This window comes from Abrus precatorius, unplaced genomic scaffold (genome assembly GCF_003935025.1).
Source record: "Abrus precatorius isolate BTA unplaced genomic scaffold, Abrus_2018 Scaffold2, whole genome shotgun sequence".
Classification (NCBI taxonomy): domain Eukaryota; kingdom Viridiplantae; phylum Streptophyta; class Magnoliopsida; order Fabales; family Fabaceae; genus Abrus; species Abrus precatorius.
Window position 1 is genome coordinate 32,115,323 of NW_020874362.1, and position 144,179 is coordinate 32,259,501.

At 31.0% G+C, this 144,179-nt stretch overlaps 13 protein-coding genes, 3 non-coding genes and 1 pseudogene across 25 annotated transcripts; 9 read left to right on the forward strand and 8 right to left on the reverse strand.

Moving 5' to 3' along the window:
- The first annotated feature begins 7,678 nt into the window (after positions 1-7,678).
- On the forward strand, positions 7,679-11,534 carry LOC113857590 (abscisic acid 8'-hydroxylase 4). Its single transcript, XM_027489643.1, has 9 exons — positions 7,679-8,121; positions 8,295-8,619; positions 8,905-9,054; positions 9,190-9,438; positions 9,543-9,632; positions 9,747-9,825; positions 9,945-10,051; positions 10,182-10,300; positions 10,598-11,534. The coding sequence occupies exons 1-9, from the start codon at positions 7,919-7,921 to the stop codon at positions 10,689-10,691; spliced, it is 1,416 nt and encodes a 471-aa protein (XP_027345444.1). The 5' UTR covers positions 7,679-7,918; the 3' UTR covers positions 10,692-11,534.
- A 13,191-nt stretch (positions 11,535-24,725) lies between these two features.
- LOC113858556 (LAG1 longevity assurance homolog 2) lies at positions 24,726-30,022 on the forward strand. The gene is made up of 6 exons (XM_027491247.1): positions 24,726-25,164; positions 26,525-26,733; positions 27,393-27,548; positions 28,521-28,706; positions 28,800-28,978; positions 29,565-30,022. Exons 1-6 carry the CDS (start codon positions 25,048-25,050, stop codon positions 29,579-29,581), a joined length of 864 nt encoding a protein of 287 aa, XP_027347048.1. The 5' UTR covers positions 24,726-25,047; the 3' UTR covers positions 29,582-30,022.
- Positions 30,023-42,153: 12,131 nt separating this feature from the next.
- LOC113859240 (ethylene-responsive transcription factor ERF109-like) lies at positions 42,154-43,946 on the forward strand. Its single transcript, XM_027492052.1, has one exon. It carries the CDS (start codon positions 42,210-42,212, stop codon positions 42,900-42,902), a length of 693 nt encoding a protein of 230 aa, XP_027347853.1. The 5' UTR covers positions 42,154-42,209; the 3' UTR covers positions 42,903-43,946.
- A 1,612-nt stretch (positions 43,947-45,558) lies between these two features.
- On the reverse strand, positions 45,559-45,945 carry LOC113859291 (proline-rich receptor-like protein kinase PERK9). Its single transcript, XM_027492099.1, has one exon. It carries the CDS (start codon positions 45,928-45,930, stop codon positions 45,559-45,561), a length of 372 nt encoding a protein of 123 aa, XP_027347900.1. The 5' UTR covers positions 45,931-45,945.
- Positions 45,946-46,554: 609 nt separating this feature from the next.
- Positions 46,555-47,501, forward strand: LOC113858957 (protein PELPK1-like). 3 transcript variants are annotated; one of them, XM_027491771.1, is made up of 2 exons: positions 46,570-47,196; positions 47,266-47,501. In XM_027491771.1, exons 1-2 carry the CDS (start codon positions 46,645-46,647, stop codon positions 47,323-47,325), a joined length of 612 nt encoding a protein of 203 aa, XP_027347572.1. In that variant the 5' UTR covers positions 46,570-46,644; the 3' UTR covers positions 47,326-47,501. The 3 variants fall into 3 exon arrangements, with proteins under 3 accessions (XP_027347570.1, XP_027347572.1, XP_027347571.1); XM_027491770.1 differs by having other exon boundaries at positions 46,570-46,929; positions 46,966-47,501; XM_027491769.1 differs by having other exon boundaries at positions 46,555-47,501.
- Positions 47,502-49,172: 1,671 nt separating this feature from the next.
- On the reverse strand, positions 49,173-52,819 carry LOC113858504 (protein CYPRO4). The gene is made up of 2 exons (XM_027491186.1): positions 51,165-52,819; positions 49,173-49,831 (listed from the first exon to the last, which is right to left on the reverse strand). The coding sequence occupies exons 1-2, from the start codon at positions 52,737-52,739 to the stop codon at positions 49,544-49,546; spliced, it is 1,863 nt and encodes a 620-aa protein (XP_027346987.1). The 5' UTR covers positions 52,740-52,819; the 3' UTR covers positions 49,173-49,543.
- Positions 52,820-64,562: 11,743 nt separating this feature from the next.
- On the forward strand, positions 64,563-67,167 carry LOC113859845 (probable LRR receptor-like serine/threonine-protein kinase At1g51810). Its single transcript, XM_027492518.1, has 7 exons — positions 64,563-64,674; positions 65,053-65,593; positions 65,898-66,361; positions 66,458-66,593; positions 66,745-66,816; positions 66,922-66,990; positions 67,092-67,167. The coding sequence occupies exons 1-7, from the start codon at positions 64,563-64,565 to the stop codon at positions 67,165-67,167; spliced, it is 1,470 nt and encodes a 489-aa protein (XP_027348319.1).
- A 1,682-nt stretch (positions 67,168-68,849) lies between these two features.
- On the forward strand, positions 68,850-74,532 carry LOC113858505 (annotated as a pseudogene).
- A 3,139-nt stretch (positions 74,533-77,671) lies between these two features.
- Positions 77,672-80,089, reverse strand: LOC113858029 (pentatricopeptide repeat-containing protein At2g15690, mitochondrial). The gene has a single exon (XM_027490434.1). It carries the CDS (start codon positions 80,020-80,022, stop codon positions 78,334-78,336), a length of 1,689 nt encoding a protein of 562 aa, XP_027346235.1. The 5' UTR covers positions 80,023-80,089; the 3' UTR covers positions 77,672-78,333.
- A 1,789-nt stretch (positions 80,090-81,878) lies between these two features.
- LOC113859232 (protein PLANT CADMIUM RESISTANCE 7-like) lies at positions 81,879-83,412 on the reverse strand. Its single transcript, XM_027492045.1, has 4 exons — positions 83,205-83,412; positions 83,051-83,122; positions 82,745-82,957; positions 81,879-81,955 (listed from the first exon to the last, which is right to left on the reverse strand). Exons 1-4 carry the CDS (start codon positions 83,410-83,412, stop codon positions 81,879-81,881), a joined length of 570 nt encoding a protein of 189 aa, XP_027347846.1.
- An 862-nt stretch (positions 83,413-84,274) lies between these two features.
- TRNAR-ACG lies at positions 84,275-84,347 on the reverse strand. The gene has a single exon. It is a non-coding gene; the product is annotated as a tRNA-Arg (tRNA).
- A 5-nt stretch (positions 84,348-84,352) lies between these two features.
- Positions 84,353-84,433, reverse strand: TRNAL-AAG. The gene has a single exon. It is a non-coding gene; the product is annotated as a tRNA-Leu (tRNA).
- A 5,576-nt stretch (positions 84,434-90,009) lies between these two features.
- LOC113859847 lies at positions 90,010-90,747 on the forward strand. The gene is made up of 2 exons (XM_027492519.1): positions 90,010-90,420; positions 90,706-90,747. The coding sequence occupies exons 1-2, from the start codon at positions 90,010-90,012 to the stop codon at positions 90,745-90,747; spliced, it is 453 nt and encodes a 150-aa protein (XP_027348320.1).
- A 3,067-nt stretch (positions 90,748-93,814) lies between these two features.
- Positions 93,815-106,598, reverse strand: LOC113857718 (autophagy-related protein 2). 2 transcript variants are annotated; one of them, XM_027489872.1, is made up of 16 exons: positions 106,229-106,598; positions 104,613-105,652; positions 103,913-104,061; positions 103,509-103,681; positions 100,176-103,358; positions 99,962-100,074; positions 99,306-99,519; positions 98,835-98,948; positions 98,208-98,315; positions 97,998-98,130; positions 96,107-96,300; positions 95,596-95,792; positions 95,394-95,472; positions 95,207-95,331; positions 94,725-94,843; positions 93,815-93,962 (listed from the first exon to the last, which is right to left on the reverse strand). In XM_027489872.1, the coding sequence occupies exons 1-13, from the start codon at positions 106,433-106,435 to the stop codon at positions 95,403-95,405; spliced, it is 5,895 nt and encodes a 1,964-aa protein (XP_027345673.1). In that variant the 5' UTR covers positions 106,436-106,598; the 3' UTR covers positions 93,815-93,962; positions 94,725-94,843; positions 95,207-95,331; positions 95,394-95,402. The 2 variants fall into 2 exon arrangements, with proteins under 2 accessions (XP_027345673.1, XP_027345674.1); XM_027489873.1 differs by lacking the exons at positions 93,815-93,962; positions 94,725-94,843; positions 95,207-95,331; ... (1 more) ...; positions 95,596-95,792; positions 96,107-96,300 and adding an exon at positions 97,613-97,657 and having other exon boundaries at positions 97,998-98,081.
- A 13,581-nt stretch (positions 106,599-120,179) lies between these two features.
- On the forward strand, positions 120,180-134,467 carry LOC113860195 (prostaglandin reductase-3). Of its 3 annotated transcripts, XM_027492870.1 has the most exons (18): positions 120,180-120,329; positions 120,907-121,080; positions 121,448-121,629; positions 122,959-123,064; positions 123,700-123,776; positions 124,187-124,274; positions 127,392-127,580; positions 127,761-127,885; positions 129,200-129,280; positions 129,385-129,486; positions 129,679-129,774; positions 129,971-130,045; positions 130,743-130,862; positions 131,958-132,086; positions 133,016-133,093; positions 133,602-133,688; positions 133,831-133,917; positions 133,990-134,392. In XM_027492870.1, exons 1-18 carry the CDS (start codon positions 120,275-120,277, stop codon positions 134,038-134,040), a joined length of 1,902 nt encoding a protein of 633 aa, XP_027348671.1. In that variant the 5' UTR covers positions 120,180-120,274; the 3' UTR covers positions 134,041-134,392. The 3 variants fall into 3 exon arrangements, 2 of the variants coding, with proteins under 2 accessions (XP_027348671.1, XP_027348672.1); XR_003503692.1 differs by having other exon boundaries at positions 127,392-127,578; positions 127,759-127,885; positions 131,958-133,093; positions 133,990-134,467; XM_027492871.1 differs by lacking the exons at positions 133,602-133,688; positions 133,831-133,917; positions 133,990-134,392 and having other exon boundaries at positions 127,392-127,578; positions 127,759-127,885; positions 133,016-133,462.
- Positions 134,468-135,547: 1,080 nt separating this feature from the next.
- Positions 135,548-135,619, forward strand: TRNAT-UGU. Its single transcript has one exon. It is a non-coding gene; the product is annotated as a tRNA-Thr (tRNA).
- Positions 135,620-137,472: 1,853 nt separating this feature from the next.
- LOC113860196 lies at positions 137,473-141,654 on the reverse strand. Of its 5 annotated transcripts, none has more exons than XM_027492873.1 (7): positions 141,186-141,603; positions 139,730-139,787; positions 139,514-139,594; positions 139,365-139,400; positions 138,995-139,234; positions 138,770-138,911; positions 137,473-138,694 (listed from the first exon to the last, which is right to left on the reverse strand). In XM_027492873.1, exons 1-7 carry the CDS (start codon positions 141,395-141,397, stop codon positions 138,204-138,206), a joined length of 1,260 nt encoding a protein of 419 aa, XP_027348674.1. In that variant the 5' UTR covers positions 141,398-141,603; the 3' UTR covers positions 137,473-138,203. The 5 variants fall into 5 exon arrangements, with proteins under 5 accessions (XP_027348674.1, XP_027348673.1, XP_027348676.1 ...); XM_027492875.1 differs by having other exon boundaries at positions 137,621-138,694; positions 139,912-141,654; XM_027492876.1 differs by having other exon boundaries at positions 137,670-138,694; positions 140,054-141,545.
- Positions 141,655-144,179: the final 2,525 nt, after the last annotated feature.

Consider the following 144,179-nt stretch of genomic DNA (forward strand, 5'->3'; position numbering starts at 1 on the left):
GGGGCCTTATAGAACTTCCTCATCTTGTGGAGCCTCGTATTTTCTAACAATCGTGGATGATTATTCTCGAGCGGTGTGAATATATTTGTTGCGTGAAAAGAAGGAAGTATCAAACACTCTTATAAATTTTTTTGCCCTCATTAAAAGACAATACAACAAACATGTTAAGAAAGTCAGAAGTGACAATGGCACCGAATTTATGTGTTTACGCTCATATTTTTCTCAACATGGAATCATTCACCAAACCTCATGCGTCGGCACGCCTCAACAAAATGGAAGGGTAGAAAGAAAACATAGACACATCCTTAATGTGGCTCGAGCATTACGATTTCAAGGAAATTTGCCCATTCGGTTTTGGGGAGAATGTGTTCTCACTGCGGGGCATTTGATCAATCTTACACCTTCTTCTGTTCTTCAAGGTAAAACTCCTTATGAAATGATTCATGGAAAATCACCTAGCTATGAGCATCTAAGGGTGTTTGGATCACTTTGCTTTGCACAAAATCAATTCACTAAGGGGGACAAGTTTGAAAGTAGAAGCAGAAAATGTATATTTGTGGGGTACCCGTTTGGTAAAAAGGGATGGAAACTATATGATTTGGACAAAGATGTCTTCTTTGACTCTCGTGATGTACAATTTGTGGAAAATGAATTCCCTTTTGCATCCTCGACTAAGCCAGCTGCGGTCATTACCCCAAGTACTGATGAATCTTTCTTTGATGAAAACTCAAGGGATCATCTCACCTCTGATGATCAGGGGGAGGTCAGTCAACTTCCCTCCATACACCCACACCACAAGATGACATCACGACCACTGAAGAGGCAACCCCTATTAGCTCTCTTCCCCAGCAAGAAGATAGCAGTTCCCCGTCTCCAGTGGCTGAAGAACCATCTGCGGTCCCACTTGGCAGAGGACATCGCATAAAGAAGTCTTCCATACGCCTTCAAGACTATGTTACTAATACTATCAGCTTCACAAGCCCATCATTCCGCTCTCTCCCTCCATCGTCTTCCTCAGGTGCGTCCTATGCCTTAACTAATTATGTTAGTTATAATAAATTTTCTGCAAAACATCGCAATTTTCTGGCTGCGATAGGAACAGAATAGGAACCAAGGCACTATAATGAAGCTGCTCATGATGCTCGCTGGCAAACAGCTATGGCCGACGAAATCCAAGCCCTTCAAGATAACGGCACCTGGGAAATCACTACTTTACCCCCTGGAAAGAAAGCTCTTGGGTGCAAATGGGTTTACCGAATAAAATATAATTCTGATGGAAGCATTGAACGCTTCAAAGCTCGCCTAGTCATCCTGGGAAATCATCAAGTTGAGGGGATGGATTTCACTGAGACATTCACACCAGTGGCAAAAATGGTGACAGTTCGCACCATTCTAGCCGTGGCCGCTGCAAAGGATTGGGAACTTCACCAAATGGATGTTCATAACGCTTTCTTACATGGTGATCTTTCAGAAGATGTTTTTATGAAACTACCGCCTGGGTTTCATGTACAAACTCAAGGAATGGTATGTAAACTTAAGAAATCTCTATATGGACTACGACAAGCACCAAGATGCTGGTTTGCCAAGCTATCCTCTGCTCTTCTCCGTTATGGCTTCCAACAATCTTCCTCAGATCACTCATTGTTTGTCTTTCGTCATAATCAGATTCAACTTGTCGTCCTTGTATACGTTGATGACCTCATCATTGCTGGAAACACTCCCTCGACTACACAACAGTTCAAAGACTATCTCCATACTTGTTTTCATATGAAGGATTTGGGTAAGCTTAAGTACTTTTTGGGGGTGGAAATTGCTCGTTCTTCTACTGGTCTTTTTCTCAATCAAAGAAAGTATGCACTAGACATTATTCTGGAGACTGGGTTACTTGGCTCGAAACCGTCTCCCACACCTTTGGAAGAAAACCATCGGCTGGCACTGGCCGAAGGTCCACTTCTCTCTGATCCTGGAAAATATCGTCGTCTTGTTGGCCGTCTTATCTACCTATGCTTCACTCGCCCAGAATTGTCATATAGTGTGCATACTCTGTCACAATTTTTGCATCAACCAAAAGAGGAACATTGGCAAGCTGCTCTTCGAGTAGTTCGCTATCTCAAAGGGCAGCCTGGCCAAGGAATCTTGCTACGACGGGACAATGACCTTAGATTATACGGTTGGTGTGACTCTGATTGGGCAAGTTGCCCCCTTACTCGAAGATCCATCACTGGCTGGTTTATTCTTCTCGGCAACTCCCCAATTTCCTGGAAAACAAAGAAGCAACACACAGTGTCTCGCTCATCTGCCGAAGCCGAATATCGCTCCATGGCCAACACTACATGTGAACTACAATGGTTGAAGGCTCTTCTTTCAGACCTCGACATTCATCATAATCAACCCATACCTCTTTCTTGTGACAGTCAATCCGCTCTCCATATTGCCAAGAACCCTGTGTTCCACGAGCGAACCAAGCACATTGAGGTCGATTGCCACCTCGTTCGTGATGCTGTCAGCCAGAATCTGATCCTTCCCTCTTATGTCCCTACTCATACACAGTTGGCGGACATATTTACTAAAGCCCTGGGTTCAAAACAGTTTAATGCTTTGCTGGTCAAGTTGGGTGTTCACGATTTGCACACTCCAACTTGAGGGGGGGGGTAATGAGAAATATTCGGCTCAATCATGTCCACATATGAAGCATATCCAGCCGTATTTGCAAGAGATCAATGATGTATAATTTAGATTGATTGTAATTGATCCTTTATTAGCTATTAGCATATTGTTAGCATAATCTTAGGAACTGATATCTGTATTGAAATATGTTTTTTTCCTTTTTTAGCTAGTTGCTGTTTTTGGCAGGCATAGAAGTTGTTTTTGCGTATGATATGTATAAATACATGTATTATCTCTCTCAACAAAACGGAACAGAAATACACATTCCTTTTAGCAGATTTATTCGTAAAATTAAAAATAGTATGATATAGTAATATCAATGATTGAAGACAATCATAAAATAGAGAAATAATAAAGTCAATTTTGTTTACTTTCAAATTTGTGTCAAGATACAATATATTCCTATATAAGAAAAAAAAATAGAAATTTGGAAAAACAATTAAGTTGGTCAAGAGAAAAGAAAAATTGAAAATTATGTAAATAAATTAATTAGGATTTGGAATGATTCTCAAGTTTCTGTGCCAGGGTTTCACTACTCCTTGGTTTAACTGCATAATCAAATTAAGTTACGCTACTTCATGGTTTAACTGAGCTAATCAAGAGATTATAAATTTCATGCTCCAAATTTCAATTTGGGCTCGTTGTATAATCTGAAATGTGTTAATAACATTTTCAACAAAAGTATAATTGTGTTGTGTTTAAATATAATTTTGTCTCAAATATATAAATTGAGTAGAAATGTAAAAAAAAAAAAAAAAAACTTTTACATAAATAAGATTAAGATAATTTTAATTTAACTTATTTTGACATAATCAATGTGTATAATTTACCAGAAATAATCCTTTCTGAAAAAAATAAGATTACTGTGAGTAGTAAAACTGTGTTTAGATGTTTAATATAATTATTTATTCATTGGAAAGTTGAATTCCAGATCAAATGTTAATTTAACTTATTTTGAGATAATATTTTTTTAAAATTTGTGAAAAAAATTAATAAGAAACGATCATTTTGTTGAGAAAAAAAAAATTTAGTTTAAACATACACTATCGTATGTTAATTCAGATGAAAAGGACTCATTCTTTAAGCATGTGGTAGTAGATTTAGAATTGGCATTCTCACGAAATTTGTGTGGTTGGAAAAATATAGTTTGTAGGGGTCTTTACTTTCACACTTGAGGTAGTATCCCGAGATTCTGAAAAAACAAAATGAAAAGCTATTACACAAAAAATGATGTGATCGTAGTTAATATAGTGGAAAGAGTGATCTGAAAAATTAGATAGGAAATGTTTTTTTAATTATTGGTGATGATATTTTTAGATGTCCTTTTATAATAATACCAATAATAATGAGTAAAAGATTAAAATAATGATAATAATATAAATATTAATTTTTGATAGTTGAAATAATAATATTAATATTCTAGTAAATTTATGCCTTCTTTTAAATATATTATGATTTTCTAATTTTTTTTAATCACAAATAATCTCTTTCACCTTTGACAAGAGTTGAGGAAGCAAGTGAGAAAAAAGTTAAAGATATCATTAGTTATTTTTAATTTTTTTTATATAAGAAATAAAATTAAGTATTTTTTATTATAAATAATATATAATATGTTTAAAATATATTAATTATTAATTTTTATATATTTTTATTATTAAATATATGTTTACAAGGTAATGATTAAATCAATTATATCATTTAATATCATAAGTATTTTTAAAATAAAATTTATATTTAAAAAATATAATTAAATTAATTATTTTTAGACTTAGATATTTATATTATTTAACAGCTTTTTAAAAATATAAAAATAATTAATTTAAAAATTATTATCAAATAAATTAATTTTATAAAATTTTATATTAAAACAAAATTAATTAATATTATTTTATTTTATTTTAACATGTAATATATTTTTAAATTTTAAATAACATTTATAAATGATCAACCTAACAACAACAACATTGTGCCCATGAAGAATATATGTTTTTGGTCCTTGTAAAATTAGTACACTTGCAACAAGTCTCTATAAAATCTTTTGTTAAGATTTAGTCTTTGAAAAGTTAAGTTAAGATTTAGTCTCTACTGTCAACTTGTCTCCATTAAGTGCTGAACTAGCAAAAAGAAAGTTAGTTTAACATTACCTCATGGCATGTCATATCGTTTATTTTATATTTTATCAATTAAAATAAATATTTGCAAAATAGTTCCTAAACATATTTAATATATTTACAGAAAGGTCTATCTTCTTCTCTACTCCACCTTCTTCGCTGCCCACCTCACACCCAGCTCTAACTCCATCCCTTTTTCCTCCCCCATGCTTATCTCATTTGGCAACAATTCTATATTTTGTTTTTATTTAACATTTCAATGGGTTGTTTCAAAACATTTACCATGACCTCCTTTTGTATATAAAGTTGGCACCATGAGAAAGCTTGGATAACTTAGACAATGAGACTTACTTTATGCTACATTCTTTCTTGTGTGCAATATAATGTATAATTCAATTGTCTTTTTATATGGAATTGTTGGTGATTTTTCATGAATTGTACACATGAACCCAACACCTTTAACCCTTTCACCCTACCCTTAACCTCCACCTGCAAATATTTAAAATATGCTTAAGATTTTTTTTTTATAAATATTTATTTTAAATAATAAAATATTATAAAATAAATGACGTGGTATGCTACGTGATAGTGCTGAGTTAGTTTTCCATCTGTTAACTCAACACTTAATAGATGGAAGTTAATGACAAGAATTAAATCTTAACTTCTTAACTTTTTAAAGATTAAATCCTAACAAAAAATTTTATAGGGACTTATCACAAAATATATTAACTTTACAAGGACCAAAAATATAATTAAGTTAAAAATATATATATCTTTTACTTAGTAATTGAACGATGAATTACTTCAGAAAGACATAAAGCTCTTTTTAATTATTTTTTCTTTTGTGAGTAAATATTGCAAATCACCACTAAAATAAAGGGTATTAGAGATGTTTGGTACATAGATATATTGTAAATAATTTTTTTTAAAAAATCATTCTCTTTTTATGATCCTTAATATGATTGAAAATTAGTATTGAACATTTACTATTAAATTTATCAATTTAATAAATAAATAAAACTAAATTAAAATTTAAAATTAATAACAAAAAAGTGAATTCTCATTATACTTCCCAAAATATTAAAAATAATAATTATTCAAATTTTGATGTTTGTAGGATTAAAAGTTATAAAAAAGAGTGGTAAATATCAGTAAAAGATACATTCATATTTATTATTAAAAGATAATGGAAAAGACTATTACAACGTAATTCATACTCATTTTTCAGGTAAGAGGATTGTATATTTTACAATAAGAAATATTATATTGATAATCATGCCTATATATATATATATATATATATATATAAAACCTTTTCAACTTAAATAATTGGACCCCACATAGGTCCCGCGGGCCAATAAAATAGAACGATCCCTATTTTTCTAAATTAAAACGAAACTGTGTCAAATGCAAATGTCAAAATCCAGTTTAGAAGTTCCGAATCGCCAAACTCTCACACAAAGCCAATTAACTTTATACACGCGTTTTAATTAGATTAGATAAATATTAGTAATATATTTTTATCATTAAATAAAATGTATAGGTATCCTATCAGAAATGGAGTGGATCTAAATCTTTTAAATGAAATTTATGCCATGACAAAAGAAAATCTTCATTTTATTCTTCAGCTTAAAACTGTTTCAAAATACTGAAATTTACCAATCGCACGCATATGGAATACCTATATTTTTAAGCTGATCATATAACGTTACAGATAAAAAATATCCGTATGGGTATTTAAATTTAAAATGAGTTATGCTTTATAGTAAGAAAAGTTTTACACTAATTTATCACGAATCTACGTCGTTAATTTTTATCAGTTATAAAGAACACACTACTTTGTTAATAAATACATCTCAGGTTTTTTACGGAAATCACAGTACAGTTTTCGTACACAGTTTTCGTCAAAATTTTTCGTACCATTCAGAATATTACTCCTTTAAAATATTGTTACTTCAGATTTTCTCTTATTTTATAAATTTAATTAAAGAAAACGAATATTTCTCCTATCTTTTATTTTATGACCTTAAGAGTTAAAGAGGTTTACAATGCTTGAATTTAGTCTATTTCTCAAATTTAATAACTGAATTTGACAGCATTTATTTGATATAGGATTTTTTTTTAAAAGTTTAACTTCACTTTTAAAAAATTAATATAACTAGAAAACTTATTTAAGAATATATTCTTCAATAAATTTTTATGCAAGTTAATGAACTAAAACCTTTAAATAGACTGAAAAACATAAACAACAATAATAGTAATAATCTCATCTATTTAATGTAAACTTGAAGTCTTAATTTTATATATAAATAAACTTTCAAAAAGTATTAATTAAACTTTTTTAAAAAATAATATCTTGTTTGATAATACTGGTTTGTAACTTACTATTTTTTTTTTGTCAATAAGCTAGTAACATTATTCAGTGAAAAAGAAGTGAATGTAGAGTTTTAAAAAGTTAGTTTACAAAAAATTTTAAAAAAAATTCAACTTATTGAAATTTAATTTATAACATTTTTTATTTATTTTTAGTCTCTTAAATAATTTATACTTCGACAAAAAAAATAATACTATACTTACTTTTATTCATTTAATACTTTCAACAAGTTATATGGCTAATTTTATCAAACAACTTAATTCAACCAATTTATAAAGTTTCAACTTTTTTTAAACTAAATACTTTGAAGCTTCTTGTGATTTATAGGTTATAAATTCTAAATTTTGAATTGGTTTTTCACTATGGAGCTGAGGTGTAGCTTTAAGTAAGCTACCACCGGATGGGTGTCACATATTTTGATCAATATATGTGATGTTTTTTTCTAACGCGATAAATGATATCTTTATCATAATCTTTTTTTCCTCCGCAGTATTGTATACAGTAGAACTGAATGTTTTGTGTAAAATATGAAATACTGGAATAATGATGGTAGAGATTTGTACTTAAAATTTGTTGAGTTAGATGAAGGCCGGTGCCCCCCAACCGTGTTGCTGCCTCTATATAAGCTAACATCATTCATTGACTTCAATACCCAACATAGCAAGCGAAGCGAATTCTAGTCATCATCATATCATATACCCTTATAATCCCCACCTCCAGGATATCTCATAGAGCGAGTTAGAGAGAAGCCACTACGACTGTGTGTATGGATACTATTTCTATTTTGCTTTGCATTTTCCTCTTTTTCTCAACTCTTGTTTCGTACCCATTAATAAAGAAACACAATAAACCCCAACGCATAGCTAAGCCTAAACTTCCCCCAGGCTCAATGGGTTGGCTTTATATAGGAGAGACTCTTCAACTCTATTCTCAAGACCCTAACATCTTCTTTGCTTCAAAGCAAAAAAGGTTCTTAATTACTTTGATCCTCATGAATTTATGATCATATTTTTAATTTTTTTTTACATTAAATATTTTTGGGGGTAATAAAGCTTTATTTTCTTTTGCATGGAGCTTAATTAAACATGGTGGTGGTGGTGGTGCTAACTTGTAATTGTACAAATTATAATGTTCTTAATCAGATATGGAGAAATTTTTAAAACACACATACTAGGATGTCCATGCGTGATGTTGGCAAGTCCTGAGGCTGCACGGTTTGTGCTAGTGACTCATGCTCACTTGTTCAAGCCTACATACCCCAAAAGCAAAGAGAAGCTAATAGGCCCTTCTGCATTATTCTTTCACCAAGGAGATTACCACACCCGCATTAGGAAGCTGGTGCAAACCTCGCTTTCTCCTGAAACCATCCGAAAACTGATTCCCGACATCGAAACCGAGGTCATTTCCTCCTTGGAATCGTGGGTTTCTGCTGGACAAGTCATCAACGCTTTCCAAGAAATGAAAAAGGTTGGTTCATGGGTCTTATAGCTGCTTGTGTATTTCATAATTGATATGATATGATTTGTTTCTATTGTGTGAACCCCATTTTGCTTGGAGGGGTCTTCTTTCTCTGTTACACAATAATCAATGAGCTACGAGATGCAATCTGTTGTCTTATTCGATACTTTTATTGCATGGCGTTGAATTTTGTTTTCATTTGTTGGTTCCTCATTAATTTTCTTGTCACTGGGTCCTCTATTATTGTTTTGGTCATGATTTTACGACTCATGGGCTTCCCTTGACTCTTCACAGTTCTCTTTCAATATTGGCATCCTCTCTGTCTTTGGACACTTGCAAGGCAATTATACAGATCAGCTTAAGGAAAACTATTGCATAGTAGAGAAAGGGTACAATTCTTTCCCAAACAGGATACCTGGGACTGCATACTCCAAAGCACTCTTGGTAAGTTTCAGTGCAGCACTTCTTTTATATTATATGGTTTCCAACTAATAGTCTAAGAAAATTATTTGATACTTGGGATCAGATTAGTTGTGTCATTTTTCTTGACTAATGAATATTTTTTGAAATGACTTAAAGGCAAGGAAAAGAATCAGGGAGATTATAAGTGAGATAATTTGTAAGAGAAAGGAGCAGAGATTGATGGAGAAGGATCTATTAGGCCACTTGCTGAACTACAAGGATGAAAAAGGACAAATGCTAACGGATGACCAAATTGCAGATAATGTTATTGGGGTACTATTTGCAGCTCAGGATACTACAGCAAGTGTTCTAACATGGATTCTCAAGTATCTTCATGATGACCAGAAACTTCTTGAAGCAATAAAAGTAAGAATTGTTTTTTTTTCTCCAAAAAAGATTTTCCAAATCCATGTAGGCCACAAGTGTTGAAAAGTTATGCTAATTAATGGGTCAATGAAACTGTTTTGCAGGCAGAGCAAATGGCAGTATATGAAGCCAATGAGGGAGGGAAGATGTCATTGACATGGGGTCAAACAAAAAATATGCCAATTACTTATAGGGTATGAATATATATACTGCGGTAAATATGATGCAGAGCAATTTCTAAGTCTTTATTTAATTTGGAAGCAACTTTGTGAATATAAATATTTCTTATGCGGGATCTTGAATTGCAGGTGATATTGGAAAGCCTGAGGATGGCAAGTATCATATCATTTACTTTTAGGGAAGCTGTGGTTGATGTAGTGTACAAAGGTAAGAATTTTGAGATGGAATATTCTTTTCTACTTGTACAGTTATGGGAAGTTTAATTTGCAGAAGCTTTTACTATTTCTTACATGATTTCTAAAATGTTCTTTCGTGCAACTGTTAAGGATATCTTATACCAAAGGGTTGGAAAGTAATGCCACTGTTCAGGAACATCCATCATAATCCAGAATTCCACTCTGCTCCTCACAATTTTGACCCATCAAGGTTTGAGGTACGCTATGCTGAACATCAATTTGTTCACAACTTAGTCAAACAAATATATTTTTTTTAAAAAAAATTAGATAAAGCGATATACTATATATTCTTCTTAATATATATATTTCAACTCTGGATGGCTGCAGGTTGCTCCAAAACCCAACACTTTTATGCCATTTGGCCACGGAGTGCACTCTTGTCCAGGAAATGAACTTGCCAAGTTGAACATGCTGATTTTAATTCACCATCTAGTAACCAAATATAGGTAAATCTCAACTTCATATTGTCAAATTATATGATATGGCATTTTATTTTCGAGTTTGTTTAGGTTATTCCGTAGGAGAAATGACCTCATTTAAAGTGAAGTAATGATTTATTTACAAAAAAAATTAATATAATATTAAAAACAATGTTTTAACTTTATTAGTTCACTTAAGTGGGAACTATTTACTTTATGAAATAGTTTAGACTTTTTCTATTCATGTTTAATTTTATTTACGTATGCACTATCATATCATCATCAAGAGTGTGGATTAACTGTGTTAAATTATTTGGTTGGCAGGTGGGAAGTAGTGGGATATCAGAGAGGAATTCAATACAGCCCATTCCCAGTCCCTATGCATGGTCTACCTACAAGATTTTGGAGAAACGAATAGAATCAAAGACGATATTATTATATGATAAAATCTTCCTTTATTCATATATAATATTTTTAGATATTCCTTGCCACCACAACCTTGATTTTGATCCCTCCTCCTTAACACAACCCAACCTCCTGTTTTATAGCGAGGATCCGTTCTATTGGTCCCTTCTTCCAAGTAACATCATGTTTATGCTATTGTAAATGGTGGCACAGCTTAGTACCATTAATTAATCTGATCGTGTAAGCGTTAGTAATAAAATAAATGTTATCATAACTGATTATTTTGTTTTGGAACTCTATTGAATGGTCCTATTACTGTAACATTTCGAAACTTGAAGATTTGTCTCGGATTCCAGTGTTTTGATTTCAAGGAAACTTGACCCCTATGGTCCCCCATGATAGTTTCAAGATAAAACTTACTGAACTATAGAGACTATAGTACGAAGTTTAGTTTCATCACTGTCCCTCCATATCCGTTGACAATTTAAACTTGTAAGGAATATAAAATTTGATTACAATTATAATACGCAAACTGATTTAGAATTTGCACGAGTGAATGAAACAAATTAAAATCCAACATTGATCTGGAGTAAAAATTGAAATTACCATAATAATCTCAAAATGCAATGCAACGTGGCTCCGTTTGCATGGTTGAACATTCATATTGTTTCACGTAGTAGTGACAGGATGTGATTATGAAAAAGCCACGTGTTGGTAATTAATTGGGCGGCTGAAAAGAGAGATGCCCTTAGCCAGAGGGATCGGAAACCTTTCTGGGGCACGAAGGGTGTTCAGGTTTGGTGGAGAGGCGGGGACCAAAATAGTACATCACATTATTGAACCTTATGGATTGGTTGGAGATTTTGAAGCTATTGCCACTGCGTCTTTGCATTTAGATAGTGGACCAAAAGTGATTTTCTCAAGGGCACCCTCTATTTTGTGGTGCCAACACTACTACCTCATATGCTATCAATTGTTGTCTTTATCAAGGTTCATATTTCATGTTATCAGTTTGATTCCTACCTGATCTTCTTTCCCTTTGCCTTTTCAATTGTGGGAAACTATCTAACCAAAAGACATGTAACTTCTATAATAAATGAGTTTGTCTAAGTTATCTCATGCTATAAATAATCTCATATTAACTAGACTAACAATATTTTTTCTATAAAAAATTAAATAAATAGTTAATGCAATTTTTAATAGGGGTAAGCGTCATGTTAGGAAACTTATCTGTTATCATAACCTTTCTTTCTTCATTGCTTTAGAGACGCACACCAAGTTCGCGAGAGTTGAAAGGTTTTGGAACAAATTGGGTTTCATTTCGGTCGGCATCATAGAGGCTTAAGGACACTCAAGTGGTATTTGGGTCTTGACAAGTAATTATAGGTTTACATCAAAAGTTCTAGCGAGTCATAGATAGTGTCTCTCGTTTGAAATCTCTTGCGGTAATAAGAGTTGGGTGTGCTCTGCAGGATATGCCAACCCTGTTCCTTCTGTTACTAGAGAATTTTGGTGTTATTTAAAGAGTCGTCGCAGTATGGTTCATAGGCCACGACTCATTCTTGGTGACTTCAATGAAGTTCTTTTGCTGTCAAAAACTAAGGGTGAAGTGTTCATCCAATCCCGAGCTACTGAGTTTGCAGAAGTTATTGATGATTGCCAATTGATAAACCTAGATGCTTATGGGGGAGGTATACCTGGTCTAGAGCTAACCAGGGGGCTTTTAGAATTTCTAAACGACTTGACTATACTATTGAAGATGTTTCATAGAGGAACCAGTTCCCTGAAGCATTTGTTACCAACTTACCAAGACTTCATTTTGACCATTCTCCAATCCTTCTCAATTGCGGGTCTACTTAGCTAAGGGGTAGTTGCCCGTTCTAATTCCAAGTAGCTTGGATGACTCATGACCAGTAATCAAGTATTGTTAAGGAAGCCTGGATGAGAGGAGAATAGGATGTTGTTAATTGCTTAAATGAGATACGACAAGATTCAATGAAGTTCAATAGTGAAGTTTTTGGAAATGTTTTTAGGAAGAAAAAGGATTTAGAAGCTTGTATTAATAATATCCAGAGGAAACTTGAATCCTGGGACTCTGTTTCTCTTGAGCTTCTAGAGAAGTCCCTTTGCCAGAATTATGAGAAGGTTCTCACTCAAGAAGAACTTATATGGTATCAGAAGTCTATAGAGAATTAGGTGGAATTTGGTGATAGAAACATGAAATTCTTTCACACCCAGACTATTGTTAGAAGACGTTGAAATAAGATTCATAGGCTTCATCTCGAGGGAGGAATCCGGTGTACGGATGAACAAATGCTTCAAGTAGAAGCTCAAAGATTTTATAAGAATTTGTTCTGCAACACAGAAGCTATTGATCTTTTCCTTTACAGGAACATTATTGTGCCAACATTAAAGTATGAGACCTCTATTTCTCTGTTGAGGCCAGTCACAATGGAAGAGGTCAAACAGACAATGTTCTCAATGAGATCTTTCAAGACTCCAGGTCCTGATGAATTCTAACTTGTTTTCTTCAAAAATTATTGGAAAATTGTTGACAAAGATGTTCATTAAGTGGTTCAAAATGCCTTTTCATTTGGTATTATTGACTCTCGTCTAGCAAAAACTCGTATTGTTCTTATTCCTAAAGTAGACCATTTGGCCTATATGAAGGAATTCAGACCAATAAGCCTCTCTAATGTGGTATACAAAATTATCACAAAGGTTTTGCTTAATAAAATTTGACCCTTCCTTCAAGATGTCATTAGACCCCTTCAAGCCAATTTTATTCCCAATAGAGTCACATTTGAGAATATTATTATTGTAGAGGAAATCTTCCATACCATCAATAAAATGAGGAGTAGAAAGGGTGTGATGGCTTTTAAAAGTGATCTCGAGAAAGCTTATGATTGAGTGGATTAGGACTTTCTTAAGACTACTCTTCAAGACTTTGAGTTTCCTCAAGTAATAGTCAATCTCATTATGACCTGTGTTGTGACTCCTAATTTGTCTATTCTCTAGAATGGTTTAAGGTTAGATAGTTTTCATCCTTCTAGAGATCTGCGTTAGGGAGATACGCTATCCCCTTATTTGTTTGTCCTTTGTATAGAGAAGCTTGCCAGGATGGTTTAAATGAAGATTGAAGATGATAGATGGCAAGGAATTATACTGACAAATCAAGGATCAACTATCTTTCATCTTCTTTTCGCAGATGATGTCTTATTATTCTGCAAAGTTAGGAAGTCTCAAGTTTGAGTTGTGATAGAGACTCTTGAGAGTTTTGTAAAATGTCAGGTTTGAAAGTTAGTCTAGATAAGTCTCATGCTATGTGCTCCTCCAATATTAGCAAGAGAAAAAAAAGGAAGCTATCTACAGTCTCTCTACCATCCACTTTGTTTCAAACTTAGGTAAATATTTGAGAGTACCCATCTTAAAGGGAAAGGTCAAGAGAGCTACCTTTAATCCAATTGTCGAGAAGATCTCTACCAGGCTACCCTCTTGGAAGAGCAAATTATTGAATAGAGCAGGCAAGCTTTGTCTTGCACAATCAGTGGTATCTTCTATGGCCACTTACACTATGCAGTTTCTTTGGTTGCATGAATTTGTCTATATTGATATTGACAAGCTAACTAGAGGAATTCTTTAAGGCAAAAATGACAAATCTAGAGGTATTCATTTTGTTAAGTAGTCTATTGTGACGATGCCTAAAAAATTGGGTGATTTAGAAATTAGAGACAACAGGAAAGTTAATGTGGCTCTTCTTGAAAAGTTGGTTTGGAATATTCTTAATCATCCTTCTACGTTGAGTTTAGAAGTGTTGATTGCGAAATATTTAGGTAGAAACTCTATATTTCTATCTTGTCCTCAGAGGAACTGTTCTTATGTTTTGCAGGAAATTTTAAAAATGGTAGATTATCTCAATGATGGTTTTATGTTTTGAATGGGCATGGGTAATGTATCTTTTTGGTATGACCATTGGATTGGTATTAGTAAGCTTTGTCATAAGGTTGATTATGTACACATTAGTGACCTTGACTTGAGAGTATGTGATCTTTGGGAGGATGACAAGTGAAATTTTCAACGGATTGCCACTACCTTACCATAACATTTTCAAAATAAGATTTCTCAAATTTCTATCCTCTATTTTAGTACTTGTAGCGACTATTGAGTTTGGAAAGATAATTGCTCGGGATTTACATTGCCGCAAATGGGTATAAGTGGTTGAATCACCACCCAGCTATGGTTGCAATGGATTCATGGAGTTGGATTTAGAGGATCAAAGCTCCAATCAAAATGGTTTTCTTCGTTTGGCTTTGTTTGCATGGGACTCTTCCAACTAAGGCCTTCCTTCATGCTAGATATTTGGCTTCCTCCCCTGGGTGCTCAAGGTGTACAAGTGAAATAGAAGATATATTGCACTGTCTCAGAGACTATCCTTCTATTAAGCATCTTTGGAGCGGTGTTGGTTTATCCAATTTGATAAATTTTAATTGTAGTTATCTGAAAACTTGGTGTGAGCACTTTCTAAGGAAGGACTTTAATCCCCTTTCTTAGCTACCTTGTGGTGGTCTTGGCGTTGGCGGAATGATATCTCGGAGATAATTCTTGGAATATTCATAGCATTTTATCCTTCATTGGTACCATTGTGCAAGACATGATTTTGGTTTTTGGATTGCATACTCAACACCAAGTGAGGCAGCCCAGGAAATTGGTTGGATTAAACTCGTTTCTAACAAACTTAAGGTTAATGTTGATGGAAGCTGCAGACGAAATCCCAAGCGTGTGGGTTACGGTGGAGTATTACGAAATCAACATGGAGATTGGGTACATGGATTCTCAGAGCATCTTGGTGATACTGACATTCTCTTTGCTGAGCTATCGGGGATCAAAATAGGCCTAATGGTTGTTTGGCAGCTAAACTTTAGGGATGTCATTGTTGAAACAGATTCTATGGAAGCTTATAGATTAGTTAATTTAATGCAACATAATTTTTATGTGTACATGGTTATCTTGATGGACATTTTTGCTTTAAAAGCAAGATAGTGACACATGAAAATTTTACATATCTTTTGTAAAGGAAATCATTATCCTGACGTAATGACTAAACTTGGAGTGAACCAAGAAGAATCCCTTCAGAACTTGCAGCTTCCTTCGTAGGATCTTTATGAATTGTTAGCAACTGACAAGACTAATGCTATCTTTGTTCGTTGCTAGTTTTTGTTTAGCTTTTTATTTTTTTTTATTTCTTTTCATTGTTTAAAAAAGTATATATAATTTTTAATACAATGCCTTAACTTTATTAGTCACTTTAAGATGAGATTATTTATCTAACGGGATAAGTTAGGCAAATTCACAATAAATTTTTAATTTTTTTTATAAACTAGAGAAAGATAAAAAGGTAAAAGAGGGAGAGGGTGTAACGCCTTCATTTTCTTTATTTAAATAAATAAACTTTTATGCGAATAGAAAATAATTTACTTAGTTTCACTCTCAAACTCCATAGTAATATAATAACAAAATTTACAAATTTCTTCTTATGAAAGTTTCATATTATTCCAAGGTAAAATTTTGAAACTTGAGATAATTAGATAAAATTTAACTTTATTCTTAACAAAACACGTAGTTCACTACGAATACATATAAAATTGGAATTTTTACTAAAGACGATAATGAAATAAATTGACCTAAGTACCATACATTCTAAATCCGACCTTTAAAATCCTTTACACAATTTATTTATCATAAATTACAATTTGAATAAAATAGTACAATTTCTCAAACATTTCTAATCTTTACAGAGCAGCCTTCCCTTCGATACCCTTGGACTATGATTCTAGCACGGGTAGACACCTCTCTTTCTTGACATCCATCACCTGAAAATATTAGTAAGGGTGAATATCTCGTGCTCCACTAAATTTCTGGTTTAACATAAATAAATACTCACATGCATAGACAGTACTTAATAACACCAATCAACAGGGATTAATTCACATAACACTCAAATCATACGTTTTACTATCACAGAATAATACAAGCAAAATAAACAACTAATCACATTCGCTAACTTTCATAACATGCATTTGCTTACTATCACGTACGTCACAATACATATTTTACACCACGTCAATCGATATGTCACCATACATGTGTTTCAATCACACCCGTCAATGTATTACAACACATGTATCGCGACAACATCAACCAATATGACGCAATGCATATATTCCAACTGCACCATTTCTATACTATCTCATGCACATCACCCTTTCACATTTTTTCTACATTTACATTCAATGCCCTTGGGATCCCTTGAGGACTTCACAGCTTAGATAGCTATCGGTTAGCCGCGGTAACACGGATACACGTGTGTCGACTCAGCCCCTTTTAGCAAAGATATAGTCATGAGTCTCATCAGGAAATGAGTGTATGGCCTGTGAATGCTTTTATTTTTAGCAAATCATTCTGTACTATCCACACAAGCATTCACCACCCTAATTTTCCTAAGATTTTTTAAATTTTCTTCAGACTCTATACCCCCAGTTATATCACTGTAGCTATCTAAACTTACCACCACATTTCTCATTCTTTCCACACTTTTTTATAGAGCAACAAGTCATAATACGTGAGCCTTAACCAAATAATTTGGTGTATTACAATAAATATATTATGAGTACGTCCTTTGAATCGTACCACAATACCTATATTACAATTACATCTATTCATCTATTCTGACTCCCTATTACAATTACTCTTTTCAACATTTCACTCACATTCATATTCACATACGATACACAATACCCACATTTAGTCACAACACATGGCACAATGCCTATATTTATTTTCAACAACATTCAATATGTCATCTACACCTATTTCTAACTATTTGCTTTATTCAATCATCGACATGCTGACACACAATTGTATTTATGTTATCGGTTCACTCATTCGGCGTACTTCAACTATTAAACAACACATATACAATAATCATATCATTCATCATGCAAGCATCATCATTAAATATTTATCTAACATAAAAAATTTATCACACAAGTTCACACGTCACACAATTAATACAAGGTGTCGGAGGTCGGACACCTCCAGACTCGGCCAGTCGTACAATCCATCACTTACATTTCTCAATAATAGCCACAAAGTCATCTATCCTAAGGTTGGACATTATTCTAACTACTCCCAAATGATGTTTTCACATTAAAAGTGTAATATTCCTTATTACAAATTACATTTAGATAGTAAACAAAATAGTTACGAATCCCTTATTTTAGCTACCCAAGAGAGGTTAGAGTTTAGGATTTACTCTCCTTTACCTTAGAATAGAAACCCACCATGAAAACAACGGTAGAATAGCTCCCCATACGGATCCTTTGTCCATAAACTATGGAAATCCCAATGAGAATAGAAGAAGATGGGGCGAGAAACCGAAACTCTAACTTATAAACTTACCTCAAAGCCTTCCAAACTTGATTTCAACCTTTAATCTAGCTCCCAAACGGCTTTGGAGGCAATTTAATCGGTAGGAACGGGTTGGGACTAGAGAGAATCGAAAGGATTTCAAAGAGAGAGAAGAGAAATGGGTTTCTCAAACCCTAAACCCTTCAAATACCCTTCTGATCACGACACACTTGCTACAGCAACACATTCTCACTGCAGCAAAAATTTCAAAAGAAACTGCACTCTGATTTCTGCAGAATCTCACTACAGCGAGACTGCACCCAGAAATGCATCAATCACTGTCGCTCTCTCACTACAGCGGGAAGGCAACAACCTCACGTCTTCTTCCCAGAGCCTCCTCGCTACAGCGAGATTGCCCTGCATTTTATCCTCATTCTATGCTTCTGGCCATCCTCAGCCAAAGCAAGGCAACATTTACACATAATTATGTGTATACATACATCCAATATTCGAACACATAAATATATATATATATATAGTAATTAAATATTATTACAAATTCGGGGCGTTACAGAGGGGGGAGTAATAAAATCAATTATGAGACGAAAAATATTAAAAAAAAATTATGATAAATTTGTTACAATAATATTATAACAAATAAATAATAAGAAAATACTAACCATTACTTAATGTGCTATTTTACAAAATACACATTAAGGAATTAAACACATTAAGGAATTAAATACTAATGTATGATTTTTAATATATTTTAACAAATTTTTATAAAAATATAATGATTAATTTCTTAAAATATAGGTAAAAAGTAAATTTTTTTATAACAAATATTGAAGTGTATTTTTAAGACATGATTAAATTATAATACAAGTATTTCTTAACCAAATTTAGTTTCTTATATTTTTAAAAAAATTATAATTAATTTGAATATATGTTTAATTCTTATAATTAATATTTATTTATAATTTAATTTTTATAGGTAAATTCTTTTTAATTTTTATATAATTTTTTTTTACGTTTTGATCCTTTTATTTAATTTTGTCAAATTGTATTAAACAACAAAGATTATTTATGCGTGAATTAAATTATAACTTTTTTTTTATAAAAATTAAATTAAAAAATTATATTAAGTATTGAGTATAACTTAACTTAAAAAGTAATTATTTATACAAATGAGTTTGATTTTGGCATAATATGATGAAATAGTAAAGGGGGGATTCTTCCCTGTTGATCCCTCCAACTTCCTTGATTAATTATAGTCTAGAACCACCTTTTTCTCTCATCCTGATTCTTTATAATGTGTTCACAAATGAGATCCCTCTATGCTTTACGTTACAATAATCTCTAAATCGTGGTCCCAAAGATGGAATGGTCGGGTAGAAGGAGCCAAAAGCGTCACCACTGGAGCTGTTCATGAACTTGAAACATCTTACAATTTGTACAGGAGAAAGATAAACATGATTTACACGAAGACAAGGTTTCCATAGATTGGTTGATAAAGAAAACTCATAATCGTCTCAGTACAATTAATGTATAAAAGAAAAATAGATAACTTGACACAAAAGCCAAAACATTAGTTTACAATGCCTAGGGAGAGAGGAAGTGATTATCAAATCATGAGTAACTGCTATTACTTTCCACCAACATCAGACACAACCATGAGACCTCTTCATCAATGTTTCACTTTTTTCATTTTTTTTTTCTGCTGTCAAATGTTGCATTTTAGGGTGTCATTAGTTTGGCCAATAGCGTTGAGCTTGCTTTTTTATCAAGCTTAAAGAACATCTTATATTTTGACCAAACAAAAAAGAAATATAAATAAAGCTAGCATAGTTAATCTAGGTCCATTTTGGTAAAGTAAAATGGATGCAACCCATAAAATTAAAAAGATGTTTGGTTAAAAATTTGAAATTACAGTGTAAAAAATAACAAGAAATATTGAAAACGTCAAAACAATGTCTATTTAAGCTAAAAAAAATGTTAAATAAGCTCAGGAATGGTAAAATAGAAAAAAAAAATCACAATCCTTCTTTTCAATAATGAATTATTATTTTTATTTTGTTATAATCATTTGAATTTATTGTTACCTATTCATTATCACTTTTGTATGAATTTGTAGTTTTTAATTTGTTATATTTTATATCTTTTGAGATTTTATTTTTGTTTGCTTGTACTACGTTATATTCTGGAGAAAGTTATTTTACTCAAATCAAATAAAATCATTGTAAGAGGTAAATTATTTTTCTAAATACATAGTATAACTGCATACATAAAATTGAATTAGAAGCTCTTGGTTAAGTTGCTAGTCAAAATAACAACGATAAAAATTTTATACTATGAGTTATTTTATTATTATTATTATTTACCAAATGTTTCTTCTATAAAATATAGTATAGCTACCTAATTAAGCTAGCTAGTTTCTTCTTCATTAATTAAAATATATTTGGTTATTGAGTTAGTAGTGATTCAAGAAATATAATGACATAATGAACCAATATTATTTATGCATATTGCCTTTACTTGTACAAGAGTATCCATTTTCATGATATAATTGTTAATACTTACATAACAAATTTTGACATTGTGTGGTTTAGGCATCATGGTGTAGATTTTTTAGAAAAAAGTGTATGTGATTTTTTAGAAAAAGTAGGCTTACCAAACCTAAAGTGCAAGACATATGATAATTTTATAATAAACTAAATTAAGTCTTATATTTCAAAATTATGATCTATGACATGTAATAGTCTTTATTGATTTGTAATAAGAAAATATGGACATAGTTGTATTTGTAGATGTATTAAAAATGCTTTATTAAGGAAGAAATTTTTTTTTAAGGGTAGATCATACATGTCAAATTATATTGTTTTAATTTCATATAAAAAATAGATAAGTTTAACAAAGTGAAGCCAACTTTCACCATAAGAATATATGTTGCTAAAATTATTTTCAAGCTTTCTTACAAAAAAAGAATAGTTGTATTTATAAAAATGATATTTATTTGACTTATTTTATTTAGGTTGATACATGTAGTTGTTGGTCATTACTAGTTCTCCTAAATTAGAGAAAGATCTCAAGAAAATAAACCATGTCCATGATGCTTAAAAAAATAGCCAAGCCATACTCCTTTTTATATATAAAAACCTTAGTCATCTTAATTTATTGCAAGAAAATAACTTACCTTATTCTTTCTAGGTAGAGAGTCTTAAGTTGAAATAATACAAAGCTGGAAGGGCACTTAGAGCTAAAACCTAAGATTGTTATTCTTTGGTTCTGGTTTGTTTTTCATTTAAAGAGTAATATTTCCATTTTAGATGTCCAAATTTATGCTAGTAAAGAATACAACTCCTTATTAATAACTGATATTTAAGATATCATTTGAAGGTGTTGACCCAACATGAGGCATGCAATTTATCTTTATAGTGGCACTTAAATCATGATCTAAAGTGTGTGATATGAATGATGCTAGTCATGGAAGGCTTCCTTCAAAAGCCAATCAATCATATTTAGAATACATAACCTAATATCTATATTTTTTTATTGGTAAAAATGTTGAAAATTATCCCTCTAACAAGAACCAATGAAAATATTGTATTGCCAATGTAAGTTTATTTTAAAGTTGAAAGTTAATGTTAAGACATAAATAATTATCTATAATTAACATAACCTAAAGGATACAATTATCAACAACTTAGAAATGCAAGAAAATTACAATTGACCTTTCCAAATGAAGAAAGGAGGAATAACTTCATACCACAACCCATTCACTCCTATTACCATTTTTTAGCTATTAAAAATTTCTAATTAATTCAAGCAAATAAAGAACATTGAATTCTTTTAAGAAACCATAGATTCTTAAGAACACCTTGATTGTTTCATGTTTAACACATTCTTGAAAATGACAAATCACATATAACATGCCTTTCGCCAATTTAAAAAAGGCATTATTGCAATAATTTTTATCTTTTTCTCATGCTTTATTAGTTCATAAGACCACCTTGTTCCTCATTTTCTTCTACATTTTATTCATAGTAAAGAGAAATTGAGATTCTCTCATTTATTATATTAAGATGAAACAATAGAAGAACAAGTCCTTGAGTGATTTCCTCACTTAAGAGGTCTTTTTAGTACATGATCTGGACTAAAAATTCATTTTCCATATATTGTTTAAAAAACTTTAACCTCTAACTTGCTTGTGAAGAAATAAGCCCAAACAAAAAACTACTTCCAAATCATAGTGAAAGATATCAATTAAAATACTTTGTGAGTGGAAGAAAACTAGTAGAGAAAACAAAGGAGTTAGAAAAAAAAACTTTTAAGGCAACGTTAAGGCAACGTTGGATTCCATGGAAAGGGTTACAAGGTTCTTTAATGAGTAGCATTCATAAATACTTCTATATCATAAATATTTTAAGAATTGATACACATAAGTTGGGTGAAGTCTCCCAGACCTATCACTTAAAAGGTTTGCATTGTTGGATAAAGTACTGCAATTGTTATGACAACAATAAATACAAAATAAAAAAATCACATATATCTCAACTGTATAATAATCAAATTGTCATTAAAAGTAATTCTAGGAAAGATATATTCATTTACCCACTTACAAATGATTATACACATTGAATTAGCCTAAGTTGCTAAAGGGAGATAGCTAATTCTTATGGAAGCAACACCTTAAAGAAATTATTAGTATTAAAAGTTTCTAATTAGAATATAACTCAAAATATTAGTCATTCTTACTTTTTTGACAAGAATTTTCAAGCACTATAATATTTTTGGTTAGCAGTATTTTTGAAGTTAGACTTATTTGGAGAAAAGAGATAAGTCCTCTCTTACTTTATCCCTACAAGCACTCAAATGGAAAAAGAGAAAACAAAAGGTGAAAAAAATATACAAGCTTTAAAATGGTTTAAGATTTCTTACCTATGTATACAAATTTTTAACATGATTTTATTATTTTATATTTTTTAATTGGATAAAAATATAAATTATCTCACCTACAATTTTTTGACAAGCAAAACTAAAAACCTTCATCTTTATAATTTTTAGATGGATAAAATTATAAATCTTTATTTGACACACAACTACCAATTGCTGTAGCGAGTAAATATATAATAAATTTTTGTATTTTATAATATTTTTTTATATTCTTTTTTCACGTTTTTTTTCAATGAAATTTGGATTAAAATTTTCTTTAACCTAACAAATTATCCCTTCATCTAAGTCTCATATTTCATTGATTTGACAACAACTTTTGTATTAGCCTTTTTTATTATGGTACAATTATCTCTTGCTATATAATTCATTAACTAATAAAGTTTTTCTTTAACTTGTAAAGGAAATGACTTTTTTTTTAATTGTTCTCTTTTATTTTATTTATCTTTAGTTAGAACCTTTCTTTAATATAACTGCTAGAATAAACTATCAACTTTAGCATCATTATTTATGCGAAAAAATAAAAACTCTATGTCACTCTATCTTTAAAAGCACTTAAATAAAAAAATAATTTAAAATTACATAGCTTCAATGTAATTCAACACCTCTTATCTATGATCACAAACTTTCAAGATAATTTTATTATTTTATAATTTTTGACCTAAGAAAATTATAAACATTCTCACTTACAAATTTTGAGTAGACAAAATTGACATACATGTACTCAACTGTCTTGTATACTTGAACTATATGTTGTGGTAATTAAATACAAAAGAAAAAGAAAGACTTAATTAGATTTATATTTCTTTCATTTAAATTATGTGACTTTTATTTTAATTTTTTTAGAATAATTTAGAAAATCAAAATATGCATTAACATATGTTAATGTTGAAAGAAATAAACAACAAAAACAAGATTCATATTCCAAGAAAAAAGAAAGACTTAATTATATTTTATTTCTTTTATTTTAAATTATGTTTGATTTTGATTTTTAATTTTTTCTAGCCAATTAAGTTTTGTTAATTTAAAATTAAGCAAACTTGTTCCCTTGTCAATTTTTTTATCTAAAATTTATAATTTATATTTTTTATTCAAAATTTTTACAAATTAAATAATATTATTTAAAAATATCAAACTACTCAAAAAATTTTAAAATAAGAATTTAAAATTTCTTCTCTTTGAATCTTAATTTCATATTATATAAAATATTTCAAATTTAATCAATTTTTACTAAATTTATTGATTCTAAAATTTTAAAATAATTTAATATCCTGAATCCATAAAAAATTCTAAAATAATTATAAAATTAATAATTTGATGATTTAAAGCAAACAAAATTGATAAAGTCACCAAATTCACTTAATTTTAAATTAGATAAAGTTAATTAACTTAAAAACAAACTTAAAAGACTACAATCAAACACAATACAAACTAAATGAACCAAAAATATAATTAATTTAATAAATTTATTAATTTAAAATTTGAGAATTATTTTTTTATCGAAGTTATTACATTAAGAATTATTTAAATTGAAAAAGATAAATGTGGAAAAATAAAAGCAGGAGGAGCATTAGGATGGCACGTGTGGGTAGATGATAGGTCCCACGGATGGGCCGCCCAAAAATGAAAATTCATAGATTGAATTCAAAGATCTGACGAAGAAGAGAGCTATTAATAAAAGAGGCGAAGACGATTCAAAGAAGGAAAGAAAAAAACAAAGAAAGAAACAAACAAACCCCGAGGATTTGTGTTTCCATTGCAACCGAACCCCTCTTTCGCTCACACTTTCCCTCCTTCTTTCCTTTGGCTTCTTCCTCTGCACACATTTCTTCTGCCACAGCTCAGAAAAAGTTACAATCCTCCAAATTAGGTAAAACCCGATCTCATCATCGCTCTCGCTCCAAAGCCCATTGCATCCAAATTCTTCCCTTTCTTCAATGCTGCCATCTGTGTCCTCTTCTTCCAACTGATTCAAATCCTTCCTTCTCAGCCTGTAGCTCGCGCTATCTTCTATGGATTTCATCTGGACCCAAAATGCCACGCCCGATGCCTCTCATTTCGCCGTCGCGATCTACTTCGCTTTTGCCTGTTTCGCGGCCCGCTTCTTCCTTGACAGATTCGTCTTTCGCGTACGATCCTGTGTCTGCGTTGCAAATTTATTCTTCCCTAGTTGATTGGATTATTGCTAATAGCCCTGTTTCTGTTTTGTTAGAGATTTAGAAGAGGAGAATTGAAACTGCTTAGTTCTGCATTGTGCTTGTTTTCGCGATTTTCATTTTTAGGGTTCCTTGAAAGAAACTGCAAAAACTGACTGTTTTATTAGTTATTCAGCAAAAGTTCTCTGTTAAGGTTATTGATTATCCCGCCCTCCTTTGTTACATTTAATCGGTGTGAGTTGCCTGGATATTATTCATTTTGGTTAAAGTATCTTTAAGTTGACATGTCAGTTTGAGTTATTCCCGCAATTGAATTGAAAATGGATGCATCAATGCCCCTTGTTTTGGAAAATATTTTAATGCAGAACTGCTCATTAATGTTGAGTTAAAAAAGCTTAGAGCTGTCTATTGGTATTCATTGATCCTTCTCATGTTGGGATGTGGATTATTTCCTATTTTGTCAATTAATGAATTAATGAGCGTGCCTTCTGTGCATTTTCTTTCCTTCTTTCTTTGTCTTGAGTCTTTGCATGAGTGATAATTACGTAGTTGTTTTATGGTTTGATTGTCTTTTCCCTTTAGTAGCAACCGTGCAATTTTGGTTGTTGTTGGTAGACTTTATTTCCTGATCTTACAGATCGAACAAGGGGAACCAAAAAGAAAAACACTGTTATCGGTAAAGGATTTTGGAAGAGTAACCCTGTCCTCAAAAGTCAAAATGTGCCGGAAAAGGCACGATTGTTGTTGTTCATGTATACCTATTTTTGAAAATGTGGGAAAAACTGCTGTCAAGTGTTAACCATGACATTTTACTTCGGTGAGGAGAGACACATGTTAACAAACATTATTTTGGTTTCCTTCATCTGTTTTCTTGTTAAGAAAATACCTTAGCATTGCAAAAATCTCATATTTGCTTTTCAGGATGATAGGTTAAATGTTTTCTAGCAAAGCACATTGGCAAGAATGATAAATGATTTCTAATGGCCAAAGTTTGATAATTTTCTAAATTCTTGTTTCATGATGTGTGCATTGATCCTTGTAGTGACCTGTGGAAAAAGCACTTTTGGAAGCAACTATGACCAATTTTATGCTGAATTTGTTAAAGAAAATTCTAAATCCTCCAACAACATATTTCCACCAAATATCCTACGTCCTAATTGAAGAAAAAAATTAATGCTTTTATGTTCTAACGATATTGAATGCATTTACTTTTTCATTTAATACTTATAGGCTTATAGCATTACTCTTCATTTAATTAGAATAAATAATATTAATGATCTTTTTTTAAACAGATTCCTCTCTTCATTTTCTTAAATATTTTTGATGTCTACAGAGGTTGGCCATTAGGCTGTTAACAGGGGGTAGAGCTCCTCCACGGATTACTAAGGAAATGCAAGTAAAGATTGGAAAATGCTCAGAATCGTTGTGGAAGTTTACATACTATGCTGCAGTTGAAGCATGCATTCTTAAAATTACCTACCATGAACCCTGGTTCAGTAATACAAAATTATACTTCAAGGACTGGCCAAATCATGAGTTGAAGTGAGTATTTTATGTAGGATGATGAACAATATCAATGCATATGTTTTTCCCTGATAATGAATGACTTGCATGTGTCTTGTTGACCTGATCTGTTGTGTTTCTTTGGAAAACCTCTTCATTCATCATTGATTGCTTTTACATTTTAAACTTTCTCATACTGTTAAGAGATAAACTGAATTAATGATTCACAAACCTGGGTTCTCATGCAGTACCTGTTATGGAAGAGATAAATTTGAGTGTAAGAGGTTTAAGAAACAAAAAATTGGTCCTTGGTCTTTTTCAGTTTAAAAACTTAAAATCTAAGTTTGGTTTCTGGTTTTTGATAGACAACTAGGTATATGACAAAACAAATTTCAAGAATTTCCAAAGCAATATACAGATATATTCCTCCCTTTATTAATGGACTATGCATATTACTATTTTATGGATTTATATAGGCTATGATTAATTTAGCTCCTTGCTTCTTCTGATACAATGTTGTTGGTTGCCATTTGGTTCTTTAGAGACTTAGACAATCAAGTCAAACTCAAATGGGGATAACTTGTAATTGTGCTTTGGAGGAAGCTATAACTATTATTGAACTCATATTTCAGTCTTGATGTAAATAGAATTTGGCATATTAAAATTTATATCGCGTTGTGTTTTTTGTCTTATCCCAGGAGTTCCCTAGTGCTTTACTACATGTGCGAATGTGGGTTCTACATCTATAGCATTGCTGCTATCTTAACATGGGAGACTCGAAGGAAAGATTTTTCTGTGATGTTTACTCACCATATAATTACTGTCTTACTGATTGGGATCTCATATCTAACAAGGTAATATCTGCCTAATTTTTTATTTTAAGAATATACCATCCCCATTATACGCAACCTTAGATTTGGAACTCAGTTATTTGTTGTTATTTTATGTAAACATGAAAATTCTCATTCGGTGCCTCATGTTTTATGCTCATTAGTGATAGCATCACTCAAATGAGGACATTAATTTTATCTTTTCTCTCAAATAATATTTGCAATCGTAGGCAGTGTTCTTGAAGCCAATCAATTTTCAGTCTGAGTTTGGGAATATTTTTCTGGATTTATCGCATGTTTCTAACTTTAACCATAGTAGATTCCTTGGATTTCATTCCTTATTTTAATATGACTGGATGGAGATCCATTTAAGCATGCCTACTTTTGATTGTATTAAGAAAAGATTGTTATTGAGGCTATGCTTGGATATCTGCTGTGGATTGGAATGGAATTGGATGGGGTGGGATGGGATGGGATGGAACAAGATGGAGTGGAATCAAATGGAATAAAGTCATTCCATTGTTTGGAACTTTTTATCATGGAGTGCAAAAGAAAAAGAAAAAGATTGATTTCATCCTATATCCCCCACCCATATTGGAGGGGAAGAAAAAAAGACACACTGGATGAAATGCATTCCATTAGGCTCCATTTCATTCCTTTCCATTAATTCAGATATAGCCTGGGGTTCTAGATGCCTTTAGCTATGTTAGAGCATTAATACAAGTTATTCTGAACCTTTTTGCAGCATTTTTGTGCCAGTGACAGGTATTACATCTGTAACTTCCCACTGTATGCAATAAAAGTGCCCAATGCAATACATCGTAGCTTTATGTCTTGAATCTGAGTCTCTGTAAATTCTCAGAAACTGTAGTAGAACTGATAAATACTTGATAAATCTTCCTTCTTTTTTCAGATTTAGATAATCAATTTTCAAAAGTGACATTAACATCTAGACAGATATTATAAAGAGATAACTTACACATGCTGCATTTACAGTTTTTTTAGGGTTGGCTCCATAATCCTCGCCCTTCATGATGCAAGTGATGTATTCATGGAAGCTGCCAAAGTTTTCAAGTATTCTGGAAGAGAGTTTGGTGCAAGTGTGTGTTTTGGATTCTTTGCAATTTCATGGCTCTTGCTGCGGCTAATTTTCTTTCCTTTCTGGGTTATTAAAGCAACAAGGTTTGTCTTTTCTATTTTATTATGCATTTGACTTTTTTTTTTGAAAGGCACAAATTAATCATATCTTATCATCACTGGGTTTCCACTTTCCAGCATTGATCTCCAGCAGTGCTTAAACCTATCAGAGGCTTATGACATGTTCCTTTACTATATTTTTAATACACTGCTCATAATGCTGTTCATCTTCCACATATACTGGTGGAAGCTCATATGTGCGATGATCAGTAGGCAGCTGAAAAATAGGGGAACAGTTGGTGAGGATATAAGATCAGGTAAAGCAAATTTCATTAATACAGATTGAATATATTATTCGTATTCTATTATTCTTTTGTTCAGGAACCGGTCCACTGTGAGGACATCTTCCACTGATAAAGTCAAATAAATGTTGTCTGAAATCTAAATTCTGAAAGTTTGAGCTTGCCTGGAGCACACAATCTAAACATTACTTTTGTGTGGAATTTTTCTCTAATCCTGTATCTTGAGGGCTGCCAGTAGCCTATTTACCCAGAATTGAGTGTTTCATACTTCCGAAGAAAATTTAACCTAGAGATACTGGCTTGTGTTAGATAAATGATGTGTGATCGTTAGCAGTACAGCTTTGAACTGCTAAATATTCCTATACTTCATCCCTCTTCCAGTTTATGCGATTCTTATCATTTTACTCTCAATCAACATATTGGATTAGTTAAATCATGATACTTGATCCTCTAGTGCCTCTTGGTAGTAGCTGTAATTACTGTCTCAAGTGTCCTAGTTCTTGCACTCAATTTCTAGCATCTAAGGATCTTTGCTTTGGTTACAGTTTGGATAAATATGTTTCTTTTAGCTGAAAGTTTTCTTTTTTCATTTGTTTTGCAGATTCAGATGATGATTGAATTATTGATGAAGGGTTTTGTTTTCTTTGTTCTCGATGGTTGGTTGTATCTCCGATGATACTGACCTGTCTATAGATTTCTAGGAGTTCAGTTGGTTAATACAACCTACTGAAGAGGTCTGAATTTTCTTTAGTTTCAAAATTTTCATTGATTACCGAGTAAAAAGGAAGTAGGGAACCGTCGAGCATATTCTAATTCATATATTTTTGTTGTATAAATGATAGGCATTCCTGTATAATTGTTTTTCCAAACAAAAGCCCGTTTAGGTTAGCCATGGGTTTAATGCAAAGTGGCTGATAAAGATATGAAGGGGAATTAGGGGGGAAAATAGAACTCTTACAGCCCATCTACATCTGAAGTTGCGCTTTTGAGCAATAAGCTGTGGACTGTTTGGTGCAGTGTACTGGATTCTTCATGTAAAATTGTGATGATGCGTTTTTTTACTGGAAATCCCATTGTTTTTTCCAAAATGCTAGGCTAAGCTCTTCTTATCCAAAATGCTCGGAACATACTTTTTCCTTATAAGTTGCTTTCGCAGTACAAAGTAATTGTTTTTTTCAAAGTGCTTTGCTAGCAAGAGACTCTTGTATTGAATGTGTTTGATTTTGGTTAAGCGACGAAAGTGCGGATAACTTTGTTTTGTATTTCAATTATATTTTTAATATTATAATTGAAGGGCTTTTTTGTACGTTTAAAGTGGAATCTTTTTGTCGCTTCTGGTTTTAGAAAATATTTTTAAAATATGTATATGAAAAAGATTAAATAGAAAGGTATAAAGATGATTGTATATATGATGTTAATTTTTAAATGTTAGATTTCATTTAGTTATACTTAATATGCGAACTACTCTAAAGGCAACAAAGGATTCAGTGTAATGAAAGAGCCCTCCTATTGCTTCGTTTCTCCGTTGTTGTGTTTTCTTCATCTAGTTTTCAATCCAGTTAGAACCTCGCCATGTTACATAACACTTGCATGATGATGATCTCGTGGAGATGGCATTAGATCGTTCACAATCAATTTGTGCCATTATTCCACGTGATCTTTCTCCCTCGGACATCTCCAGGGGATGGTTTGCATGACTCCATACTTTACCCAAATTTCGAAACTTATATATTTATGAAAATATAAAAAATAAATGAAAAATGTTATAGATTAAAATGTATATTTAGTTTTTATAGTTGAGATTTATTTATAAAATAGTTCCTATGTATGTGTGAGAGAGAAGATTTGTTGAGACTAAATGTTAAATTTAAATACTTCTATTATTTAATAATATTTTATACAATGTGAGATTAATTAATTTAATTGTTAGTTTGGAGTTTTTCCTTAATTAGATTAATTTTATTTTAACGTGTAATATGTTTTTAAAATATAAATAATATTAAATTTTGAATAACATATCAATAAATATTAAAGTTATGTAAAATTTGATATGCATGATTATAAAAATAGGATAAAATGATTTAATAGTTAAATTAGCTAATTTTTCATTTTATAAAAATTATAAAATAATATAATTGTTCAAGTTTGACACTTAAGATTCTTCTCTTCGTACATACATACATGTAGTTTAGTTTGTATTTTATAATATTGTGTTTCTTCTTGTAATATATCATTTTAAGGTCATTAGGAAGAAATAGGAAGAAAAAAAGGTGATATAACTAGAAGTGTTCAAACAGACAGGGATTAAAGTGTAACAAAAGATTTGTATAGTAATTAAAATATAAATTTTTTATAGAGACTAATTTATAAATTAATGTTAATTATATGAATCAAACATATATTTTAAATAAAAATAAAAATAAAATAAATATGATTAAAAAAATGTGCAAAAATAATTCCTAATTGTATTAAAATGGAAAGTTACACTAAGAAGCAAAGCATAATGAAATGCTCACATAAGACTAAGAAATAAGGATTTTAGGTATTTCACTAATATTATATAATTTAATTGATAAACAATTATTCTATTGATAGTAATATAAAAAAATATTTAAAAGTTTTTAAACTTATAGAATCTCAAAAATAATTCTAACAAAAACAAATTTATCTTAATGATGATTTATAAATATTTTATTATATGTAATTTTAATTGACAATTAAGTATTGATTAATGAAATTATAATAAGTAAAAAGTATACTTTATTTGATTAATTATATGAAAGACATTAATGTTGAGTTGATTGGATTTGATTGATTTAGCATAAAAGTTCATTATACATGTTACAATATGAGGGGAAAAAAGAAAAAAAACTCCATGAGAAAAGAGAGCTAGAGTACTTCAGGTTCAGTTTGAATTAATTTTTAGGTAAAAAGTCATCTAATTTGATTAACAATAATTTGGAATGGATGATCCATTTTTTTTTAAATTTAAATATAAAGTGATGAATAAACTATATTTTTATTAACACTTATTTTTATATAAAGTATAAACGTTATAGATAGAATTATAATTAAGCATTGTAACTTCGTAAATATACATTAGTAAAGGTATATATATTAGGAGAAAATCTAGATCTTTTTGGCACCTTTTTCTTTAATATACCTTTATATTTTTATTTTATATTTTATAAAAGTTTTATTTTTTTATTTTTATTTTCACTTTTTTTAATTTAACTCTTTAAATATCTTTTAGTATTCACATGTTCTAACAAAATTAGCACATAATATAAAAAATTTGATATTTTAATTATTACATCAACTAAAAATGTTGAATTTAAAAAATTAGAAACTAAAAATATTAAGACTAGAATAAAATATTATATATATATATATATATATATATATATATATATATTGTTAAACATCAACAATTTATTAAGGATAAGTTCAGAATACAAAGAATATTTTAATCCATTACAATTCTAAAAAAGTTAACAATGCATGTCAATGAATCATTAATCTAATTTATATACATAATTAATCTTCTCCATGACCCAACTGCAAGGCACTTTCAAGAATGATGCTTCACATAATTAAATATTTCACTAACATTTAACAATATCTTTGTTAAAGAGAATATTATTACAATGAAGCCAAATTGTCCATAATAACATAAATTATACTATTACAAATTTCTAAATTAATATTACCGAATTAGAAATTTCACCAGGGAGTATATGTTAAAATTTTCCTGTCAATATATTTTCTGACGAATTCAATCGAGATAGCATATCCTTGTCATTGGCGGTGCTAATCCATGATATTAGAGTGGATGCTACATAGTTGAGATTGGAATTATAGGAACAATACCATTGACTCGACTTAAAGCAAGATAGCCAGTGCAACAATTCAACGACACCACCTTGAGGGTTAGATAAACCCTACTGATCAAGCATAGAAATTATAAACCAAATCGATGCTTCTCTCAAACAATATTCAATTTTTGCCGGTTGTTATATATCAAAGCGATTTTGTAGAGAATGATGTCAATTTGATCACCAAAGAGGAAATGTTGGCAAATTCTTTGATGAGGGAATGGAATTTAGTCGTTGTCCATGTTGATTGGTAGAGGAAGAAGGAACGTGCTTTCAATTTCTTTCTTTCTTTCTTTTTTCATTTAAAATATTCACTTTTTATTAAGATATATTCTAAATTTAAATTTTAAAATAAATTAAGATTAACTTCAAATTTAGATTAAAAAAATATCAAGATTTACTACAAAAATTTCAAATTTTGTCGAGATTAAGTGTGTAATTTAAAATCATAATATTTTAAAATTTTAGATTATGTTTCAATTCATTTTCCCTGCATTTTAAACTCATGATTCAAGCATATTCTAAAGGTATCCATATTTAACGCTCAAGCGTGTCTCAACTATCAAGCAAGATATAGTACTTATGAAAGATATATGGGGAAAATTCAGGGAAAAAAAAAATCTCCAAATGTATCTTTAGATGATGGAATTAAGAGAAAGATGAAGAAAAAGTGTGTTTGTTCATTGATTTTAAAAAAATAAAACCTGAAGTCCTAGCATAATGGCATAAGTAGGTGGTTCAATTGTGATATGTTCATGAATGAATAGCACTTGTATGTGATTTTACCATGGAGAACCATTTTCATTCCTTTGGTAATTGTGGTTGAATATTATGGTTTTATTAACGTTGTAAATATTCATGTCCGCTTTCAGAATATTAAGAAATGATGTCTGTGAACCTTGCCGACAATGAATTCAGTATCAATGAGTTTGCATGGCTTGAAATCAATAAAATTGAAAAGAAAAATGAAAGTGTACTTAACATGATTCAATTTTTTTGGATAAAATTGAGGATTAACAGTTGATAAAAAAACTAGAAATTAATTTTAAAAATAATGCACTCAAAAATATCATAAGGATTAAAAATATATTTTAATTCTTCCGTTTGATTTAATAAATTTATAACCAAAAAGTAAATTCAATCGAACAATTGTTTTTGTAATTTTCAAACCATGTTTCGAAAACAAATTTAACCAAGTTTTATAATTTTTTTCATCAGTAAAACAAGTTTTTAAAAAATATGCAAACTTTTTGAGAACTTGATTTGCAAAATGGTTTTTGAGAACTAAAATAAGCTAAAACACAATCAAACAAATTCTCATAGTTAATTTTTTCTACTTAAACTTGTGTAGATCTTCACTTAACTTATACTCCCTCTACTTCTATTTTTTCTGATCAATGTAAGATTTTTTTTTCAACACTCTCCTTCAAGTTTAATTGGGTTAGTTTAACTTAGTTATGACTTACCATCATCTCATCTAGGCTCGCACAAAGATTTTTAAGTGCCTATAAGTTTGCAATAATTTTGCCTAAGTCTACTTCAATGAGTCCTTTCTTCAAATTTTTTTCTACTTTTGTTGTTGTTTATAGTTCTCAAATCTTGAACCACAAGTCTTTCCTTAGATTATTAATGAGTTAAGAATTCACAATAGCTTTAATATCATGTTAAACTTTTACGAATGAGTTATTAAGGTCTTACACTACATGAAAAACGATTGCTTTTCTTGATATTAAATTGTACTTGAAGTTGTAATTTTGTTCAAAATTACCTAAAACATGTAGATTTGTGCATCTTTGTCTATATTACTTTCATTTCTTTTATTTTCAACTAATGTGAAATTCTTTTTATAAAAATTTAACAATCTAAAAAGAGAGAAAAATAATGAGTTTTTTTTATATATAAATTCTCCATAACTCTTGTACATATTTTTCTACAACCTTCCAAATTGGGAAATTTTGAGGAAACAATATTAAATTAATTAGGTTATTGTTAGTTTATTTTTTTTCCAAATGAGCATGGTGTAGAAGATTGATTTTGCTATATACACACACACATAACATAGCTAGTCCAAGAGGAAGGCCTCTAAAGCATGTTTTTAGGGTGCCTCCTTTATAGGGTCTTATCTTTTTTATTTATATATTATGTATATAATAAAAAAATGGTATTTATAAAATTTTAAATTAAATTTAAAAATATTATTAATGATTAATATTATTTATTATAAACAAATTTAAATAATAATTAAAAGTAATATTTTTAAGAAAATATGAAATCTTATCTTTAATTAATGAATAAATCAGTATTTGGAAGGTACCGGTTAAACATAAGTTAGTAAAAATCTTCACTAAAATTCATAACAGAGGAATACAGAAATTATAATAAAAGTGAATTAAAATTTAATTTTTAAAATAGCAAAAAAAAATTTAATTTTTCATAATTTCTTATCTTTAATTACTTGATTAGAGTCTAAAAATACTGATTAGTATTTGTCAAAAATATAATTATTAGTTGTTTTTGGTACAATAATTATTAGTTCATTGTAATTTTATTTTAGAAAATATCTTACAATTCACTTTAAACCTTCGTTTTATGTTGGATCGATCCTGAAACAAGGGAACCTTCATGTTAATAGACCCAAGTTACATCCACAAACAAAACTTCAACTCCATAAGAAGTATGTAATTATATTAGTAGAATTGGGAAATTGCCTAACCTTATAAAGTCGCAGTTTGTAAAAGAATTAATTTATTTGGCAACTTCCTTTATCAATTTATTATAATTATTTTTATAGATCAATATTTTCTTAACTCAAAATAAAAATGTAACATAATGATGAAATTGTAAAATAATTTCCTATATTCACGTGAAAATAAAACATGACCACTTCCCTAGAAATAAGAGTTTTGTTATAACTCAATTTTTAAAATTAAATATAAACATCTAAAAGAAATAAATTTGTATTAAGAAATAACATATTCATTATATTAAATTAAAGTTATAGAATTATAATGAATAAATAATTATATTTTAATAAAATTTTATTATTAGAAGTAACTTGAACTCAATTTTAAAAATTAAATTTGACATTTCTATATAAATTAAAATAAAACAAAATATGTAATGTCGGTCATTGGAAATACCTTACTAAAGAATCATTTTTCAAAGTTTCTACCAAATGCATTCTTAATTTCACTTTTCGAAGAATAATTTTACAATCACATTTTGAAAGAAAACCGATTACAAAAGATTTGGTGGGGAATAGGTGTTGCTATTGTTATTTTTTTACTTTCTTTTGACAGAACATCAAATCTTCTTTATTTTCAACAACAGGACATGAAATTGAATTAATCAATATTTTTCATATGCTAAACATATATTGATTATTACCGCAGACAAGAGTGGCCATTGCTTCTGTTCATTTTGTTGTTTTATTTATTTTTACCCCTAATTGGTAGTTGTATGAATCCAAATTGTCCCCAAAGACAAGGGATGGCCCATAAAAGAAAACATGTCGTCGAATGATTCTGATTCATTTGTATGTATACTATATATAGCTTTTCATAACCTCATCAAATATTGACCAAAAATATATATAACCCCAAAATATTAGTTTGGTGATTTCCAACCGTGTTAGTTTCCACTTTTCAAGACACTAGCGGTCCCATGCCCCAAATTTTTGTCTGTGTTCGTCGCCAAAGGTGCTACTGCAAGTGGCCTTAGATAACGAAGAAAGAGATATATAGAAAAACGAGGAAGAGCTTCACCGATAGAATGCCCAAAATACTCAATATATTGGGTTTTATGATATTATAATTATTCCTTCTTTTATTGGAGCTTAAATTTTTACAACTCTTTTATCCAACCATAAAAAAAATATATTACATTAGAAAGACAAAAAGAAAAACGTTTATTACATCGCAATCTCTTTTTTTTAGATCTAACCTACATTCACACTTAATGCTCAGCATAAAAAATTGATATTTTTTATCCCATTTTCTTACATTATATTCTTGTGGAAAAATTGCAACAAATTATAACCTAAGACTAGTTCAACGTTGTCTTTACTCTTTAAGAAGCTCGACTCAACCTTGTAACAGTTCAATCCTTACAAACTCAAGTTAATTGTTTTATAAATTCTGAACATTCAATGTGCCCAACAACCCCTACACTTCTTATGAATTCACTTCTTGTGAATAGTAAAAAAAACGTGATGTTCACAGTAAATATTTTTGTTTATTTAATTTAATTTTAGTCTAACATGTTTAAAATATTCTATTTTAGTTATTCTTTAAATTCTCTCTCCACTCCCTTCACAGATGGTGAAAAAATTCGCAACTGCAGGTAATATCCATTACGAGTTGGGTTCAGATATTTAAATAAGTAATCGTGTAGTGTTATAAATGAGTTTCTTTTACTCTAATAATTAAATAGAGTAAGGTTGAGTAATGAAACACATGTTCATGATTATTGGCATCATTATGGTTCTTCTGGCGCCCCTTTTCATAGATGCAGATTATTACACTTGGTCAAAATCCATGCAAATGAATTTGTTGACCAATAATAAAGTAAATTTTATCTATGAAACCCTTAAAGAACCACAAGCCACAAATTATATTTACCTTATTTGAAACGTTGCAATACCAAAGTTTTTGGACGACTTATTTGTTCCGTGAATTCTGAAATTGCTCAATCCATCGTATAAAGAGACAAGGCTTCAGAAGTCTAAATAAAGCTTAAAGAAAAGTTTTCATTCGTTAACCTCTTCAGAATTTGAGATATAAAAAGAAATTTATAGCTTGAAGCAAGGAGATTTCACTGTGACCAAATACTACGCTGAAATGCAAATCCTAAATAATGAACTTGAGATCTTGAGTATGATACCTTGTTTATTCTTATGATGTCAAATGTACTTGCAGAGCCTTCGATAACTTGAAAATTCAAAGAAATATATATATAGTAGTTGTAACGCTTTAATTTTAATTTTTAAATAAATAAATTTTGTAAAAATAGAAATAATAAAAAATTTCATTTAAAAGATTTTCACTATATAGTTCGATTAAAGAATTTTAAAATAAGAATGGATTACAAGTTTATATTAAATGACTACTATAGGACCAATTCGAATATATCATATTTTTAAAATAAATATTCTAAATTTTATAGTAGTATCATTCATTTCTTTATTGAGCTCAGTGCTGATCGTCTTGATCACCTGAAAAATAAATGTAAAGATAAATACTCTACACTTTCACACGCACATATACAAGTATAGAGTCTCACCTTGCCTATTTCACATATTTTCTAACATAATTTAAATCATATTAAATATTTGTTCAAAGTACTAATTCCATCATTCCATTCTCATTTACAAACAGGTGTATTTATTGCACCATCAAATAATCATCACACAACACCCATGTGCGCTCACTGCACGCTAGTCACGCTTACTGTGGCACTGTGATCACAGATTCCTGACGCACTCAACATTAGGGACTTACTTAGTCCACACCATGGATGGTTGCCGGATAGCTCCCACTCCACGGATATAACGTGTGTAGTATTGAGCCCTCCAAGCAAAGATGTTAGTCATAGGTCGAGTCAGGAGGAAAGTACTAATTCCATCATTCCATTCTAATTCACAAACAGGTGCATTCATTGCACCATCAAACAATTATTACACAACACCCATGTGCGCTTACTGCATACTAGTCACGCTTACTGTAGTACTGTGATCACAGATTCCTGATACCCTCAATATTAGAGACTTACTCAGTTCACATCATAAATGATTGCTGAATAGCTCCCACTCTAGGGATACAATGTGTGCAGTATTGAGCCCTCCAAGCAAAGGTGTTAATCAGAGGCCAAGTTAGGAGGAAAATATGTGGCCTATGGTGCACCCACGCTTACTGTTGGTGTCACCACCACCCTTTCTTCTCCAAGGTATTTCTACCGCCCTATCTTTTACACCTCTAATGTATCGCTGAACCATTCACAATTTTTTAACATTCCAAACATCATCATAATCACACCTAACATGTCATTCACACATATTTTCAACTATTCACATTATTCAACATCAATCAATGGCATGTCTAAGCATTTCAACCACATACTCAATCACATCATGATATTTAATTTCACACAAGGCACGTATGCCCACATTCAATCACATTACAGTTAAACATCAAATCCTCATCAAAACTTCATCATGATCAAATTACTACATCACACACATTATGCTCAATATTCATTCCATTATACTCAATCAAGAATCTTTTATCAAAACACGCCTATCCCTTCATTCTACCTCAACCACTTTGCAACCCATAGCAAATAAACGAATTCAAAACAAAATAAGATAAGGTAGAGTCTCCTCTTACCTCAAAATAAAAATTCACAATGCAAATCAACAACGAAAGCGTTTCCTACATGGATCTCATCCTAAATACATGGAAGAATTTTATGAGAAACCAAAGAGAACTGAGAAAATAGAGAATATGAGCGAAAACTGAAACCTAACCATTAAAACTCACCTCCAAACACTCCAAACATGATTCCAACCTTTAATCTCATTTCCAAACAACTTTGAAGGCAATTTAAATGGTGAAATAGGGTTTTCAGTCGAGAGAAAGAGTTTGAAGAGAGAAATGAAAAATGAATTTTCCAAATCATAAACCTCTCAAATACTTCCTGAGTCGCGACACTCTCGCTACAACTAGCTATCTCTCACTACAGTGACACTTCCTCTCTCTACAGTGAAAATCTCAGAGGAAACTACACTTTGGTTTCTACAGAATCTTGCTACAGTGAGACCCTTTCGCTACAACGAGACTGCAACCCAGAAATACACCCCTCTTTGTTGCCTTTTCGCTATAGCGAGAACGCAATAGAATCACCCTCTTTCTTCCAAGACCTTCTCACTACAACGAAAATGCCACTGATCCATGCTCTACGCTCAGAGCTTTTCACTACGGCGAGAATACCCTTGCAACACACACTTAGCCTATATTTTCAATCCAACCACAAGTTCACATTCATCTTTCAATTATATTATATAAACATACACATATCTATACGTACTTACACACATATTTACATCACCATTCAATACTCATCATCATCATATTCACATCCTACTCATCACACAATTAAATGCACATTCGAACATCAATTCACACATATATATTAATAATCAAATAATATTACAAAATTTGGGGCGTTACAGTAGTAAGATTCTTAAAGGGCTTGAACGAGCAATGCTCCACTATGAGATTTCAAATCATGTTGATAGACCTTCGTCCAACCATTAACAAGTTTTTTTTTTCTCTCCTTGCACAACAAGAGAGACGATTTTCTATAGAACAATCTAGAAATTAAAAGTTCTTGCCAATGTTAGTAATAATTTTGCTCAAGATCTAAGAAAATATAACAATTTCAAAGGATTCAATAATTAAAAAGCTCAATAACAAAGTGGTAAACTTTACTCACATTGTGAAAAATTAAGGAACACAGTTGTTGTATGTTACAAAAAGCATAGGTTTTCCTTGGGATTCAACTTCAAAAAGCTTAAATATGTCAATCGATCAACAAATATGACAAATTTTAAAAACCCAACAAAGGCTGAAATCCAAGAATAGAAATTTGGTTTCATAGCTAAGCAATACCAAATTTTGCTTGCTCTTCTCCATTAAAATCTTAATAATTATAGAAATAACACAAATACTTAAGTAAATTTGTCTTCCGATAAGCAAGAAAGTACACTTCCCACTAATGATAGTAAACTTTTCTCCACAAAATGAATTCTTGATATAGGTGTTATTGACCATATTTACTCATCTTCAAGTTTCTTTATTTCCTATAAACATATTAAACCTATTAATGTTACTCTCCTCAATGAGAATTTTGTCATTGCTTAACAAGAAGGTTCATTTTTCTTCCTTTCTTTACTTAACTAATGTTTTTACTTACCTATTTTTTAAGTACAATTTGATTTCAATATCAAAGCTAACCTTCTTTTTGAATTACAAGCTAATTTTCTCTAATTGTTTTTGTTGGATACAAAGTTCTTATACTTACAAATGATTGGCACAAATGAGCTCAAGAATAATTTGTATTTTGTTAAAGCATCTTGCACATATTTTATCATATACATTATGTCTCATACTAATTTTGTCAATTGTAATTTTGTTTCTCTTAATAAGGATTTGTGAAATTATAGATTTAGTCACCCTTCTTATGATTGGTTGAAAGTCTTATAAAAATAATTTTCTTTTATTAGTCTTGAAAAGAATATTGTTTGTGATATATGTCATTATAAAATAAAAAAGAATCTAATAAAAAATTTTATTTGATTCATGTTGATATATGAGACTTATTTTTACTATTTCTATTTATGGACGTACCTACTTTTTTATTGTTATTGATGATTATTTAAAGTATACTTGAGTTTATCTTTTAAAAAATAAGTTTGGAGTTAAAATTTTAATTCAAAATTTCTTTGCATTAGTTGCAAATCAATTTGATACTAAAATCAAAGCTATTAAAATAGATAAGAAAAATTAATAAAGGTGAGAGAAAATGTTTTAGTGATGGTAGACAGATTTCTCATCCATACCTTCAATCATCTGCATATTAAGGTCGCTAACATATTAGCAGATACAGTTTAAAAATTTATTACTTGATATTTTAATAATAAAAATATTAAATAAAATTAATTGTGAGGAAAATATTAGATATGGCACTTAAATATTTAATAAAAATAAATAGATAATTTTTATTGCACATGGAAATAATATTGAATATGAATAATAAATATGTGAATTAAAAAAAAAAAAAGGAAAGAATTGCGTTGCAGTGTATTTAATAACGATGGAATATAGACGAAGTCTGACGTGAGTAGTGTGACAGTTGTAGATAGTAGAGAGAAAATATAGAAAGCTGGGTCATAGAGAAGGAAGGAACAAGTCAAAAGTGAAGCTGAGTCCCGAGTGAGGTCTCGCAGAGCTTTCGTCCATCAGATACTTTTGTGTTCCCATAAATGCTTTCAGAATCCGACGTGACATTCTTCGGAGGCTGTGACCGTCCAAAAACACAAAATGAATCCACGTCACACAAAAAGAATCCTATCTGTCTCCCTTCTGGACTCACTCACTCACTCTAAATTCTAAAACCACACGTGATCAATTAATGCATTATACTCCTTCAAAACACAATCCAAATCCGTGTCTCAACGGTGTGCACAGCTGGACCTTACCTGCCACGTCACTCCCAAACCGTATATAAACCCCCCAACCCTCTTACCTTCCTCTTTCAAAATCGACACATTCAACGCGCCCAACACCAACCCCTTCAACCCCCCAACCCACACCATGTCTTCCTCCTCCTCCTCCTTCTCCCCCGCCTCTCTCTCCACCGAGCAAGAGCTCTCCGTCATCGTCGCCGCCCTCACCAACGTCGTCGCCGGCTCCACCTCCTCCACTTCCGTCTCCGAATTCCGCCTCCCCCTTACTTCCGACACCTCCGCCGGCACCAGCTTCGACCGGATTGTGCCCAACATGGACACTTGTCGCGAGTGCAACATCGCCGGCTGCTTGGGATGCAACTTTTTCCCCGAAGAGAAGAAGAAGCAGAAGAGACCCAAAAAGAAGTACAGAGGCGTGAGGCAGAGGCCTTGGGGCAAATGGGCTGCCGAAATCCGAGACCCCAGACGCGCGGCCCGGGTCTGGCTCGGGACATTCAATACTGCAGAGGAAGCCGCCCGGGCTTACGACAAGGCCGCTATCGAGTTCCGCGGCCCGCGGGCTAAGCTCAACTTTCCGCTGGTGGACGAGTCCCTGAGCTTGCAACAGAGCGAGGCAGAGAGGGTTGCCATTGCCGCCGAAGAGGAAATAAAGGAAGAGAATCTGAATCAGGGAATGGAAATGGATGCACTCGCGTTTGGAAACAAGGATACCGAATTCTGGGATTGGATTGGCGAAGACGATTTTCAACAGCTCAAGAGGATGATGGATTTTGCTGGAGACTCTTCCGATTCTGCTACTGGGAACACTCTTAGTTCCTAAGCCTTCTAAATTCGATTTAACGTAATAATAAGTTTTGGTAGTGTGTGTTTAAAATGTACAATTAAGCTAAGCCCATTCGTTAGCTTCCCTGGATTTTTCAGGAAGGAGGCTACAAATTACATTTCATGAGTTCAGTGTTTGATTTCACCCCAGAAGCTGTTCTGTATAAAAATTGCCGAGTTATTATCAATTATTAGCTAACTTACGTTAGAAGAAACGATACGATAATATTGAATTAGTGAAATTTTAATATGGGGTTATAAAGAAGGAATTTGTCTTTATTATGTCAGGTGTGTTGGTTAAATATCACAACTGACAGTTGATGTCTAAGTGAGATTCTACTAACCGATGTTGGGTACAGAGGAGCACAGTGAATTGGGTGATGAGGAGAATTTGAGGGTAGGGGTTGGAGCCCACTATGTGTCACCTGAAGACGTAGAAGTCGTGTGGTGCGCACTGGCAAAGGAAAATGATTCTATTACCAAGTCACAACAAAAAAGTTACTTGGTAGGGCCGCGTAGTGTCCACGGTGATGCCACGTCTACAGGGAACATTAACCGCTGTAATTGAAGCACGTTTTCATTTCCTCGCGTTTTCAATGTGCTCCATTCATCACGTGCTGGACTATGGATGATGAGATAAAGCAATTTAAAATAAGGCTTTAGTGACGTCTGATTCTTCCAACTTAAAATAAAAAAAATTGAGATTAGTTAGCTGGGTGGGTTCTGCAACTTGGGTTAATTGATCTTTTTTATTAGCTTCTCTTTCTCTTTGGTCTTATCTTATTCCCAATATAAATATTCAATTTCATTGTTCTTATTTTGTAACTACGTTTGCGGTCAAATGTCACTCCTGAACTACTCGTTTATAGCGCACAGGGGCATGACATATTCAGTGACGCAAATATCTGTTCGGTCCCCATTTGTGGACTCGACGCACAATTTTTAATAGAGTTTCATTCTTGGACTAATCCGTAATTCTACTATGTATAAAAATGTAAGTAACTATAGGAAGCTCTTTTTATAAGATGCAAACAAGCCAAGATAAATTTTATTTTTAATTCTTAATTAAAGTTCTAAATATACTGTTTTGCATTTACGTTGCTGTGATTAATGTTTCAAATACCGAACTATAGGTTTAAAATCCTATAGCGGAAAATAGGTTGGACACAAATTGGATGAAAGAGACTATATTTTGTGCATATTCAATTTGAAGGGATATGGTTGAATTGAAGCTAATTTTGACGGCTAATTTGACGTCCACGGAAAGGACGCAGCAACAATTTTATATATGTTTGTCTTTATTACATCACAATCGTTTTCGTCATGCCCCCATCACCTTTGAATATATATATATATATTTGTCTATTTCGTCGAATGCACCTTCATCTTCGCCGTTAAGAAATTTATAAGCTTGCTGAAAAAAATATTTGTAAGGTTTAAATAATGTATTCTTAGATTTAATTCTTATAACAATTTTAATTTTTATAATATAAATCTACGTAATTAAAATTTCCAGTAAAAGACAAATTATATATTTTTTGCTCCCATATTCATGCATGAGTTTGTGTGGGAAAATATTCAGGTGATTTCAATAGTGACACAAATGCCTTAGTACAAAACTATTTCAATATTATAAAAGGAGAACATTTCAAGTTTAAGCCTTTTTGCTTTCTCTTCATTGAATTATTAATTTGCACATTTGGTTTATTAATTTTTATTAACAAATGTGAAATTATTTGGATGACGAAGGGGACTATATATATATATACTTATGATATTATGAATATTTATTCAACTTTGCGTCTAATTTCTAAAAATTTAAGCACTTTTCTGAAAAATTGGAAATTACATGAATTGTTATATTAACATTACACTCCTCTACTTATTAATTATATCAAAATATTACAGGGTATATAAATTAAATAAGTTTACTCTAAAATTACCCGAGACATTTTAAAAAAGTGAATCTCTCAAACTTATAGCAAAAAAAAAAAAAACTTTGAACAAAAACAACAAATGCATTTCTATTAATTGATGCAGGAATGAAATATTTAATTTTATAAAAAATTTAAATTTCACTGGGACTCGTGTAGAAAAATTCCGACTAGTTTTACTGTGAAATGGAAGTAATATCACTGAGCTGAATTTCCAAAGACAGAAAGAAACACTTGTGAAGTAGAAATATCATGGAGTCCACATATTTACATTTCGATCATTTAATTTATTTAATTTTTATTTCTATTAATTCAAACACCACATTATATCATTTTTATTTCATCTTTTTCATTTACTTCTATTTCATCCATCTCTATTTTATTCCGCCATCCAAACAATCACTTAAGATCTTAGAGGCTTGAAAAGTAGTGGTAGACGATATTATTATGCCACAGGAAAAAAAAAAGGTCACTCTTGTTATAAAGCACCAAATGAAAAGAGTATATAGAAATTCACAGAACCAAACAGTAATCCATAAACACATAAGCCCAGAGCAACGATACAAATAAAATTTTAAAAAAATAAAATAAAATACAAGAAATATGTAAAGTAATCCCACAAATGCTTTGTGTAATAATTGCTGCTAGCCACACCAAAGCACTGCAACATCAAATTGAACCAAGCTTCGTAGATAGGAAAATGCTAAGAATTTTGCACTCTCAAGGACTTGTGGATGAAGGGGGTGGAGAGAGAAATGGGATGGAGGGAATCGTAGTTGGGATTGAAGGAATGCTTGGAAATGAACCTGTTGGCATCGGAGGGAGGGTGACTTGTGGAACTGATGATGGTATGGTGGGGATGCTAGGAAGTGGTGGCAATGTGGTAGGTAGTGAGGGTTGTGGAAGTGTTGGTATAGTAGGCAAAGGAGGCAAATTTGGAATTGAAGGCAAAGGTGGTAATGTTGGTTTGGTCAAATTTGGTATAACAGGTTGATTTGTTTGCAGAAGATGACGACCCGCTAGGCCAAAATCCATGCTTGAAAGAGAAAATGCTATGAAGAGAGCTATGACAAAGGAATTGTGATAGGCCATGGCTTAAGTAAGTTAAAGTTTTGAAGATTTGGAACAACTAGATAGAGGCAGAGATGTGTGAAAATAGCTTTGCTTTGGTTTGCACGGAAAGCTTTTGAGCAGCTGAGTTATATATAGATAAGTAGAGACGTGAGACGTGAACCGGGTTGGTTGATTATTGGTAATCTATATTTTGACTTTTTGAATTTGATTAACCTTGTTATCAATTTTTTGCCCATTTTATAAACAATATTTTATTACCGGTAGTTGGGGTTGAAGCTGAATCTGGTTTGTTGACAAGACATTAGAAAATTTGCAAGCTAAAGGAATTATTATGATTGGTAAACATCTCTAATAATCTTGGTTTTATGGTAGCTTTCTCACTGAAAACATTGGCTTTTGTAGATAAAGGGGTTTGTTTAACTTACGGTGACAAAAAAGTCTTCATTCCTTTCTAATATAGATAGGTCAGTTGACCAACAATAGTTCAAATTATAGTTTGCTGTAAGAGATATATTGTAGTGTGGGGCAAGTTGAACTAACAAATCACACCATCCACCAACTCAGCTTGCTTATACCATCCCATCAATTGAGTTGCACAATTTTTTCTATAAAATCCCCCCCACATATAACATCCGTAGAGTACTCTCACAAAGCATATCAAAACCATTTGCAATTAGCTTCAACTCTTATTGATCCTCCTCCTCAAGTTCTTGTCATCAACTTGATTCAAGCATGGCTTCTAGCAGTATGTCAACTATGATTTTATCACTTCTTGTTCTAACTATAATGTCAGCAACAAGTCACACAATGGTTGTGGGGGCACGCAATCTTCAAGAATCAACAATGTCAGAGCCAGAAGTGCCACAACTTCCCAAACCTGAGTCGCCACCTCTTCCAAAAGTCCCTGAATTACCAAAGCCAGAGTTGCCTAAGATCCCAGAATTGCCAAAGCCTGAACTACCTAAAATTCCTGAATTGCCAAAGCCTGAGCTTCCAAAAGTTCCTGAGATTCCTAAGGTTCCTGAATTGTCTAAAGTCCCTGAGATGCCTAAGGTTCCTGAATTGCCTAAAGCCCCAGAAGTGCCTAAGCCTAAGCTACCTGAAGTTAAGGTCCCTGAGGTGCCTAAAGTCCCAGTATTGCCAAAGCCTGAACTTCCCAAAGTACCTGAAATGCCAAAGGTCCCAGAATTTCCTAAGGTCCCCGAGGTGCCTAAAGTCCCAGAATTGCCAAAGCCTGAACTTCCAAAAGTACCTGAAATGCCAAAGGTCCCAGAATTTCCTAAGGTCCCTGAGGTGCCTAAAGTCCCAGAATTGCCAAAGCCTGAACTTCCAAAAGTACCTGAAATGCCAAAGGTCCCAGAATTCCCTAAAGTCCCTGAAGTTCCTAAAGCATTTCCGACCACCAATCCTTGAGTTAGAACCCGTTATACTGTTTGTGTCTTCAGATCATAATCCGTTGCTTTCCAGTGCCTAGTTCTTGTTGTTTGATGGATGTGATGTGATATACGTTAATTTTCTCTTCTGTATAATTTGTTGTAGCTACTTGAGAATGGTTGTTACAGCTTAGTAATGCTATGAACCTTATTATGATTACATGTTATATTCAGTTAGAGGTTGCTTAAATCGATTATAGTTATACTACTGCATACTGAATTACTGATATTCATATCCTTAATAAGATTGTGATTTCTAAGCATAAATTTGAAAATTTCTAGATTATGTTTTCCACCTCTAATGTAGTTTGAGCTCGCGCGTCTTTTTGTTCTTACAAATTTAATGAACAATTTTAAATTTAGCTTCCTAATTTCTATCGAGAAATCTTGCTCTCTCTTGCAAAGGAGGCTGATCATAAAAATTCTTAAATTTAACATTTGGCAGAATCTTAATTTCTCAATACAAAGTATGAGTTTGGTCAAAATTGCATGTGCAAAGTTACAACATGACTACATTAACTACACTAATTATCTTGTGACGATTAAAAAAAAAAAAAAGAATGGTTATCTTGTGTGGTTACTCATACAAAGGGTGCAGATGATGTCAGAGAATAACGTACATTAATTTCTTTCTTAAAAAATAAATTCATTTTTCCTTCTCCAATATATTGAAAACTCATTTAACAATTAATTAATTCTAAATGTTTGTTTAAAAGTAAGAATATTAATTCTCACAATTTTTAATTAAAAAAATACATTATAATAAAAATATATGCCTCACATTAATTAATGCATATACCTCAATCATGTTTAATGGCTTGAAATTAATACAACCAAAATCAATTTATTTCAACTTGAAACAAAATAAGCACAAAAGCAATGGAGCTACTTTGAAGACTCAAGTATGCCTAACGACAAGAATTCCTTGTTATATATTATATATACATTTTTAAAAAAATTAGTTATAATATATTTCAAAGTGTCTTACATTTTACACAAATTTCATTTTAGAACTACAAGAAGTAAAATATATAATATCAAATAAAATATTATTTAATTATTTACTCCTGTATTTATGGTTATTTTTGTAATCAATATTGTGATTGAAGATTTATAATTTTAAATAAATATTACATACGCTTATTATTTATATAAGATGCAATTAACATTAAAATAAAATGTCGATGTTTAAAAAAATATATAAAAGATAATAAATTTGATATCTTTTTATTAAAATATTAATATTTCGTTTAGTTATATTATTCTGTTTAACCATATAAAATAAATACATAAAAAATTTAATCTTACAATTATTAAATATTATATATATAAAGTCATGAATCTCACTAACTAGTTTTCAAACAAACCTTTTAATTCTTACATATTTTAGATTATAATTAATCGAAGGTAAGTCAAAATGGAGGCAAAACTATTTGCTTCTTTCTTTTTCTAGTAACTTGGAATTTGGATTCTCTGCAGCCCTCTAAAATTAATTAACTATATCATATTATAATCTTTTTATAATCGTTGGAAATAAAATTAATGGCCGGGATCTCTAATGCAGAGGCTATACCGCTACAAGGAATCTGAATCCATTAACTTGTGCTTAATTTATTATTTTCTCTCTTTTCAAAATATGAAAACATTTTTGAAAAGTTGCACTACTATGAGATTTACATGCAACATAATTAAAAGATTTTTATAACTTAACAAAAACTCACTAATTATGTATAAGAATTTGATTAAAAAATTTAAAAGCATAAAAATTATGTTAAAAGCTTATTTTAAAAAGATATATCAATTTCTATACTATAATTACTATTTAATGAAATATTTGCTTTACTAAAATATTTGCATTTAATGTTGCAAATTATCATTTGTACATAACTTTTGTCCTAAATTTTCTCCTAAACTAAATATACTAAATCCACGAGAGAGGAAAAAAAAAAAAGCAATGTAATAACGCCATTTCATAACTAATCTTTCATTTGTAAACAAAAAGGCAGTTCAAACTTTGCAAACCCAAACTTGTAATCACAAAATGAACACCGTGTAAGAAAGAAAATAGATACAAGGCAACCTAAAACTCACTATACAGAAGACCAAAAGCATCTCAAACATGAATAGAAGCAATACATTGATCAAAGGCACTCCTAACACCAGAAATTTGAAACCTTGGAAAAAATGTAAGCAAGGGTTTAACCACGTCGCTTTCCAGACAGGCTGATGGAGCTGACTTTCAGAGGAGTTGCAACTACCAACGGAGCTTCTGGAGAATCACTAACAGCAAATTTGTCGTGCATAAATCGTGATTCTACAATTGATTCATCCTTCAATACTATCTTATAACAGTAACAGCTCTTCAGCCCTTGTTGATTTCTGTAACATTCATGAGCACTGTTCTTTACCTGCTGAAAATCCCATATCACACTAAACTTGCCCACAGTCGCAACAAGGTGGCGTTCTTGTTTACCATTCTCAGTGACCTGAAAGACAAAAATCAATGAGATACGTGCTTGGTTGCTGCAATGATGCAATAAACTACTATCATCAGTTTAAAATAAATTTTCTACTTCATATCACAGAAGTATGAAGTATGCAACATGGAATAAACAATGAATTTTATCCTTAATTCAATGGGCACTATCCATGTATTTGTCAATTAAGTGAATACTAACAAGTACAGGATGCACATAGTAAGAAATTTTAGTTTTACAGTCGCACGAAGTGCCGCAAACAACCATTTCCCTGTTACTCGGGTCTTCTCATCATGCACATAAAATTCTTTTCATAATTTCAGCGCAATTAACAAAAACATTGTAAAGATACCACTTGGTATAGCAAGTTTTGAATAATAACTTAATTTTTCAACCTGCCTAAAGATATGTCCTAGTCCTATCATCTACCGAACTGATGACGATCCCATACTTGCACCATTCACGTTATTCGTGCATACCTTTCGTCAAGATTTTAAATATCTTCGATTACTAATGCTACTCGTTATCATCCCCCACCAATCAATTTTTCAATCTGCCACTTGAATGTATTGCTCCATCAGATATTCAAACAGTAAACAATAAGGAATTTACCATGATGGTTTCAAAATGGGCGATTCTTTTTGGCCAACTTCTAAATAATAAGTAAAAGTATACGACTTCATACATAAAATTAAGCCGACCTTAAAAATAGGAAACAAACAAATTTCAAAGGAGAGATTCATATTTCAAATTCAAATACCAGACGTCTGAAACATTCAGAAGTTTCACTCTAGCACCGCTACAGCAGCAATTCCAGCCTTTATAGTTGCTCTTCAAAGTGCACCTCTATTCAAATTTGATAGTGGGCCATGGCCACTCCACACCACTACACCTTTATAGTGCGCTATTGGTAACTACGATTCCTAAATCCTTATGATTTTCCTAAAATTTATCTTCGTCTTTCTCTACCCCTCCAGCAATAGGACCACCCTCCATCTACACTACTCTCCTTAATGGGGCTTCTAAAGTATTCACACATGCTGCCCAAACCACCTAAGGCGAAATTCTATCATTTTTTCTGCAATAAGTTCTATCCTTACTTCCTCTCTAACGCATTCATTCATAATCATATCTTGGCAAGTATAAACAAGACGCTTTTTTTAAGGAAGATCACAAAAAAGATAGGTTCACCAAAATCAATCGGAGACAATTAATGCACTGTTGTTGAAGATATTGCCAAGATTGACATACACAAGTAGCTAAGTGAAAGATGCTGCTACATGGACGTATCAAGATTCAAGATCCTAATGGAAACACAACAACAAAGGCGAAAAGTGCTTACCCATGAGAAATGTCCACCATGAAACTTATTGCTTGCACCAGCCAAATGCGAATCCAGAGGAGTTAGCTTCAACAATCTGGGAGCACCTATCCTGTTTCCCATACGACCACCGAACCCAGTCTTTGTCTTCCCATCTTTATCAGTGAACAAAGTGCAAATCAACACCAAGTAAGTGTCAGTGGTGCCCAGCACCCACTTGCCATCATAAGTAACATCAACACTGGTAATCGGCGAACCCAGCCCCGGAAACGCAGTCTTAGCTTGCCTCATCGAAGTCTTCGAATACAACCTTATCTTCCCATCAAGAGACCCCACCACAATGGAACCATCCCCAGTGGTTGCAAAGCACTGAAAGTTAGTTCCTCTTGAAAACTGATGCCCCTGGTTCCAATGCAACACGGGGGAACTAGCCGTGGCAATATTCTGAACCATTCCTTTTCTATCACGCATATCCCATTGACAGAGCCTGTTATCATCCAACCCCAAAAACGTTGATTCCGAAGGATCCAACTGAGACCCTTTTGTATCATTGGTGATATCCCTCATCGTTATATCAGCACCATCCTTCTCAAACTTCCACTCCGTCACGATCTTCCCAGTTTCAATATCAAGCTGATTAAGTGTCGAAGCATGAGGTTTCCCATCTTTCAAAGGACCCATCAGTAGCATGTTCGTCTCTGCTCTCATCAACAACGCCTTGTTCGGCGTCTGTTGCCGGGAATTCCGGCCGTCGAATTTGACGGAGACTCCCTTGCCGTGAATCCCGCGGTTGAAATTCCGGTAAACGTGAACGCCGGTGTCGTTGACCATGAAACTGTTGTCGAGAGCGCCTAGGGTTACGGTCTGAACCCCTCCGTTTGCAGCTTCTTCGAACTCCTCCATTAAATCCTCTCTGGACCGAACCGGATCCGGCGGAGTCTTCGCGAAGGCGTCGTCGGCGTCTTCCCAAACCGAATCATCGGCGGCTTCAGGCTTCACCCAGCCGATAAACTCTTTGCCGTAGACCTTGATTTTGTTCTCTTCGGTGCACTCGAGACCGTACACGTTTTCGAACAGGCAGTTCTGAAATTCGGTGACGAATTTACGGTAAGTGTCGTCGGAGGGAAATTTGAGGGCCCAGACGCCGTTGGCGACGAAATCGACGCGGCGTTGATCGCCGAACATCTTCAATTGCATTTCAGAAGAAACCCTAGAGCGAACCTTGGAACCGACCTTGAGAGCCCAATTACCCTCACCATCGTCGTTTTCGTCTTCTTCGTTGTCGTTTGATTTGAGGAAGGTGTAGGAAGTGTGTTTGTCGGAGAGGATCCATTTAGCGTTGGGAGTGTTACCGCCAATGTGGAGGTAAAGCTTGACGACGTTTTGGGGTTTGGTGGAGGAAGAAGGTGATTGATATTTGAGTTTGAGGGCTTTGAGTTTGGCGTCGACGTCGTCGAGCTTGGTCGATTGGGAAACGGAGGGTGTTTGGGCGTCTTCGTCCTGTTCTTCTTCTTCTTCTTCTTCTTCGCGTTGTTCTTCGTGATCGGAGTCAGAGTCGGTGACTTCGAGGCCCTCGCGGCTCTGAGAAGTGCCCATGGAAATGGATTTGGATTTTTTATTCGATGGATGAATCAAAGGACGCAAATGGTTTCTATTTTTATTTGGATTTTCGAATTCAACTGAATGGGTGTCAGTTAATTTAACGGTTTTATAGCGTCCCCACCGACTAGCCAGGCGTGGATTTAACGCACTTTTTTTAAGATAAAAAATTAAATTAAATAACTTTATATTGTACCTCAGCTCTAAACTTTTTGTTCTTTTTTTCTCTTTTAAATTTTGGTCGAGGGAGGATCTTTGCTTCGTACCTAAGCATTATCTTTTTCTTTTTTTTTTAATCGGAGCTAATCATTATCTAAGTTTGGATTTGAGTATTCCGCATTGGGCTCGCGTTTGGAGCGTGTGTATAAGCGCTGTTGGTCTGGGTTACACTGTCACGCTTTGAAGAGTTATCAAACCAAAGAAGATTCGGAGGGCCTATTACTTTAAACACTTTTTTTTCCTTCCATTTTTATTGTTAATTAAATTCTGAGATAACAGAGATTTTAACTAGGATTTTTTACAGAAAAAATATTAAATAAATAAATATATACTAAGATGACTCGGTTCTAGTATATTTATCCAACTAAACCTGTTACTTATACAGGTTCAAAATTCGTGTTTTGGAAACTAAATTCTGACTTATGTTTTGTCAAATAGCCAAAATTTTTTATTAATTTATTATTTTTATATAATAAAATAAATATTATGTATTTTTTATGTTTATATATTTATATATTGTAAAATTTAATAAATATTTATAAATATTTAGTTAATTTTAAATAATAAAACAAGTTTTGTTATTTGAATTATATTTATATTTTTATATTATATGAAAATAAATATTTATATTATGGTAATTTGTGTGAAATAATATTTATATATTTATATTATGTAAAATAATAAAAAATATTATATTGATGTATTTTATTGAATATGTAAATTTATGTTATAAATTTTTAATATTAATATAATAATATTATTTTGAATAAGTATTTGATTTTTAAAAAACTAAAATTCGTATATCAAATGAATAAAAATAATAAAGAATATAAGGGTATATATTTTTTGAGTATTAATATGATAAAAAATTTTGAATTAGTATTTTATTAAATAAAATAAAATTTGTATATAAGATGAATAAAAATAATAAAGAATATTTTATTTTTATATTTTTTTCGAATATGTAATTTTGTGTTATGAATTTTGAATATTAATATGATAATAATATTCTGAATAAGTATTTGATTCTAAAAATATAAAATTTGTATATAAGATGAATAAAAATAATGAAGAATATTTTGTTTATATGTTTATTAAAATATATATTTAATTAATTTTTAAAATTATGGTTATAATATTTGGATATAAAATTGTTATTAATATTAATAAAATGAATAAAGAATATGATGTAGATATTTATATATATTTAAAAGAAATCATAATTCATTAAATATTTAATAAAAAACAACACTTAACACAATATTGATAACAACATTCATTAGTGATTTTTAATATCACTATTTTCATAATGATGTCTAGTTCCATAACGAGGGTGACGTCTATTACGTGTTAAGTTTCGTTGTTGTGATTGTTGTTGTATAAATTCAAGATGAACTTGTGGAGGATTATTAAGGTTTAGTTGTTAGAATGCAGCTGAGGAACTATTAGATTCATTAGCAAAATCTGATTAGTAAAAAGACTGCATGTAACTCTGTGTTGAAGATAGAGTTGTAAAATTAACCCCAAATAAGTTTGTAAAAACATCCTTCAAAGTTGTTGCAAACAAATGTCTTTTATCCATTATGTTTGCATCTAGCGTGATACCCGATGGAGGAATTGATGCAATTTCATAATACGACAATGTGGAAGTCGTACCGGTGACAAATGTTGTAGTAGTCCTTAATTGTTGGTGACTCCTCCTTAAATCTTGTAATAGTAGTGGTACAGATAGAAAATAAATGGAATTGACAATGTATCATTCTATATAATCTCGTGTGTGACACAATGGGCCTGACATTGGATGACTCGTTAATGTCAGGTCACGTCTGTTGTTTCACACATTGATCTATCAAATATGTCTTGTGATCCAATTTTCATTCTATCTTCCTCTCATGTTAACTGTGTGGAGATCATCCAAATTATTTGGTGAAGAATGGACTTCTTGTAAGAGTTAAAATTGTAATTTGACTAACAATCACAAAATAAAGGATGGTGGCACATGTAGTCCATGCTTCCACAGGCATTGATGTTTACAACTCTTAATGTTGCGCCCATTAAAACTACAAATAAATTTAACTTTGTTAATTAAAATAATATGTAAAACAAAATAAAACAAGAAAAAATTAAAATTTTAGTTAGGAAGATTTACCTGATTAGCCTGAATGTGGTCAAATATTGATCTGTACCCTACAACATCATTGTGAGGTTTATTCCAGAAATTGAGGACTCTACCCTTGCTCCATCTGCACACCAGAGGGTATGTTGGTGGATTACTGAAAATTGGAAAAAATATATGACATGCGATATCATTCCCAAGACATTAATAGTGATGTATAACCACCTATTGTTTTGCTCCTAATTCTATGACCTTGCACATTTTCCTATACAACATAGCCCACATAAAGTCCACGATGGGTTACATAATCAGCTACAGAAATGGATGGCTAGAAAACAACATGTCATTGAAAATATCTTCAGAAATTGGGAGGAGTCATACCACAAATTACCTAGTATGTTGCAAGCAATGCAACTGTATATTCCCGGGTTCATCTAAAAATTGAGTACACAACCAGCATACCAGTGTGGCTTGTTGGACGAGAGAGGTTGTTTTGAACCTTCAAGCCATGCATCGATGGTTTTGCCTTCTGCAAACCAATTGTTCAAGTGGATGGAACATTTTTGTACGGCAAATACAAAGGAACTTTAATGGTGACCGTTGCGCAAGACTGTCGCAACAACGTAATTTCCATTGCCTTTGCTGTGATTGAAGGTGAATCCAATGATGTATAATTCTTTTTTTTTTAGAAACTTAAGAAGGTACGTAACCCCATAAGAGGGGTTATGCCTCATTTCAAATCGTCACAAGGCCATAAGAAGTGCATACTCCAAAAATGAAAGTGATTGGATAGAAAACAATTCTGTCCATGTCTATTGCATTAGACCCATTGTACAAAATTTTATGCGACGATTCAAAAGCACTGCAGTTAAGAAAGATGTCGTCAATATGGGTAGTTTTAATTTTTTTACGTACTCTATACTATCATTAATATTTTATACACTTGCTTAGCTAGTTATATTAATTTAATTTGTAATCTTTTTTTCAGCATATGGGATGACTGAATCAAGATTCTTTTACTATTACAACATAGTAAAAGATAATAATCATGAAGCTGCACAATGGTTCGACAATATCCTAAGGGAAAATGGACGCTGGCATAAGACAACGGAGAATGCTGGGACACATGACAACAAACCTAGTAGAGTCAATCAATTCGGTCTTGAAGAAAACCTGCCAATTTGCTCCATGGTCATGGCAACATATACTCGTTATAACAAGTTCTTCATTGAGAGAGGCAGAAAAGTAGATGCAATGATTAATGCTGGACATGTGTACTCGGAGGTTGCAACTAAAGTAATTCAAGATGCACAGTCAAAGGCGAACACTCATAGAGTCATTACCTTTGATAGAACAAGCATTAGATTTTTAGTCAAAGAAATGCAACATCTGATACAAGTTTGACCCGTAGGGAGATTTACAGTACGGTTAGATGAAATATGGTGTGATTGTGGCAAGTTCCAAAAAGTTCACATCACATATTCACATGTACTTGCTTCATGCTTACACGCACACCACAACTTTGACATCTATATATCTCTCATATATACCTTACAACAAGTTTCTAAGGTATACGAAGGGTCAGTTTGGAAAACTCAGACACGAAGACTATTGGCCAACTTACACTAGCCCAACTTTGTGTCCAAATTCAGAACTGAAAAGAACTTCAAAGGGTCGACCCAAGCCTCGTAGGATAAGAACAGAGATAGACATTAGAGAACAACAAAATTGTACAAAAAATTGTTCCTATTATTACACCCCTGGTTACACAAGGAAGACATGTCCAAACATTGGTCATGCATCTAGTTTTCGCTATTGATTTCTTTTGTTGTAATGGGTTATAAAGAAAAAGGAAAACTTAATTTGAGAAAACGTTGTATTAATATATGTCATAGTTTTACTTCCACGCTACCGCTCCTTGAATCACTTTTGCATATTAATATTAAAAATTCTCAAGTTGTATTTAAAATGAAATACTTATTCAAAATAATATTATCATATTAATATTCAAAATTCATAACATATATTTACATATTCAAAAAAAAATATACCATTATATTCTTTATTATTTTTATTCATTTGACATACAAATTTTATTTTTTTAAAAATCAAATACTTATTCAAAATAATATTATCATATTAATATTAAAAATTTATAACACAAATTTACATATTCAATAAAATATATCAACATAATATTCTTTATTATTTCACATGATATAAATATATAAATATTCATTTTCACATAATATAAAAATATAAATATAATATGAATAATAAAACTTGTTTTATTATTTAAAATCAACTAAACATTTATGAATACTTATTAAATTTCACAATATATAAATATATAAACATAAAAAAATACATAAAAATTATTTTATTATATAAAAACAAAAAACCAAATTTTAAAAAGAAAAAAAAACTTGACCAGAATTCAATTTCCCGAAAATTAAATTTTGATAAGAAAAATTTGGCTATTTGGGTAAAACACAGGTCAGAATTCGATCCCCAGGACACGAATTCTAAACCTGTACAAGTCTAGTTGGGTAAATATATTGAGGCTGAGTCTATTTATGTATATATTTATTTTTTTAATATTTTTTGTAAAAAATTCATTTTAACTACATGTTTGTCACTAATGATAGATATCCTATTTTTTTTCATTCAAGGATTTTAACTGGTTGAAATATAATTTTTTGTTTAAGAGATACTACATTTTAGAGTCTTAGAAAATTATAATAACTAGTACTGAATTTAAGTTAATTTTTCATTTTGATAACTACATTTGTTATTAATTATTTAAATATATTCTAAAACAATTATATATATATATATATATATATATTTCTTTATATCATTAATATAAAAAAAAAGTTAGATAGTGCTTTCACATCATGTAATACACAAATAAATACAAAATCAGTTCTTAGTAAAATTAATGAATTAGAACAATAACAAATAAGAGTGGCTAATTCAATTGGATCATGTAATTCAATTGTTAATCTTATTTATATTTGACTTATTCCTCGTCGAAGTACATAGGAGATTTTTTATTTGTTTCTATGAACCAACTTTAAATGCTATTATGTACAAAAACATGATAAGCAAGAAGGTTGTGTCAACAAGGAAAGTTAGTATGTTAATGGAAAGCTTGAAAATGACATCCCTTTTTTTGAATTTTTTTCCTTAAAAGCAATAATAACAATAGTTATACACCTTTACAGTACCAAATGTCTATGCTAAATCATATGGTATTGGCTAACATGTTAGGCATCGTGTTAACTAAGTCTAAGGCGTGTTTCTGATCTTTTCTTTGGTTTTTCAAAACTCATATCCAATAAAAAATTGCAAGACATTTTGTAGGTTGCATAAACAATCATCTTTGTAATATAGTATGCAGCTTTTTAAACAACAATTAATTTTGACTTCTTTTAATCCAAGTTTAGAAACTAATTTTTTTGCTTAGTAAAGGTCTTCTGGGATTGAGTCAGATTGGGAACTAAACTCACTAATTAATGTAGCCCATTAAGCAAATAAAATTTGACTTTGATTGCCTTCTGACTTTATGCTTAACATTTATACTGCTAAAGATAACTCTGAATGCATACACCCATCCTATAAAGACTTGTTTGCTGTCTCTAAAAGATTATAAAATCTTGCAGCCTTTCCATTAAGTTCTTGTTCACGTTCAAAATCACGAAAAATTCCAAATCCACGACCAACAACATCATAAACTATTTCCTGATAATGACTATTGTTTTCTTCTCAACTTACATTATCTACATCCTCACCTGATTACAATTAATTTGAATTGCCTACTTGATTTTCTACATTAACTACTTCTCCATGCTCAGTCCATATCCAATAATCATGTTTAAATTCAAACTTAAACAAATCATACCTAATTGAATCAATATTCAAAAACTTTCTACACTTACACTTAGAATATAGACACCTAACTTTTTGGTTGGTGATGAATTGTTGTAAATTACAACAAACACGAATGAATTTCTCTACACCCTTAAAGAATTCAAGTTTTATTCCCCCTCCCCCGACTTAGGTGTAACCTATTATACATCCACTAACAATTATTAAGAAACATTTGGATCAAGAACTATATAAACCGAATACAAATACACAATGTTGTATCAACCTTCTATTATACATTACACAAATTTTTAATATAAATTTTGACAGAATCTTCCCTAATATATGTCAATTTCCTTAAGTTTGTTTACACCTAATACAAAAATCAAAATTTTCACCACACATAACTAATATATTATATAACAATAGTAATCAATGCATAAAAAAATAAACACATTACAATCCTAAATTGTTCTAAACCACATCCCCTTGTAACTCCACAACATGCATATTCTACAAACTCTGAAAACACAAATAATCCCACAACACACAATAATCAGGTTCAGAGAAGGATCTATATGCCCTTCCCTCCAATCATGCAATCTCCAATCCTACAACTTTATCTTAGAAATTTTAAGTCTCTAAAATACATTAAAAGTTAAAAAACTAAACCATTAAAAGTTAGAGTATCATACCAAGCATACAATGATGCAAATTATGTTTCAAATGGATGTTTCAATCACTCGCAAAGGCCAAAAACTGAAGCTTCTAGAAAGAAACATAGAGAGAGAGGAAATTTTGCAAAAAGAGGAAGAAGAAAGAAGAAACGCGATTTTATGTGTTTTGCACATTATAAACAAAAAAATCCATCTATAAATGGTTTAATAAAATAGTGCATTTTAAAAGTTTAAATACAGACAAATTTATCCATTTGTAAATTTGTCATATACAGTTACAGACAAAAAAATCTGTTTGTAAATTGCTAGATGAAAAGTCGGTAAAAAAGGCAATATTTATGAACGGATTTTCTCATCTGTAACTCACGTTCCAAAATTTCCTCCTATTTTCAAATTACAAATGGGTTTTTCTGTTTGTAATTCCTGTCTATAATATTTCACACCAAATGGTAGCCAACTACAAACGAACGTTACAGACGGATAAAAATTCGTCTATAATATAGACGAATTTTTTAGAAAATTTTAAAAAAATATTCAATTATCCATTTGTAAAGTTGTTTGTATTACATACGGATAAAGATCCGTCTATGTTGTTCGTCTGTAAATAGTACTTTTCTAGTAGTGTATGTAATTTGAAAAAAATTATGCAACACAAAATCTTAATATCTTAACCACACACAAAAAATGTTAAATAAACTATAAAATAAATTATGGTTGTGTTGGCTATCATAGAACTCTTCCTTTTTCGACAATAAAGCTTGCAATAGTGGCTAACATATATCCTCTCATTTTAGGACTCTCCTCCCTCTCGTTGTAGTCTAATAAACTTAGTATTGAAGAAATGATATGTATTTGAACTTAATTAAATGGTCATTTTTCTATGTTTGGCGTAAAATATTTGAGTCATATTCAAAATTTAAGCATTTCTTTTTTAAGCAGTTGATTAATATAAACATGACTGATCATGGTGTATATAGAAACTCTACCTTCTAACTTTATTAAAATTAATATAGATGATAGTCAACTTTAACATCAAAATTAGATGGATGCTAGGGTATCATTCTTGATAATATAGATAGATGGATATTAAGCATCTTATGTAACAAGGGTTCAAATGATGCCTTGTTGGCAAAAATTTTGGTTATTAAAATGGAGCTTAGCTATACTTAGTAGATGGAGTACATAGATATAATTTATAATGCAATTACTCTTTTCACTGACATACATAGATCTAACATATATATGGTCACATTCTTCATAAAGAATTTCTAATCTCATTAATAAAAGTTTAAATATTTTTCTATGCTTCTTTACTTGAGAAAGCTAATAGTATTGCAAATCTTTTTGCTAAAAAGAGATTGTGTAAGATATATAACTTTATTTTTGGTACTTGTTATAGTATTTTAATGTTAATTTGAGAGAGCAGTCATACTCTTTTTACATGAATCAATAACATAAAATTATATTTGTTCTTAATAAACATATTATTTATTATTTTAAATATTATAAAAGGTCTTATGGTATAGTTTATTTTAAAAAGTTATACTTTATATTACAAAGTTTGTTGAACTCCTAATGCAAAAAAAAAAAAAAAAAAAACTCAAATAGAAGGAGCATTTATTTTTCAAGAGGGAGTTAACGTTAATTGATTGAATTAAAAAGGCATTGGTGAAGATTTTGTAGTGATTGATGGTTCATAGTAATACATGGGTGCTAGCTTCACAAAAGAGGATGGCTTTGAGAGAAGCTCATTGATAAGTTTGTATCATGATATGTTTTTATATCTTATATATTTATATGTTACTATTATTTTAATTGAGTTTTTTTACTAATTTATATATTAACTGTTTATTTTAGCATAAGAAGGTTATTGTTGGGTTTTGGGTGTGTTTTCACAGTAACGAGCATGCCCAGACTCCTAGCAGTCAGTATGGGAGTACTTTGATCCATATGTACAGTCGTACTTATAGTCTTGTATGGCTGTGCTCACCTGCGAGAAGCCTAACTATAAATTTTTTTAAGATTTCAAAACTCTATTAAAGAGATCTTAGGGACAGCAACTTGATAACACTTTACACATCCTGTTTTTTATGTTGTTTCTATCTTATCCCTCCCATGCCTTTTACTTATCTCTTTCACATCCTCAACCTTGATATTGGTCATTCGCTAACAACTATTGGAGCTTTGAGAGTGTGTCAGATCAAAAGCTCTCATCGTCTCTTCTCAATTAGAGATTCCTCTAATTTATATTTACTTTTCGAGTTCTATGTATTTGTTTAGTGTTATTTTGATTTTCTTTTATATTATGTCTGACTAAATCCATACCTGGAGCTATGATGAATTTTTTGCATAATTTTATGAGATATTTTTTTATTAATAATAATTTCATATTTTTTTTTTTGATTGGTGTTCATCATATCATACTATATTTGTATGTTTAGAATTGACAATTCTTAAATATATTATAATTAACTATATCATAGACAATCATATCATATATAATTAATGAATCTATAGAATAAAATGAAATAAAAAATTAGATGAATAAACTTTAATTCTTCTCTTTCAATCGTTATTAAATTAACAGTTTATAAAAAAATTGAAATTAAAATTAATCTAGAAAAGAATATAAAAAATTGAAAAAGTAAAACCATACATTATAAATTCTTTTTGTGAACACTTACAATGATAGAGACAACTTGAATGATAGCGTTGCAGTAGAGTTTAAAATTAAATTTTGTCATATTATCTATAAACTCAAAATGCAAGCCACCTCTCATCGAACCGAAATACTATCACCCTCTTAGTCCATTGTGAACGTATCTCAACCCTGAAACAACCACATTTTATTATCCTCGTCAAAGGCCACCATTAGCAACTATCATATCCGAATATGCAAGCCAATACTCAAAACAAAATCAACCCATCCTAATTACTATTGTTGAGGTCGACAACCACCGTGACATCGCAATGCCTTTATCTTCTGTCACCACCATCACCTATCACTTCTAGGTACGTTGTCTTTCTACCTTCATTAGTAACTTTTTTTTTTCTCTATTTTCAATAAACCCTAGCTGCAGCACCCTCTTCTTTTAAATGTGTTGGAGTGGTTTGTAATTACAAAATGTAAAAATTATTATTATTTTTCAAATCTAAATATATTTTTTACAAATGTCATAAATACATTGAACTAGACAAGAAGGATACCGGTACCCTTTAAAATTTAAAGGTACGGTAAAAGTTACCTTTCTCTTTTAATGAATGTGTTTTTTTGCAAACATTTTTTTTTATCTGTTATGCTATATTGCAGATTTATTCTTTTCTTACATTTTTGTTTTACTTTCTTCGTTGTAGCAAGAAAATAAAGATAAACTATAAAATGTCAAATACAATTCGATAACTCTTAACGATAAATGCATAACTATACCATTTTTACAATTTTGTTCAAACTGCCAAGATCGCAACCCTCATTAATTTTAAAGGAAATAACCATGACATATGCATTAAATCACAGACGTGAAACTAATAAAACTACTAATTTCATAGATTAGAAAAAAAAAACACTACTCTGAAACAGTAATTTTAAAATAAATAGTTTTAAACTTTGAACTATTTATTTTTATTTTAATCTTATGAGACATGTAACATGACTCTTTATACTAACTTAAAAGTTTATCCAATTTTATATTTTATGTTAATTTTTAATATATTGCATGAACTAACAGTATAAATTAAGTTATTATCAATTTGATCTTAATTAAATTATGATTAAATCAATAAATTATAAATTATAATACCGTTAACAATTTAATGACGACTTCACGAGTTTGTTTTTGGAAACATTATTTTTAGGCATTAATATTACCAAAGTAATAATTTTCGTGTCTTAATATTTTCTTAATGTCTCAGAATAATTTCAGGCGTGTCTTAATATCTTTATCAACTGGTAATTTAATTACTTAATCATTTAAGTAATTATTTTTATAAAATTTCCCATTGTATAAATATTTAGTAAAAGTTGATTGTTGTTAATTACTTGAAGATGATTACTCTCACTTTGATTGATACATGAAAAAAAAAAAAAGGCCAGAAAGATATAGCTAAGAAATAAAACAGTAATTTAAAAAAAAATTGGAATAATATAAACCGAGAAAGAAAATATTCATGTGGAGCCCATAAGGAAACTATTCTTTCCTTCATTGTCGTGAAAATTAAAAGAGAGGGGATACATTTTTTTTTTACCCATGTCAAACCTACTTTTTCTCTCAGTATAATATTATTTTTTACTAAGATATCTTAAAGGAAATTAATTTATGTTTTAAAAATCCACTTTAAAATAAAATTATACCAAAATTTATCATAAAATATTAGCATACTGCAAAAAAAAAAAAAAAACTAACTAATAGTACTTAATTTTAGTTCAAAATTAATTAAAGATATAAATGTCTTTAAAAAAATATATCAGTTTTCTTTCTCTTTACTTCCTTTCATATTTCTCATATACTAAACAACTTAAAAAATTATCTATGTTTTCATCACTTTTAATTATAAAACAAAATAAAAATAAATTGTCTAAATTTAGTGCAACTAAGAATAATAGGGGGAGATTGAGAATATAAACGATAACTGAAAACTGAAAATGACACAAACTTTAGGATCTTGTACTTTAATTAATATCTGAGGAGAAATCCTAAAGAAATGTATGTGAACGAATCAGGTATGGATGCAATTAATGAATCTCGAACCTGACTACAATGTCGCTTAAATGACACAGTGGATGCATGCATGACCATTGACCAAGTCAAGCCATGATTTTTTCTATCTTTCAGGACAGCCTGGGACGTGTCAACCCTTCTGAATCTCGAACCAGGCCATGTCGTTCTCTCTCTCTTTCTCTTCCGTTTTCAACAAAACCACCCAAAAAGCTTCCCAAATCGCATGCTCTCAGGTGGGGCTGTGGCTTATCACAACATGAGCCCCTCCGTCTTCCTCCTGTGGCTTGTCACTATTCCTTTCCTTGCCCACTCTGCCCTAGCTTCTAACCCTCTAGGTACACTTTTATAAAATAATTAAATTAACCCAGCAATTAATCACAACGCAATTCATCTCCCAATCTTCCTAATGTGATCATAATCATTATGCGTTCACTTTTTCATAGAATAATGGGTTAAGGTCTTTTATTCTTTCTTTCTTCTTTTCCTCAATGATTGCATCACAATTCTTTAAGATTCTCTATAAAATAAACTATGCACACAATTTATGACGTGTTTGAATTAGCGTTAAATTTATTCAAATATTAATCCATTCTTTTAACGTGATTATTAAAAATTTTCAAACACAGACTTGATATTTTGTCTTAGGAATTTGAATTGGACCCCCTTGATGCATAAAATTTGTAACATGGGGCATTTATGCATGCATGCTGCAGGATATTTTATAGACTGTGGGGGCTCCAAAGAGGTAACGGTAGACAATCTCACGTACATTCCTGATGGAAGCTACACGAAGGTGGGTAACACAACCACCATCAAGAAACCAGACTTGTTGCCCATATTCTCCACATTGCGTTACTTTCCAGACACATCGGCTAGGAAATATTGCTATTCATTGCCCACCATCAAAGGCAACAAATACCTAGTGAAGACCATGTACTATTATGGAGAGTTTGATGGAGGAAAGCAACCTCCAGTGTTTGATCAAATCGTTGAAGGGACCAAATGGAGCATCGTGAACACCACAGATGACTATGCCAAAGGTCTAAGTTCCTACTATGAGGTTGTGGTAAGTTCGTCAGGGAAGACATTGAGCGTGTGCTTGGCCAGGAATGCACACACTGGTAATCAAAGCCCGTTTATTTCAGCCTTGGAGGTAAAGAGCTTGGATGCTACTTTGTATAATCCTACTGACTTTGCCAAGTATGCTCTTGTAACCGTTGCCAGGCATGTGTTTGGAGGTGAACAGATCATTAGGTAAAAGAAGTTTCACCTTTATATTTTGATTATTTTCTTCGTTTTTCAGCTTATCTAAAGTTCGAATTGAAGATGTGTACAAGGTAGGAAAAAAACAAATGATATCTATTATTAATTTGAATGAGTTAAATCAGTACATCCTAATGAGTAAAATTTGAGGACTTAATTTCATATGGGGGCATTAGAATAGTGCTTATTTGAATTATATATATATATATATGTTTACACGAATGGTAAGGAAAATGTGAAATTAAATAATCACGGTCAGAATTCTGATCATGGAGATGTTTATTTGTGGACCTAGTTTTCCAGATGACAAATTCAACAGGATGTGGCAACCATTTAAGGACCAGAATCCTGTTGTGGCAAGCCAGTCAAATGTAACTGCTTCAGACTTTTGGAACCTCCCTCCAGTTAAAGCATTCAGTTCTGGAATTACCACTAGTCGAGGGAAGACACTTGAAATTCAGTGGCCTCCTGTGTCCCTTCCAAGCACCTACTACTACATTTCTCTCTATTTTCAAGACAACAGAAGTCCAAGCCCATATAGCTGGAGAGTATTTGATGTTTCTATTAATGGCCATACTTTTTTTGCAAGTCTTAATGCCACATCAAAGGGTGTCACGGTTTATGCTGCACAGTGGCCACTCTCTGGTCAGACCAAAATTACATTGACCCCTGGTAGTGGCATACCCGTTGGACCTGTGATCAATGCTGGAGAAATTTATCAGATTCTACCTCTTGGTGGTCGAACTCACACTAGAGATGGTAACATACTAGTCTCAGTATTTTCCAATTTCTTTGATTAAATTAAAATCATAAAGCTACTTGTTTGAACCATTTAGTTGTTGTGGCTATCCATAGTGATTGCAATGGAGGATTTGGCTAGAAGCATTCAAAATCCACCTCCTGATTGGCACGGTGATCCTTGCCTACCTAAAGGGAATTCATGGACTGGAGTTACATGCTCTGATAAATTTATTGCACGAGTCATCACTGTGTAAGTTTACATTTATTTGGTTCATTTGACTTCATTCATATATATGAGTGGAAAAGTGTATCGCATAGCAATTATCCCCTTCTAGTGGTAGTGTTGCCTCTCATGTTTATTGTGGTGGATTCAACATATTTTGGTTTTTGTATAAATGAAGGAACTTAACAAATGCTGGGCTTGCTGGGTCACTTCCTCCATCTATTGGCCATCTAAGTGCACTTGTTCATCTGTATGGAAAATTTGCCCTTTGACCTCAAATATCCTAAGTGAATCTTTTCTTTTCATTTTTCATTTGACCACAAAATCATGCCACTTTGTGAATATTTGATTACAGTTGGCTAGGGGGAAACAAACTCTCAGGCACCATCCCCGACTTGAGTGGATTAAAGGAGTTAGAAACTTTGTATGTTGCCCAAAATTATTCTTAATTTCTAGTTTCTTAAATTGTCCACGGTAACCTGATCTTTAACTTCCTTTTTTTCTTTGATCTTCGTTAAAACCAAGGCATTTGGAGAGAAACAAGTTTGAAGGATCACTTCCTCCATCAATAAAGGAACTCCCAAGGCTGCATGAAATGTAAGATTTTGCCATTTCAGGACAAAGCTGAACATGAACACTGCAAATGCAAATATTTTCTTCTTTCATTCTATTATGCCTTAAACCTCTAAATGGAAACTTTATTTTCTCTGACGTACCCGTATTCCGTATTGGATACCGGTACACGTTAAGTACTTAACTATTAACTTAAACTATTTTCTTTTAAAAAACTGACAACATTTTTATAAATTTGGTAATTATTTTACCTTTCATTCAATCTTCTCATAGTCATTTTTCTATATAATCAAATTCATTCATTCTTATGAAAAAGCGATATGAGTTTATTAAATTCTTAAATTATAGATATTTTCATAGTAATTTCCACATATTCTTTATTCTATTTATATTATCTTGTACTCGTATCTAAACCGGGATGAATAGTTCGCATAAATATCCATGCAGCTTGGGCATTAATTAACTAGACAGTCTCCATTGGCTTTGACAAATATCTTCAAATGATTATGTCACATGCAAAGAAATAAATCTTCACCATTTTTTATTTTAATTTTTTTCTCTTTTTCACACATCCATTAAGAGCTGCCTACTAACTTGTGTGTGCCCTGTGACGAACGGCGTCTTTGAAACCAGTTATTCGGATTTTCAAAATTACAATTTCAGTGGGAAGTTACCAAACACTAAAGCAAAGTGAAGGGATGGTACAAGTAAGAGCACCACTATACTTTTGTCCCTTTGCTACTTATAACTTACATTTATTGAGTTCCTCTGATGCTCAAGTCCATATTTGTAGTTGATAATTGTGTGTTTTCGGTTGCAAGGTGGCTCCAGAGATTCATCTGTTAGAGGGAACGTAGTGGCATTGCAAATGCAGCCTGTGACTGGGAAGTGTTGAACACAACCTAGTGGAGAATTGACACCAATACAAATCTCGTTATTTCTTTATCGCATTGTTGTCAGGCATCACATTGTAAACCAAAACTATATAAAGTAAATACATTATGAATACAAAAATAGATTGTATACATTGCAATTATGAATGTTTGTTTTTGTGCCAAATATTAGACGAATTATTCAATGATGCCGTGATATTAATCTACTGGACTTTTAAAGACTAATTTTAATATTTTGTTTTTTCAAAGATTATATCGAAGGAATCCTTATCCTTTAATTAAATTGAAATTTTAGTCTATTCACATTTTGGTTAATAAAATTTTAAATGATTAATTGCAAAAAATTTAAATATTATATCTTAAAAAAATAAATATCAAAATAATCCGTCGAAAAAATTAAGTTTAGATTAGTTCCATTTTTATGTTATTCTTAGACTGGCATAAACCAAAATGTATCTTTTTTTAATCAGTTTTTCTAATGTATAAAATTTTATGAACAATAAATTTTGTTTAATTTTTTAACATGTCAACATTTTTTGATAATAAAATCTGATAATTTTTATAGCTTGAGATTCATCCAAATTGAAGGGTCCTATGTGTGTTCTCCCCAATTTGAAAGTAGTATTTGACGAATCACGTGTAATAACTGAACGTGAACCGACCATGCGAGAGTGGCACATTCATCCAATAGACTGAGTAGCCATAAAATCCGTTTATCTGATAACAAAACGCCACAAAGTCCAACACAAAACCCCCTCAATTCCCCCAACCCCTAACCCTGCTTCTGCATACCAAACCACACTCTTAGCTTCAATCAATAGCATATCCATATGCATATAGATGCAATAATTCCTCTCACACTTGTTCACGTTCCCCAGTAATAATCCTTTCACTCAAGTGTGGCTTCATTTTTCTGCGAATGTTCTCTACCAATGCACCAACATCCCTCTTCTTTCCCTCCAAACCTTCATCCTTCCGCTGCCGCGCCTCCGCCGGAGACCTCTCGCCGGGACCCTCCTTCTTCCCTCGCCTCTTCCAGTCCGCTGCCGCCGTCGCCGGAGGCCTCAGGATAGGCCAGGTCCTCGATGGAGGAGGAGCCGCCGGCGTGGAAGGTAGACGCGGCGGCGGGAACGAGGGGATAAGGGTGAAGAAATGGTCTCGGAATAGAGATAGCTACTTGGATAACGATGACGAGCCTCTTCCTCTTCCCATGACGTACCCTGATTCTAAACCCGTCTCTTCCGAGGAGATTGATAAGCGCCTCCAATGCGATCCCCAAGTTCAGGTTTTCCCCTCTTACCCAATACTTCGATTTATTTTTTTTTTAGAAGGATGCTTGTCTGGTGAGTTCACATTGAATAATTTACCTAGTTACAAAATAGATGTTTTGTTCTGTTATAGTTTCTGCTGTTATAATACTGGTAGTATAACTTTATTTGCTTTTTAACAGTGTTATAATGTTAGAGACGAATTTGTAAATGAGCGAATGTGTATTTAACCTTACAAAAACATGTTGACATGTTTCACATAATTGATAATTTTTTTTATTTTTGGTGCGTGCGTGCGTGTGGCTTGTAGGATTGTAAAGAGGTGGTGTATGAATGGACAGGGAAGTGCCGTAGTTGCCAAGGATCAGGACATGTGAGATATTATAACAAGAGAGGGAAAGGGGCTACCTGCAAATGCATTCCTTGCATGGGAATTGGTAATGGACTTTCCTTGAAGCAACATGACTTGGCTTTCTTTTGTTCTTTTCTATTCAATGGCTAAAGATCGTATGCATTAGGATTCATTGTGGCGAGGAGAACAAGCATGTTGGAGAAAAAGAGAGAGAGAGAGAGAGTACTCATGAGATTTCTTTTTGATGAACAAAAATTGAGTGTCATGGTGTGTGACCTTCAAATGTTATAGCTGCATATATATGTTTGTGCATGAGCCCACAAACATATATGTTACATTGTGACACTAATTTAGAGGACGAGTATTCTCCTGTGGGTCCATATTATCATGACAATGACTTATTTTGAGAATTTTCTCTTTATTCTTTTTTGTTTGTTTCTAATAAATTGGATCCATCTAACTCTGTCCACTACCCACAATGGCTGGAACCTTGTGCAATTGTTCACCTTACAGTGAGACAAGGTTTGGTACTTTAGTTGTTGTTGCGCTAATAATTCTCAAGCTGAAATTGTGTGTTTGCAGGTAGGGTTGTAGCTAAATTTGGCTTTGCTTATGTGCTATTTAGGTTCATTTTTTATGTGGAATGTTTAGGTTTAGGCATATCTGATTTACCCCTTGTACTGGGTAACTGCTGTTCTTTTAGCAAGGCACCAGAGAATTTTCAACTGTTAAGCATTCTTGATGTCTTTAAACTTAGGAACTCAGGTTCAAATTGATTTAAGTAACACCCATTATCTCTGTCTCCTATGTTTTGTTAGCTCCTTTACTATATTCTTGAATTCTAATCAGCTTGTTTTTTGGCTCCAAAGTTTGCTCAATTAGCTGCCTTAATTCATGGATAAATTTCATTTTTATGCATCAATTTTAGTTCCTGTTATCACAATTGCTTTTTTCTTTTGTTTGCAATCTATCATCTCTTTTTCCCCTTGGCCTTTTGTAAAAGATAGATGTACTATTGCACTTGCACTCATGGATATTTACTTTCAATGTTGAAAGTTGAAAATGTCTATGCATTGTTTATGTGCATAATATATATTTAAAAAAATATAATTTAAATTAAATATTTTTGTATAATAATATAATCTTATTTTGAGGCATATTTGCATATAAAAACTTGTGAGTTGTGAGTCTTGTGACTAAAAGCTGTCTTGATGTAATTGAATATCTGATGTTATGATCATCCTATAAAAGCAAACATGATAATTGTAATTATAATATAGTCAGGAATCTATTTGCTTGATTGTCATCCAGTCACAACTCATGAACTTCAATTTCTATCTATTTATAAAGGACGTGTTTCTGTATTATCAATTGTTGTGTGTGGAATAATTTTTCTGTAAATTTAGTTATCTACCATCTTAGCCATTTCAGCATAGAAGACAGTAGAATAGTGGTAGTAAAAACTTGAGAAGACAATATGGAAGTATTAAAAATATTAATGAGATTGTGTTTTTGTGAAGATTGGGATTGCCCCTAGGATCTCTGGCAGTACCTGTATGCTAATTTTAGAAGATTTGGCATCAGCAGAGATGTTAGAACTTAGAAGGCTTTGGCACTGTACCCAATCAGCAATTATTTGATGTATATGGTTGTAAAGAAATGGTAGAATATTTATTGGGCTTCAGTTTGAGTTTATTTCAGATCAACTGTTCACCTAGCATCTTTGTTGTGCTATACTTTTGGTGGTTATCGTCTTTTTTTTTCTTTTTTCCATGGTATAATTTGTATAATTTTATCTCATTTAAGTGTGTATTTGAAATATATTCCAGTGAACACGGTAAATTAGCCCATGGAGCATATTGCTGTTTCTGAATTTTTTGCATTCAAGGAACCATTATTTAATATATTGCGTGGCTATAGCCATGCCCCATTCATGTCACTTGATTTGTGACTTTGACAAGCTATTTTTCCCATAGTTATAAGTCCCTGATAACAATGCAGAGCTGCCGACACCAAAAAAATTCTAGCAGGATGACTGTCTCTGTTATACTGAAAATAATGGAAAAAGTATGTAATTTTCTCTAAACACATAAAAGTGCTAAAAAATCAAAGGTTACCCAACATTAATAACATGTTAAAAATCAAAACTCATAGTCTGGACACACAATCACCAACAATCTAAGGCATAATTAACAAGACAATAATAAGGAGTGAGCAAGAGTGTGAGACTGAGGTGCGTGTTGGGTGGTTGTAACTGAGATGATGGTTTGTTAACCATAGCAACCACAATGGCTGTGATTTGTCTGCTATTCACCGTTCAGGATGCTATTGCCTCTTGACAATGGTGCAACGCGGTGCTACTTCTGGCACAGCCAGGCCATGCAACACATTACATGGGAACCAGGATTCTCTCTCGTTTTGGCACAAACTGGATGGTTCAGTCAAGCAAAATTTTGCATTTTTGCTTAAGCAAATTTTTTTGGCTTAAGTGAAAATGCAAAATCAACGTGACAGGACGTCCAGTGAGAGAATCTGGGTCCCACTACATTGCTGTCACAATTATATTTTTCCATTTTATAAATTTAAAGTCTTAGATTATGTTAGGAAGTTTTCTATTCTACTAGTTAACCATTCTAATGTAGAATGTTATCACTTAAATTCCACTGAACCTTTTCCAGACTTCTCTAATGGTGAAAAAAACTATTGATTGATAGTGGGAGTGTGTAGATGACATTTCTTTTTTGCATGACTTTGGGATTATATGCAATATGAATTAAGATTCCTGTCTCATTGTCATGAAACGGGAAAAAAAAAAATCCTGGTTTTTGTTCCACCTAGCATCACAAAGAAAATTTTCACAGGATATGTGAACCGAATACCCATGCTTTTCTAGTTTCCTTTCGTCTGTATAGTAAGTTTGAATCCTTACTTTCTTTATCATTTATTGTGCATCCCACTCTTGTATTTTTTTATGCATCAGGAGTGTTTGCATATGCTACTTGGCATAGTTACTGAACTATACAAAGTGAATACTTCTGTACAGTCCTCTGCTGTTTAGAAGTTGCAGCTTCATGTACTTTTCTAAGATCTATCTGTTTCAATTGCTTTCTTACTATGATAAGTAAGCATGATGCCATTTTGGATGTTCCCTGTTTCCATTTGGTTTATCCTATGATGAAATGCGAGATGTGAGAGTGGTTGATGATTTAGAGGCCATGAAGTTGTATTTTAGATAGTAATTTATTTTGTACGTTGTATCCCTCCCTTCCCTGTTGTGGGTATAATTTTCATGTCAGGATACGTTCTTAGGTGCTTTGTACTATGAATATATACCAAATTAGCTATAAGAATAGAAAGCAAGAGATTTCTCTTGCTTTGGGGTCACCTTAGAATTGCTTTCTTATCAGTGGGTTATTTCTGTTATGTTTTTTTCGTTGGATGTAAAGTTTCTGCTTTGGTAGTAAACCTTTCTAAAGTGTCAGACAGAGTCAGCGGCCATGCATGACGTTTTCATCAAAAACATTCCTGAGTGGTCTTAATTCTTTGTTAACTTTGTGAAATTTCGTATGCTATTTTATTTTAACCAGCAACTGTTATTTTCAAGAATATCAAGTTGGAGTAATTTGCTGATGTCTGTTTTGCAGGATACGTGCAAAAGATAACAGCTCGCAAGGATATTGATGTAATGGAGGATTTGGATAATGGAAAACCACCATGATGGTTGATGGTCCCCCCTTCCTTGGGTCTTTTATTCTTCTTTTGTTCCCTTTCTCCACCGCGGGAATTTGTGCGCTATTCATCTTGATGAGTTATATTCTTCCATAATTGACCTTCAAAATATTCATGTATATGAACATTTTTACGATTAAAGACAGGTAAAGATTGTACCCACTGAAAGAAACGACTTGAAAAAAGTCCCTCCAAAGGAAAATAGGAGAACACACTTGCATCTTTTGGAAAGAATATATTCTTTTCCGTAAAATCTACTTATCTTTCGGCACACTATATTCTTTTCAATCCTGCATTACCCTTTTTAGCATCTTGGTTTTCGTATTGATGAGGAATTACTACTGATAGCCTAGGATTGGCATGTAAGATATCACCACCTTTTCCATTTCTCACCAATATAAAAAGACTAAGTTCTCCATTCAATTTTCATGTCAAGTGAAATCAGCTGCAGCACAAAATGTCAAGGACAAGTTTCCTTGATTTCCAATACAGCCTCTCAAAGAGGAAATACTTGAGGAAGCCATCTCGTCTGTTCTCCAGACAGAGCTCTGAGCCGAAAGGTGTTTTCATTCAGCCTAATGCTGATGAGATGAAGCAGGTGTTTGACAAATTTGATTCCAATAAAGATGGGAAAATTTCTCAACAGGAATACAAAGCCACCATGAATGCTTTAGGCATGGAGAATTCGGTTCATGAGGTGCCAAATATTTTCAAGGTGGTTGATTTGGATGGAGATGGATTCATCAATTTCAAAGAATTTATGGAGGCTCAGAACAAGGGTGGTGGGGTTAGGACAATGGATATACACAGTGCATTTCGGACATTTGATAAGAATGGTGATGGAAAAATAAGTGCAGAAGAAATTAAGGAAATGCTATGGAGGTTGGGAGAAAGGTGCAGCATCGAGGACTGCAAGAGAATGGTGAGAGCAGTGGACACTGATGGTGATGGCATGGTTGACGTAGACGAGTTCATGACCATGATGACACAATCCCTGAGACATGTTTGAATGCTTATATAACCGTGCTTAATTATATTTATATGCTTGATAAAGCTGGATTTTAGAAGGAAAATGGACAAAGCTAAAGCCTCCTCTCTCTGTCTATTCTCTTCCTTGTGAATTATATTGTTATTAATAATAAATAAACTTTCTCAGGTTTCAATTGCTACCTTATTTCCTCTTCAAAATTTGTCAAAAATCACGTACCAAGCGTCTTTCAGCCTTCGTTATGCCAAAAGGACGACGGATTTCCATCTCCCTAAAAGGAAAGTATTTCTTGTACGTTGAAAGTGAAACATCTTTTAGTGTGTCGTTTATTTTATAATATATTTTTTAGATGTGTAAATAAGAAGATAAAAAAGTAAGAAAGTAATGAAAATAAGTTCTATAATATTATTTTGGCTTATATATGTTTTTAATCCTTATATTTAAGTTAATTTTTTATTTTAGTTCCTTTAAACATTTTTTTTTATTTTAGTATCTATTATTTTATGAATTTTTTTGTTCTCTCTATTGCTAATTAAGTTCATTAAGATATCGTCAAATGTCAGTCTTTAATTAAAAATAATAATTTGGTAACATATAAGGATTTAAAAAATGGAGAGATTAAATAAAAAAATGATTAAATATAAAAACGAAACATATTTAGGTCTACTATTTTTTAATATTCAAATAACATCATTTCTCTATAAAAATATTAGCTGAATATAAAATCAACAAAATTTAATAAAAACCGGTGCACAATTATTACAAGTACACTATATGTGCACTGTCAAAACTGTTTTAGTTTTACTCTTACAAGAACTGCACTTTTTTTTTCTTTTTTCAATGGATAGATATGTGCCTACTCAACACAGGAGAATGAAGGTAAAGGGGGGATTAGTGTTGGCAACAGGATGGGTAGGGGACGGATTTACCCTTCCCCAAACCCGATAAGATGGGTTGGGTTGATTGGAAACACCTAAACCGTCTCAAAGATAATGAGATTAGTCATTAAACAACAAATATTGAATAATAAAAAATTAGAAATGATTAACACATTATTAATTATTAGTTAAAATTTATTTAAAATAATAGAAGTAAAAAAAGACTCACTAAATTAGAAATAAAAATGTTAAATTTAAAGTAAAATTCATATAATTTTTATATTCTTTTAATAAAATTTAATAAATAACTAAAAGTACGATAAAAAAAATAGTATATTAAAAAATATATTACTGGAATTTGTCGTAAAAAATTATTTTAATCTCAGTGTGCTTAAGGCTAAGCGACATTATTACACAAGTCCCGCAAAATCATTAAACCACCCGCTAACCAAATCATAGAACACGATAGGAAGTAAGTGAATTAGTAAAAGAATCTTAGGACCAAAATATACTTGATCATTTCTTGGTGTCTAATCATTCAAGGAATTTGTAAGACCCTCCCAGTAAAATCAATTGAGAAACCAATGGCAGAAACGAGTTATTCTATTAAAAAGGTTTAAAATGAAGGGATGGTTATAATTAACGATAAAAAAAAATGTTCAAAACGAAGTTATCTTCTATTAAGTTTGAGTATATTTAATGCTCTCCACCATGTGGAAAAACTCTTGACCTGTCATTTTTTTTCACAGGTAGAATAAGTTCCGTAACAGCTGTCATGTAATGCAACTAAGGAATGAATAGTACCTTAAACAAGTGTCTTAATATATAAGTATCGATCAATGGTTTCCTAAAATTACCAAAAAAACAACATTTTATTTCATAAAATTACCAAATGCCGCTTGTTGTAGCCTTGTTTTTAATATTAAAAAGATGACCGTGATTATATAATTTTAAAGGCTTTTTATTTAAATATTGCTTTTTAAAAAATAAATTATCAAATTATAGTTTTTCTAAAACTAATTTTCAATCTAAGGTGAAAGTCGTCACATGATAAAATTTTCGTGATTATTACTTACAAAACTTATTAATATTTTTTAAAAAGAATTAAGTATTGTCTCCAAAATTATGAAATAGTTTAAACCTTAATATGTGTTAAACTAGTAAAATTTTGCCATAAAGTTGATACAAGTAAGTGAAAGTGAATAAAGTCCATCAACAAAGCAAAACTTATAGGGTGATACACGATCTTTAAAGTTTCGGATAAAAGGGCGAAACTTGATGAGCATCACCAAAACTTTAGCGAAACTCTACAACTCTTGGACATTTAATTGTAGTTACATCTTTTTGTCTAAAAATTCTTTTCTATGTATGTGAGATAAAAATTCTTATTTGAAAAATTAGAAGAATTTTTGAAAGTCTACAATAAGATTAGTTCTATTTAAGCTTTTATAATATACTACTACTTCTATTTAATTTATGAGTGTGAAATTAGTTATTATTGTTATTATAATTTAAATATGTAAATAATATATTTATTTAGAAAATTATTATTATTTTGTTCAAATTTAAATTAAAAATGATTTGAATCAAATATTCTTTATATACAAATAAATTTATCATAAGTCAAGTCATATTATATTAACATTTTTAAGTTAAAAACTTGTATCTCTTACTTTTTTTTATACAAAAATAAGATTTAAAGAAACTTTTATTTGATATTAAAATGTAAAATATATATATATACATACAATATATACAAATTATTATTACATCTTAATTAAGAAAGTCATGTAATTTTAAACCTACAACAGTTAACAAATTATAAAATTAAAATAATAAACCAAAAATTAAATAATATTTATTCTGCACATATTATCAAACTAGAAAGTTTCACCACATTGAACATTAAGTTTTATTTTTACATAAGTAAAAAACTAAAATATTTTGTAAAAATTGTAAGAGGAGAAAAGCTAAGATTGTGGAAGGAGAGCATGGGGCTGAGAGAGAGAAGAGCACAAATTTTATTTTAGTTTAAATGAATCTAAATTTACTTAAATAAAGAGAGATTAGACAGTCTAGATCTAACTCTTCCACACGTGTGATCTCCCTGCCTGTCAATTTTATGGCAGAACTGCAGAAGTTGTGTACCTGACTTGTAACACTATCTCATCTAATTCTCACTTTTAGTGACAAAATTTATTATATATATAAAATCAGTTCTGCTAACATTCAATATTAGCAAAATGTTTGCCACCATGTGATTCACCTCAAGCTGAGAATTAGTTTGAAAAATAATAATTTAAAAATTTATTTTTAAAAAAGTAACATTTAAAATAAAAAAACAATTTTAAACGTTAAATGACATTTTTGTATTTTCCTGTAAAAAATGTAAAACTTATGTTAGACATTTTAGAAATAGAAAAGTATTTTGCATAAATTTGAAATTCATTGGACATTCTATTCTTTTTTCATATTATACTTTTCTAAAAATAAAAGTAAAAATATGTAATTTTAATCATTGACAAATTCATATACTCAAAATGGGCCAAAACTAGAATAGATGTATCTAGGAATTAGTCATTTCAATTTTCAAAATCAACACTAATTCAGTGTAGTATTTAACCAGCAACAGTGGCGGCTGTTTTAATAGTCTACCAGTTGTTTTAGATTAATTCCAAACTAGTGCTCAAAATCACATAACTAGGTACCATTTTTTCCCAATACACCGACTATAAAACGAAGAGTAAAGAGATGCTCCTAAACATCTTTTCAAAACCAAACTTCAAACTTGTTCAGCATATTAAGTAGCTGGAACCAAAAATAAATAAATATACAGAAACCATGTAAGAGCAAATTTGAATGTGACCACAAGTAATAGCAATGAGTAGAAGTAGAGAGAGAATTATGTGAATATCTGAACAAGAAGCAAATAAATTCTAAAACAGCGAATGCTACATAATTCATCTCCTATCTTAGTAGTATCGAAGCTCCGACTCACAACATTTGTTTTCCCGGAACACAAGAAAGGGCTACCGGGTACAAAATGATATATCCATGCTATTGTAGGATTTCAATTAATGATTCCTTCACCAGTAATCCCCACAAGAGCATTTTCCATCCTTGAAATGATGAAACCTTTTGTTATCTCTGACAATTAGTTCCCTGCCTACAATCCTGGACATGATTTTGATGGCATTGTGACAATCACCACAGACACGAAGGTTCTTGATGATTCTAAGCGGTGTTCTTGGAGGAGTACTAATAAGACCATAGGCAATTGCCAAGCGTTCACTGTGGTATAGCAAGGCTTGCTCCTTTGCTTCCTGATCAATGTCGTGAAGAACATATCTTGTATCAGGAACATAACCCGCTTCTTTCATCCCACTCAAGGCCTTCAACTTTTCATCATCCTTGTACAGAGTAGGATTCTTATACTCAATAATTCTGTTCCTGCCATCAAGCATGCTAATTGCAGAGTACTTCTTCGGAGGCGGCGTAGGGATCTTATTGGCAACAGCCTTTGATGGGTCAAGACTAATTATCAACTCTTCAGCATGGTCTTCAAGATCAACGTCTCCATGAATGCGAGCATAATGCTTCAGAGTCTCCCATACGGTTACTGTGTGCTCAAAGGGCAACCTAGCAACAAACTCCTCAGCTTCCTTGAGATATCCAGATTGTCCAAGAACATCCAAAAGGCCCATATAGTGCTCCACCCTAGGCTCGATTCCATACTTGCTTTTCATGGACTCAAAATGTAGGTAACCATCCTCCACAGCCTCTGCACTGGCACAAGCTGACAACACTGCTAGCAAAGTCTCTGAAGTGATTTCCAAACCAAGCTCATTCATTTGCTCAAACAACTGCAAGGCCTCATCTCCGTTGGTATTATTTGCATAGCCGCGGATCATCAAGTGCCAAGAATCCATATCCCTGTTGGCCATATGATCAAACACCCTACGTGCATCAGTCATGCTTTTACAATTCCCATACATCTCAATCACCTTGTTGTTCAACTTGAGATCACTCCTACAAGTAGATTGTAGAAAGTAATCATGAGCCTTTTTGGCATCCTCTAGGGATTTGGATTGGCCACACAAATCAAACAGAAGATCAAAGCAAATAGCATCAGCTTTGACCCCTTTGTCCATCAATTCAATTGCCTCTTTAGCTTTCCCCTCTTTGCACAGGCTAGTTAAATCAATGATTGAAGGGGGCGGTGAAGGAGGAGCTTGCCCTTGGACAGAAGCTTGATTGTTGAAATGGGTATTATTAGGGTTTTGAAATTGGTTAGGGTTTGGACGTTGTGGGGTAGGGAACCCCTGAGTACGAGGGTTCCACTGGTTTTGATTGAACGAAGGATTGGGGGTAGCGGGTGTGTGAAAGTTGGGATTTTGAGAAGTGGGGTGTCGAGGATTCCAGTGATTAGGGTTTGGCCCCTGCTCGGGAAATGAACGAGGGACATTGGGTTTATTATGGGGCTGTTGGTTGTGGTAAGGGAATTGATTGGAAGGAGGAGGGTTGTGGTGGGGGGTTTGTGGGTTGAAATGTTGAGGATGATGCTGTTGCCATTGGCCCTGAAATGGTGTGGGATCAGAGGGTGTTTGGTGTTGTTGGGAATGGGGAGGGAATCTCTGATAATCGTGTGGAATTGCAGAAGTACTTAGAGACTTTGTAGTCAGAGTTTGAGTGGCATTGATAACGTTTGTCCGAAGCTTGAAGGAGGAAGAGAGCATCGTCTTTCGTGCTCGTTGAATCGATTGCAACGTCGCCATTTCTGAGTGAAACACAGACAGGAAGGAGCAATTAGGGTCTAGAGAGGGAGGATTCTTTTTCTATTTATTTTTTATCATATTTTGTTTTGAAGACAACTTGGTTGGGCTGCTTTTTTATTTTTTGGTCATAGGCCATTTTTTTGTCTGGTTTACTTAGGGATATGGGCCTTTATTAGATGCAATTTTCTTTTTTCTTTTATTTTTTTGTACATCCATGCAATTATGTTTATTTTTAAATTAATCAATTTTATAAACATTATTTTGTATTAGTAATGAAATTTTTATTATGTTAAATAATGGTAAATTAAATATTTTTTACGTTTTAAACATTTATAGAAAAATAAAATAAAATAAAAAATAAATGTTCTTAAAAATGCAAAAAAAAGTGACATTATAAAAAAATTTCTTTAAAAGATTCAAATTTAAGATAATTTTAAAAATATTATCATTTAAAAATTAAAATTACATACACACAATTGAATCCTCAATAATTTAATATAAATTATATTTTTTATTGATTTGATCATTAAATTATAATTATATATTGTTTTAAATATATGTGTTAAATTTTGTCAAAATTAAATTAATATATGTAATAGAAATATTTCTATTTTCTTAGTTTTCCATATGTTTATTTTGAATTTGACTTGGGTCACACACAAGGATGTGATGGATAAGTTTACCACTAAAGATTTTTTACATACACAAATACTTGAATTCAAAACTTTGTTTAAGCAATATTGAATTACTTACCACTCGAACCAACCTCTATTAATAAATATTTATATTTTTATGTACTTAAAAAATATATACACTAATTTATGTAAATAAATAAGATATCAAATAATTTTAAATTAATTTTGAATTTTACAAATATTATTTATGTGATTAAAAGTTTTAATTTAAAAATTATTTTAAGATTAAATTATTCAATAAAAATTATTAAGTAGTATAAGAATAAATGTATCTTACTTAAGTTTAATCTAGAACATATAACCACACATACATAGTTAAAGATTAAAAATTTAACGGTGATATATCAACTTAAAAAAGTCAAATTATATATATAAACACAATAATTTTAATAGTTTTTATTATTAATTTTATGAATTTGAAACTTAATCCGATCTAAAAATATTTTTAAATTTGTCTCTAAAAATATTTTTAAATTTGTTTATTTAATAAAGTAAATAATACTTAACCAAGTTTAAATATCTTACAAATAATTGAACTGATGTTATCATTAAGCTTTTATTTATGATCTATATTCGTATATGTTATAGTTAAACATGGCGTTATCAAATTTTTAATTGATTCTATTCAACTTAGAGAATTGTTGGATTAATTGATTGTTGAACTTTTTGAGTTAATTAGCTCAATCCTACAATTTTGATAGGATAGGTTGCGGGATTTTGAAACTGTAAACTCTTTAAACGGACACTGCTTAACTTGTATTTTAGAATAAATTAAATAAAAATAGAGCTGAGATAAATATTTTAAAAATATATAATTAAAAAAAATAAAGAAATCAACTCAATATGTGCTGAATACATAGGACCCAAAAAACAAAATCAACATGGTCCTATTAGATATGTCCAAGGCTTCGACCTTTGAGGGAAAACAAATTTTTGAATTACAGAATGATAAAACTAAAATTTGAGACTGGAACTTGAATGGATGTCAAAGTAACTAACAAAGCCTGAAACACTGCAAATCATATTTGACTCAATTTTTCATTTCTTTTTTTAATAGCAAAAACACTCAAACTAAGCAACATATATACCAAATGAGTTCAAAGTTGAAACAGCATCAACAGTTCCCAGGGTAGCGAAAAAAGCTCCAAAAGTTTCATTTTTTCATCTTGTCATAGACTGTGAAATTACCGGAGCTAATGTAACTTCTTGCCTTCGTCTTTCCACGTTGGCGTCCCAGCCTATATTTTCAATTGATTGCCCAGCAAAAAGTTAGTTTCATGTCACTTTAGAGGAGTAAGGAGTGCTAAGAAATAACCAACTATAAAACTAACCACAGATGAAATTTTTGTTTCAATTGTCAACCTTTCGTATCGGTAGAATTGAATGTAGCTTGCTGCTTTTTATAATTATCATCTCTAAATATTATATGCAACCTCAACTTACAAGTGCTTTTTGGGTTAAAATATTTATAGGCCTCAATATATACCAGTTCCAAGAGGTTTATGAAAAGCAATGAATTAGTAAAGAAAGATCTAGAGCGTGAAAGATGACAAAGGTTTCATTATATCGAGACACCTAAAAATCAGCACAAAAAAAGTCAATCTATCAGGGGGGGGGAAATTTTAATTTTGTGCCTCTCCAATCTGATCAGAATGGAAGTGCAATATCTTAAGCATTTTTTGGTTTTATTCTCCAATTACAACTATAATTTCACTTTAATAACCCCAAGTTTTGTCCCAGTGAAAATTCATATAATAGATCGACCTTATTATAACACTAATTTTTAAACTGCACTTATAGGAAAAAATTCAAAAGCAATATTTAGCCAGCAAACCCATGTGATATCAGACAACTCACATCACTAAGATTCTCCCTCAATACATCAAAAACAGTTAGAAAAGAAATATGGAGATCAGAATAAAAAAAAATAGTTAAGATGGTAGAGACCCTTATGTTGATGAGTGACAATATATTGTCAATCACAAGTTGAAGAATCAGTGAAAGCATTTGAAGTAAGAAGGTATTACCTATGCTCAAGTCAAATCCACGGTTTTTAAGCTCTCTATACTCCTGACATAGAGCGCAAGTTTCACAGCAGAAATGAACTAAGCAATCCATACAAGGAGCCTCTGGCAAATCATATTGAACCCTTAGTTTGGACCTATAACTGCAAGAGTACAAGCATGCAAGCCCAGTAAAAGCTAGCAGTGTTCCATATATAGTTCCACAACAAGCGCAAGCTGTAGATATAAAAACAAACAGCAAAAGATATAACTATACAAGTATATAATATAACCATGATATATAACTCTATGCAGTGTTCAGAAACTTACTTGTAGTGCCTTTATCTACTATTTCTGCTATCAATCCAAACGTAACACAAGGGCAGAAACAAGTGACTAAGCCTTAAGAAAAATAATAATAACTATATATCAATTGCTTGACGTTATAGAGGAAAATGAATTCACATGATTTATGAGTTCTTACAATTTCCAGGATCATCAAGACAATGACAAAGACCAGTTGTCCATTGCTGTGTCATACGACCCCTCACACTGGTGCCGATGTATGGAGGAGCACCAGGTTGTGGTTGTGGAGTGCCATAATTTGGAAATGCCACCACTGGTTGAGCATAGGCAGGATAGTTGTTGTGAGTTGCATAGCTCTCATCATTTTCATTTACTGCAGGATACATTTTAGCTAGAATGATTGTTACTGTGATTTCCCTGTAGCCAACACAAACCTTTCCTTGTTTAGGGTATAAATAGGGCACTTCAGATTTTAACTACTAGATGGTTAGGGGATACCGTTGTCATTGTGATTATTTTAATAATCAGTTGTTGCGCAAGGAAAAGTACTAAAGTATTTGAATATTAGCATAAGTAATTGGTGTAGGAAAAACAAGGAAATTGTAGATTTTAGATAATTGCATTACCATGTTCCTTCTTAAGATTAAACAAGCTAGGAGATGTAACATGTCCTATGATGTTTCCTAGAAAATATTAGGAAGAGAAAACAATTTGTGATTACTTGACTTGGACACGGTCAGGGAACATCCCAATTTCCTATCATATGCATTCAGATTCATATCTTACTCCAGAATAATTTTTTATATGCAATGATGCAAGCTGAAAACCATGTCTCGGAAACCCGTAATCTGAATCCCACGGGTCAAAAATGGAAAATGGATTCCCTGAAGTCAAGAAAATGACCATAGGGGGTGCAATCGCATCTTCATCGTTGATTCTCTTTAATTATATTTTCTATTAATATTTTAATTTAAAAATATATATATAAACGGTTAAGATTGATGACTACAGTGAGTTCAGGAAAAAAAGACCGCAGAGAATTCGGGTCCCCAAAAATGGGTTGCCAGAGAGACAAGGATAATCGTGTTAAAATAAATATTAAGTAAAATTAATTAAATGAGGCAAGTAGCAGCTTTCACACGGAGTTATTAAACAACTTAATTAAATTTTATAATATCTGTTTAACAACCCAAGGTTTGTACTTTTATAATATTGTCTATGTTCAACATGTGTAGAAAAAAACAAATGCGACTCCACTGGGGATCGAACCCAGAATCTCTGGTTCCGTAGACCAGCGCCTTATCCATTGGGCCATGGAGTCATTTTTGTTGAGAGTGGGATTTGAACCCACGCCCTTTCGGACCAGAACCTTAATCTGGCGCCTTAGACCAACTCGGCCATCTCAACTTTATGCCTATTCTACCGAAAATAATATTTTTAATATATATTTTGTTGAATTTTTTTTTTTTCTGGTTGTAATTTCTTGCTTTGAAAAGTGGAAATATGCAAATAAACAAGTAATCATCTCCATGTTTATCATGAAAATTTTGGATATAAATTTAAGAAATTTTAGTTCCATCTTAATGTATGCATTAAGATCACCTTCTTTTTTTTTCTTTCTCTTTTGCTAATTTTAAAATATTAAATTAATATGTCATGACGTAGAATTGCTTGAATTTTTATATAAATTGTTGAAAGATTAAAAAAAATGATATAAAAATTAAATAACTTATGTTAAAATTAATTTATGGTTTTGCATTTTTTAGAAATATTCACATTTAATTTCTTTTAAAATTTAAAGAAATAAATTATTTTTAATTTATAAAGAAATATTATTTTTTATATTACTTTTTTCTATTAAATAAACTTATCTATCAACTCAGCCAAATTCGATCATAGCCGAAATTAAAAAAACAAGGTTCGAAGTCTGCAGCTATTTTAGCCCATAATAATGTTTGAACCAGACTTAATTTCGTAACATATTGAATCCTCAAACTGTTCCAAATTAAACAGCGCAAAATGAATCAAAGAAGAATCCACTCTTTTGTTCTTTAAAAGTTAATATTAATAAATGTAAATTACATTTTATATCTCCCGTAATTTGGGACACAAACACTTTGCTCCACTATACTATCAATTCCTTATCATTAATTTTTGGTTTTGTCATTTGTTCAATTCATTCTATACTGCTATCATGTGCCTATTTACTTTGCAAATCTGCTGTTTAAAATACTAAAATTTGATATTGTATGTAATATTGCATATAATTTTTTTATCTTATTTATTTTCTTTAAATATATCTAACTAAAAAATACATCGAAAAACACATGATAGGGACTACCCTTAAATGCCTTTTTGTGTTTTTTAAGCGTCTTTTTAAAATACATGCATATAAAAATAAAAAAAATAAATGAACAATAGAAAAAGGAATAATCAAGTATCGATTTTTAATATTTTAAATAATAAAATTATTTGCCTTGTAATTTTCAAACACAGCACTCTACCAAACAGGCAAATACCCAAACCAAAGGCATGAACTTTGAGGCGATTAAAGTAAAACATATCACTCCCATGAATGATGAATCTTTGTTCTTTTAGTAACTCTTACTCGACCCAACCACTGCAATCACAATGGGAAATTTATTATGGTTTCACCCTTTCCTATTGCAGCCAAAAATTGACCTCTAAATTGACCCCTTATAAATGACAAGCATCAAAGACGTAACGTTACAACATGCTAGAAAACTAATATTTTGACTTTGAGCATATGGAACCTCGCATACATTAGCAAGAACCTTAGCTGTCCCCTTTCCATAACTGTCTGGCACACTATTTTAACAATGCACCCAAGATTCATGGTTTTATTATCTAGGCAAAGTGTACAGCTTGGAATATTGTTCTTCATCTTTTCCTTCGATTTTTTCTGTCGATTCTTTTTCTTCGTATGCTTGACTATCAACGCCTATCTTTTTCCTCGCATTTTTTTGGCTACTTATCACATTTCACTCAAGGTTACTCTACGAATTCTTACGAAACTTTTGAGCAAAATATGTAGGGGCCACATGGGTATTATCCTTTGTTCAACCACTTGTGCAATTGGATAACGAGGTTTTTATTTAAATGAAATTGTTTCCCTTGTTCTCAAGTGCATATAGTTCCTCCAATCACACTCATTCTTGCAATATATTTTATGCCGTTCATCTTTTACCCATTTTTAGTCAATAATTTCATTAATATAGTGCCCTCTACGCAATTCTGAATGAAGTAACATTTCTAAAACTCCATACCTTCCCAAATCTTGCGTGAGCAATGTCTATTTTATCATTGAATTGTGGTCATTTTGGGTTTTAGGCATCTGAGCTTCATAAGCCAGCATGCCACCTAACTAGCTAGTGGGTGCTCATTCCATTCATTTTTGCAGAACTCTTCATTTTCAACTTCCATATTTACTACTTGATCATTAAAATTTTTAATAATAGTTTTACACCATCAACTTATTCATTTTCATCTATAATTAAGCCAGCATAAATATATCTTCATCATCAGACTCTTCAGTATCAAATTTAAACCTTAGCATATTTACGAAGTTCTATCTCCCACCATTCAACTCAACTTCACCCTCTCACAATCACTTTCTTCTCCATGCTCGTTTTCCTCTCTTAAGTTTACCTGGCTTAGTTAGAATACACACCACAACATCCATTGAGCCCCAGGACCTGTGTAACAAGTATGACGTTTCAGCATCATATTGTAGTGGTATAAACTCGCAATTAAGATTCCCACCTAGTAATATTATAATTGTTGTGATAACTACAAATTAATTAATCATAACCATTCCATATTATATAGACCTATCATAAAGCTATTGTTGGGATAACTCCACAGAGAGACAACCTCCAAATATAATAACTGCGTTAAATATATATTTTAGGGTTAAGTTCATGCAATAGTTGTCAGGTTGAGTTCATGTTTTGGGTTTAAGTTCATATAAACGTTGTCAATATCAACAAAAATTGAGTGAGTTTGAAGAGTGTGTGTGTCATTTTTTCTACCTGCTCCTTCAGTTTTCAGATCAAAGGATCATTGCTGTTCGACCGTTTTATATTTTGGTGTCAGTGTATGTGTCAATCTTATGGTTCAACCTTTTCCCTTTCTGTTTTCTTGCTTTCTTGGGTGAAACCGAGGATTGGATTTCTTCTTGTTCTTTTTTCTCCTCCTTTTTTTTTTTGTAATGAGTTGGGGCAAGAATGATCCAGATAATCGGCTAAGCATCCCCACCATCAATTAATTTGATTTCTTTTCTTTTGCTTGTTAGCTTAGTTATAGAGTAATTTAATACTACCTAGAGTTATTTTTATAAGAAATAAAAGATTAAATTATTAAGATTAAGAAAAGTAATTAAGTCAGTTATGTTTTTTATAAATATAAATTTTATTTAAAAAATAATCATAATATTAAATGATATAGTTAGTAATTTGTATATTTAATTATATTAATAAAAACATTAAAAAAATTAACAATTAATACATCTTCAATCTATCATTTATTTTTTATAATAAAAACTAAGAAAATACTCTATTTTTTTTTTTTAAAAAGACCAAAATAGTAACATGTAAATCATGGGCATTCAAGTGAAATATGTTAAGCAAAGTAGTCAGGAAATTGCCCTAACCACCTACTTTAAAGATGTCATTGGTAACCGAGGTTGATTATTCATTGAAGTTAATTAGTTGCCAAGGAAGTCATACGGATGAGTTAAGGGTTGTACATTTTCTCGCCAACCTAGTGGAGGCTATAAAGTGGTTATTATCTTCTTTAAAAATTGAGATTCGTATGTCTCGAGAAAATGGAACTTGATTCTCATAATCTCATCTTAGATTGAGCTTAATTGTAAAGCTATGGTCACTTGTGCTAGGGTTTCAACCACTGGAACATCCGTTCACACGACAATAATATTAACCCAGAAAAAAAAATAAAAAAACAGATCCCTACAGAGATCTAGAAAATGATGTACTTAAATTTGAGAAAGGATACCCAATGAGATGGGTTGAAACTGAACTACAAGTTTTACTGATGATTTTGCATCAAAACTTTGTCAAATGGCACTGTATAAGCATGCTAATGAGTTTTTTGGGTTCACATATCATTGGTTAAGTTTTGTCATTGTATGCTTGGTGTTATAGATTCGACCTTTGCTGTCAAGGCGTGTTTGTATTTAGTTTATGTGTGTGTGTTACTTGTACTGTTTATAAAAAAGTGTGTCGTATACGATACAGGTATCACTCTTTTATCTTTTATCAAACATGATCTGAGTTGGAGATGTTGTGTTTTTGTCAGGGTAGAATCAATTTTATATATATTTTCACTGCTTATTGTATAGACTAATCCAGCAATTAACCAATGGAAAACAACCATATTTCACAGAATTAAATAAAGTAATTAAAAGTTTATAACTCCTTTTAGTAGGATATTCCAGAGAGATGACCATGTTACGTTTTGAGCAAGATTCATGCATGCCACCCAAAAAATAAATTAGAGGGCCTCTCAACTGACATAGTAAAATTAGCCTCGAGCGTTGAGTGTGTATATGATATTAGATTAGAATAATAATGACTAAAAGCATCATTTATTGGATAACAAGAGACAAGTTTTGCTAACAGGATAGGAGACCATAAGGGGGACAAGCTCTCAGGCCTAACTTTACTCCGAGCAACCTATGTGGTGAATTTCATTAAATCTTCTGCTGCTAAGTGCTAACAACAATCTACGAAGTGGATGCGACCATTTGTCCTAAGCTCAATAGCCAAGTAATATATATAAAACTCCCAAGTCCACCCTGAGGATGGGGATTTCATGTGAAGGACACTTGAAAAGAAACACGTGAAGGTCAATAGTTCAATTGAAAGATTCTTTGGCATCATGAATTATTAGTCTTGCATTTCTTAATTCGTATATGTACTTTGTTTCCTTCTTGTGCTTGCAACTAGCCTTCCCAATTGACAAAAGAAGAGAAGAATATAGACATGCTATTTATAATAAATAATCTGACTAATCCCACATGGACTTCAATTACTGTGAGCATCTACTTTATTCACTTATTTTATTTATTTCCCCTCTTACTCGATCACCATTTAAAGAGATCAATATTTTAGGAAATGTTTTATTTTTTAAAATTATTTAAACATTATAACATTGCTTCAATATATATATATATATATATATATATATATATATATAATCTATCAAAATGGTATTTATATGAAAACGATAAATATTAATCCTTTTTACGCATCTCATCATTTTCATATACTCATTCAAGAACCAATGGGACACATGCTAGTATGTATATCTGAAGTTTGACAATTACTTGAACTAAATATTGAGCTTTCAAATCAACTGCACATGATATGTTATTCATGGCACTTGTTAAAGGCACTCATCAGCTTAATCAGTAAGTAATTACTCATTCATTCCACGTCAAACGCATAAACTAATAAGGGAAACTTTAGATTTTGAAGTTACTAATTAAATCAATGCTTTCTTCTCTTCTGGTCACAATAGTCAAAATCATCGGCAAGTAATGTCGTTACCCCTGTTGTCCAGCATCAGTTTTGTCTTAAATAAGATAAAGGGCAAACATCATTTTATAATCATTATGCTACAATTGGTCAATTATATATATCCTTTGGCAAAAGTGGACACTCATATTCACGGTGCGGAATTACATAGGCAATAGCTAAAGAGTAAAGATTTTAAAGTGAAGACCCACATTCCTAGCATAAAATGACAAATCTAAGTAACATGTTATGTCCACTAAATACACACACATAATAGAATCACCATCATTATATAAGGGCAAACATCTGCATGTGGAAACTAACCCTTCAAACTGAACCAACACAAGATATATATAATATAGTGTTTTGCCACATGAATGTCCATTCTTTATAAGCAGCAAATTGTGCAGTGTATGAGCTTCAACCATGGACCCAAGAATATCCTTCTCCAATGATTTTGTGGTGGCCCAACAAGCAATCAAGCATGAAAATATATACAGAGAAGCTCCTGCCTCTTCGGATTTCGAATTCTCAGTCAAGAGCTATTCTATGATATCAGCAGATGAGGTGTTCTGCCAAGGCATGCTTTTGCCTCTGAAGAGTGACTGCTCCAAGAAGGTGACTTTAAGGGATGAGTTGCTTGTTAATGATGACTATGAAGAGGACTTACCAAGATTACCAAAGAGTTCAAGCCGGTGGAAGGAGCGGTTAGGCCTCAAGAGGGGTTCATCTAAGAAAGATAAGAATAAGAGTGATGGGTTTGTTCAGAGAGTAGTTGCTGATGAAAAAGGGTCTAGTTTTGGACAAGGAGACATAACTATTAGCAAAGACAATATGGTAAGATGTGAACCTATATATCCATCTCTTCTAATTTTATTTTGTTTATTCACCTGAAGGTAGTATCATGTTTACCTAGCAACACACTCATGTAAATACATTCTTCAACACGCTTTGGTGACAAGTCAGTTTTTAAGAAAGTCAAATATCTCGTAAATTCATTTTTTTTAAATATTAAAATTTTTTAAACAATTGATAAATCACATAAAATGTGTTAAAATATGTGTTAACAGCATCCCTCTTACATTTATACATCCAATCTTAATGAGTCCTTTCTTATCGCAGGAACTGTATTATGAAGGTGGTGTAAGTTGTAGGGGCAAGTGAACTCCACAGGAGCAGCATTCACTTCTCAAGGAGGAGATGGTATTCTACTAATATCTAAAGGCATTAATTATTAGAATTTGGGCTGACTTTATTTTCAGTGAAGTTGAATTTAACCTAAGTTATGTTCCCCACCTTTGTAGTAGAAAGACAATACCTCGAGCATTTTGATCTTTGTACAAAAATTTGCAGTTGAAGGACTTCTATTAGTCAACGAATATTTCTGTGGGTAGTACATCCTGTAGTTGTGACTTTTGCTCGATATGTTGTGACTTGTTAGTTGCTATTTATCCCTCTAGGTTGTCAAGCATTTTTCCCCTTTTACTGCTTCTAAGCAAGTTCTCCAATATATTGTTGGCTTTAATATCATATCATGTGAGAAAGTTTCTTCCTGTGTTACGTTTGTCTTGAGGGAGGGGGATAAAGATATACGAGGAAATTAAAAGAAAAAGTAACATCGACTAAGTCTGAGTAATGTACTGAAAGAGCAAGCCAAGCTAGTTGAAGAGTTTATATTGTACAATATATATATATAAGTGCATTAATGTAATGAATAATAAAATTGAGAAGACAAATATACTGTGTTTAAGCTTTATGAGAACTGCGAGAAAATATATATAAACCTACTTTGAATAATTGAAGGTGGGGGACTATGGGGTAGATGGCCCAATACTTCTTCTACACTTGCAAACATTCTTTGAAGTCTCTACATGCTTAACACAATTGATGAAGCAAGACTCAATTGAAAAATCCAACAAAAAAGGAGAAAATTTTTGAAGTTCAAAGGGAGAAAGAGTGTGAATGAGGTAACAGGAGGAAGAGAAAGGAAAATATTTTTGTTGACCTTCAAAGGGAGAGAAAAACAAGTTGTGGAGGTGTAAATGAGAAAATAGAGAAAGAAGAAAATGAGGAAGAAGAAAAAAAGAAGTCAACAAAAAAATTTGCCAAAATATATTATGTTTCCATGGGAGTTCATAAGGAAAAAGAAGATAAATAGTGATTTTGCAATAAAGTTAACATTTTTTACAGAAAAAGACTTATTTAGAACACTTGTAAGTTAAGGAATCAAAATGAGAAAAAATAAGTTAGAAGAAGAAAACAAAACAAAATTAAAAGTTAGGGGACTAATCTATTAGTTTAACCTCTATATATCAACAACCCGTTGTCTCCCTCTTAAAAAAAATTATCATTTCTTTTCTAATATTTCTTTTTGTGTTTTTCTCCTCAATATATTTTGACAAATTCAACAATTGCTTCTCTAAGATATGCAGTAAATTTTTAAATTTTATAAACTTAAATCCATGTCATTACTAAAACACTATGACTTCGAAAAGGATATTGAGTTCTCTTTAGAAAATGAAGATATTTTAACGAGAGATTTAAAGAAATTCAGGCTTTTAAGTTAAAGAATGTTTTATTATATTTTTTAAAGAAAAAAAGAAATGTTTTATTAGAGTTTGAAAAGAGAATAGGTTTGGATGATGGATAAGAGAAAGAAAAAGAAAAGTGAGGAGAAAAACAAAGAATTTGTTGCCGGAGCTAAAAAAAAAAAGGTAAAACAATTTAAGAGATGTAGATGAAGGATAAAAGGAAGAAGAAAAAAGAGAGAAATAAGAAGAAAAAAAAAGCAAATAAAAAATTTGATAAATTATATTATGTTTTTGTCACACTTCATAAGAAAAAAAAATAAAAGAAAGATAATAATCAATGAAGTGAACGCTTTTTTATGAAAAAAAATATATAAAATACTTTTATAAGTTAAGGGATAAAAATTAAAAAAATAAAATCAAGAAAGTAATATATAAAAAATATATTTATATTTTTTTAAGAGATAAAGTATTAATAATGTATGCTACCAAGAAAAAAATAACTGAAATCTATGATATTTTTTTCTAGAATTTAGGATTTTCTTAATCATAATACAATATTCTAGATCAATACTTATTATTTATGAACCAAGGAAGTAATTAGAATGTTTATAATTTTTATAAGTATTAAATTAACTTCATGAAATAGAACCTTTGCTATACAATGCATACATAGATTTCCATTGTTTCTCTTCATCTTTACATGATATGAACACCTACATGATCACATGCAAGTTTTGATCTCTTTTGTCCTCATTCTTTAATTCAAAGTAATATAAGTCTATTTTTCAATCATCAAGTCTAAAAGACTCTCTCGTGTGTAAGAACATGTTAAATATAAAATAATTTGTGTACTTTCACCTAAGCCTCTGAAATATTTATTTCATTACAATAATCACTGGACCGCGATTTTGCTTTGAATGTAATTTAAATGGCTTTCAAATGGTTTAAAGTTTTTAAAAAAAAAAAGGGGGGGGGGGGGGTGGGAGGGGAAGGGGCTATGTAGGATGCATAGCTTTGTTTTTAGTTGAAAAGGCAAATGACAACAGAGCAGTGGATGAAAGAGATGGAGAAAATAACGCGCATCTTTCTTTTTTTCTTTTTTTGGTCTGAATAACGTGCACCTTTAACCTGACCAAAAAGAAAACTACAGGAGGTCCGTTTGATGATAGTCCAAAAAACAGAATTTTGAACAAGTTAACTGATACAGAAATACACGATCATCGACCAAAAAGATAAAAGAAACACACGACCGAAAAAACCTACTGATACAGAAATTGCTTTTTGTACCACCCATTTTGCTACTTCTATTATCATTTTTAAAGTTTAATTTCTAAAAATGTGCTTAGTAGATTCTAAAAATCAAATTTCAAAAGTCGTTTATAAATTACTTTCAGAATATAATTTTTTGGAAGGTATAAAATCACTTTTAAAATTAAATTCCAGAAGTGATATATAACTAACTTTCTATATTTAATTTCTAAAAAATATAAATTACCTTAAAAAATTTAAAATGATTTACAAATGACTTTCAAAATTTAACTCAGAAAGGTATAATACATGCCTCGGAAAATTAAATTTCAAAAAATAATAGAATGTGCAAATGGCACAAAAAGGGAAGAAGGGACTAAAAAGTAACCACCCCGATACTGACGTACTTGAATCAAAAAAGAAACATACAAACTTTTAAGTTCGGGGGTGAGAAGGTATGTTTTCCACCAAATTATATTCTTATGCTCCAACGAAAGACGTGGAATAAGCTATAAGTGACTGCGACTTCTTTCTTTAATAGCTGGGGGATGTATGTGGACGCATTTTATGCAGTAAATTTCCCTCCTCAGAGGTTATTCACTATAAAGAAAAATAAAGTAAAAGTCTCAACCTTGGATCAAAAAAATTAATGATTAATATGACAAGCACAACAATAACAACCTTTATTTCTCTAAATAAAATTGACCATACTAATCACGCGTTATTGAATTCAATTAAAAATCAAATTAATATGACATGCACATGATTAACAAATCATAGATTTATTGAAATCCAACCCCTTAACGTTTGTTCCTCAATGGTTGAAATTTCCTTATGCACCATGGCATAAATCATTATCCTGTCTTATTAATACCACACTACTAAACATAGAACAAGTTGACCAAAACATATCTCTACAGTACACGCTTTTAGTAAGCCAATTTTCGTTGAAAACAAGAATTTACAGCCGTAGTTTAAATGAGGCCTCTAGTACGGCCAAGAGCCAACAATTCAATAGATCTTGTACAAATAGCACCTATTCCGGATAAAAAATGCACATAAAAGAATTAACTACACAAATCAGCAATTGGCAATAATAAAAAAGCATTTCTTCATCATTATTGTCAGAAAAGCATTGCCAGCAATCATTGGCAACATGTAATTGCCTTATCATTAAGAGACTGCATTATCAACAGTTCCTGTACTAACCACAAAGTAAAATTAAATGATTGGACACTACTGAGTATTAAACAAGATACACTATTTACAATGAATAAACGCAATATACAAAGATATCAAGGTTTTCAAAGAATGATAATATATTATTATGTACATCTAGCTACACCAATGGGGTCATTACACCTCAATGACATCCGTTTGAATAAGAATAGGATTAACAAGCACCATCCATATTTACAGCATATACAATTACTCTGAATCTCCGATAGAAAAGAATCAACTGACTGGTTGTTACTGTACATCTGCAGTCAATGCACATATTTAGAAGTGAGAAATGAGACACAAATAACACTTCAAGCATAAATAAGAACTCAATCTACAGCTTAAGACACACAAGTCACAGCTCTTTAAAAATGACTTTATTCCTAAAAATACTCTCTCCAAAAACAATGTTCAGGAATCAATGTTTAAAAATAACTCATACATTTAGCAGAAAGTTTTATGCATAAAGAGAATAGCATAAAGAAATGTCAGTTCAATAGTAGCTATCATATCATCTTGCAATGACATTCAAATAAACAGGCCAAAGTTTTTTCTCATGCACCTAACTTCAATTGATAAAGTGCATTTTTTCTTATCTTCTAACAAGAGAGGGCCCAACTCACATGATACACGGGAGACTGCCAAGCAGATTAAAAAATGCTCTTCTGAATCTGCTTGATCAGTAAAGCTGTATCACCTAAGTCAATCCTCACATAACAATCTGCAATTCTGCAAACAGATTTTAAAAAATATTTAGTGTTAAAATTGTAATGCCATTTATCACAAGACAAAATAACATGTCAAAAACGGCACCATTAATCAGTCTTCTTCCCAGGGTTGTGTTGGACAATATTTCTCCATGGACTCCTTTTTACGTTCAGGATCAAGGCTGCAAAGGGGGAGGGAGAAAAACAATGGTTATATCCAGTTTCGGAGAATTCAAGAGCTACTGAAAAAAGAAATTGTCAACTGAGAAAGAATCATTTAAAATCAAGTCAACTTTATGACAGACCTATTTCTAAATCCAAGGAGAGTACAGTGTACAGCACTGGCACAAGCTGAAGCAGGAGCTATGGCAGCTGCAGGAACTGCTCGAACAGCAGCAGCCAAGGCAGGTCCAGCACCTGAACCACGCTGGAATTTTTTCAAGGGGTTCTGAACTAACACAGCAGCAGATTTCCCCAGGCCATCACTAAGACTCTCATAAGCCTGTGAATTCAAAAGAAATAACCTTAATATAGTCAGGAAAAAACTACAGACCAAAATGAATTTCTGTTATTGTCCAAGCATCAATGTTCCCATGTCCAAGGGAATCAGTAAATTGAAATTTAAGCATACATTATGTGATGATACAAGCAACTTACCAAACAATAAACAGATGGTTGCAACAAGACAAATAGGTGCTAAATTTGCCACAAGCAACTCCAAACTACTCATCTAGTGTATTTTTACTACATGCATTTTTTATACCTTCCATGTAACACAGGCATAACAGAAGAGAAACACAATACATGACATTTCACCTGCTGAATTCCTTCTTGGGCATCATTAGGTTGATTAGATCGAACACTTGTTTTTGATTTATCTTTTACAGGTACAGGAACTGGAGAAGGTATGCTTGCGAGAATATATTCTGCAATGTCATGGGCTCCAGCTGCTAGATGAACTCCAAGTCCAACAGCTTCAAGAGAAATGCTACGAAGAAAGGCAATTGTACCTACAAAGATTTTTTAGCATTACTGAAAAGTGATTCAAACTATGGCAAATTAACATTAGAATTTAGGCATCCAGAAAACAAATCAAACAATTTTATAACCATACAAATAGTAGTTATTATAAAAGAGTAACCTCAATTTAGTCCTCCAAAGTTACATGTCCCACATTCAAACAACAACAAAGTTTTATCTCACTAGGTAAAGTCATCTACATGAATCAAACAATGTTAAAACCAAATTTTCAGAAATATTTATTACGATATTTCTTTTGATGACTTCCTCTGAGGTCCTTCGATCTTTACTCTTTGCATAGGGCTAAAGAAATAAAATCAGCGATGCCTCGATTGACCTTTACACATGTTGAAACTACCTTAACCAATTTTGTCATTTTCTCCTCAGTATGTGGTACTTCAATCTCTTCCTGTATACAACTATTTCTTATCCTGTATTTCTTCATGTGACCACACATCCATTTTAACGTTATCATTTTTACTACTCCCACTCTTCTCACATAAAGTCTATTCCAACCTTCACTACCATAAAAGATAGTTGATTATACTGTAGTTTGATAAAACTTCCCTCTAAACTTAATAGGTAGTTTGTAGTCATAAATAACTATCGATACATTTCAACATTTTAATCACCTGATACACATGTTTGTTAATGTTCTAATCATTCTATAAAATAGATCTCAAATACCTAAACTAAGAAACTTGTGATATGACATTATCTCCAATTTTAACCTCCAAAGCATTTTCATTACATTTCTTACTGAAATTGCAATGTATATTCTCTTGTTTCTATTTTCTACTCAAGCAAAAACTCTTTAAGTCCAATTTTATCTCAAAAGTTTAAATTTAGAATTAACCTCTATCCTTGACTCCTCAATCAAGACAGCTTCATCCACCAAGTAAATTTTATGGAATATTATTTACAACAAAAAAACATTCTTTATAAATGAGGAATTTTTCATAAAGAATATTTATAGTTCAGTAACAACAAAGCAACTAGCGAACAATGTATAAAGAAAGTGTGGTTAATGGGTAACTGCTTATTCACTTACTAATAAAAAGACTTTAAACTTCTCAAAATGAAAATCAAAACCTGTTTTTGAATTTTCAGACAACCTAAGCAATCAGCAAATCCTTATCACAATTTAAGAATGTCCACCACAATTTTATAATGTTAACTTTAAAAATAATAAATTTTTAAATTAGTTTTAGTTAAATAACAAACTTCAAATAATCAATTATTCCCCAAACGCAATACTAGAGATTGGCATCAATCAGTATTCATAACTAATTGAAACTAGGGTACTAAACTCCATTCCACCATATCGTTCAGTCACTGCAGCTGACACTATAAGAAACTATAATTATATTAGATTCAGTGATAGCAGAAGAATCTTATTGTCATAAACAATTGAAGATAGCAGTTTCATCTTTCATCAAGAAGGAAAATATTTAGTGAAAGATACAAATTAGGATATTGTCAATCATAAAGATAATGAAAGCCATAAAAGTTGCAATATCTAAATAAATACTTATGGGACTGACTTTCAGAAATGTCAGCATTACCAACAGATATCTCAGATAAACATTATGATAAGTTCTGCTATTGCAGCTTAGATTTTATATCCTCAATATAGCCAAATTATACAGGTACAACTAGCAAAGATATATCTAGCAATCTAACCTACCTCTCTGCATACCCTTGAGCACTCTCCGCTCCTTCTTGTAGCTCTCTACAGGTGATGAGACCAGCTTAGCAGCACCAGCTCCAACTGCAATCAATGACCGTACAGTAGGAAGCCCCCGCAGTAATTTATGAATCTACATATTGAAAATCATAAATGAAAAGGGCTCAAAAGTAATCCTGAGATCAAAGAATATAATCCCAGTTAGCATACCTGATTCTGAGATATATCTTCCAACCACTCCCCTACAGTAGTTTCACAAACACTGGCCCAACCATAGATGCCAGAAGCATGAACATGTTTCAGGTTAAGTTCAACCCCCTGGGAATTATACAAACATTATCATAGAATTCCAACAACATGCCCTAAGAACCTATTTTATATTTATGTAAATTTCACTTTTGGCAACAAATCACAAGAATTTATTTTCACAATAATTATCAGAAATAAATTTAGATGATTTTCAGAGGACACAACCAGAGTTGCCGTTGTGACAGTAATATAAAATCCTCATATCTGAGTGTCTATACACATGAAGCTCACTTTAAAAGAGAGTGGTTTTGAAATAATATCTGGATACTGACAAAATTAGGAGATAGAGGAATACTGTACACCCCTTGTAACTTAAATAAAAACAGAACCTGTCTGTCACTAGTACTCAGCCCATTAATATAGCAAAAATTGATGTTCTACTGTTACAACAATGATCCCATCAGGTGATAAGATGGGTAATTAGACAACTAAATAAAGCTACTACCATGGCAGGGTCCACTGAAGGGTAGTAAAATGTAATGAAAAATAAGAAAGAAATTCAATAAAAAATTAAAAAGGCAAATTTACCTTCCAAGGGACAAGATTTACAAGTTCTACATACTTTCCATGTCTTAATGCTGCTAGATCTACATGACTGGGACTGTAATCCACCCGAACATGAATCGGCCATATATCTAGCTTCTGAAACCAAAATTAAAATGTGAACAAATTAATATGACCAACTAGGAAAAAAAAAAAACTTATAAAATTAACATGTCCTGTATCATGTCAGATGATTATTAGATCATAAATTCATAAGTGTTCCTTGAACTTGATACTCACCAAAATACAATGACAAAATAGATGGGAGCAACATGTCCAATTGAATCAGGGATAAAATTTCTTCAGCTAAGTTCAGAAACTGGATTGATTGGTATATAAATTGGATTTTTCATATTCCTTTATAAACCTCCAGGCACAGCACAGAACACTATACAGTCCAAAAATATAAAAAAACAAAAAATTATAAATTTTATCACGTTATAGAACACCACTTGCCTGGAAGTAAGGAAGCAGTGCCTCTTGTGCAATTGAATGAAATGCAAGATCTTTACTCTTCTGAGTCTTATCAGGTGATTTTGAAGCCTCTGAATCTTGACAATTATTAGGAAACTGATCACTCGATGTGTTTTTTCTCCCAAAGAAATTAACAAGACAATCAAGCTGACATTGATGTAGATGTAATCGCATAGGTAGAAAAGCAATGTTTAACCTGAAAAGGAGAAAGAGAAACACTTACTTAATGTATGAGGAACTTCATACTTACTTTTCCAATATATTATTTAAAAATTTTTAGGGAATGCCATCACGTGGACTTTAGTTGTGAAGAAACATCAGGTTATCTAATATATCTACATATATAATAACACAAATAGATAGCCCTGAAAATTGTCATAAACAATGTAATTTCCATGTAAAGCTATAAGGAAGCAGGCAGCAAACATCATAAGCCATAACCAAAATGTTTGTAGCCTCAAGGACCGAGTCCCCCAGCTACAAGTTCACAACTACTTGAAGAAAGTTGAAGCAATTCCCAAACCAGTCAGGCAGTCAGGCTACAGCCTATTTTCAGTCACAACTGATTATGAGGTTTACAGACAGATAGATTATATAATCACCGACAAAAATGTCAGAATGGTATTATAGCACTTTACCTGTACTCCTCAAGGGGAGTAAGGGGATCTGGTCTCACTGCCTCTAAGTCCAATTTAAAAGCTTTTGAATTAGACTCCCTAGGATGACCTTTTGAGTTATAATATCCCAGTACCTTTCAATTAAAAAAAGAAATATTAAAACCTAGAACTTGTAGACTCCAAGATGTTTGATGTAAAGTCATGTAATTTAAAGCAACCAAACTTTCATGATTACCAGTATCCAAGGTGCATCTTGGCTTCTGTCATATAGATAAAAATCTTGAACAGATACAGACATCTTAGATACACGTAGTCCACCAACTGGAAATATATCATACTGAAATTTCATCCCAGACAATGAAAGTTCCAAGCAAACAGATGTGTCTCTCCCAGAATGGTGCCCATTTTTATCAGAGTCAAGCCAGTCAGAACCACCATACATTCTCCATCTTATATCAATTTTCTTAAGAATTACACGTCCACAAGTCTCACTATGTGATGAACTATCATTAGATGCAAGCATAAGTTGATGATCTGCAGCTTTTACTAATCCAGTTTGTTCATTTTCCTCCGAAATGTGGTTTTCTAATACTTTTAAAGGGGTTCCCCCATACCATCCACCACATCCTCTTTCAATCTCTCCATGTGCCACATTCCTCAATTTGTGTCTAGAAAGCTGATCAGAATGTACACCTAAAGATAGCTCTGACAGAGGGTGTAAATCAGACAAACAATAGCTTTCAATAATCTCTGGTAAGCAACCCTCTTGCAGAAATGCAGTGTGACTACCTTCTGGTCCTATTACAGGCACTGAATCAGTTAGAGTTAATTCATGATAGAGAACTTCAGGCTCATCCAAATTCATCTGACCAACCTCAATTAAGCTTCCATCAAGCGGCATGCAAAATCCTGACTCAACAGAATAAGATTGGCATGTATTATCGTTATTTACTTGAAATGCATCTTCACATATTTCATCCATCAAGCTGATTATACTAGATCCATCCATTGAAAATTTTTTAGGGGAGCACTGTTCAGAAGTTGAAGACATTGAGTCACATCTGAGATTATTACTTTCATTTTTAAATTCATTTCTTTGTTGTGCCTGTTGAACATTATCCCACCTATTCTGCAAATGCACAATAGATTCCTCCACATCAGGGGCAAATAATTGCTGAAGTTGAGCAGCCAAACGAATCAGATTAGCAGTTGTATCATAGCAAGTTTCCACATAAAGGTGAGATTTAGACAATTCCAGCTCCCAAAGAAGACCATTAACACAGTTTGTTTTCAAAATAGCCACCATAAATGCCTCCTGAGCAATTTTAACATACCCAGTTTTTCGAAGATGTTCAACACTATAAATGCCAGAGAGAAAATTCATCTCTGACATTAAATGAAGCAGAAGCCCCACGTCTTGCACTCTGATTTCAAAAACACTTTGAACTGTATCTGCTGAAGATGAATTTGAAAGAGTTAAGTTGGATGCAGCCAACAAACAAGAAACACATTGTTCCCACACATCTTTGACAGAAGAAAAGCCAGACTCTGAATTGAGGACGTCACCCTGAACCATAAGATTCTTCATATAGGGCTCGTAACTCAAAGCAATATCAATCAAGCTGAGAACAAAAGAAGTTGTGTAAGAGAGATTACGTTTCTTCTTTGAAGTATTAGTATCACCTGCATCTTTGGTATTAGAAGCAGGCAAACTGAAAAAGGATGATATAGCATCAAACCAATCCAAACGCCCACCTACAGCAATAACTGTACCACAGCTGACAGTTATAGATGTAAGATTACAGGAAATCTCTGGATCAGACAGATGTATGATATCAGAACCAGCACATTTAGAAGATAATGCATTAGAACCTCCTCCATCACCACGCTTCGTAGAGGAGCTGCAACATGTAATCAGAAGAAACTCATGATCAGGAACTCCAGTGATGAACCCCCACAACTTGCCTTCACCATGGGTTAATCGGAAGAAACTAGCAGCCTTAACACCACCAGTATTAGTGACAGACAGTAACTCAAACTTTTGAACCTTCAACCTGAATTGGTGCCACATTCCAGGAAGCTCACTCTTGATTGAACTTCTGATACTCTCAGATGTATCCCTATTAATACGAATTTCTACAGAATCACTTTCCATAAATACTGACGATTGTGAGACAGAAGATTCCTTCTCAACATTGACTTCCTTAGAAGTCACACATGTCAATGAATTTAGCATCTGAAGTAAAAGGTGATGTATGCCTTTATACTGAGAATCATTCACATTAATCACAACTTGAGATAGATGAACATGCATGAGAAATGATGAGCTTAGAATCATCTCTTGCTGAGTTTGGCATTTCCAATCTTCCATATATTTTACCTTTGATGCAGACGCAAACTCATACCCTCTTCCTCCAATATCATCTTTGCTCATTGATTGCTCGGAATTAGCAAATAATCTGGCTTTCTTAGCAATCCAAGTACCAGTCACTTGACCCCCTTGCCTAACAACACGAACAACAGAGAAACACCCCCTTCTACGAAAAATAGAAAGGAAACAACTAGCAGAAAATTTCTTATTCTGCACATCATTTGAGATGATTCTACTACCATTCTCATTACTTGTTGATGTGATCAAGAAGATGTCCAGATCACAAAAATTCAATTGAAGAGATTGTGCAGAAACTGAAGGAAATCTTTTGTCCAGATTTGCATTTGAAGTTTGACTATCATCCACAGTGCAACCCTTCTTTAAAGGTGATGATGAAGTAAAATCAAGAGCAATAAACTGTTCCCAGGAATATGAATTAGTATGATCCCCATCACCTTTAGAAGGAAAACACAGTAACACTCTTGCATTAGTAATTGATATATCACCATGCACACATTCTGTTGTGGAGAAGGATGTCACACAGGTACTAGAACCTTCCTTCACATCACTCTGAGATGATCCACACTTGTTATTTGAGGCTTCAGACAGAATTTCCTTTCCTTTATCATGCACTTCAAGTGATTTTTCAACCTCCTCTAGCAGATTCATAAGCACATTTATTACAGAAAATATTACCCAGAAAATAAATGGGGGCAAGTTCAGTGAGAATGAAGTCAACCCAGTCAAACGACCATCTGGTGAACTTGATTGCATTGAAAATTTACAATTTGTAACACCAGAAGTTCTAAACAATGTAACTTTCAGCAAGCCATCATTATTTACAAATGGAAAATCTGTTGCACCTGGCTCAATTAATGAAAGTGAATCCAGATTGTAAGAGGTAGACAAAGGGAGAGCATCAAGGACCTTAGCTTGGATGTGTTGAACCAAAGCACTTTGATTTTTGGCATCAATTCCGGTGTTCAAGATATTAGCAACTTCTATATGCTTCACCTTTCCATCAAGTGTCATGCCTTGAGGAAATGCCTGTTGAGATTACAATGAACTTAGAATTGAGAAATCTATTTAAAATCAGGTGGCAGACAGCAGATATAGGTAGATAGGTCTCACAAAGCAAGCACCATGGGTAAAGAGAACGCTAGGGGTTTTGGGAGAATGCACAGAAGCAAAATTTACCTGTAAAGCAAGAATGATGTCATTGCACTCTGCGCCAAGATAATCAATTTGTAATCCACCCTTGTGACCAATTTTAGGGTCAAGAGAATGATTTTGTTCATCATCACAGAAGGACAAAACAACAGAAACTCCAGCAAAAGTTGCTCTAAGATTGGTTTCCATATGTTGTTGTTCTGTTTATTAACATCATAAAATAAAAAACAAGTTAGTAACAAACAAACTATCTAACGGAAACATATACTTTGCATGAAACAGAAGTCTTCCATATCTTTGCCCGTATATAGAGACATGAAAAAATGAACATGCAAGAATGAACTGTATATATGAAGTTCAAGTGAAAACACATTGAAGATATGAACTTTCCATAATAACTACTTAAAAGAATATGTTGAGAAGTCAAGTACCAGATGGAATATGCAAGGATCCAGAAGCAAGGCTGGATGCAGCAGTAATAGCATTAAATACTGAATATGTCCAATTCCACATCCCACTGCTTCCTAAAGCTGATTGAGAATTTCTCATTCCATCAAAACATTCAAAAAACTGGTCCACACTGCAGGAAATCCCACAACAGAATTATCAACAGAGATGTCAGAGTCAATAAATAGAGAAAGACCTATAAAACACTAAAAATACAGAGTTGACTTAGCTCTCATGTACATAATATCTATCCTGCAGAAGTGATATAAGGGGACATTGTGAACATTAAAATTTACAATGGACACAAATTAGTGAAATCACCTGAAAGTAATTGTAAAGTTTAATTGATAATACAATGAACATAAATTATACTACCATGTTAAAGTCTTTAGACTCATCTGTAACACATGCAACGAGTAGAAATATTTGACTACTAAAATAGTTTCAACTGGAGAATTTCATTTTTTCTTTAAGAGGGGACAATTGATTGACAGCAAATGTTTAATTTGAAAGTAGCATAGGAAACTTTGCCATTCAACAAGATGGCACAAATAGAAAATTCTAATGATTAGATTGCAAAGTTAAGTGAATTGGTCAAACTTAATAAAATTCTCAGAATTGTCATTTGTCAAGATCTCCAGGACTGCCAACTACAATTTCTTTAAAAGGGGAAGAAAGACCTACCTTGCTCCAAAATCAAGTTCTTGAACACCATCTTTATGATTTATATGAGAAGATAATGGCACCCAATCTGATATAAGATGAGCAGTGGGAAGCAAATCTTCCGCAAGGATTTCTGGTTGGGTCAAAGAAGTGCAATCAACAGGCAAACTACCATTGCCAGTTATAATTTCACTGGTAGAATTTAATTGGGTGGATCCTCTTAAGTTGTGATTTGTGAAACCTTTGCCATTATTATTCAGATTCTTAAGAGTTTCCCATGACTGCAATAACCATTTAATTGCACTAGGTTGAAATCTTAACACTATGGGATCGACACAAACATCAGCATCCACCTTGCAAATGTCCAAAGAACCATTCTTCCAAGGAATGCTTAATTTTACGCTTCCACCAAATCCACCTTGTTTCCCAGTCATGACTGGACATGTGGCTTTATTTGACCCCAAAACAGGTTCACCACATCCTGCTTCTGATGCATGTTGAAAGTATAAATGGTTATCTTCATCATCTATTTTCAGAAGCTCGAGAACTGCTCCATGAAACTTTACAAAGTTTGTTAACTGGCTTATTCCAAGGACATCAACATTTGAATCAGCATCTTCAGACAGACTAGTTCCACATTGTATTTCAGAAATCCGAAGAACTAAGGTCTGATGACAATGTGCTTTATTGTCTTCATTGTCTAAGGATGGATCAAATGCAATAATTACATTTGTTATTTTAACATGGAAGCTTGTGAGCAACCACTTTATCATCTTTGCAATTGTTTTCACACCTTCATGAACATCCACTGAAGTTGACTTCAGAGCATCATCTGCTATTTCATGGTCAGTCCGTGTTGAGCTACATTTAAGGCGACAATCATCACTAATGTCAGAGCCACAAGTTTCATCTTCACTAGTTGAGATTTTATCTGTGCATGGAGAAACTACTAATTCAAGCTGATTCACTTCAACCTCACAACCTTTACCACTCCAAGGCATTTTAATCAACAGGTAGCCAATGGATCCTTCTTTGACCATTAGAGTTGATGTCTTGCTAAACTGTTAAACATGAGCAAAGTAAAGCAATAAGCTAATGAAATAAATAAATAAATAAACAAATACTCTTGATGATTTTGAACTGAGAACATCTTCAAATTCAATAAAAATAACCTTAGAGCTACTTTGCTATAAAACATACCCAGCATTAAGAAGTCACATTATTATTCCTATGACAACCACCATTTAACTTCACCAAGATGGCCAAAGTTATATATTATTAGCTTAAAGGCCACATAACTTTATATCCTAACCTTGATCCAATTATATCAGTATTTGTGTGTGTGTAAACTAACTAAATTTTAGTCTTTGGCTGATCTCTTGGGTGTTGTTAACACTATTGTATGCTTTCATTTCATACATTCACATGCACAAAGCTTCATTCTTTCACTATTAATTAATCTAACCATTCATCGCTTAGGCAACTCAAAGTATTGCAGCCAACGGTATATGAAGAGGAAACAGGCACCGTGTCTCATTTTATCAATTAAAATAAACAACAGAAATGCCTAGTCCTAGGAATTTCCGATAAGGAAACAAAATTGAGGAAGAGAAAAAAGAGAAGGCGAGCATTATAACCTTGGCGTTTATGAAGTCGACGTTGAGAGCAAGATCGGTGAGCTGAATGGTGCCTTGGGAGAGTTGAACATCGAGCTGGTCGAGGTCGATGTCGCCGAGAATGAACTGTCCCAATTTCTTCTTGAGGAAGAATTTGCAAACCCTCTTAAGGGCCCAACGGGAGAAGGTGGCCTCCGCTGACTTGGCAATGTTCCGCCACGGGAACATGGTTGCGGTTGCGGAAAGGGGAATTGGGCGGAGGTTGGGGCCAATTAGGGTTCGCAGACGAAATTAGGAGATAGGAACGGTGAAATCGGAGGGCTTGCGATGTTTGGGGGTGGCGGCGACGAACCATAAAGCTCCATACGAAGGCACGCAACCACGAAGTTGTGGGATGAATAGGAACGAATTTTTAATTTAAAAGTTAAACTAAAAAAATGGATTCTACCATCTACTTTTTCGTCCTTTCTTTCCGTTTTCGCCTCCAACTTCTTCTGCTCCAGCTCAACTAAATTTTAATTTTCGCTTTTTAAAATCAGCTCTTTCTGTTAAAAACTCTGTTAATTATTGGCAAATAAACAAGCTTTTTTACGAACTAATGAGTTTGTTTTTCTTTTTACATTGTATAACTTAACTATTATTAAATCAAAATAAATTTTTAATTAAAACATTAAAAATATATTAAATAATATATATATATATAAAGTCCTTAATTTTTAATTATTATTCACTTTTTACTATTAATTTATCTATATTTTATTATTTTTGTCTTTAATTACAATATATTTTATTCAATTATTATAGTTACGTACGTAAATACTTTTATTCATTATTTTATAGGCCGTACAAATTATAATTTATATTTTATTATTTTCTTTATAACCAATAAATAATTATTTTATTTTTAAATATTATTAAAGATTTATAATAGGTAATAAAATTAATTATTAACAATATTAAATAAATATATTTATCTTAATATGATTTATGTATATTAAAATAATTTTCTTTAATTTAAAAACTAACTCATAAAGTAATCATAATTTTATTCTCTTTCTCACCTTACTTTTTCTTCAACTACATTTGTCAAAAATATTAATAATATATATTTATATATATATATTATTTATCTTTTATTTTGACTGTATATAATTATAAATTTTTGGTACATATATTATTAGTCAAAATAAAATATAAATATGATAAATTATATATAATATAATATAATTATTTTCATTAAATAAATAATTAAAGCAACGTTATATATACACAACCATTTTAATAAAATACTTTAGTTTTTAATTTTCTATTTTCTCAACAAATTTTAAGATTCTTTTTAAAATTCCTAAAAAGCTTTTACATTTTCATGTTTGAAAATATTATAATATGTTTTATGATATTTTAAAAGTACACCGCCACTAATAATGATAATAATAAATTATATTCTTATTCTTATTTTATTGCATTATTTAAGTAAGATTATATCTTTATTTTATAATTTCAAGATTTACACTGTAAATTTGATTATTATTTTGTTATTTTTTTCAGTTTTTCCTCTTTAATTATAATGTATAGTATTTCATTATCATACCAAATAAATAAACATAAAAATATTATAATATTAAAATTTAAATAATAAAATAATATATAAAGAATTAATATTTTTAATGATATAGTAATTTATAATTGAGAGAAAACATAAAAATATTTATACTGTTAATATATTTTAATTAAATTTATAATTTATTAGTCAAAGATATTTCTAAAATAAATTTAATAAAATCATATTTTGGTTATAATTTTTATTATTAATTATTATAAATAAAAATTATTTTTGTCAATTTGCACATAAGTGAGAGAATTTAAATAGTTATTTTAAAATTATTGTAATACTTTATATAAAAAAAATATTAAGTGATTGACTAATCTTTGTTGTTTTCTCCCATCTTCGTTGACATTTTTTTTTCCTTCATTTGATTTTGTTAAAGAAAATATGTTTCATTTGTCTTAAATAAAATATACCTTAATAGATTTAAGAAGTTTTTGGACCAAAATTTATATATATTAATAGATTTTAGAAGTTTTTGGATCAAAGTTTATATATATATATATATATATATCATTGTTTAGAGAGTGTGTTATGACATTCTTTCTAAAGAAATATATGTTTTAGTATTGTATTCTTAGAGAAACTCTTGATCGAAAACTAGATAAGTCTCTAATTTTTTAAGTTCTTAGAGAAAAGGTTTATACACATATCATTGTAAATTTTGTATTGAGACACTGTTGATTTGTCAAGTTTAAAATAAAACTTCGAACCATTACTTGTTAAATTTGTGCTTAAGAATTGATTTATGCTACTACTTTTTGTTTGACAGTTGATGCTACTCTCTTTTGCCTAAAAGAAGTTTTACTGCACTACTTTTAAGTTAAATACTCAATTTGTAATGGTTTCCCATATTGATTTCAAACCCTTCAAAGCATAGCCTTATTCTTTGGTTTCCCTCCTTTCATTTTTTCCTTGTTTGAATGAAGGTGTACTGCAGTAGTACAACAAAGTTGATGGTATGCATCAACATCAACTTAAGTCACACTTTGTTTTTGACTAAATACTTTCTAATAAATTATTTTTTGGATTAATCTTTGAGTAGACTTATGCTTTTTGAATTGCATAGCAATTTAAATTAAAGGTTTGGAAGCAAATTTTTCTTTTTTTAAGCCCAATATTCCTAGTAACATTTAAAGTTATCATGTATAATTTTTCTTAATTTATTTGATTGATTATGTCTTATGATTCTTACTCTCTAATATAGGTCTAGCATTGGTCTTTATCATAGATTTTTTTTTTATTATTGAACAACATAAATATATTATTTTATGGTAGTAGAATATGAGAATCTCAACAAAAATAATGTATTAGCTCTTTGAAGAGTTAATTAAGTATAATTACTATTTTATTTTTAATGTTTATTATGCTTATAAATTTATCATATTTTTATTCATTAGTTGTTTATAATAATTTTAATAATTTTTTTTATCTAAAATACACCTAAGAGTTTGTTGATCTTTTAATAAATGTGTCAATTAATCGCATAAATAATTACAAATAAAATTATCGTCCTTTTTAAAGATTAGTAGATATTATTATAATTTTTATTATTCTAATTAAAATATCTGACCGAAATTATTTATATTTGTAAATGTATCTATTAGTTAAAATTTTAGAAGATTAAAGATAATAAATATAAGTAAAATAGAAATAATATAAGTGTTGAAATGCATAAATTTAAAGTTAACATTGGACTTCATCATTCATTCTCCTCTTTATTATGACGATTTAATACATTAAAAACTATTCTATAAAAGCATATGCAACACTGTTACATAACCTTATATTAATTCTTTACATACAAGGTTTCTATGAGTATTTATTTAATAGTGATTCTCTAAATATTCAATGAATCATCTAACATTAAAAACAAGTGTTAAAGAATAATTCACATATTAAAATCTATTCCTAGTATCACAATATACTAAGTAAATTTTATTCAATCTAATTCTAAAGTTTTGATCTTGTTACGAGAATTCTATATTTAGATGTATATTTAGATGTATAAATTTAATAATTTTGTATTTTCTTTATCATTGCATTTTCTATTGCAATTAAATTTATTTAAAGTTAATGTCACTTATATTATTTTCTTCAAAATTATATTTTACTAACGAATAAGTTGAGAATACTTTTACCATCCCTTCCTTTCTAATTATTTTTTTTATAGCAATCTCTTGCTATTTCTTACGACACTGAAGTTTAGGTGTTTTTAATTCTTGAAGATTTTAAAATTTTTTTCTATTCAACAGGTTCAAAGTCATGATAAAAAATATATAATTAATATTTTTATTTTTAACCAATGTTTTAATGACAGGTATTAGCATTTATTTATATATATATTATTAACCTCAATTTTAAGGATTAAATTTATAAGATTTTATTAAAATAATATTTATTGTATTAAAATTATAAAAGTATGATAAATATTTTTAGATAAATCTTACTATTTTTAGTGCTTAAATTCAGCTTTAAAAATTGAATTATACATTTTTTTTTATATATATAGATACTCGTTAATAACAGAAAAGAAGGTAATCGTATAAAAAAAAATACTCATTTATTTCCTCTAATCCTAATTATAATTTTTTATAAAGTTTATCACAATTTTTTTTAAAAAATTGATATACAAATATTAATTATTTTTCCACAAAAGACTTTAATAAAAATAAAGTAATAAATTAATAAAATCAGTATAATTTTGAAGCTAATAAAAAATTTCAATATACATTATTTTTTTTAATCATTCAAAATTGATAATGGAGTCTATATTTTAAGTTCTTAATTCATTTGACATTTTTCTCATTTAACTCTTACAACGCTTTCCTTGAACTTTTGCTTGATCAGAATCTTGAAAGGTCATTCATAATTAGAAACCCGTATATGTATTTATTTGTTAGTGTAGCTATAAGCAAGTTTCTAGCATTTGTTTCGATTACTCGAATTTTCCTTGATGAACTGACATATAATAATCTTGCATTCTTTAGATGTGAGGCAATGATTATTTTGACCTTTCAGGAGGGTCTAAGCCTAACTTAGCTGATCTGATGCCTTTGGGGTTTTATAACCCATAACACATTTGAGTTATAGCAAGATATGGTGGAGTATTGCAAGAAAAACTTCTAAGACTAAAGTTTATGTTGGATTTTTAGTCCCGAAATTTGTGGGTTTCAAAATCATAATTTGCTTTTCAAAATAACACTGCGTTGTGGTATTGGTTATTTGCGTAGGCAGGTTTTGTGAACAAATGAATCCTTGAAAAAATTATTCATATCTATTATAATTGTTGCTGTTGTAAAGATTAAAGAAATCTGAGTTGTATCAAAGATTCAAGCATCTATTTTCATGTGATGTTTAAAACATTATTTTTAGTCAATTTAATACAATATTTGACAAGTTTAATATGCAGTTTGATGTGATCAAGGATCTGAAATTGAAAATCTTAAATTGATTGATAAATATGAATATGATATAAGGATCTTTAAAGTTATATTACACGAATAAATTAATGTATATTAAATTATAATAAGACCGATATGAAAAAAGATTTCAAATATTTGAAAGTTAACTTTTTATTTTTACTTTTTTTGCTAAATGAAAGTTAACTTTTTAATACACATGCTGCATTAGTTCTCACATTAATGTTTTTACTTTTAAGAGTGATGACTTATCTATAATACGAAAATAGTAGTATTCTTAAGATACAGTATATTACACAATGTTTTCATGATCACGTCGTGTAAATATATATATCATTATATCTATAAATCTTCTAACACATTTTTATTTATTGACTAAAATTTAATAAAAATTATAAAAATATGAAAAAAATTACAAATGAGAAAAGGTAATACTTAGAGATAAATTTTATAATTTTTAGTAAACTTTAATTAATAACTATGTTAATAGCATTTTTCTTCTCAAGATAATAAAATTTTATATTAATGAATTAAGAAAATATAAAAGAATATATAAATACGAATTGTGAATACCCCACCTTTTCCCTGAAATTTTGATGCGTTTTGAAAGTTGTTAAATTTTTAAAAAATATCATGTTAGTTTTTATTTTCATTAAATGAAATTTAAAAGAACTAAAGGAGTGATATGTTAATAAGTTACATGGCACAATGGTCTCCACATTACGTTGCTATTTTGATATTAATCATTACACTTCTATTTTTTCATCTATTTGACCCACATGCTCTCTTTGTCTTGACTAGAACAAATTTTCTAATTGCATATCTAATGTGAATCTTCCTAACTTACAAGACCCAATTCCTTGCCAAGTTGTTTGGAGAAAGGAAAATTTTTTAAATTATAAAAATCCTTACCACTTTCGTGATAAAAAATAAACTATGTCTTTTTAAGGAGAAACATACATCAAAAACAGTTATCATGGATATATCTTTCGACTAAAATGAAAAAACCCTAGGTTCCTACACTTTGACGAGTATGGACTTGTGAAAATATTTAAGTCTTAAAAATCTCATTGAAGAAATTACTTTTTGACATGTTTCTATGAAGACGAACATAAGAGCCTCATTTTTTATTGAAAAGAAGTCTACATTTTGAAGAGTTTTTGAAGGTTATAAGAAAAGTCTCATTCTTTGTCAAAAAAAATGCTTAATTTTGAAGAATTTTGGAAGGTCTTGAGAGGAATCTTAATTTCTTTCGAAAAGAGTATTGATTTTCAAGGAGTTTTAGGATTTTCAAGCCCCCAAATTGAAAGGAGCTCATAACTTGTTTAAACTAGAATCAATTAGAAAAATTATTTTAAGTTCACGAGACTAGATGAGCTCACAAATTTTGCTTAGAATCAGTCAAAAACAAGAATCAACAAAAAAATTGTTCTAAGTCCCATTCTTTGTCAAAAAGAAGGCTTAATTTTGAGAAATTTTGGAAGGTCTTGAGAGGAACCTTAATTTTTGTCGAAAAGAGTATTGATTTTCGAGGAGTTTTGAAATTTTCAAGCCCCCAAATTGAAAGGAGCTCATAACTTGTTGAAAATAGAATCGATAAGAAAAATTATTCTAAGTCCACGAGACTAAATGAGCTCACAAATTTTCCTCAAAATCAGACAAAAGCAATAATTGACAAAAAAATTGTTCTAAGTCTACAAGAGTTTTTTGACAGGTTTCCTCAAAATTTTTCAAAACATAAAATGACAAGAAATTTATTCTATGGCCTATATGCAAGATGGAGTCCAAGAAGTGAGAAAACATGACAAAAAATCACAAAGTTTGAAGCGACTATAAAAGGAATGGTTACCAACAATTAACACCAGTTGAAGATCAAGGAATCGTAGGCACAAAGAAACGATTGTGGGCAACAACAATTATCGAGAAGGCACGATCATGAACGGTTGTGGATAATAGCAATAGAAATTGAAAAGAATTACGCACAAAAGGCAGTTACCAAGAAATATCCGTAAAAGAAGGAGAGAGGTTGAGATAAACCGCATATAAATATTACAAAGTTTCATATTTTGGAGGACGACTTTTTGCATCCAGACACTGCACCTAAAACTCTTTACACGCTGAAATTCTGTACTGAGTCAGACATCAGCTACCAAGAGACACACAACTGTTGTTGTTCATTGCTAAAGTTGTACGTTTACTTTTTCTGTAATTTATTTCCAGTTTCATTTTATGTTTCTTGTTCCTACAATTACGTCTTTGTTTAGTACATTTTTGTAATTACGTTTAGTTTGATATTGTTTCTATTTCATCATTATACTATTTCTGCTTAAATTTATGTTTTATGACGTAAATCTGAATTGTTACGTTAAAAACACTTAAAAGAATCTAAAGATAACCTAAAACTCAGTTCTAAGTTGCTCTTGAATTTATTTATTTACTATTTACAATTTTTACCGTAAACACAAGTATTTGCACATCCTTACTTAGGCATAACACATACTCACTTAAGGACAAAATTGATGATGGAGACTGTTCTCTCACCCCATTGCTCACATTATGTTTTTTCATTTAGTTCCTCTAGTTTAAGGTTCCACAAACCTTGATTCTAAAGCTCTTTAGGCCTTCAAAACTGCTTGAGACACATCCAAGGCTCCATTCACCCCTTAACTTCTTTCACTGAGTTACGGGTTTTGAGCTTCAAGGGAACCACTTTTTTGGTCCTGTTCCCAGCCTCTCCAACTTCGCTGCTTTGAAATTTCTCCTTTGTTCTCTCAACAATTTTTTCAGTGAGTTTTTGGTGATCGTCACATCATTTTTTGCTTGTACCCGTCTTAATTTGTCATATAACAACTTCTTTAGTGTTCTCGATGGACATCACGTTGCTTTTTCACTTGTACCCGTCTCGATTTATCTCACAACAATTTCTTCGTGAAAATTCCTTGTTCACTTAACCATTTGACTCACCTCCTCACTCTCCATCTCAAGAACAACCACATTCCCAATGCGAACCTTCACAGCTTGCAAAACAATGTCATTCTGTCATCTATTATGTTATTTAACGTGTCAATTTATCATTCTATTAGCTCTTTTTAATATCATTTAATGATAAATATTAATATAAATGATGACAATGTTAGAAACTAACATAATATTTTTTAAAATTTAAAGACAAAATTACAGATGCATACAAATTTAGAGGCCAAACATGGTATTTAATTTAAATAAAATGATTATGACTAAATTTTTTAAAGCATTTTAAACAAGCAGATCATTCAAGCTCATAGTCCACTCTCTTGCTCACTCTTGAATTAGACACATATTTAAAATTTTAATAAATATAATTCAAACATATTCTAAATTATTGGTTAAAAAATATTAAAAGATACAAAAATTATGTGAATTACGTCATTTCTTACTCCTAATTTATTAATTATTTTTTATATTTTTATAGTTTTTGTTTAACTAATAATTATAAGTGTGTTAAAAAAATATGTTTTTAGCACTCTTTTTAAATCAATTGAGTTATACCACTGAACAAATATATCAACTATAGTTATTTCAATTCAACATGTAATTTCGAGTTTAAATTCTAATGTACGCAACTCTGTTAAATATTTGGAATATGAACTTTATTGCCATAATTAGTCTTAATTATCTTACTCAAACATGGTCATTTTAGTCGTAGTCTAGACAAAAAAAAATTAATTGAGCTATAATAATTATTAAAAAAATAATATATTTTTATAAAATTATTGAATAAAATGGTATATATACCAATAAAGTATTCAACTTCTTATATATTGTTTCGATCCATTTTTTCTTTTGTTATATGATTGATCAATATTTGAAATATTAAAATAAAATTTATTATTCCATCAAATAAATCATTAAAATTAATAGATTTAATATCAAATGTATACATTTTTACATATTAAAATAATTTATGTTTATTTAAGTAAATGTTATTTTTCTTTTCAACTGTATTATGTTTTTATATATAATTATTTCTCTTTTATCGTAAACTATATTATCAGTTTATAATTAATTTATATTTTAATAAATAATTAAATATTTATACTTCTATAGTTTATACCCTCGCGGATCACACGGTCAATACACTAGTTCATTAAATTGAGAAGGCACCGAAGCAAGCACCGAACGATACAAAGCAGGTGGCCGTGCCTAACAAATAATTCAAGACATAAAAACAAACTCAAGTAAATAATTCAAATAAATACAAAATTTCGATACCATTTTAGGGAGAGTTAAAAGCTCCTAGTAATAATTTAAATCTGCTTGTCTTAGTTTTTTATTAAGATTTATGGGGTTGTAAAATATGTGTAATAATAGAACAAAAAAAATTGAATTTTATATTTAAGTCAGAAGAAAAAAAAAAACTTTGCCATTATTTAAATATTATTAGTATTATTTAAACTTAAAATATAAATTTTATTAAATAAAAATATAATAATTAATAAACAACACTAATAATACTTAAAAAAATTTAAGTTTTGTCATTTAATTCATTCGGTCCATTTGCCTGCTATTTTGTTTAAGTGATCAATCGTGTTTGGTACATTCTCTTCTTGTGTCTTTTCCGAGTTGTCCATGCGGGAGTTATTGTATGGATTGGTCAGGTAAAAGTAATTTATTAAAAAATAGGATAATATTATTTTGAAAAGGAAATTTTATTTATTGATGTATCCCTTGAATAATTAAATAAATGTATAAATCTCTTTTTATTACTTAATTATTTTAATAATGATAACTTTATTTAAAAATTCAGTTTATTATATGATTAATAATTTTCCTAACAACAAATAAATACTATTAAGGGTTTTTAGCTCTGTTAAATGTAAAAACATATGATAACAGAGCAAAAATGTAAAACATATGTATTATCCTAAAAGAAGAAAAAATAAATAAATAAGAATTAACTTTAACATTTCTTTTATTTGGACAAATTAATTTAAAAATTTTAAACTAAATTAATTGTTGTAATTAATAATAATTATTACATGAGTTAAAAAACGTAAAATACCCCCTTGTTTTATCAAGCAGCGGGAAAATTATCATATTAATAAGGTTGATCTGGTTACTTTTGATAAAAATATATTTTTTTACAAAAATAAAATATAATACAAATTATTTTTAAAAACAAATCAAACAAGCTCTTAATTTCCAATATGCAACACCCGTGAATATCAAGTTCCGGAACATATATGAATTTGGTTTCCAAAGAACAGTTGCTCTAACCTTCTTTAAGTGTGCTTCAGCATATACTATTGCATCTTGGATATTTCGTTCAATATTGATATCAAAAGATAGTAGGATCATCCCCTTGGAGATGTCATTAGAAATTAGTAAGTACTTAGATATACAGTGTTTTTACTTTTACCAAAATTTTGGCTAGGGTTCTTATGTCATTGCAATCATAAGTTGTTGTAGTATCTTGGGCAATTAAGTATGAACTTTAGCCAGAAATTTCGGTGAGGAGGCTACAAAAGTTTATATTGCAATTCTATTATTTTTTGAATATTTCTTCTTTCTTTAGGAGTGTATTGCACGAACTTCTCAAATCATGGTTGAAGCATAATGGTTGGAGAAACAATTATCCTTTTCAGTATCTTCCTCGTCCCCACTCCTTATTTTAGGTCCTGACCCCATTTTCCTCCCTTAACAAGAGGCCATATACATACATTACAAATTTACAATTTGACAATATAGCTAGAATTTCATTGTTCCCCCTTTATCAGTAAATAAAAATTAAATAGTTTATTTATTAATTTCAAAAATGAAAGAAAAACTAATAAAATAAATAATGTAAAAATGTAATTATTAATTTATATTTTAAATATAATATGTTATTTTGAAATTTTTATTAAAATATATATACACATGTAGTTGATTAAAATTATTTTAAAATTATCTTTTGAAGCAAATATCTCACGACATAAGAAATATAATATTTAAACATTGGTTATCACTTTACTTTCTTATTTAGAGTTCTCACCCCTCCCCTTATTTTTATAGGGATTATCTCCTTTTCTCATAGTCTTTTATCCATTATAAATGAATTTTTCTCCTTCTTTTATGAATTTTTTTCTTTTTTCTTCCTTTATTTTTTTAACATAATTTCTCCTTTGATCACCATATTTGCCTTTCCTTCTCCATCAACTCACTAGTTTTTTTTTTAATTATTTTTTTTAATTTTTTTAATTTTTTTAATTTATCAAAACCATCGTAGTTAACTCCAATCTATGGTACAAATACCTCCATTAATATTTTTTAATGTCTTTCCTTATTTATTAAGGAGTTTTATTGTTTCATCAACAAAACCTTGAATCAAGATAAAGCAAAAAAAAAAAAAAAAAAGGACAATGAAAGGGTGTAGGTAAAAAAAAATTTGCTTGAAATGAATGGTTTGATTATGGTAATAAAGATGACCATGATTAAATGGTTTGCTTGTTTGTTTTGTTATTTACTTATTTTGACTAAGCATGCTTTGATATGTAGTTATTATGCATTGAAACATTATTGTATCACTATTAAGGTTGATAATTTTCAAAAAGCTTTAAACTATTAAGAAAATATATTTATCAATTGTAATTATATGAAGTGTTTTTAATTCTTCTAGTATCGTTTCTATAAAGATTATATTTACAATCACCCAGTACTAAAATTTAATGAATATTAAATAAATTAAATATCAAGAGATTTTAAGATGTTATTATTAATGGTTTTAATGAATAAATAAAAAACATGCACTACAAATTAGAAAGTATTGAATAATGCCATGAGCTTCAATTTCCTCTTGTGACTACTTAAATATAACCCAATTCAATTTTACTCCATTATATTGACTTGATCATCAATCACTAATTAATATTAATAACTACTTAATGATCATAGAAAAGTGATAATATTTTTATTTGAATACTACTCTAATGATCATATAAATTAACACAAAATAATAGCATTAAGACTCATTATATCTATTACATTTAATTAATTAATTGATAGATTAGTAAAAAAATTGATACCTTAATACCTAATTATCTCTTAGATTTGTCAACCTATTAAAGGCATGATTGTCTATCAATTGATAATTGTGATTAACCCTTAAATGACCTTATCAATAGTTATATAAAAACAAAGAAATAATTTTGATTAAACATCTAATATCAATATCATAAATTTAATCTGAGATTCACAAATGTTACATCTCAAGTATCCAGCTTAGTCCTATAGTGAGAAACATTTAGTTACACATGACTCGAACAAAAGAGAATGAAAAAATCTTTATAGCTGAACAAAGAGTGCAACTTTTACAATATGTACATTAACATAGAAGCGTGTTAAACTTAAACATGTCATTTATAGAGATTTTGGATTAATAGTACTAGGCATGCTAATTTCATTATTTAACATAATTGATTTATTTTTATTTCCATTTCTCTAATCTTTGCTTCCTAATATAGTCTTGTGTGTTTGTTACTATGCATAAGAAAATTAGCCTAACATAAACATAAATTAATAGATTAATTAATATAATAAACTAATTATTTCATAATTTTAGATACAAATTTATGTTCAATTAATCACTTTTGATGATTGTAATTCTCCTTTTTTTGTGTTGTTAGGCTCTTAAACAATGAGTAATCTTATTATTTTTCATAAATTACAAAAACTTTTAAATTAAATCGCACATATTAATAAAAATTACTAAAAATAGTTTATACATTGATTTTTTTTTAAATAATTACAATGTTCTAAATTCACTCTTAATTAAAGTCAAACATTATATTCTTGTAGTAATTTTTAATTTTATCAAATGCGAGTCTAATGATATATAATAAAAATTTTATTAAAAATTACATAATATTATTCAACTCAACACATTAATAATATTAAATTTTATAATTTATGATAAAATTTATAAAATTTAATATTTATTAATTTTTAATTGTGTGTTTTATTTTTGGCCCAACGTTAGAGAACATGTGGTCTTTCCGAGGTTAAAGAATTCAAGAGTAATTCTTGTTTATGGCCCATGATTATGACTAATTTGAAAAAAATTTGCACATGATAAGGTTTTAACACACGACCTCTTGCTAAATAGATTCATTACACGTGCGAAGGCAATAAAATCTTATACCATTTAATGAACTCTTTAAATTTTCACAGTGCATTCTTGGACAGTCACTAAAAAATTGGCTAATTATAATAAATTAAAAAGTTTCAACAACGAAGGATAAATATATAAAAAAGTAATAGATACTCCCAAACCTAGGAAAAGTCTTATATTGAATACTATCATTTTTCTAAAATTATGAAAAATAAAGATTCATTTTTAGATACATTAATTTTTTTATACTTATTTATTGTGAAATCAGTGTTAATGAGATACTTACCTGTTTCATAAGTTAATATATTAATTTATTTAATATAATTTACTAATTAGATCATTTATAATCAAATTTTCCAATGTGTGCCCAATAATATATGTTGAAAAATTAATAAATAATAAATTTTATTATAAATTATAATGTTAAATATTGTCGGTACATTAAATCTTGTGATATGAATATTTTTACTGTATGTCTTTAAATAAACGTTAAAAAAATTTTAAACACATTATAAATTTATGATATACGATTAATTTTTATTGGTATTTATTTCATAGATTTAATTTCTAAAAAACTGTATATGTTAACATATTTCACACCAAAAAAATTAGAAAATCGAGAATATATTCCTTTACATATTCGTTCAAATATCATATTAATAAAAATTTATTAAAAATTATAAAATAAATATGAATCTGGCTCTCAATTTCTTTTTTGCTTTTGTAGCTTTTAATAATCCCTCCGCCTACGATTAAAAAGAGAGTTTTCTAACCATCCTCGTTCCCTATAAATTCCAATAGGAGTGGACCCTGGATTTTGGATATGACGAGTTACAACCATCTTGTCTCACTCTTGTCATAAATCTCATCGTTTTGGGTCACAACAGCAGCACATTAGAAGAAGAACGATAATGGAGATCAAACCTGGTTTGTCAGCACTCATTACGGGTGGTGCCTCTGGAATCGGTAATCCCTGTTTGTTTACCTGCACGCCATTCATAATCATATCTATCATACTCTCCGCTTTGACCTTTCAATCATCGCGTTTTCCTCATTCAAATATTCCAAACAAGCTTCAGTTGACTTGAAGAACTGATTAATCAAACCTCGATGTGGAGATTTTAGCCACTCTGGATTCAACACTAGAGCAATACTGAATTATTGATTTTAACTCGGTCTTTTGAATGAAACGCGGAAGCACTTTGTTCTTTTGTGCCGTTTTAAAAAGAATCCGTAGTCTAATTCGGAAGCTAAGACATAGGAACTAATTGTAAAGGTGTTCAAACAACTATTAGTAATTGAACGACTCAATCCTATTCGTATGAAAGAATTAGTACTAAGGCTTTGGTTACAGATTAGTTAAAGAATGATAACTTGTGACTTCATCTTCTATTCTTTGGTTAATTTAGTTACCCGCTTTTGTGTTTGAGAGCAAGAAAAATCTGCTTGGTGCAGATTAGTTTATATCACGTGATGCACAAGCATGATTTACTTATGCAGTTAAAGCGTGTAATCTGATTCTATGTTTCTGGTTTTTATACAGGCAAAGGTCTTGCCCTGGCCCTTGCAGAGAAGGGTGTATTTATTACAATTGTTGATTTTGCTGAAGAAAGGGGAAGACAAGTTGCGAGCCTTGTTCAGAAAATTAACACCAAGTTTCATTCTAAGTTGGAATTTCCATCTGCCATGTTTGTGAAATGCGATGTGACTAATGCAAGTAAGAGGGCTATTGTCTATTAGCAAGATATACAGCAGACTTCCCCTTGCTGGAAGTTGTTTATTTGGAATTGCTTGCTTTTGGGGTCTATTTAAGCTCCTTATCAAACTTTCCTTTGTTTTTATTTGATGCAAATATAGTGTTTTCATTTGGTGTGGCGGAGTATAGTTATTTATAGATATTCACATGGTAGAAAGCAAATGATTATGTTTCGTAATATGTACAATGAATCTTGTCTTCCTTGTGTTCCAATTATCATGAAGTAACATAATATATGCATATAAATGTCATAAATTGTTAAATGCACTTTTTGTTTTGATTGCCCTTAGAAGTGTACACAGACATATTAATTCAGAGCCATCAACAGGAGATCTAGCTGCTGCATTTGAGAAGCACTTTTTGACATATGGAGGACTAGACATTTGTATTAACAGTGCTGGGATTGGTAATCCTATACCATTGCATAAGGATCAAACGGATGGCACTCATTCATGGAGACACACTGTTAATGTGAATTTGACTTCCGTTATAGATAGCACTCGCCTTGCGGTAATCTTAATCTATGACCTGATTTTTCTGATATCCTTTAATTAAATATTTACTTGATGCTGCTAAAAGAAAGTTAGTTCACCATTCACATTCTTAGTGATAAATATTAAAATTTCTTTTTGCATTGTAAGGAGATCAAGATAGAGAGAGGGCATACATATACATAGAGAGAGTGAGTGAACTAGAATATTATATATATATATATATATATATATATATATATTATTTATTTATTTATAGACAAATAAAGATGTACATAGAAAACCCTAATGGACCATGTTCATTTATGACTACTCATAACACTCCCCCTCAAGCTGAAGTATAGATATTAATCATACTCTACTTGTTACAAATAAAATCACTACATATTTCATTCAATGCATATGTAAACACATCTACTAGTTGATCAATTGTTCTAACATGGGGGATAGATAGAAGATTCTTCTAAACCTTATCTTGAATGAAGTGACAATCCACTTCAATATGCTTCATCTTTTCATGAAAAATTTGATTCGATGTAATGTAAATAGCAACTTGGTTGTCACAACAAAGTTTCATAAAACTAGTGTTGCCAAATTTCATCTCTTCCAAGATTTTCTTAACTAGCTTTTAAGATTTGCTTTGTCTTTTTCACTTAATATGGCCACCATATTTTGCTTCTTGCTTTTCTAGAAAGTCAAATTACCTCCCAAGAACACATATCCTATAGTAGATTTGCAATTTGTGGGAAATCCTGCCCAGTCAGCATCAGAAAATGCCTCCAATTGCAAATGCTTTCTTGGAGCCTTTTTCAAGTACTTAGCAATATGAATAAGTGCTTCTCAATGAGTGTCAATCAGAGAGAACATAAATTGACTTACAACACTTACTAAACAAACAATATCGGACTTAGATATAGTTAAATAGTTCAGCTTCTCAACCAATCCTTTGAATTTCTATAGATTAGAAAATGGGATTCCATTTGCTGTTAGTTTCACTCTTGGCTCCATGGGTGTCTCACATGGTTTAGCCTGTTTTAAGTTAGTTTCAGTCAACAAATCCAAGACACACTTATTCTGTGAAAGATCTATTTCTTTGACTTCATAACTTCAATGCTTAGGAAGTATTTTAGGATGTTCAGTCCCTTAGTTTGAAACTTGGTTTGAAGAAATGTTTTTAGCTTGGTGATTCCTTCACTATCACTACTTGTAATAACAATATCATCAATATAAACAAGTAAAATGCAACCAATGTTGTTCTGTTTATAAGTTCATGTTTTGCTGTTCAAAGGAAGCAAAAGGGGTTAAAACCATTGATTGTTGTTGACATGCATTATCTTCACTTTAATAGATTAAAACCATGGAAGCTGCCAAAAGGCCTGGTGTGATTATCAACATGGGTTCTGCTTCTGGTCTTTATCCAATGGTTGCTGATCCAATCTACAGTGGCTCTAAAGGTTTGTCATTAACCACCTTTGATTAGGGTATATTCCTTGAAAATTTTCTGTGGAATTTAGAAAAATAAACTTGTCTCACAACAATTCAACTTAAGTGAAGCTATTAACCTGAGCATTTGCGTGGATGACCATTGGACTTGTCCTAAATTTAACTGCTATTCATGGAGCTGGCTTACAGAATTCTGTTTTTATGACATCATAATTCTACACAAGTTTTTATGTACATTGTCTATTTATTGTGATTTTCCATTATTTCTTTTTATTTCTGGCATTATTCAAAATTTAATTGTGAGAATGGGGTTTGCTATCATCAAAATTATGTGATTATCTTATGATCCTCTGAGCTGCACCTCCTTTTTTTTTCCTATTAAAATTTCTTGTGCATCCCAAAAATACAGAAAGAAAAAAGAGTTACTCATATTCGCATGCCTTCGTTGTGAACTGACTAATATTTTAAAAACTTATAATAAAGATAGCTTTTAACGGAAAAGTTGCATCCAAGGACAAATAAAGATAAAACCAATAATTTTAGCTTTTCAGTGAGAGTTAAATAATGGGTTTTATATCTCCATCTCTAGCATTTATTTAAATTATGTTACTATATTGCTTCCTAAAATGTTACTATACTTCTGCAGGTGGTGTCGTTATGTTTTCTAGAGCACTTCGTCTATACAAACGTCAAGGAATTCGAGTCAACGTGCTTTGCCCTGAGGTAAGATTTATATTTGAAGAATGAATATTCTTGTTTATATTATTAATCTTAATGTAGAAATATAAATACTTTGTTGAGATTGACTTGATTTTTTTTTTAAAAATTTCCTTCCACTATAAGTTTTCTTTTGTTAAATCATTAATGTGTTTCCATTTTTTGGATCGAGATTCTGGTATTTAAAAGCCACTTTGGACCCAACTAATTTGAGTTGAGTTAGATGGACTTAATTAGGGGGTGAAGCTTTCCCAGCGCTTGTTTTTACCTTTCAGGAGTCTTGAACCCAAGACCTGGTTGCAACCAAACGTGTTGCCACTTGGACCAACTTGTGTTAAATCTGTTTTGGTTTTCAAAGGAGAAATTTCTTGTAATGCTTTGCTACAATTTACTATAACGCTGAAAGCTTTCTGCAGTTTGTTGAAACTGACATGGGCTTAATGATGGAATCCAATTTCATCAAGTTGGTAGGGGGCTTTGTACCTATGGAAATGGTGGTTAAAGGTAACTATATACATCTTTGTTTTCTCATTTGGCTTGGCAAAAAGATGGTGGGTATGTGTGCCTGTACTTTTTATTTTACTAATTCACAAATTTGTAGAGGTTTGCTTTATATGGTAAATATTGCAAGAAGTTTCAGAGGTATGGTAGATTAGCTTTCCATGACCCCTTATTGCATTGCATGAACATCTCCTAAGATAATATAACGTGTTTAAGTGCGTCATTTCTATTAAAGATATTTAGAAAGTATTTCACAATATCATTTTAGTGTCTTAGGGTGTGTTTGAGAGGAGAGAGAGAAAAAGGATGACATATTTTTTAATCTTAAATCAAAATGATTGTATATTATTGGTCACAGTGAGGTGAGCATTGGAGAGAAGAATCTGTGGGTTTTCACATGCAAGAAAGAGCTAAATTGGTAAATGGAGTTGGTGGTGCATTGAAACTTAGGCATTGATGCAACTTAAGGACCTACTAACAATTCATTGATGATTTCTCTTCCTACCAACTATCATTTCGGATGGTGACTAGTTCCGAGTTGTAGTTTGTTTCTCCTTCTAGTCCCAAATGAAGTCTATTGCCTACCATTGCCTAAGGAGGTGTTTGAAAGAGCTTATGGGGCGAGTTTTAAAAAATGTTAGACTATACATTTAGTTTCTGCAGTTGATGCATGTCTATGAATTAATTCCTATACTTAAAAATGTTACATTTATAGTTCCTGTACAAATTTTTGTTACGTTTTAGTCTCTACCCTTATAAAGGTGTTAATTATGGAACGGATCAAAATATTTGTTAAGAGACTAAAAGGTTAATTTTTTTAAGTATAAGGATTAAAACTTAAGTTCTTTTCAACTATAAAGACTAATTCGTAAACATGTCTAATATAGAAATTAAATATATATTTTAATCAATTATAATTTTAAAAAAATACAGTACACTAAATTTAGTTGAAAATAATATGTTTTATAATTTAATCTTATCTTCGTAACATTTAATTCTTGACTAATAAAGATTTTTCACTTAATTTTATATTTTACTTTTCATCCTACCTTTATAAATAAAATATCAACGTTAACATTTTTATTATAATTTTATAATATGTAACTATATCAATTTATATATAATATATTTTTTTGCTTAATTAAGTGTTTGGTTTCTACAGAATGTACATTTTGGATTTATTCTCTATAAATTTTTTCTTAAGATATAATCTTTACTTTTTTACAAATTATTATTTTTAATCTTTTAAGTTAACATGGTATACTATCAAGTATTAGCTTTCAGTTAGACCACATTAGCTGAAAGAATTAAAATAATAGATCGTGAAAAAGTGAAGATTATATCTTCACAAAATAAGGACTAAGTCTAAAATGTGCAATTTTTCTAGAGACCAAACATTTATGACAACAACCAAGTTTTATCTTACTAGATGATGAAGTTTGCTACATGGGTTATAGTGTCACACAACGCCATTGACTTTAGTCAAAAATAAAATTATCATAGTCTAGTTAATCAAAATGTTTCTTCTAATAACTTTGTCTAATGCTAACAACATAAGCTTAACACAATATTGTTATATGTAGTTTATATAAAAAGTTTCGACAAGTTCTACATCGGTTGTCTAAGGCATATTAATTTCTATAATATCTTTAAAAAATATTTTTTTTGTATCATAATAAAATATTTATTATATTTGAGATGTGAATTATACTGTTACTCAAAATTTTAGAAGATCAAATTTATTATATTAATGATTTTGTAACTTTTCTATCAAGTAAACAATTCTTATTATATTGACTCAAAATCTCATTAGTTAGTTTTGATGATACTTTATTTATCAATTAGATATTTTATTTATAAAAAAAATATTTAAGCATATCTAGCATTTTTTTCAACCTACACTTAATTAAGTTTATAATTTTATATGTTATATCAATTTTTATAATATCTTTAAAAAATAAAAATTTTTATATCATAAATAAAATATGTATTATATTTGAGATATGAAATTATGTTGTTGCTAGAAATTTAAAAGATCAAATTGATTATATGAATGAATTTGTTACTTTTCTCTTATAATATAAATTAACAGATTTTATTATATTGACTCAAAATCTTATTAGTAATGACACTTTATCTCTTAATTGGATATTTTATTTATAAAAAAGATATTTCGGTATATTTCATCTTTTTTTTCAATCATAATAAAAAATCTTCATCATATGTGAATTATTCTTAATATTTTATTAATTATAATTATTATTTTTTAATTGATTGATGTATTTAATGAATCAATAAGTTATATATATATATATATATCATAAATAATTTTTTAACTTAAATATATGAATTTTTAGTTTTTTTTAAATTCACAATTCTTTTATTTAGTATATTTTAAATTTTTTCTAAATATGTGTACTAAATTTTTTTTTTATTTCTAGTTAATATACATTTGATTTCTTTAGTTAACATTTTTTAATAAATTAGTTCTTACACATAAGAAAACTTATATTTTAATTCTTACCCGAGTATTCTGTTACGTCGAGAACCAAAATATAAACAAAAGACCGGAATAAAACGTAACTTTTGTAAGTATAAAAACTATTTCCTAGACAAGTGTTAGTTACAAGGACTTAAATGTATAATTTAAAGAAAAAAAAAATTTACAGCTCATGTAAGCTTTTCTTATCCTCACATTGTAGGAGAATACTTAGTTGACTTTTATTACGCACTTTGGCCTTATCTCCTCACTCTATTCTTGATACTCCTTTCTTTGAATGAGACATCAGACATCCTCCTTACTAAGATTTAGCTTGAGGGAGAATGTTAGAATATCTAAAACGAAATCTGATATTATCATTATTTTATCTAAAATTTTTGAGTTTTAGAGTATTGTGGTTAATTTCTTAAGACTGGTTTATCTTGTACAAATATTAATAGGGTTTAGTGCTGTATATTTTGTGTCTACCTAAAATCCTAGTTTCTTTGTTGGTTGAAAATTGTAACATTTTTTTGATATTTCATACACATTATGAGAATGTCTCGAGTCAATAATAATGATTCGTCAATATTTCTATTGCGCACATATATTTTGATATGAAAGTATTTTAACCTCTCAAGGTGCTTTCGAGCTCATTATGGATGAAAGCAAAGCTGGCCATTGCCTATGGATTACAAATCGTCGGGGTATGGAGTACTGGCCTACCCCATCTGAAGAAGCAAAGTTCTTGATACGTTCCTCTCGTTTCAGGAAAAGATCCGATTTCCAAGCTCCTTCAATTAAACTTCCTGAGAGTTTTGAGAAAATGTGTGTATTTGAACTATCTCTCTTGTTATAACATATATATGCCTTTCGAAGTTGTTTTTATATTTCTATAGTGTTAGAAAGGGTTCATTTATATCTTCAAATTGACTATTTCTTCTCGTAATTTTATTAATTTAAAGATGCGTTATTTAGTGGTTTTAGTTAGCTGCTTATTGTTTGCAGAGTTGTTAAGACCTTGACTCACAACTTTCGGAATGCTACCAGCATAGTGAGAGCTCCACTGAGATTACCTGTCAAACCAAATCATGTTCTTGTTAAGATAATTTATGCTGGTGTGAATGCTAGTGATGTAAGTTGCTATATTTTTCTGAGAGGATTTGTGTCTGTATATTGTTGAGTTTTATTTTCTTAATTTTCTCTCTGTGACACAAAAGCACTAACTTCCTGACAAATAGCCTCAATTGTGGCAAAATGACACAGCCTTCATTGTTGAATTATTGTTTATTATAAGAATTATGCATTAGGTCAGCAAATGTAAGTTTAAGTCAGAAATAAAATGGCTTATTATAAAATATACACAATCTAATATGCTTGTGACTTTTATGCATATCTACATGAAGGTGCTATGCTAATTTGGAACTACTTCCTTAAAATAAGGTGTGCTATATTTCTTGATTATGTTGAAATTAACTTAGATTTCTATATAAGTAGAAGTTGCATGAGTTATGAAGTAAGACCCATAAAGATAATAAGAAATTTTTGTCATCTCCTTACACTTAAGATCCTAGGCTTACCATTCCTTGGCTTTCTAGAGAATTTAATATTTTCTAGTAGTGTTTTCAATTTGATTCTTCAAAGACTAGTTTGCCTAGTTGAGATTTATCTGTTTGTTCATCTTAGTTTGCTCCTACTATGCACATTTATGGTGTGTGTAAACTTTATGAATGCTGAACTGGATGTTCATGGAAGGATTTAGAAATCCTCTAGAACTAGTACGGATTCAATTGATAAAGTTAAACTTTAGCTGAGAAAGCATGTACAATTTGGGGACCATAATATTATTTTTATAGAATGTATAGATAAAATGTTAATAAATGGTAAAAATCTGACATGCCAGATTTTGTGTGCACGTATATTTTTCACCTGTATAACTTCCTACAAGAGCATGTTTATTCAAAAGTTGGTTTTATGACAAAAGAGGGCAGAGTTCAGTTCTCAACTAATCAACCAAATAGACAAACTCTGAGACTTTGACCCACGGAATTGTTTGGTCTAAGGGACCTAAAGGTTGATAACTTCTCTCATCAAAGGCTTTGATAGTTTTGATTTTTGAGTTAAGCATGACAGGAGAAATGGGGACAAAAATATATGGTATGTGTCTGTGTAATGAACACTATTGAACTATCATGTCACATGTCAGGTGGGTGTAATCCTGGATAAAATGTGGAATCTCATGATATCAGGTCGTCTCATTTTAATGTGTACATATTTGACTTCAATAACTTGGAAATATACAAAGTATCCCTATTAAGTGATATTATTTCTTTTTGTACAATATAAAGCTTCTCCCCACCCACACTGTCTTTCAAGGGCTATGTCCTCTTTATCTAGAACATGTATTTAATATCTAATCTATAACTCTAACAAGAATGAGTAATTATAGGTAAATTTTAGCTCAGGCCGCTATTTTGGTGGCAACAACAATGATACTGCTTCTCGTCTTCCATTTGATGCTGGATTTGAGGTATAGATATATCCTTGTGTTTAGATATCTTAATCTGAAGTCTACCACTTGATTCAGTAGACCTATACTTACACGTGTACAATTTTTTTAATGATATATTTTAGGCCGTAGGAATAATTGCAGCAGTTGGGGATTCTGTCACTGACTTGAAAATTGGCATGCCTTGTGCAGTCATGACTTTTGGAGGCTATGCTGAATTCACAATGGTGGGCTGTTCTTAATATAATGTTAATATTTTTCATATTAATGACATAATCATTTGAATTTCCATGTTCCGCTTATTTACAAAACTGTGAGTTTGGTTATCAAGTTGATGTGATGATATGATGATACTGAGGTGAATCAGGCTATACTTATTATGATGTAAGTTATTGACACTGTCTTGTTACTTTGGTTAGATTCCTTCAAAACATGCACTTCCAGTGCCTAGACCAGATCCCGAAGTTGTTGCCATGCTTACATCAGGATTAACTGCCTCAATCTCTCTAGAAAAGGTTGCTAATTTAAGATTTGTCTCCTTGCTTCAGATGTATCCTAATTCGTTATTATTTTATACTCTAGTCATCTCACTTATCAATGTATTTCAAGCTTTTATTGTTTACTACCTTCTGTGAATCTTATATTTAGTTTCATTTAATCTTCCACTGGATTGGCTTGTCCTGATCAGTGTTTCTTTTGTACACTGAAAAGGCAGGACAGATGGAATCAGGAAAAGTGGTCCTTGTTACTGCTGCTGCCGGAGGAACTGGGCAATTTGCTGTTCAGGTAGATCATAAATCCTGTCCCACTTTTGTCAAAAATATGCATTTTTGTATATGTTTCTAGGAATTATTTGTGCTAACAAATTGGATGTTTCTCGATATTCTGTAGTAGGCAGAGCCTAGGCAAACCAACATAATTATTTTCAAAAAATTCAGCAGATTTATTATAATTTGCTGTATTTTCTTCACACTTTCTTTTTATATTGGTAGACATTAATTATTGATACTATTTCATTCTCTCTTTTTAGCACACATTACTTGTTCTTGAGGTCACACAAAGAGCTGTTACATATGTTACCCTTGATTCCTCGAGACCAAAGATAACTGGCCAGTGGCCACTAATTCAAAACAAAGATTTCTTCTGGGTCTTTTGACATATCTTCTTAAATGCTTGGAAAGGAGGTGATTGAAGTCCTATGTCTAGGAAAAAAAGAAAAGCACAAAAAAAAAAAAAAAAGTCAAGATGGACTATCTTTTGACTTAAAACAGTTGACATCACAGGTGGATTGTAGTAGCAAAGTTACTTTGGGTAAAAGAAACAGATGAAAAAAAAAAACTATAAAATTACAATGTTTGGTCAAATCTATAATTGATAAGTTAGTTGGCAGGTGTTTCAATCTAGATTTCCTAGTCTAAAATGTACATAATTTTTCTGCATAGAAGTTTCTTTGCTTGACCTAGTAATTTGGATTATTGTACAGCTAGCAAAATTAGCAGGAAATACCGTGGTTGCAACTTGTGGAGGTCCGGCAAAGGCCAAGCTTTTGAAAGAGCTGGGAGTTGACAGAGTCATAGATTATCATAGTGAAGATATAAAAACGGTATGTTTTCAAGTCCTCTGATTCTTTTTAGGGTTCTGTTAACCATAATAGCTGCTTTTATTATTATTTTTTTTATCAAAATAGATAAGTAAACAAAAAATCCTTATAACCTATTTAATCATTCAGATGGTTAATGGGTCCTTTTATGTAAATAATTCCTTCTCTGGCTGTTGACTCCTTATTACTAGTTCTCGTTTTTACGGTGTGTGATGATCTACAACATTTTTGGCATATTAAGGTATATGGTTAGACCCTAAAATTACAAATTCATTAAAATCAACACAATTACATTATGACATTCACATGTTTTCAGGTCCTATATGTATTTAGCTTATTGAAATATCCAACAAGTTGCTGTTTAGCTTCTAACAGATGATGCTAATTTTTTTTTTTAATGGGAGTTATTTATATTATCTCATCTATTTTATTGAATGAATTTTGAGACTTGGTTTCCAGAATATGTCAATGATACTACTGAATATTGGTCCACTGTACACCTCAATTTCTGTTCTATAGAAATAGGCATCAAGGATGCAAAACCCATGTCTGATAGTGGCATACACGAACAACAACCCAGTTGAGCCTAAAATATGAAAAGAAAATTCTTGAACTCCAGAAAACAAATATTTACCTTTTGTTGAATGAAAGGAAAGTAGAAATTCATCTTAAAATTGTGCAGGAAGGAATGACACATCTTTGTTGAGCAGTTTAACTTTGTGGAATAACCATCAACTTTGTTTTAACAAATATGGGCCATCAAACAGACAAAGCTTTCAATATCAACTTATTACATTGCCGGCAAAAGCTGTGAAACTCACTGGACATAGCCTCACTGGTTATAATTGCCAAAAGAACAAAACTCATAGCTGCAAAGATACAACAGTGAAGGAGAAAATGATCTTTTACATGCCGAAGACCAATCAACACCATGACTTAAATCTTTAATGAATAATCAATGTTCAAATCAGGGCTCCAATTTAAGTGCAAATGGACATCTTTATCTTTGTTGATTCTGTTCTGGTTCTTGTCTTTATTGTAATAAATTATGTAAACTGCTTCCTATCAACATGTTGAATATTTTACTTAATTTTGCAGGTTTTAAGGAAAGAATTCCCAAAAGGGATTGACATCATCTATGAGTCTGTCGGTGGTGACATGTTAAACTTGTGCTTGAATGCTTTGGCAGTCCATGGACGACTCATTGTTATTGGCATGATTTCTCAGGTTTTTCTTTATTTAATTTATCTTCTCATGCTACTTATTTTTGTCCTCCTCAGCACTTGTGAAAGTTTCACTGCATCTATAGTATACTGCACAACTATCCTTCTATTGAAGCGATAGTACCAACTCATTTAGTGAGTATAAATTCATGTAATACCTTGGATTTTATCCTCATTTAAGTATGTACAGAGGAAATTATTAGACTTTAGTTATTGTAGTATTTGTTGAGATGTCCTACATTAGTTAGAAATAGAGTCAGAATACTTTTTATATGAGTTAAGGCAGTCCTCCTCTTAAAAGCGAGCCTTTGGGAGTGAGTTAGGCCTAAGTTTCTTAACATAGTATTAGAGCCAATTCATGTTGAACATTCGGTTGTCCACATACGTCCAATCCTGTTGGATCCATCCCTACAAGTTTCACACACCAGATGTCCAGCTCTAAGCGTGAGGGAGGTTGGGCTGCCCACTGCAAATTTCACGCTACAGATGTGAGGAGTGTGTATTGAGATGTCCCACATTGGTTAGAAATAGAGAGAGAATACTCCTTACAAGAGCTAAGACAGTACTCCTCTTATGAGTTAGCTTTTAGGAGTGAGTTAAGCCTAAGTTTCTTAACAGTATCATTCACTATCAAACCCACAAGTTATATGGAACATGGAATTCTGTGACCCATCTCAGATATCTGGATTGAAATTTGGATTTTAGCTAGCTATACTATTGCAATATAGATTTTCTTTCTTTCCTTTTTTATTGTTAGACTTTCTATTCCATTTATCTGTTAAGTTTATCATAAGAGTGTACTATGAAGCTATTACCCGGTGTGAAGAGTAGTGTGCTGGATTATAAATTGCAGTAAGCTGTTTCTGTCCTCTTAAAGAAATATATTGTCAATGAACATAATTGATTCATATTTGTTGTTTTTATTCATACCAGTATCAAGGAGATAAGGGTTGGACGCCATCAAACTATCCTGGACTATGTGAGAAGCTCTTAGCGAAGAGCCAAACTGTGGTATGTAGCAATATGATGAAGTTATGCATTAGTAGGAAGCCATTACTCACGGAGCTAAGAATATCCATCTCATTCAGGAGTGGATTGTTTTCTGCGTCGGAAATTGATGCCATGATGAAATGTTGGAAGAACAAATACTTGCTCTTTTTAAGTAATTAGTTATACATGTGATTATGCTTTTGTTACTGATTGAGTTATTTAAATTTCTCTCTTTCTACTGGCTGGCTAATTAGTAGTATATGATTACTGTAATTACCAATAGAGAAAAAACCATAGACAAAGTGAGGAAATTTCTGATATAACCTATATAGTTTAATGAATTTCTGGCCAAAACTATTTTTAATTTTGGACAGGTGATATAGTCAACTCATCAACCACTTTTTTGTTTAATTGTTCCCAAGTGAAACATCTTTTATTCCAAGAATTTCAATCTCCCGTACAAAGTTCCATTTTATTTTTCTGTAATTTTCTTTTCTTATTATGTTCGCACATAATTCCAAATTTTCAGGCTGGCTTTTTCCTAGTGCAATATAGTCACATGTGGCAAGAACATCTTGACAGGCTATTTAATCTTCACTCAATGGGAAAGCTGAAGGTAATTTACATGCATCCCATATTTATAGATCAGTAAATTATCTGTATAACAGTATATTTATTTGACATGTGCTAGTTGCTATACTTACCACTTGCCATGCTTTTAAAATGTGTTCCTTTACTTTTCTCGTTTCTTCATACAGGTTGCTCTTGATCCAAAGAGATTTATAGGCCTGCATTCTGTTGCAGACGCTGTTGAGTATCTCCATTCAGGCAAAAGTGTTGGAAAGGTATTGAACAAATACAATGCTGTTTTGATTTTGTGACTATTCTGTAACAATCTAATGATGTAGTTTCTCTAGGTTGTTGTCTCCGTGGACCCAACCTTCCTTCATCCAGTGGCCAAATTGTGAGTCAAGACATGTCAAATGACCTCACACAAACGACATTCCATCCTTTTCAAAATAAAAGAGAGGTTAAGCTTGCAGCTCTTATCCAGATATTGTTGTTGAATGCTTCTGAAATTGGTTGCATCAGTAACATTCTCAATGCTTATACGATTTAGTGTTTAAAATGGGTAATGACCAGTAAACAATTGTCTATTTTGACTAGTGGTGAAAACTGGCCACTATGTCCTTTATTTGCTTCATTGTTACTTCAAAAGTTGAAACTGTTGTTCAAATGATTGCTAACTTGGCTCTAAAGTGTAAACTTGCCTTCAACCTGGCCCCAAGGTATGTGTTTTATGAAACATGATCTTTGGCTATACAACAAACTTGTCTGTTACAAAGACAGGAAACAAGTTGCCAAATAATAATAATAATATTTTTTTAAACTTATGCAATGATAAAAAAGTTATATATGGTAAAACTATTAAAGTAATAGCAAATGCTATAATTTTTAATAAAAAATTATTATATCTGCTAATCTGTTACATATGTTAGAAAAATAAATAATAATAATAGACCAGGGTTGGTGGCTTGATTGAAGGCATACCTCATAATGTTGCAAATCTCATTTTAACTCTCAAAGAGAGTATCTCCAACAGAATAATTACTTGAAATTATTTAAATCTTATTTTTATAATTTTTACATGAATCTTGAAAAGATACATAATTTTTATTATGCTTTAATTATCTCTAAATAAGACTTATTTTAAATTATTATATATTAATTTTTATTTTATTTTACTGTCTAACTATTTTTTTTTCAATTCTATACCATACGTTAATTTTAGTCAATAATTCATAATTTGTTATGTCATCTTAATATTTTTCTTTCACTTTATTTTTAAATTTTCACATCATGAATGTTTTAACTACTTTTAAATAGAGTTTATTTTAAATTACTACCTCTTAAATTTTTTTTATTTAATGTTTAACTAATTTTTTTTTTAAAATTTTGGACTTCATGTTAACTTTTGTCAATTAAATAATGATATAATTCACAGTTTGCTGTTGAAAAAAAATATTTTTTAAAAAAAAATATTTTTAAGTGTTTATTTACGACTTCAACATTCTTTTATTTAATATTTTTAAAGTTGAAACAGACGCGTTTGAATTTTTTATTATTATTTTTTTAGGATAAATTTGTGACGTGAAAATTTAAGAGTAAAGTAGAAGAGAGAAATTAGAGATAATGTGATAAATTTTATATTATAAAATTTGTTTTGAAAATATTAAAAGTGAAAAATAATGTTAATTATATAAATTAAATTTTTCATCTAATTTTAAAAAAATATATGCAAGCTCAATATAGGTGAGGTAGAAACAGTTTAAAATTTTTATTATTAGCGTATGGTATATTGAGAATTTACGTATTCCAAATTGTATGGGAGAAATTTCAAGGTGAAAACAAAAACGTAAAATGCAAAGTAGTTTTTTAATTAGTATTTTAAAATTATTTCAATAACTCAAAAAAGCCCCTATAGCTCAGTGGTAGAGCGTCAGTCTTGTAAACTGAAGGTCTGTAGTTCGATCCTGCATGGGGGCAAAAGCTACATTGTTTTTAAATATTGATTCTCTCATTTAATCCAATATTTATGCTTTTATAATAACTTTCTATATAATCTTTTCGTATTCTGTATACTATAATATACACTTCCTAACTCACTAATAATTTATAACTATTCCTTCTTTATTGAGATTTTATTTTGAAACACATTAAATGAAAAGCTATAAAAAGTCATAACCGCGGATCTTCCCAATATTCCCTTCACCTTTGCATTAATTGGGTACACTTCTACACAATACATATTCAATAAGGGATAAAAAAAAGGAGTGAAAAAAGAAACAACATGTGTAATTAAAAAAAACAAATAAAAATGAAAAATAAAAGAGCAAAGGAACTTTCGTTTGAAGGCGAAGGTATTGAGTACAAGTGGCGTGTAAGTTAACACAACTTTCTTTGTCCCTGGGACCATCCTCATGACCTTATTACTAATCTAACTTAGAGCATTGAGTAGTCTATTTTTTATTTAAATTATTATTAAAGCATTCCACTGTGTTGCTGCAATGTTTCTCATCAAATAGTATAAAATTATTAGGTGATACCTTTGAAAAATCTTCAACAGATATGATTGCACCAATACTTTATACGCATCTGAGTGATAATAATTCAAAAGTTATTTTAATTAGTTAAACATATTTTATAATTAATCAATTCTTAAGATATTATATTAACACGTTATTCTATAATTTTTTAAAGATATTATCATTATAATAGCAAAAATTATTATTATTATTATTATTATTATTAATAAATGAAATGAAAAAACAGTAAAATAAAAAAAATGATATATATAATTTTAGGTGATTTACACGCGCACATGAACTACTCTACCTTAGAGCTTGTAAAAAGCTATTTACTGAGTTGCTGAGAATTATAACTACGCTAAAAACACGTAAGGAAACTCCTATTGTTCATAATAATTTAACTTCTCTCAACTTTGATTAATCGAATGCTCAATGTAGTGCTAGAGATTTGATTGTTTTAACAAATGAAAAGTTATAATTATTCAAGTAGTTTAATCGGCTTAACAATTTCAATAACATCTATATTTAATATAAAACAATTTTGATAAAATTTTCACATGATATTTGTTTAATTTTAATTTTTCTCAAAATTTTTAAATAGATAACAAACAAAATTACATTAATTCTTAATATATTAGAAAATATATTAATATATGAGTATATTATCCGTAAACAAAATAACAAAAAATTATTTATTAAATCTATTATCTTTTAATCTTTCACATGTAATATTAAAAATTCTTCTTTCAATGTGTTAATGTAATAGAAAATTTATAAGTTAGGGAATTGGCTTAAAAAAAAGTAAAAATTTAAAAGGCTAAAAACACAAAATCAAAAAACAAATATAGAAGATAAATTAATAGTTAATAAAAAAATTATGGGTTAAAGAATCTGCAATAAATATTCGAAAAAAAATGATGCAACAATTTTAGTAAAAAATTTTATACTAAAGTTAAATAAATAATAAATATAAATATAAAAATACACAACAATTAGTCTTTATCTCGTTAAATTATCTACATATATTATGAGTCATACTTAAATTCAGTCAAAAATTAAATTTAATAATATATTATTTATTGTTAAACCTCTTTTAATAATTTTAAATTTCTTTTTAATCTTCCTTTATCCCTTTTCATCAAACTAAAAATCATGTCATTCATTTTTTTCAATGACGTATTTAGTGATTCTTTTTGCATATCAAAATTACCTAAATTAATTTTCTATCATCTACAATAAGTACTACTTTAATATTTTTACATACACAACTATTCTTTATCTAGTTATTTTTCATTTGACTACTCAGTTTATCATAGCACAAATATAAAATCATTACAATAAAAATATTAAATTAAATATTACAATTTATATTGTGTATTACACAAGTGCAAACTAGTTTTATGAAACTTCTCACTTTTGTGAAAGTTCTATGCACATAATTAAGCAATCGTCATTTGTCCATCAAGATTGTTAAGATGATAATAACTGCAAACAAACAAAACGAGTAAAAATGGGAAGGAGATGATAACCCTTGTTCCTTTTTGTACATTGCTAGACATGTCTAATTTACAACTTTCTTCCAGCCTCAAGCATGACACTTTTTATTCCCTCAAAAATAATATAATATATACAGCTATTTTCTTTGTCTAACTACAATAAGTCAGTACATTTTATCTCATTTCATGTAAATGCATTTAATTACTTAGTGAGTAGTTACCCAGCCAAGTATCAACAAGTTGGACCATCAGAAGCTCTCCTTTCAGTATGATAACAGTCATGATCACCTGTTCATTTCTAAGGGCAACCACATGGGATGGATTTCAAGTAATCTTTACCCATATCACTCCTCATTTTCTTGTAAGTGCCAAGGAATTAATAGTTGAACAATTCCAAGTTGCAACCCTTACACTTCCACAGCCAGACACGATGGCCAATTATTTCACCAAGATCTATCATATCTTCGTGTAATGTCTAGGAAAACTGCTGATGTTTCAAACAAGTTTATCACAAAGTATCTCCTCAAGTCAGATATGAGAAAAACTTTATAATCTGGACCGACCGATCCGTTTAAAACCTCTGAAAGGTGAATGCCTAGGAGCTGAAGCACATAACCTCCCATTTAGATTCCCAGAGAATTTCACATCCCAACCCTCAACATTCTTAGGGACACAAACATCAAAAAGAAATTGGCCAAGGACACTATGAGCACTGATGCTTGGCAAGCTAGGCAGACAAACAGGTTTCTCTTTCTGTTCATCTTGTGGAGTCCCAGATTCTCTATCACTGTAATGCCCTGCTGAACTAGGCAAAAAGAAATGGTCACTTGGTCCTACTGCAACTCTTCTTAGGCTCTTGTTTGAATTAATAGCCACCTTCTGCAGGTCGCATATTAACTCAGATATCTCATCCTGTGAACCATCAATACCAATTCTTTCTCGTTCAAGTATAACTTTTTGTGAATATATTGAAACAGCCTTCTCTAATAAATGGTTTACTGCTGCTCTATATTGGATCGGATGGTGTTTGTAATGACCTGGAACAAATAATGATAATGTTAAACGCAGTCCAAGTTTGTCACAATGTAGTTGAAAATCAGTCAAGGACGAACCAAGGTGAGAGGAGCTACTGAAATTTACAAGGTTGACATCAGCATTGAGATTGCGTAGTCGTTGGACAAAATCATAGATACTTTGGCATCGCACAAGGTCATCATTCTCAGAACATAAAATGAGAAATGGAGCTCCAAAATTCTGAAGACAAAAAGTGAAAATCAGAGCCAATTTAAAATAATAAAAATAGAAAATATTAAAGATTTCCGGTGATAGATACTCACAACAGAAGAATATAAAGCCTGCCAGTGTTCAGCAGTTTGGGATTCAAATCTAGTAAGGTATAAAGCATCCAAGCCAGAAGCAACAGACTTTGATACCCAAGAAACAAGCTTTGATGGTCCAGGCACTTTCGCAACAGAAGGGTGCAAAGCAAAGCGGAAGCCAAAATCACTTGTAACATCTAGTGGACCAGAATCATATATATGTCCAGAAACAAGGTTGCTAAGCCATTGATAGTTTGGCTAAAAAAAAAACATTAAGTATTAAATTTCATGATGATCACAAAGTAGAAGACATCATCAATCAATGAAGAGACTAAGGATGAATAAAGGACAGAATTATTATTTTCTTTATCTTGAAAAAGAGCATTACCAAATTTAGTGAAGCTTCACATCTTCCATCAATAAGCTGCATTTATACAAAAAGCTATTACAATGGGCATTTCTACTTGAAAAGATCATGACAAACATCAAACTTTAATACTCTCCAAATCAAACACAACATTGGATGCCTAGAATTACCTGAAATACTTTGTACAGACAAGCTTTTGACCCAGCCGAAAATGCAGCAAATACAACTGGACATGACCTAGTCCTCAGCTCCTGCACAATTCAGAGGAATCTTTTTACTTAGAGCTGATGACACACAAGCAAAGAATTGACACCCAGAGATTTGTAAATTTACATCTAAGAACGTCAACATAAATATTAGCATGTTTTCAAATGACTAAAACTAACCTTAATAAGTTCATCAATAACACATAATGCCAATGGCATGGCATTGTCATCATGGAATCTGCATGAGAGGAAAATGAAAAAACCCATCAGTATCATGCACCTATCCAATAATGTCCAGCTGATTACAAATTAAACAAGGTGGTGATCAGTGACTAACAAAATGCAAATACAAAATAGTATACCTCAACATAGATTTAGTAGGTTACTTTACTTGAGCATGTCTCTTAAAGTTTTGGCCAGATAAATCATATAACACCAAGCCACATACAAGTACACTTAATATATTGTTATTATTAGTAATATTTGACAATCCATTATCCTTACATACTCTTACGATCACAGTTCCATTCTAAATCTCCTCAATCTAACTAGAAGTAGAACTTTTTCCTTTCACTTTTTCAGCACTTGAAGTAAAACTATTTGAACTTTGTCACAGAGCTCACTTCAACATGTAAGATGTAGAGAAATGTATGTGCAGGCAAGTCTTTGACATTTCCCAACATATGAAAATGGGAGAACAAATTTCCATTAAGAGTTGCAGCTAAATCCATAGCTGTCTTAAAATAGTCAACATTTATTGCCTCCAGTCAATAATTACACCTCTCCAACCCAGGTCTCTTAATTTTCTTAGCGTAAGCTAGACAAAGATTGCATCCCATCAAATATTGGAGTAACATTTTATTCCATTTTCACCGAATGGTCCCCTCTAATTCAATTTAACAAAGCAGGGTAGCATATAGTTTCCATTCCACCAACTATCCACGAACTTCATAATAATACCTCTCTTCTTCACAACTTGGAGACAAAAACTAATGCATGGCTTAAACCCAATTTAAGAAAAGGTGCCGACAAAAGATCAAAGGTTTGGCATTAAATAGCATTCCACTACTTTCACATGTAAAGCATCTTCCAAGCCAAACTTCTGCTTCTATAATAATTTCACATGGTTAGGCAAATATGACATACAACTCAATAGCTGTCCTCTCTCAAGCCTGTGGCATGTATGTCCATGCGCCATGCCTCTCTTCTTGCTCATAGAAAAATAAAAAATAAGCAAATAAACCCCAAGAAAAAAAAAACAACTACTGTGTACCAGAAGTACCACGATTTGAAAGAAAAACCTCAAAATCATCCAGAATAAACCGATACCAAGATTATACTTTCCATGACCAAGAAATACTAATAATATGCAACAGCCTAGTTTTACCACTTCAAATCGTGCAATAAAGTTCTGATTTTTTTCAACATTTCATCCTCCTCTAACACTAATTCCAGCAATTTTCTACGGTTGTTCCCCTGATTCCATCTAACAACCGATCAAAACAATACTCGAGCAAAAACAAAATCAAATGAGAAAAATAAAAAAACTGGCCTAGAAGTTAGAGATAAAAGAAACGACAACGTTGAAAGCCCAAAAACAAAGAGGGAATTCCAAGGGAAAAAAAAAGAAACATACGCAGAGAGATAATGGGCATAACAAACAAGGGAATTCCACCCCAAAGAGGAGTAAAGATCAACAAAATCCCTTAACAAGGTGTGTGGAACAGAAACCCAAGCAAAGATCACAACGATTCCTCTGAAATCAGTTTCCTCTTTTCTTCCCCAGTAGATATTACCGCCTCTGACGGCACAACCACCACCACCACCACCACCTTCAGCTCCACGCATAGCTCGGAGATGACCCAGTAAGCAAAGCGAGTGATTTTGAGCTGGGAAATTCACAAGTTGGAAACTTTTTTGTGTGGTCGAAGGTAGGAGTAAAGGGTGGTGTCGTTGAATTTCATTTCAATTAATGGGTGGGTGGTGATGGGTGATGCTGAGTATTATATTGTAGATATCCTTATTTGTTATTAGGCTTCTCTCTGTTGTGCCTTGTAAGCGTGTGGGTAAAATCTCAAGGGGCAAGTTTTCAAGTTTGAATTCACGGTCATGGATGATTCAACCTTCGTTATATTAGGTACGAAAGGCCAAATCCGGAGATGACCCACATTGCATTTCAGGATAGACTTTTCCTTTCTGAGTCAGCGTTTTAACGCCATGCTGGAAACTAGTGTTTCACCTATTTACGGTGTGTCATTAAATATGACTGTGCTATGCTATATTTTTTGTGCTTATGGAAGAAAATAGTTTCTAAAATGTGTTTTATGAAAAAGAATAAAATAAGTGCTTTGTGCTAATTAATAATTTGATTTTAGTCACCAACAACTTTAACCATATTTCATAAAAAAATATGATTGCGGGTCTGGACCACCATATATTTTTGTTGCTGCGAAAAGGAACACAAAAAAATTGGAAGGATTCCATTTTTTCAATAGGTTTTGATTTTTATTCACTTCAACATGCCCTTCATCAAACCAGAAAAGGCAGAACTTTTTATAAGCCTTGTTGATTGGGACCTAAAATGGAACTTGTGTCAGATTAAGTAAAGCTAAATTTATCAAACAAGGCTAAAGTAGGCAAGTAAGACAATTGTCCATGTGAAGTAAGAAAACAGAAATAAAGAAAAAAGAAATATGAGAATAATAAAAATAGAATAAAACAAAAATATATTATTTGAATGGACTAAAATAAAAAATTACTCTGCTTATTTAATTAAATAAAAAAGATAAAATTTATTAAATTATGTTAAAAATACTTTTTAAAAGTATAAAAATTCAAAAAAAAGTATCATATATTTATTTATAATTATTTTAATTTTTTATATTATTTAAATATTTTTAATGATTTACTTAATAATAAAACAAACAAACGAACTTTGCGCCCCCCCTTCCTAGATTCCTCCCCCATCTGTTCCTCTCTCACACTTTCCCCCCATTCGTGGGCCGTGGCAGGGTTCATATAAAAAAAATTATCCTTTTTTCTCTTTCCTCGTCATCAAATTATAGTGGTAAGCTCGAATGTTCTTCTTCATTTTATTTTTTTTATGTAATATCACTTTTACGTAAATTTTTTTTTGTGAATATTATTTAAAGCATGAATTGTGATTGAACAATATAAGAGATTGTTTTTCAAGATTCCAAGGATACAAAGGAAGAGAAAAAGAAATGGAGGGAATTTTAAAATTTAGTTGCAAATTTAGATAAGATATACATCAAAATCTCACTTACATGGTATTCTTATTTGCAGGTTATTATTATCAATGACGATGTCAGCATCATCTATCAATCAATCTTATTTATATCACAAAATTTTAAATCATTTTTTAATTAAAACATTTTAAACTCAAAAGGATAAAAAAAATTATATAATAGTCAATAATTTAAATTGTTAATTTATTATAATAATTTTGTTCGATATTTCAAAAAATTTAGACAGACTTAGCTTTGTTACTGAATAAGTTAATATTTAAAAAACATTTGATTAAAAAGTCAAACACCAAATTATCCAGAATGTAATTTAAGTCCAATTGACTAATTTATTATAAGTTAGATTTGAAAAAACGACTTTAACTAAGTCAAATATTGAAAATAACTTATTTTAAATAAATATGTCAAATTTAAACTTTAAATTGGAGAGTCAAAGTAGATTTAAGAATTATAAAATTTAACTCATCTTAAGCTTAATTTAGCTTCACTTCTGAATAAGTACTTATGAAAGATTAAAAAAAATGTATCAAATTTTTTATATAAATTAAAACTAATTCATTTTTTTAATATATTTTTAGAAGCTTTTTAGTTAACTTCTTTAAAACATAAGGCATATGAGTTGATTTTAACTTATAAAAAATTATCTTATTTTGTTTTTCTCAACAGGTGCTTTTGTATAACTTTACTTAAATTAAACCCCAATATATTTTCATTTCTATTGGTAGTCTACATTTTTATGTCTATTAAATTATTTTATTATTAAACTAATAAATATTAACATTTTAAATTTTTTAGAGTTTAATTGTTAAATAAATTTTAAAATAATTTTTTGCACTTATGGAAAAAATTTCTAAAATTTACGTAAAGGAATAAAACAAGTGCTTTATGCTAATTAAATAATTTGATTTTAGTAACAAATAACTTCAGCCATGTTTCATGAAGAAAAATAAGATTGTGGGTGGGGACCACAATTTGTTTTTGTTGATGCGAGAAAGAACACTAAAAAAAATGAAGGATTCCATTTTCTCAATGGATTTTGATCTTGTTCAACATGTCTTGCATCAAACCAGAAAAGGCAGAAATTTTCGTAATCTGTGAGTCTTGCTAATTAAAGTGGACAACTACGATAATTGTCTTACACTACTGATTTGATTTGATGATATGTGGAGTAAAATAAAGAAGAAGAAAATAATGAAAGAATAAAATTTTTAAGTTGATTTCTTTCTTAAAAATAATTTTTTATTTTTGAACATAAAATATAGTACAAATTTATTCTATATTTTTAAAATAAAAATCTATTTTTAAAAAGAAAATCAAACATATCTTTTTGTCTTTCCCTATAAAAATATTTTTAATAATTTAAT

Bases quoted from the DNA above. Each gene is read 5' to 3' on its own strand.
- LOC113857590 (XM_027489643.1), top strand. From the start codon at position 7,919: ATGGATACTATTTCTATTTTGCTTTGCATTTTCCTCTTTTTCTCAACT. The intron at 8,620-8,904 runs GTTGGTTCATGG...GACTCTTCACAG, and splicing joins CTTTCCAAGAAATGAAAAAG to TTCTCTTTCAATATTGGCAT. The intron at 10,301-10,597 runs GTAAATCTCAAC...TTTGGTTGGCAG, and splicing joins CATCTAGTAACCAAATATAG to GTGGGAAGTAGTGGGATATC.
- LOC113858504 (XM_027491186.1), bottom strand. From the start codon at position 52,739: ATGGGCACTTCTCAGAGCCGCGAGGGCCTCGAAGTCACCGACTCTGAC. The intron at 49,832-51,164 runs GTAAGCACTTTT...TTTGTCTTTCAG, and splicing joins ATGGTGGACATTTCTCATGG to GTCACTGAGAATGGTAAACA.
- LOC113857718 (XM_027489872.1), bottom strand. From the start codon at position 106,435: ATGTTCCCGTGGCGGAACATTGCCAAGTCAGCGGAGGCCACCTTCTCC. The intron at 98,316-98,834 runs GTAAATTTGCCT...TATAATTCCCAG, and splicing joins TAAATCTTGTCCCTTGGAAG to GGGGTTGAACTTAACCTGAA. The intron at 98,131-98,207 runs GTATGCTAACTG...TTCAATATGTAG, and splicing joins AAGATATATCTCAGAATCAG to ATTCATAAATTACTGCGGGG.
- LOC113858957 (XM_027491769.1), top strand. From the start codon at position 46,645: ATGGCTTCTAGCAGTATGTCAACTATGATTTTATCACTTCTTGTTCTA.
- LOC113860195 (XM_027492870.1), top strand. From the start codon at position 120,275: ATGGAGATCAAACCTGGTTTGTCAGCACTCATTACGGGTGGTGCCTCT. The intron at 121,081-121,447 runs GTAAGAGGGCTA...AGCCATCAACAG, and splicing joins ATGCGATGTGACTAATGCAA to GAGATCTAGCTGCTGCATTT. The intron at 129,487-129,678 runs GTGGGCTGTTCT...TACTTTGGTTAG, and splicing joins GCTATGCTGAATTCACAATG to ATTCCTTCAAAACATGCACT.
- LOC113858029 (XM_027490434.1), bottom strand. From the start codon at position 80,022: ATGGCGACGTTGCAATCGATTCAACGAGCACGAAAGACGATGCTCTCT.
- LOC113859847 (XM_027492519.1), top strand. From the start codon at position 90,010: ATGGACCCAAGAATATCCTTCTCCAATGATTTTGTGGTGGCCCAACAA. The intron at 90,421-90,705 runs GTAAGATGTGAA...TTCTTATCGCAG, and splicing joins CTATTAGCAAAGACAATATG to GAACTGTATTATGAAGGTGG.
- LOC113859240 (XM_027492052.1), top strand. From the start codon at position 42,210: ATGTCTTCCTCCTCCTCCTCCTTCTCCCCCGCCTCTCTCTCCACCGAG.
- LOC113860196 (XM_027492872.1), bottom strand. From the start codon at position 141,397: ATGCGTGGAGCTGAAGGTGGTGGTGGTGGTGGTGGTTGTGCCGTCAGA. The intron at 139,401-139,513 runs GTAATTCTAGGC...GTATAAATGCAG, and splicing joins GTCTGTACAAAGTATTTCAG to CTTATTGATGGAAGATGTGA. The intron at 139,235-139,364 runs GTAATGCTCTTT...TTTTTTTTTTAG, and splicing joins GTGAAGCTTCACTAAATTTG to CCAAACTATCAATGGCTTAG.
- LOC113859232 (XM_027492045.1), bottom strand. From the start codon at position 83,412: ATGTATCCTGCAGTAAATGAAAATGATGAGAGCTATGCAACTCACAAC. The intron at 83,123-83,204 runs GTAAGAACTCAT...ATTTTTCTTAAG, and splicing joins TCTTGATGATCCTGGAAATT to GCTTAGTCACTTGTTTCTGC. The intron at 82,958-83,050 runs GTAAGTTTCTGA...TTATATCTACAG, and splicing joins AGTAGATAAAGGCACTACAA to CTTGCGCTTGTTGTGGAACT.
- LOC113858556 (XM_027491247.1), top strand. From the start codon at position 25,048: ATGGATTTCATCTGGACCCAAAATGCCACGCCCGATGCCTCTCATTTC. The intron at 27,549-28,520 runs GTAATATCTGCC...CTGCATTTACAG, and splicing joins GGGATCTCATATCTAACAAG to TTTTTTTAGGGTTGGCTCCA. The intron at 28,707-28,799 runs GTTTGTCTTTTC...TCCACTTTCCAG, and splicing joins TGGGTTATTAAAGCAACAAG to CATTGATCTCCAGCAGTGCT.
- LOC113859291 (XM_027492099.1), bottom strand. From the start codon at position 45,930: ATGGCCTATCACAATTCCTTTGTCATAGCTCTCTTCATAGCATTTTCT.
- LOC113859845 (XM_027492518.1), top strand. From the start codon at position 64,563: ATGCTCTCAGGTGGGGCTGTGGCTTATCACAACATGAGCCCCTCCGTC. The intron at 65,594-65,897 runs GTAAAAGAAGTT...TTGTGGACCTAG, and splicing joins GGAGGTGAACAGATCATTAG to TTTTCCAGATGACAAATTCA. The intron at 66,817-66,921 runs GTATGGAAAATT...ATTTGATTACAG, and splicing joins CTAAGTGCACTTGTTCATCT to TTGGCTAGGGGGAAACAAAC.